Genomic DNA, 120025 nt, shown 5'->3' with positions numbered 1-120025 from the left:
CGACATTTATCACAAATGGATACTTTTGTGATAGGATGAATCACAAGGATGAGATCCTACATAATTGGACCCATAGAAATCATATTTACTGATGCTGCCCCCTACAACATGTCGCCCTGAGCGGTTGCCCACGTCTCCCATATCAGAAACTGCCACTGTTAGCAATATTTCATAATGAAGTTACTCAAGTAAAAGTAAAAAGTACAGCGTAGTAAAACTACATTTTTAAAATAAAAAACTACTGAAGTAAATGTGAGTAAATATAAGTATTTTCTACTAAACTCCGGAAATGAGTGGATTTGTTTTTATTCTGCGGTTCTGATCCGAGTGTTCGGGCGGCGCAGGCCTTAGCGGACAGGAGGAAAACCCTCTGCTTGCTCGGGTCAGAGGCTGTTTGGTCTCCAAAAGGTGAAACTGGAGCAGGAATCATCTTTGACCCAGATAATCCTGCCCAGCTGATCAGAACCGCTTCTCTGTTCCGGAGAACCGCCGTCCAGACGGTTCGACTTTGGATTTCTACTTATTCTTCTCTTCCTGTCGTGTCGGCCGGTGAGGGAGGCGACTTCTCATGAATATTTGTTTATTTTTCCGCTCTGGCCTCATTTCTCGCTCATTCTCATTCCGACGTGACGCAGACGCGGGTTCTCACCCCGGAAGCGCGTGAATCGCCACGAGCAACGCGTGGTTGGCACGGCGCAGCTCTCCGCCGCATTGAGCCGCTTTATTTCCCGATTTTCTGGGGGTTTTTTTTGCTTTGTTTTGTTTCATTTCTGCACGGCCCCTCGTCGTGTTCATCACGCAACAGATTCTGTCGCCTCCGGCTTCCCCCCTCCACAAGCCCGGAGGAAAACGAGGGACAACGGAGGCGTAAATATGGAAAGAAAGGGGCACCAGGAATGAAAAATGACACTGGAGGACATCTTGTCGCTTTATGTTGTCATGAATTTGCATCACAAGCGGATTAACTACATAAATTAAAACATTTTCATCTGAGTGCAGGGCCGGCCCAAGCATTTCTGGGGCTCTAAGCAGATTTTCACCTGGGCCCCCCCATACTAACATGTCAACACCAGATGCTTCATTGTTCCTAAGCTACTCTACGTATGTAAAATGCTGCTATCATAATTAGCTTCATTTATCATTAGCTTACATGACACCAGCTACTGTAGCTGCTGGTTACTATAGCAGCAAACTTAAAAGATCTATATTTTTAAATGCAGAGTGGTAGTTAAGTGTGCTATATAATTAGAACAATTTTTAAGTAACACGAAATTATTGTAAACAAGTTAAGTTTGATAACTTATTATTTGTGTAACATTTATAAAACAAAATTATATATAAATCGCGTTTGCATTTAGTTTGTATTATTCAGTTTCATTTTAGATATAAATAAATATTTTACAATGCTAGCTTGTTGCTCTTGGGGGCCCCCGGGTGGTGTGGGCCTCTAATCAGCCGCTTAACTTGCATTGATTTGGGCCGGCCCGGTCTGAATGTGACTGCAGCGACGTAAAAAGTGGGTATGTGATATGCCAAAATATGCAGAATAATTATTTCTAGTTAACATTTTCTGTATTTGACGGCATTTTATGAATTGAAAACTCCCTGCAGACACATCAGAAAGTACTTATCTGCTTCCCTGGGTGGCAGTATTATGCTGCGGGAGTTCAGGGACAAGAGAGCTGATGAGAGTCAGACATGATGACATGATTTGTTTAGTAATTGAAAATCTATTCTGACAATCAGATCAAAAATGGCACATTATTCAAATTTTTTATTTAAACACCAAAGCCTTTTTTTTTTTACACTAAATTAGTTAATTTAAAGATGCAAATAAACAAATAATCCAATTCCCTTTTTAAATAAGGAAATAAACATTTTATTGCCTAAAATGTAATAAGCTATAACTATTACCACTTCAGGAGTTTTGACTGAATCATATTCCTTGTTTTTGGATTTGAAACTTGTATATATATATATAATAGTTTTACCTTAATTACTGCTCTGAATAATTAAGGCAGTAATTATTGCGGGTTTTTTAAGCAAATTGCCTTTTTTGAGTTTGTATATTCCAATTAATGATTAATCAGTTACTAAATTGATTATTATTTCAGTAATCGATTTATTGTGATTTTTCCAATTAATTCAACCCTAATAAAAATATAATGACCTGTAGGAGGAGGAGCTGCGGTGCTTATTTGTGACCCAGAAGGGAAATTATTCCTGTTTCCAACACAGGAATTCAGAGGAGCAGCGCTACTCCTGCTCTTCTTCTCACTCCTCCAGAAATTATCTCACATTTTCCTGCTTTTTCTCTCCCTACCCAGAGCAGAGCAGAGAACAGAAGCCATCTACCTCATGCCACTTCCTGTCCCCTTTTTCCAACCCTCCACCTTCATCACCCCTGTAGCTAAATGTCAAGTTCCAGTTTTCTTCCCCACAAACAGCAAGCTTAGCCGTTAGCCACAGTTAGCTCACAACATTTAGTTCTGTTATTTATTTGTTTCAAGGGTAACCACTTGAGACGCATCATCTCATTTTCAAGGGGTTAGCTCCCATTAGCTTCAGTGGGCCACTGTTAGCTTTCGTTTACCAGTGTTTGCCCTGGTTAGCTCCCATTACCCCGGTTTTTCCCAGTTGACTCTCATTAGCCCCTGTTAGCTAGCTTCCGTTAGACCCCATTAGTTCCTGTTAGCTCCCGGTAGCCACTGTTTGCCCTGGTTAGCTCCCATTACGCGTTTTCTCCCGTTAGAAACAGTCATCTCTCATTAGCCCCTGTTTGCTATCTCCTGTTAGCCACCGTTTGTCCCGGTTAACTCCCATTACCCCTTTTTGCCCCCATTAACCCGTTAGCTAGCTCCTGTTAGGTACCGTTTGCCCCCATTAGCCCATTAGCTAGCTCCTCTTAGTCCCGTTTGCCCCTTCTACAGCACCATTGCGATCGTCTCTCAGGAAAACTGAAAACAAACCGAGGCCTCTGATATTTCCTTCCCTCTGTTCAATTAAACATGGCCTCCATCTGCTTCTTTGTTTTGCTTTGGTTTCTCTTCCGCAATATTGACTCTGGTTGTTTCTGTGATTGTTTCTTAAGACTGTGTTTTATCCTGTTATAACCACAGATGTGCATATTAACACAGGAGGAACATGTTAACAGGGTGTGTGTTGGTGTGCGTGGGGGTGTGTGTGTGTGTTTGGAGATGAGGGGACGGGTTTGTTCTGCTTTAAGGTTCTGTGCCAAATCTTTTTCAGAACATTCAATCTCTGTTCATGTGCCATACTGAGAAATTTATGAAATCATAATAATTAAAAAAAAACAAGTTTTTCACAAATTTGCAGGTGAGATTGTGTTGCTTGTTCTCCTCCTCCTGCCGCTTCCGGCTCGGTTCTGCCGATCCGCCCCAGGTCCGCCTGTGCGTGTTGTCTGTCTGAGCGCTAGCGCTGTGTTTGTAGCCTGCGGTGATCACTTAGCTCCAGCAGGCTGGGGTTTGCCAAGAGGTCAACTTCTCTGCGCCTCTGACTCCGGGTTACTGTCGCTGTAAAAGACGAAGCACTGGGGCGAAAAGGCGCCTTCTGCCTTCACGTTTTTAAAGATATGAGGGATAAATCGTTCAGTTAAAGACACAAAAACTCCACATAAATTAGGATTTAGATCCTAAACTGAATCAACTCAACCCAACTAATTTGGCTTTTTGTAACAGAAGCTTTACAAAGTAATAAAAGATTTGCTGTTTTGATTGACTCTGCAATGCATTTTAGCAATTTATTAAATAATAATTAGTGACAGATTGCTACGTTTTCATAATAAATCATTTAAATTGTTAGGATTATGCATTTTCCAGGATCATAATACCATTTTACAGCACAATCAAGTCACTTTGTTATATTTAGTTGCCACAAAAATTATATATATATACATATGCATATATATACAGCAGTGACATGCGGTCAGGTATGGCAGAGCCTCACCTGTCATCATGAAAAAATAATATATAATGATAAAATTATTTATATTGCCATTTTCTCCTTGTGGTTTGTACTATAAAGTACCTATTTTTCTTGTAGCTTAACAAATTCTGATTATTTTTTCTTCAAAATCGCTGAATTTTCGCATTTTCCCATTCAAACGTTCGAAAGCGAAGCAGCAGCGAGTTGAGCCTCAGCTGGGATTGATCAACCTCTCGCTAACTGCACTGGCTTGTCCTTTCTGTACGCCGCCAATAAAATGGCTAAAAAACATTTAATGTATGAATTGATTTTCCATAATTTAGCTTATGTATATAATGTGCAGTGTTTCTTGGTCACTGTAACGTGTTTCGTGTGCTGAGGAGCGATCAGAAACAGCAAGAACAGATTCAAGGTGAGGCAGGCAGTTCAATATATATATATATATATATATATATATATATAGTCAAATATGACTTGAAAGAAATTTTAGAAATTTATAAAATAATATTAAAAACTGTTTCACAAATTTCAAGGTGATATTGTCTTGCTTGTTCTCTTCTTTCTGGGAATCATTTGGAAAAAAATTGTAACAAAAATTTAATCGACTCAGCTAAAGTACAGGAGTTGGGTTTCTCTTGGTCTGAAAACATTAGCTGTATTTCAACAAAGTATTTAAATTCAAACTTTGGTGCAGTGAAGTCTTCTGAGTAAAAATCAGGATAAATGTGTTTAGATTTAATGTAAAAAGGCTGGTTATTAAAATATTAATATTTTAAACTGTACCCAATTTTTAAAAATCTTCATGTAAAAATAAAATCACCAAATTTAGCCAATATTGACTTTGAGTTGTGGGCCAAAGAAAATCATTTGAGGGCCCACAAATGGCCCTTGTGCCGCACTTTGGGACTCCCTTAATTCAGACCAAGCTTTTCCTTTAAACTGCTTTTGTATGGTAACCAGAAGAAATATATTAAATCATTAAAAGTGGGAAAGTTTTGCTTTTTCTCTCTTTTCCCTAATCAGATTATTGTAATCCAGTTACAAATTATGTTTTAGTCCTGCAGCCTTTGTGTGGGAGAACGAGTGGAAAACAGCAAAAAGGAGCAGAAATTTCAAACAAATTGTCCCGTTTTACAGGATATCATGTTAACGAGGTTAAAATCCCACATGCGTGTAATTTGTCTGTTTCTTAAGATAAGCTTCAGCATGAGATTAAGCAGGAAGTTATCATCAGCGAACGAAGGAAACTTCAAAATGCTGATGCGACGCCACCTTGGCTGCAGTCTCACTGAGTGGATTATGCAAAGTCGCCTTGCAGTTCTCATTTTCACCTCGCCGCCTCTCGTTTCAATGTGACCTGGGGGTGGAGAGGGAAGTACATGAGAGATAAGAGCAGACTTCATGAAATCCGGGCTAATTTAAACGTGACAGAACAGCGAGGCGACTCGATCGCGGCGCCGCTTTACCTCTCTGGGTCAGTCAGTCGGGATGGGAGCGGAGGAAGACAAAAAGAGCAAATTGGAGGTGGAGGAGAGGCAGGAGGGGTTTTCCAAGTAATTGGCAGCTGATTAAACACTTTTAGACGTTTGTGATGCAAAATATGAAATTGTAGTTATTCTATTTCTATCTCAACTGTTTATAAAAACAGCTCAAGATCTTAAAAAAAAACACCTAGCCGTGTTTTTTTTTTTTTTTGGCAGTAAGTTCATATTTCTGGTATCTGGAAAATGAGCCGTTTCTAAAACCTCCGGAATGTAAAGTCACAAATCAGCAAAGCCAAACTCATTACCTAGTAACGGCAGTGGCATTCTGCCCGTCACCTAGCAACCCGAGCTGAGCTCCAGCTCATTTGGTCAGCTGGTTTTACCGCTGTGCAATGGCTGTTGGAAAAGACAAGTGTTTTTTTTTGTTAACTTACCATCCAGAAGCTACTTGATGCATTCTTGTTGGTTGTGCAGGAGGCTCCTCTTCTGCTTTTCAAATTTGTATGGTTGTATAATTGTGCATCTGTTTGTAGTCATTTTCATGTGTGAATGTAAACATTGAGCTGGGGGGCAACTTAACGTAGAGCTGAGGTGTAGATACCTGTCCAGACACGATATGACAGGTACAGGTTCATTACATGTGTTTTGCAGAAAATTATTCTTAGACAATATTTTAGTTTGCTCAGTTCTGTCCATGTTTAGCTCCTTCCAGAATGAGTCTTTTTCAGTTTCAGTACAAATAAGCTGCTGCTGGCCACGCCTCCATTTCAATGTTTACACTTTTATTTTTTCTAAACGTGGCCCTAACACTCTGACATTGTTTTCTATTTTGTTGGCCAAATATTTACTGTTCTTGATTTGTGGTTCTTGATTTTCAAGGCCCATTGACTGCACTTTGGTCACCCACTTTAATCTAAGAAAACCCAGCTGTCTGTCTGCATAGTTTCACTCACTTCTCAACAATCCCTCCTCCTGAGCAAGCATGTGGCAACAGTGGGAAGGAAAACAAGTCAATCATCTTGCTAAATGAGTAAAATGTTGGTTTTCCTTCTAGCAGCTTGTTGAGTTTTACAGGAAATGCGTCACGTGTGTGGAGAATGGTGATGTTTCTGTCATGTCTGCTGCATGTTGCTCCTCCTGGCTTCCTGCTGCGGCGCGGCGCGGCGCGGCGAGCTCCGTCTGGAGGTGAAGGCCGCCATCCGTCCAGCCTGTGAAGGTCAGAGGCAGAAAAAAGGTTCCTTTAATTTGGCCTCAGGTGATGAACGGCCGCCGCCGTCTGCACTGACCCAGCTGTTGTAAAGCGTAACCTTGGAGACGGGGGTTAATCATCCGTCTCTTCTCCTCCCTTTTAATCTGCCGTTCAGGTGTTTCACTGTTTTCGCTCCTTTCCTTTAAGCTCTCAGTTTCTGCCCCTCCACCGCCATCTTTGTGTTCGTCCTGTGGAAGGACATTTGTTTTGATGTGGGGACAGAAGAGGATCGACATCGAGAGACGAGTTATTGATTAGAAAGCAGAGAGAGAGAGAGAGAGAGCAGGAGAATGAAGACGGGACGACACGCATGCGACACAACCTGCATGTAAAATCTCCATAGCAACACACAACCAGTCATGCTTGCAGAGTAAACAGCTGCAGACTCTTTACTCTGCTATTTAGTTTGCAAACCAAATATTTGGCTTCGAACATAAATTTTGTGCAGGAGGCTCCTCTTCTGCTTTTCAAATTTGTATGGTTGTATAATTGTGCATCTGTTTGTAGCCATTTTCATGTGTGTAGTGTAGACTCTACATACATATTCAGTTAACAAGCTAAATATTTAGTTTATAGCTAAATATTTAACAGTGATGCAAAATATTTAGTTTACAATATTAACTAACGAAACCTAAATATTTTATTTGGCTCTAAATATTTGATTTGGAGTCAAATCTTTAGTTAGTAAGCTAACTTTTTAGTTTACAGTTAAATATTCACTTTGGAGCTAAATATTTAGCATAAAATGTTTTAGCTTCCTAACTAAAGATTTAGTTTGGAGCTTAGTTGCTATGGAGCTAAATCTTTAAATTGTTAGCCAAGTAGTTTTGCTTGATTGCTAAATATTTAGTTTGGAGCTATAAATGTAGCTAAGAGCTCATCATTTAGTTTCCAACTAAACTTTTAGTTTGCAAAATAATATTTAGTAATCAAGCTAAATATGTAGTTTGCTAGTTATCTACGCCATCAAATGTCTGAGGCCTTCAGGAAATGGCTGGTTATACTGCTGTTTATTTATGGCTATCAGAATAAATGGGGCTGAATAGAAATCAGAATCCAACGATCATTTGAAACATTTTAAATATATTTTCTCATATTTAATTTGCTATAAACTACTAAGTGTTGGTCCGTCACATCTCTAACCTCCATTTGGCATTTTTGCATCAGGTATTTTTTTCGTGCCTTCAGCTTTGGGACTGCGTAACCATGGTTACCACAAAAATTTACATTCAGACAGAAAGTAAATTTCAGACACTGCGATTTCCCCGGATGCCTTCCCTGCATGCAGCCGGTGTTTGTGCAAACATGAAAAACTCGTCACAATCTGTGGATTTTCCGTAATCTGATGTCTCTGCACTCAGCGAGCCACAGGACTGAACCGGACTGAACGGGAGATCTGCATGAGATTTCTGTGTTTTTGTCACATCTAAGCGTTTCAGATCTTTAATTAATTTTTAAAATCAGAAATAACCTGAGATTTTTAAACGTGTGAATAGGTAACAGTTTAGAAGAAACAGAAACGTCTTTAATCTTCATGGAGGAAAATAGTTTCAGTTCAGCATAAAGGTTCTGTTTAAGGTCACGCCACAGCATCTCAACAGTATCCAAGCCTGGACTTTGACTAGGCCACTAAAGAACTGGAGAATATAGAAAAAAAGCAAATCGGAGTTAGACAAGATGGATGGAAGGGAAGAAGGAAGGAAACTAAAAGGAAGGAATGTTTATGTTAAGACGTATTTAGTAAAGTCTGGAGAATCAAATTTATTTTTGTTTTTTCTTTATTTATCCAAACCTTCAAAACAGTGAAACCAAATTCCATAATTTTCCATCCATGATGTTTCCAGGTAAACTCCATGTTAATCACATCATAATAAAAACACAAAAACGCTTCGGGCCGCATGTGGCTCACATGAAGAGCCGGTAGAAACTCAGCTCTCCCAAAAAGAATCAAGATGTAAATCATTTCGAGGATTCGGCGAAGGACGGCATTTAACGCACAGCTGTCCGTGAAGATAAGCTTCTTCCTCTTCTTCCTCAGCAGCATGTTCTGTCTGACCGGCAGCATCAACACAAACCAGCCTGCTCGCCCTGCGTGTGGCGGCGCCCCGCGTGCGGCGGCGCCCCGCGTGCGGCGGCGCCGTTCTAATGCGCCGTGGATCGCTTCGGGGACGTAAAGCCTTAACACAGAATTCTATGATGGCGTACTAGCGCCATTGCAGACCTATAAAAATAGACACGAAGGCATAAATTTCTGACAAAAAAAATCTAGTTTTAGACTAATCTTTGAAATTTCCTAGAGAAAAAAAACCTGGACATTTCTGAGCTTAAAAAGATGCAAAGTTGCTTGAATATTTCTTCAAATTTTGAAATTAATCTAAATGTTAGTGACTTTTTTTCTTGCAATTTTTCAACTTTTCAAACTCAGAAATGTACATTTTTTTCTAGAAAAATTCTGAAATTAATCTCAAAACTTCCTCTTTTTTCTCATTTTTTGTCCTTCCAAGTTCAGAAAAAAAAAAATTTCTAGAAAATTTCAGACTTTTTTCTAGCATTTTTTTGATTTTTAAATTCAGAAATTTAAAAAGGTTTTTAGAGAAAATATCTAAGATTAATCTCAAGCTTAAATTCCCTTTTGTAGAAAATTTCTTGATTATTTTCAACATTTCTGAGTTTTTTTTTTTGGTGGAAATGTGCTCATTTTTTTCTATCTACAATGTCCCAAATACGCCGTCATAGATTTTTATTGCATAGTTGTTTATTACGGTTTAGTCTCCGAAGCGACCCGCATGCGCAGAAGAACGTTAACGTCACACAGTAGCGCTTTGTTTACGGAAGTATTGCTGGATGGCGCCGTTTATGGGCCGATTTTTAAATGTTATTCAGCGATGGGAGCCGAAAATATCGTCACATATTCATGACATCATCATGACAAGACGAAGGAAGGTAATAAAAATACAACACAACTACTAGCAACAGCTTTATGACCGATTTAGTGCTACATTGATCGGATTTTTGGGTGAAAAGGTTGGAATTGGCCCATTTAGTCTGTGTGAAGAGGCCGAATATGTCTGATTTGGAGGGAAAAAAGTGGATTTGGGTCACACAACGTTCTGCTGAGAGTTCTTCAGCTGATCGGATCACAGGCTCCAGTGTTGGATAATTATCAGTTATATTTAGTTTTTCAGGCTTCTGCAGACTTAAATAAATGGGACAAAATCTATAGAAATGTGATGCAATTAAGAATGCATTACAGCCAATCAGCATCCCACGCCTTGTTGCACAGATCTGCAGACTGAAGTGTTTTTTTAGAGATGGCTGACATGGCCACAGCAGGGAAAAGTTGCTCTCACTCTTATTTTCATGTGGAGCTTCCTGAGACGGCCTATTCCAAACAAACCTGAAGCTCTGTCACAAAACTGCGGCACCAAGTAACTCCAAGTTCACACATTTTTCACCATATTGGACCCATATCCGGGATTTCACTGCAGTCTTTTCACCCCAAAAAGACCTAAATATCTTGTTGGCAAGCCCAAATATTTAGTTTTAGATTGAATCTAAATATTTAGCTTAAATATTAAGTTAGTCATAGTAAGAAAATAAAAATAAACTTACGAGAATGGTAATAAAATTGAGACTAAAGTTGCAGTTTTATGCAAATATAGTCGTAATTGTGCGAGAGCACAGGTAAAATATTGTAATTGATTTTCAATATTATGACATTATTGAAATATTCTCATAAATTTAGACTTTATTCATGTAATACTTTCTCTTCATTATTGTAATATTACAACTTTTCTCATGTTATTTCAAATTTACTACTTTATTCTCATTATGAATTTATTCAATTTTTTATTATTATGGCCCCAATATGCTGTCGTATTATGAAAATAAATATTTAGCTCTTTTTTAAATTTGTATGCATTTTTTTTAATCAGTAAAAATTTCACTTTCATTTGTTTTAAGTGTATCTAAGCATGGAATAAAAATGTTATATTAAAATTACGTATTTTTAAATTGTTGACAACGGCCGCACAGAATCACTGGAAGGGCCGCAAGTGGCCCTCTGGCCGCACTTTGGACATCCCTGTTTTAGCACTTAAGAAAATTTAAATTTCCCATCATGCACTTCTGTTGCAGCACTGCATACGTCAGACCTGTTTACACTTGGTGGAGGGGGCCTGATGAGTAAACATCATTTATAGTCGGGCGCGACAGCGGCCACCTCTCCATTAGACTGATGATGATGGCTGCCTGTCGAAACCAGTGGCACTTCTCTGGTTTTTATTTAATTGCAGTGTGTTGCCTGGTAAATGAGCCACAAATAATAATAATAATAATAATAATAACAAAAGTGGCGTGTGGAGTGGAGGTTTGAGATTTTTTAATACCACAGGGGAGAAAATGACGTGGTGGTGGATATGAATGAATTAGACAAAAAATAAATCGTGGGAAACCGAAAGAAAAGAAGGAGGGATGGAGGAAACGCACGATCGATGATCAGTGAAGTAGCATTAGCATTGTTCACACATCTCTTTTCCTCCTGCGGCCCATCTTTCTTCTCTTGCTGCAGCGTTGCCATGGTGACCGAGAAAGGTGGGAATACCTCTGTCCTTCAGAGAGAGAGAGAGATCGAAAGAGACGTGGCGCTGACCCTAATAAATCCAACGTTTTAATTCACAAATAAGGGAATTCTGAAAAACAAAAAACTAAATTTTAGAGAAAAATGTAACCAATTTTCTAGACTCAGGATGCAGAGATCCACTTTTTCACCTCCGGTACCTAAGGTACCGATATCTAAGGTTCAGCATCAGCTGATACCGACCCGGCACAAAATTTTACCTGGTATTTTTTGTCTAGTTTCAACTGTAAATGTCTTAGTTCACTTTAAATGAGACAAAACTGTCTTACAAGTAACTTTTCAGAAAGATAAGAGACTGTTTTAAGTAAATAATTGCTTAATATTAATTTAAAGTACTTGTTTTAGTGAAATTATAGAAAAAATTTCACTAGAACATACGTTCTAGTTCCATCAGTGGAACTAGAACGTATTCATTACTACTATGAAATTAATTTGAATGCAAAATGTACATATTTTGCACAGTTTGGGTTTAATTACTGCTCTGAATATGTTGGTTTTTCAGCAAATTGATTTTTTAAAATTTATTAAAACTCCAGTTAGTGATTAATCAATTGCTAAATTAGGTGATAATTAATCACGATTAATCCAATTAATCGTTTCAGCCCAAGACGGTGTTTTTCAAAGTAGGGGTTGTGGCCCTCTGGAGGGCCGCCAGGTGGCGCTAAGGGGACCTCAGAAAGTTGGAGGGAAGATGAGAAAAAACATTTTAAAAAATATATATATTTCAATATAAATTTGTAAACTAGGTTTTTTTAATATACATATCTGTCTTACAGTCTTTATTACAAAATAAAAGTTGAAGACGCAAATAGATTTTGTTGTCCCAAAGAAAGCTCATTTTCTGATTGGCTGCCTGTCAAATTTATTAAACTGTTTTCTCCTGAAGCTAGAAATACAAAAGTTCCTGACAAGAAAAACAAACCATATAAACTGTGGGGATTAAATAAAATTAGATTAGATTATATTACATATTTTCTTATCAAAAGAGGGGATTCTGATGGAAATGTTTATCTGCCAGATAAAACAGAACTCGTTACAAACTAAAATCAGAATATGAGGTTAGCATTTATGCTAAATGGATATAATAATACTAATTGTGAGGTTTTGCATCAGGTTTTTGACCTCTAACTCGTCCCGGTGACCTTCAGGGTCGCCATGAGGGACCCACTCCAAGCCAGCCTGTCGTGTTCCTCTCCTTCCCTTTTCGCTCTCACCTTCGTGCCAACCTGCTGCAGCGATCCTCCTCGAATTCATTTTATTGGCAGCTAGCATTTCCATGGAAACATCTCGAAACCATGGCAACTGTTCCACCCGAGCCAAGCGCTTTCAGAACTGCTGCACACTCTGCTTCAACTCTCCCTCGCGCTATTTTTACCCCGGTCTCCTTCCTCCTCTCCGGTTTACCTGCTCTCAGATATTCACACGTTACACCTGTGGGATTACAACTACAGATTTGAAAACTCAGGCATCCTTAAAAGGTCTTAAATTCATTAATCTAAAACTGACACCTTAAAATGTCTTAAATCAATAGAAAAACAATAAATTGGCCATAGATATATTGATCACAAGTCTTACATTTTGTCGTGGCAGGATTATTTAGTTTCATATTTTAAGTAGTTTTAGTTTTTATGGCTGGATCTTACTGTGACGCAAAGCTTTGAGTTGCATGCACATGCTTAGTAGCTGCTAAAATACCCTTGCTAGCTAGCTACACTGCAAAAACACAAGATCTTACCAAGTAGTTGTGGTCTAATTTCTAGTGCAAATCCATTTTAAGGAATTATTGACTTAAACTTGTTGCTGAAATGTTTCCTGCCAGTCAGTTTTGTTTTATTTCAAGTACTAAGACATTTTGCCTTGAAATTTGACCAAAAAAATGCTTGGTAAGGTTTTGTGTTTTTGCAGTGTAGAAACAAATTTCAAAAACTTAATAATGTTTAGTTTTATTATTTTAGATAAAATGTCTTCCTATCATAACAAAAAATACTATATTGACATAGGGACCGAAAAAAAACGCAAAGTCTCACCACATATTTTTGTTCTAGTTTCTAAATAAATAAATAAGACGTATATAAGAAATAAGATAAATGAAATAAGACAAAACTAACTTACAAGTAAATTTCAGCAAGATAAAGGACATTAAATCCTTAATATTGATATTAGTTTCACTGGCAGATTATTTTACATATAACATGTTAAAAATGTTTTATTGTAGGTGAAATATTCTGTGACTGAATTATTTACTGAAAACAAGCTTCTATTTCTTGCTTAAAAGTGACTTGAAGAAAGTTTTGTCTTAATTCAAGTGTACTAAGATAAGTGTACTTGCTAAGATTTAGTTTTTGCAATATAATATTTAAATATTTCCATTTTTTGTTAGTGTAATTGTTTGAATGAAAACTGCTCAAGGCGTTTTTTTTACTTGACCGTTTGACAGCAGATGAGTCTCTCCAACCCTGAATTCAGCGAGCAAGCAAGAAAATAAATGCTCAACGGCAGCACACTCTAAAATAATAACACTATTACTAAACATAATGCAGATGAAAGCACAGCCATATACACAAGTCTGTTCCCCACAGACCTCTGGATTTGCTCAGTGGGAGAGAAAAACAATTACAGCGGCACGAAATGAATAAAAGGTATATTCAGCTATCTGGGTCCTTTGAAGATGGTTGAGGACGAGTAAGCAAATCTAATTCAACGGCGACGGTTTTTTGGTTGCAGAGGAAAAAAATCCCAAAGTGCAGAGATTAGACGGTAGTACTGGCAGCTTCTTCTTCCTCACCGGGGAATCGTTTCTGTGTGTGTGTGTGTGTGTGTTGGATTGCAACAGACCAATCTGCTCTGCAAAAGAAAAAGAAGCCCTCCATGTCTGCAGGATTTCTGGGAGCTGATGATGAGATGCGGACATTATGATCAAACGCATGCAGAGAGAACAAAATGAACACATTCGAAAGAAGAGGGGGAGAATTTAACAAAATAAACGAAGAATCCAACAACAACGCACCCTTCCTATGAAATTCATCCCGTTTCTGGAACCACTTTAGACGGTGCAATGCAGGAATAATTTATAGAAGATTTCACTACAATGTTCGATAAAGAAACATTAACATGCTACGCCACACATCGGCCTTTACCGTGGCTTTGATTCTTCAAATTTCACAAACGCATACAGATAAAATATTTTCTCAATCCCATTCACACCACTGAAATACTAAAGTACTTTACACCACTGCCAACACACCAGGACTATATTTTGTGTTCAATATTTTTTTGGCCATGCATTTTGGAAGGTAATAAAACCATTTCCCCATTGAAATTTGATGAAATAAAGGGGCGAGGCCTGTCGCAATAGTAAAACCTAAAGAGTTTTTTTTTGTATTTTGACGGCAGAAGCTCATATCAGTTTGATTTTCATGGGGAACTTATTTTAAAATGCCAGGATAACTGAAAATATGTGATCATAATGGGAGTCTTTTTTTAGTTAGCGGAGTCTGCCACTGGATCCAAGGTATGTTTTCATTACAACATGACGATCAACATGATTCATAGCTGCTTAAGTTCAGCAAAAAAATAAATCCACCATGTAGTGTTTAAATGCTGTAGCATGCTACGTATAAACTATGTAATGTAAATGAGACGACAGCAGCAGAAAATGGCATTCATAAGCTGAAAATCATTAGAAGTAACGCTTCATATAATTATACCGGCTTTAGTTCTGAAAATGACTTTTAAACTGTTTTATCAGACTTTTTAACTGTGTTTTGATTAAATTAATATTTTTTTGATGATTTTGAAACATTTTATTCTATTGACCATTCGAGGCGCCATGATGGACGTCGGAAGTGAGGGACAGAAGTATTGAACACTGCGGCTGAAATTATTTTCCAAAGGTTTTTTTTTTTCCCAGTTTATTCTTGGCTTCTACTTGTTGGAGTCCAGCTAATTTATCTGTGAACGTGGCTCACCTGGTTGGGGCTCACAGACGGCGCTATTTAAATAAGTTGGAAAGTTTAGAAACCGACCCAAACCTCCTCCCTCCTCTGTGTTTTACCGACTTTGCCTGAATTCACTCCACATGATTCATGTCACTGTGTCATAAACAGCGTTTCCCCTTCAACCGGAGCGGGTTTAAAAACGTACAAAAGACGAGATGCTAACCAGTTTTTTCCATACATGCTAGGCTACATGACGGTGCAGCATTGTCTCCATGGTTACCAATGTACCTTCTCCATAATGCGATATTAAATATCTTTAAAATCTAACCTACTTATAAAATATATGAACGTCTTACCTTGTAAAACGTGTTCACTGCAAAGGTTACAGATGTCTGTTTTCAGACTAGCTTTAAACGAGGCATTGGTTGTTTTCACGTCATGGCGGAGTGGGCGGAGTTATGAAGAGCGTGACGTCATGTGCAAAGGGTCAATAGTTTAATATGTCGGTTTTAGTTCTGAAAACGATTTTTACCCTTGTCATCACTTGTTTCAGCCCCAGCTATAAAAAAAAAATTATCACGCTTTTTAAGCATGTTTTGATGAAATGAATAATTTTTTGATGATTTTTTTTTTGTTTGTTTAACAAACTCTTTACTCTATACCTAACTTCACATCTGGTCATGTTAGCAACTTTTTTCTTATCCTGTGATTATTAACAGGATTCCTTCCTATGAATAACTTGTTCAGTCCATGTTTCTCGTATGTTTTTAGGATTTTTATGTCTGTTATCTCCTTCACACTGTGCAGATGGATTTACATACACAACATGTGATTCATTTGTGTGTGTCAACACATTTAACACCTCCACACATTTGCATGCCTGTGCACACCCACACATTACTTATGTGAACCTTCTGTTGCTTATATTTATAAATGAAAACCTAAAACTGTCACTGCTACATCACAGCTGCCCAAATTGTTTTTATTCCCAATGTTGCTGCTTTAAAAAATTTGTCTCCATTTGATTTTTAAATCAGAACAAAATGTATAAGTCATGGAAATGGTTTTGACAGCAGCCTGTTGAACTGGAACCAGCAGGAAGCCAGTAAAGAAGAGTTACCAAGTGGTTTTCTAAAGCAGCTTCCTTGAAATATTTTCCCTTTTTCTGGTAGTTTTGGTTCAGTCTGGTGCTTAAAACGTTCCAAAAATGTAATTTAAAAAAAATAGAAAATCTGTATTTCAGGGTATTCTTCATCCTTTTCGGATTTCTGGGTTTAGAATCAAGTGTATATGAACTTAGGTTTTTAGTATGAATAATAGTAAAATTGACCATAAATGGTAAAAACTCTGACAAACATTCTTGGTATGTGTAGAATATACACCAATAGGCATATTTCGGTTGAATATATAACGTTAATGTAGAAAAAAAAAAAGGAATTGTGTTTCCATTAAGTAAGAAATGCAACTAAAATCTCGCGTAAATAAATTTGTTCCCACGATGGGTCATTAAAAAACACTCCATCATTCTCCAACCACTTCCTGTCACCTTCTTCGTCTTTTCCGCCAGTAGAAACATCCGAATGTCGGTCATGTGACGCAAAAAAATCAATGTATTTTTCCAAAATACACCATTTTTGATACAGCGACAAACCCACCTCATCGTAGCGCAAAAACATTTTAACCAAAAAGTTGCTGGGTTTCCGTTAAGTTAATTTATTTTCAGAATTTCAATTTGCGCGATTGTCTTGTCAATGGAAACGTAGTTAATTGCAAACTCTAAACCAAGTTCAATATTTTAAAGAAAAACATTTAAAAATTAGTACAGAACCCATGTTTTTAAACGTTCTTATCCTCTGGAACCTCTTTGGTGAATATTTTTTGCGTTATTTTGAGGAAACTAGTTAACTGTTTAGCTGTGAAGCAACATTATTTCAAACTGGAGCCACCAGTGAATATCTATATGAAAATAAACACCAAATTTTATATTCACATTTGAAATTTCAGTTTTTCTGAGGATACCAGGGATGTTTGGATCACCAAAATTATCCTTCTTGTCGATTTTTCCACAAAGATTTCAAAGACTGAACATTTTCATGGAATAATAAATGTGAGAAGAGCTTATGTAACATTATTTGGTTCCTATGGTAATAAACTATGTTGGATTCCTGTTGGTGCATTTTAAATTCAGATGTTTGCTGCCATATTTTCTTGTAAATGTTTCAAACCTTTTACTTAGACTCTAAATAAATGAACTTAAAGCTCTAATTTTAGTTATTATGGCAGGTTTGGCTCCATCTGATTCAATAGGAAACCCTCATTGGAGTCGCACCCTGTGGGAATGTCCTGTAAAATTAGCTTTACTGGAGTAAATCCAGCTGGGAATCTACTGCCACTCTGGGAACTTTCAACAAGGCAGAAAGCGTGGAGATAAAAATACACGGCCCTCTGACCCGGCGGTACCTGGGGAATGGGACGAGCTGTGATGAAGGGAAAAGGACGCCTGATTCTCCGCTGACCCGGTCCGTGTTTCTGGGAAATGGATGGTGGCACTAAAATAAAGCAGCTCCAAATTACAAAAGGAAAGCATCCAAAAACCTGATTTCCACACAAACTGCGTTTTATTCTCCCCATTGTTCTATTACAGCCAAAGTAGAGACAGGAAACTGCTTTCCTGCAGTTTTATTCTCATTATCTGACTAAATGTAACCCAAGCTTTGCTTTTCGGAAACTGACAACTTGGTTTCTTAAAACGATCTTAGTGTTGATGCTAAAAGATGCTAAATATTAATTTATTTAAACAGTTTTGTACTGGTGTTAGTAGAACTTCTTCATGTCAGATATTCTGATTTATGCACTGAAATTTAGACCTAAACGATTTTAGACAGTTTGGGAAATATTTCTACAACTTTATGTTTTAATGGTATAAGATGGATGGATGGATGGATAATTCTTATTTGTTTTAACTTTAGACCATTAAACGTTCATGTTTAATTTTTACTTTTAGCTGCTCTTCTCTCTTATCTTTCTGTCCATTTCTTCGTCCTTTCTGTCCCTCGTCTTCCTCCTTATTTGCCGCCGTTTCCATGACGTTTGCCTGAATTCCGGCCCGGTTGAGTTTCATCGTTGGTTCTCCTGATTGGACGGTTCCCAGCGGCTCAGATGAGTCGGGTTAACCCACACTTGACCCAAAGCCTGTGACGTTTGAATTTCACTGGCGCAGTCTGTTTGATGAGTGTCTCTTCTGCCTTCCTCACCTCCGCCGGAAACATCTGAGAGACCAATTTGTCCAAAACGGTGGACTTTCAGCAGATGGAACAGCTGAAAATGTGGGACACTCTAAATTTTTCAGAATAAAAAGCTTTTTCTAGGAAGCTTACCATCTAATTTTAAAGCGTTTTTGTTTTAGGGTTTTCCCCTGGTTGGTGCAATGATGCAGTGAAGCTTTAACCTTCATCCTCCCTGAGATACATTGAGCTCATTACATGGGTCACGAGCTCAGGGAGGGTTTGGGCTCTTCAAACAATGAGCGCGATAACGCAGAACGTAAGTCACACTGGCTTTCATTAGAGAAACCGCAACAACACAACAGTTTCCACTGTTTACTTTCTGAAATGCCAAACTTGCCTCAAAGTGGTTTATTCCACGCCGCCCATTTTTACCAACGTTTACTTCCTGACCATGGTATTGTATTGTGGAGAAAATAAGAAAAATTCACATTTTGCACATTTTTGTACTTTCATTTGGGTTTCTGCTGCTTCTGAAAACAACAACACTTAGAAAACCCACCCAGTCATTTTGTCATTAGGCAAAAACCTAATGTTTTTTAGTGTCTGGAAAACGAGTCCTTTCAAAAACCTCCAGAATGTAACGTCATAAATCAGCAAATCAACTGTTGCCTAGCAAACCCAGTGAAATTCCGCCAGTTGCCTAGCAACCCCAGTGGAATTCCGCCCGTTGCCTAGCAACCCCAGTGGAATTCCGCAACTGAACTTTGATGCAGACCAATAAAAGCAAACTGGTCCACTTACAAACATTACAGGAATAAAGTCAGAATGTAAATGACACTTTACTGTTGTACGATTTCATTCTTGTAATATTACTATTTTCGTACAACTTTTTTCTTGTAATATTGCGGCTTTAGACTCGTATTATTTTGACTTTATTCTCAAATGATTTTTTCGTAATATTAAAACTTTATTCACAAAATTGACTTTATTCTCGTACATCTTTTTTATCATTTGAAACTTTGTCGTTTCAAATTGTAAACAGCAAATTATAATATTGTAATGCTTGTACAACTTTTTTGTGTATTATTTCAACTTTATTCTCATGCAACGTTTTTATAATTTACGACTTTATTCTCATAATATAACTTTGTATTTACATGTTATTCTTGTGACATTATAAATCTGGTGCAACATTTCTTTTGCATTATTTAAACTTTATTCTGGTAAAATGATGAATTTATTGTCGTACGACTTCTTACTCTTGTTTGTGTTTATTCTGGTACTTATGTCGTAATTCTCCCTCGTAGACTCCCGATTGGACCAATCCAAGCCTTTCTGTTTCTGTGCTGTACATTAAACTCTGTGAAGTTTTGGCGCGCAGGTCAAAGGTCACGGTCCTGTGTGTGTCTGTTTCATTTTTAGTTGCTATACTGTAATTACCCCGATGGGACTCGCGGCGCGGCTCTCTTTCACTCCAAGTCTGTGATTTCATGTATAATTACTTGCATAATTACAGTTCCCTCCATCCCACTGTTTCAGGAGGTCTGTTTCTGTCTCACTTCGCTCACACGTACACAACAGCAGTCACCCTCTTCCCCTCCCCCGCCTGCTGCTGAGGCTTGTCACTTCTCTTTGTCTCGTCTCCGTCTCAGCCAGGCCTGTTCTAATATTGGAAAAGCAGCAGCAGATACAGTGGCACTGCCATGCTAACTTATTAATTATGCAGTCGCACATCACAAACTTGACGAGCCTTAAGGTTTGTCACAGGGAATGTGGGGAAAACAAAACACTCCATTATTATTATTATTTATTTTTTTCGGGCTAAACTGCAGCGGCTTCCCCCAAACCGTTCTCCTGTTTGTAAAGTTTCGAAAGGCTTCAGGTTGATGCCAGCAGACACAATTAATGTGATTGCTTAGCAACTGAGCGTCAGGTTTTACGGTGAGGAGAGCTGAAGCAGAATATTGAGGTTATGCACCGTCTTCCTGAAGGATGTGTTGTTGTTTTTTTTCCATGCGGTGGATCCCCAGCGCCGCTTTCATGTGTCAATCAGCGGAGAAACGCGCCACGCTGCGTCTCGGGTTAACTGACAAAAACGTTGTGTCAACTTCCGCGCACACGTAAACACGCCTCAGCAGCCGGGATCGGCCCAGTTCCAGGCGGTTCACTGCACGATGTGCGCAGAGCAACCAAATATTACACTCAAGTAAGAGTAGATCTACTGAAGTAGAAATAAAAGGTAGCCATCCAAGAAACTACTGAACAGTATAAAAGTACTTGGTAAAAAGTCTACTCAAGTACTGAGTACCTGATCAAATTATCAATCATGTAATATTTAAAATTTACATAATCACCAAAATATAAAGTTAAATGGAAATGTTGGTATTTTAAAGACCAAGATGACAAAAATTCATAAAAGTAACAACAAAAAAAACAAAATCAGGCAAAATAATGTTTTTCTAATTCAGTTTCTTTTAATAAAAAACTTATGAAACTTTAACAAAAACTGCAGGTGTGTGTCTGGTGAATTTTTGATTAAAGCATTTTTTTTGTCATTCAGTGGGTAAAAAGATCCAGAAATTTTACTCAAGTAAAACTAGAAATACTTCGAAACATAAATTACTCAAAAAAGCTACTCAAGTAAAAATGTAACTGAGTATGTGTAACTAATTACTACCCAACTTTTGATGTATTCATACATACAAATATGCAAAAAAAAAAGGAATGTGTATGCATTATATCGCACACATAGGGCGCTGTGCTAGAAGGGGCGCCAAACAACGGCGTAAAAATAATTTCTAGTTAGCATTTTCTGTATTTAACAGCTGCTTCATGTCTATAATCTATAACAGAGGCACTCCTGTAATCAGAGTTAATTATTTACTTGAATTAAGTTTTGAAAAAAAAGGTACATTAAAACTTTTTTTAAGGCACTTTTTGAAAACAGATTCAAAAAGTTTTTTGAAACTTTTGTTAAAGTTTCAAATGTTTTTATTGAAAGAAGCTGATTTGGAAAAATTTCCTTTTGTCTGATTTTGTTACTTTGTCATTTTGGTCCGTTTTGATTATGTAATTTTTAAAAATTGATTGATAATTTGATCAGTACTTTTTAACAAAGACTTTTTTACTCTTTCTTGAATCATTTCTTGGACGGCTATTCTTACTTTAGTAGAAGTATGTTAGTTCTACTCTTGGTTACATTCTGGGTTGTCTTGCCCTCTGATTTGGACTCAGACCCTCCTGATGGCCAGTTGTGCTCTTACGCCCTCTGCTGGACACAGCGTGACCTCATGCAGCCTAAGGTCCTGCTCTCCGCAGTTTTTGCGCTACATTTGATCGGCGCTGCATGTTTTTGAGTCGGCTGGTTCAGGTATGAGCATGCTGACCTGGTGATCTGGCGCCTCCCAGCAGAGTCGGCGCTGTGTTTGTTTTGCGGGTGTGTAAATTAGCGGTAATTCGTTTGCTCAGTAATGACGTGGGAGAGCTAATTAGGCCAGCGCTGATGGGGTGCATTAATTAGTCTGTAGCGTGTGATGCTAATGAGGCCCTGATTTGGAGCGCGTGTTTGTGTAAGTCGTGTATCTGAGAAGGCCTCGCGCGATAGGTCAGTGTACTATCAGAGCACGTGCGGCTCTTTAATCCCTGTTATTCCAGCATATCTGCAATGCCTGGCTGGGTGTTGATCCTTCCACTCAACCGTCACAGGAAGCAGGAGTTGGTTTTGGTACGGCAGGCCGTTATAACATAAAATCTGTTCCGTCTACGTAATTATGCTCTCTAGTCCAGATGTAAAACAAAAAACATTTTTTTCACCAGACAAACTAGATGGGCTATTTAAGATATCTGCATTCATATTCTGACAAGTAAGAATAATAATTCAATTGAGCTACACTTACATTTTAACAAGTCAGAATTTTTTCAGAGTATCGTCTCAAATGACATCACAGGATTCGTCATCCGTAATTCCATTTTTTATATTGTATTATTTTGCAATGTAAAAATACAAAACAAAAAAATATGAAATAATTTTGTGAGAATAAAAGTCTAAATAATACAAGAATGAAGTCTTAATTTAATATTTAATTTCCCTTTTGGATTAATAAAATATTTCTGAATCCGATTGAATTAATTCTTTAATTCATAAAACTGACTTTATTCTTGTATTATTTTCACTTTATTCTCATATTTCAACTTTATTTGCGTAAAACTGACTTTGTTCTTGTAATAATCATGACTTATCTTGCAATATAACTTTATTCTGATATTTTGACTATTCTTATAATGTGACTTTAATTCTCATATTTTTACTTTATATTTGGAATTTGATGACTTTATTATCATTATTTTATGGTTTCTAATTATGACTGATCAAAATTACGTTTTTAGATATTTGAATTAAAACTTTCTGCCACAGAGCTGTCCGATCAGTTGCCTGGAGAATTTTTGGTTTTATGCACAAAATTATCAGAAAATGTCACAATGTAGAAAAAAACTCAGCAGTATGGGATACAAGTTCAACACTAAACTTTGTGAACTTGAAGACTGCTTTGAAAATCTGCCAATAATGTCCCATTTTCTCACTTCTGTAAAACACAATACAGTTAATATGGCTTTGAAAAGCTAAAAGTGCTGCTAACGACCCATTCCCAAACTGAAAATGGTGGATTTTAATAAATCTTTTTTTCTATTTATTATTGTTTTATTCAAATTTAAAAGATGTTATGTAAATCTGTGACGTTTTGACTCTTCGGAATACTAACTCAATTTATCTTAAAAAGAAAAGCTGTCAATAAAAGAGATCTAAAGGTATTTCAGAAGGAAATGTGAGTAGTCAAAATTATTGTTCCAGGGCGTGCCGTGGTGGCGTAGGGGGATAGCGCGAACCACGTTTGGAGGCCTAGAGCCGTCGCGGGTTCGATTCCCAGACCCGGTGACATTTGCTGCATGTCTCCCCCCCTCTCCTTTCCCCTTTCCTGTCAGCCTACTTTCATATATGGGACACTAGAGCCCACAAAAAAAAACCCTGGAGGGGAGAAAAAAAAATTACTATTCCAGTCTAGTTAAAATATAATTAGAGATATCTTAATTTACTAATATGTCTAGTCATAAATCAGATATCTGGAGTGGAAATGTGGTGAAACTGATTTTATGATAAAACGGCCTGCCGTAATTTTGGTGCCATAGAAAACACATGGACACAGAAAGAAAGCAGAGACACAGGGAGTAGTAATGGATGTTTTATAATGGTTCAGCAACAGGTCCGCTTCACGGTGGGGGGGGAAGATGGCGGCTTTCTGTGGGAGTTTATGGCTCGATTCTGATTGGTCACAGCAGAAGTGAAGCATGATCTGTTCTGATCATATTTATTCATGACTATCCTGTTATACATAATCCATTTACTGTTTCCGTTGGACTGTGTCCTCTGGCGCTTCATTTCTCTTCCGCCTTCTCCTGCAGAACTGTGGAAACAAAAACCACCAAGTCAAATACATGCAGTGCTGTGCAAAAGTATTCATACTCCACGTTATGTCACCTTACATCAACAAACTCAATACAATGTAAAAACCCGACTTTTACCAAGTATTTCTGTTCTAGGTTCTAGTGCAAATATCTTAGTTCACTTGAAATAAGAAAACTAGCTTACAAGTAACTTTTCAACACCATATATGAGCTTTTTTAATGACTTAATATTGGCAGATTAATTGACTCATAACATGGGAAATTTGTCTTTTTATAAGTAAAATAATCTGCCTATGAAACTAGTATTTTTCATCAATATTAAGGAATTATTTACTTAAAACAAACTCATATTTATTGCTGAAAAGTTACTTCTAAGTTAGTTTTGTCTTATTTAAAGTAAACTAAAATATTTGCACCAGTAACTACACAAAAATACTTGGTAAGATTTGGTGTTTTTGCAGTGTAGGAACAAATTGGTTTTTCAAAAATAATAATCATTATGATTGATGGCTGTTATCCATCGCCGTGTTTCGTTCCTCATTAAAAGTTATAAAATAAAATGACAAGTTTGGTTTCCATCCTTGTATGTTTGTTCAACCAGCATCCTGTGGCAATTTTTAAAGTGAAATCAACTAAATAGAAGCGAATTTAGGTTACAGATGTCTGTTTCTAGACCAGCTCTAAACGAGGCATTGGTTGTTTTGACGTCTGTCATGGCGCAGTGGGCGGAGTTATGAAGAGCGTGACGTCATGTGTAAAGGGTCACCTTGGGAACGACATTGAGTTTGGTTTGTTTTCTAGATATTTGAAAGGAAATTCGCACCTCGAACCTCCAGCTTGCACTCCACCTCGTCGACCCCCAGGTCGTTGACGGCCCTGCAGGAGTAGCGGCCGCCGTCGAACAGACTGGCCTTGCGGATGTTCAGGGTCAGCACACCCTGGTTGTTCTGCATCAGGAACTTGGGGTCGCCTTCGATGGCCATGTTGTTCTTCATCCACATGATCTTCGGCTGCGTTGGGGAGGGAAAACGTGAAATCAGGTCAACGTTTGTGTTTCTGATCTTTCCGCTCAGGCTCCTGACGTGAAAAGCCTTTTATTGTTCTGCTCACAGTTTGACTCGTAAAACACAGAAAACATGAAACTGCAGCCAGAGGAGGTAAAATGGATGCAGGAGGCTGCAGCCGCCGTCGCTGCGAGCTGCAATCACTTCCCCCTCATTTCCCTCAGGTTTACTCTGCTGCTTTTATTTATCCTCACTTCCCTTCATACTGACATTATATCTCTACAGATAACTTGATTTACCAAAAATACAGCTTCAAAGATTTACATTTTTTAAATATATATTTAAATTTTCTGTTCTTGTCTGTTTTATTTTTGTGTCGCTAGGACGAAATAATTAAAATAAACTTTATTTTTCTTCATCTGTTAATGTAAATATAAAATATGACAAGTGATAATATATAAAAATAAGTAATGAAACCAAATAAAATTAAAAATGAGCATTTACACAATTAAATTAATACTTTCATCAAATATTTACATACAATTAAATAAAATCTCAGCTTTTTCTTCTAATAATCATAAATAAACAAAGTATAAACATTTAAATAATAAGAAGAATTACATATTTTGATGATAAGTAATGTTAATGGAATATAAAACTTTATATTTTTAGATGTTAGAAATTATTGTTTTTAAAGTAATTTTATTTACTTAAACATCAGTTAAAATTATTAATTTGTTTATTTTCATTCTTTAAGTTTTGCAATTTTTATAAGAAAAAGCTGAGATTTTAGTAAATTTTTAATAGATTTAATGTTTTTTATTAAGATACTATAATATATGATTTATTTATATTTATTAATTTACAATAAAATTCTTGTTAATTGTTATGTTTATTTGCAATAATACTTATGATTCCATACATGCCTCCAAATGTTTATAGTGATAAGTATAAAAACACAGATTTCATAGTTTAGTTATTTTCTGACTTACCTGTTTGAGTTTTTTAAGGAGTTTTGCTTTAATTCAGATTAAGTCTCTTAATTCATACAAAACGTTTAGCTGACGTTTGGTACCTTGGGGTAGCCGCGGACGGCGCAGCTGATGGCGGTGGTGTAGCCGGCGATCACGCTCCGGTCCACCAGAGGAGCCGTGAATTTGGGGGATTGGTTCATGTCCGTCTCCTTGAAAGCTTTGGGCTGACAGAGCAAACCTAAACAGGAAAAAAAACAAAACACGTTGAAAAACCTCAACCCGAGAGAGAAAAGGAATGTTTGCTGCTATGCAGAAACAAGAGTTGTTTTAATTTTACCAGGATTAAAACAATCCTGGTTGTTCTCCCAGAAATTATTCTGGAGTCCTGCGTGTTTCACGGTTCCATCCATTAGCAGTCATTGTTTTTATTAGCTCAAAAATCCTTTGACCTGCTACAAATTGTCCTTTTTCTTCTTGGAGTGATCACAGCTTGTTGGCTTCTAGGCCTTCAGCTACTGTTTGACAGCTGACTTTTAAATATTTATAAATATTTATATATAGTTCGAAAGCTAAAGATTTAGCTTGCTAGTATTAAAAAAAGAGGATCATTTAATGCTAGCTTTGGATAAAACGTTTGGCTTTTTCCTCTTTTAATCTTCCGAGTCCTCGGCGAATGACGTTCTCCGTGGGCGACGTGCAGCGACGGCGTGCTGCTAAAACGAAACAACAACAAAGCGTGTTGACGTCACAGATCACAGAGTTTAATTCCATACAAAGCAATCGACAACAAAACTGCAGAGGAACAGAGATATGCATTTTTCTCATAAAAATAAAGACACACAAGGGGAAGACAAACAAACACAAAACAAAGACAAAAAAGGCAAAAAATAGCGGCCGCTCTCTCTCTCTCTCTGGTTTTTTTCCTAACACGGAATCTTAAAGTAAAGAGGTGTTTCCCTACTCAATATATGCAGTCAAGGCGTTCCGTTCTTTGACCTATTAGAAACTCCGTAGGGACTCAGAAAAACTTGGAAACTCCCCTCATTATGGCAAAGGTGTCTGGTTTTTGTCTAAGTAAAAGGGCGGACCACTTCGTGCTCATCTCTGTCTGATACGGGGAGATCCCTGGCGCCAAAAAGTCTCTTCCCCCCTCGGAATGTAAATTTTATTGCTCTGTCTGCCAGCGGGGAGGAAAAGGGCCCTGCTTGTTCAGCTCCTTACCGCATCTCAGACGAGACCTGTTCCAAATAAGAGTATTGAATATAACTGTTACACATGTCGTAGATTAACTGTATTAAGCACTAAAATTAATCATTTTTCCTTAACACTAGCTAAATACATGGTTAAATATTCAGTTTGCTAACAAAATATTTAGTTTAGTTCTAAATCTAGTTCCAAACTATGTATTTAGCTAGCAAGCTAAATGTTTAGCTTTCTGACTTTATATTTAGTTAGCAAACTAAATATATAGCTTCAAACTATGTATTTGGGTAGCAAGTTAAATATTATGCTTACCTACAAAGCTAAATTAGCATAAAACTAAATATTTAGTAAGGAAACATAATATTTCACTTCCAACTATGTATTTGGCTAATAAGCTAAATATTTAGCTTCAAATGGTTTAGCTAGTAAGCTAAATACTTAGTATCAAAGTGGATATTTAGTTAGCAAGCTATATATTTAGCTCCAAATTGTATATTTAGCTAGAAAGCTAATTGTTTTCTATCAAACTGACTAGCTAGTAAACTAGATACTTAGCAATGAACTAAATATTTAGTTTCAAACTAAATAATCCATTGGTGAGATAAATATTTAGTTTGAAGCTAAACATTTGGCTTGCTAACTAGGCTAAATATTTAGTTTGTAAACTTTGCTTGCTAAGTAAATATTTAGTTTTAAACTGTGACATTCATAATTTAATTAATGGTGAAATAACTGAAAAATAACATGGTACAAAACCCCAAATCTGACTGTATCATCACAAGCGGCACCCAGTTCCTTTTTCTTTTTTAAAAAACCAGATCTCAGTTTCAGTTTCCGGTCCGTGTGTTTTAGTTTTTGTTTTGTTTCTGAGCGCGCCGGTTTGCAGGGATCTTTTTCACCTGTTTTGTCGATGACGGCGGTGTTCTTGCTGATAGCGGCGTTGTCGCTGAGGCCACAGATGTTTTCGCTGAACACTCGGAAGGAGTACTCGTTCCCCATGACCAGGTCGGACACGGTGCAGCTGAGCCTGTGGTTGTGCTCGTGGACCGTGAACCACTCCTGAGACGGAGACAGGAAGTCCAGGCCAGTAGAGTTACTCAATCTCCATCTAATAATCTAATAATTTTTGAGTCAAGAAAATTCACAGGAGAAGCTTCATCGCCGATCCACTGTCTGGAACAATAACTCAGAGCTTTAATTTGCTACAGTTCATGTATTAAAAGTTGGACTTTGGAAAAATTTTTTAAATTGTCTTGTGGTAACATCTACGATGCTAATTTTATAATTTCTCTGAACATTTTCCAGTCTGATTGTTTGATTAGTTTATCGAGTTTTGGCCAGTGACGAGATTTAAAGAACAAATCTGAACAAACAGGGATTAAATTTAAAAGCAGTTACATGACAAATGTGAGCAGAAAAGTATCTTACACACATTTCTAAATAATCTTTTCATCACAAAATGTTTATAAATGGTTGAAGTAGTCTGGCAAAATGCAACTAAACAGCTATTTTAATCTATTTGTTGTTATTCTATTTAAATCATACACTATTCTTTATTATAATGAAATACAAAAAGAATAAAGAAATAGAAACACCCTCCTGGAAGCATTTCCTTTAGCACACATGAAAATAAGCTAACGGTACGGATTGTGCCGATGTCTTTCCACCCTGGCATTGTGCTAGCACACATTAGCATTCTCCAGAGCAGCAAATTGCTAAATCTAATTATTTTAAATACTTTCCCAATTCCATAACTTTTACCTATCAATTTGTTTTTTCAATCCATTTTGCTGTAGATTTATACAACATATATTGACGCTAAATTATAACCAAGCTAGCACAGATGAGTGGAAGAAGCGGATAAAAACAACAACAATGCAGCTTAAAAGTTAAATCTTTCTAAGTACTAGTGGTTGCTAATTAATGCCATGTTCAACAGCAGCCTGGATAACTGCGTTTCTCTGTAATTTGGTTGTGCAGTGGACACTCTTAGGAATATAAAGCTGCTAACATTTCCATCCAGTGTGGCGCAAACATGAAGGAAACGATGCATTCGGAGGCAGAAAACTAAAATCCATGAAATGAAAAGCAGAATGAGTCTCTGCAGAGGCGCAGACGGCTGCTTAATTGGGTAATAATTCTTTGTGGGTTTAATATCTTTTGTGTTACATACAGTCATTTAAATTATGGTTTAATATGTATCAATTAAAGCCTTTAACTCAAAATGAAAATATTACAATCTGCTGCAGAACGAAACCGGAGTCCGGAGACTGGCTGTATTTTTATTTTAAAGGTTCGTGGTTTGAAATGAAGGAGTTCTGGCATTTTTCAGAGTAACATTTTAAAGAAGAAGTGATGCAGTGTGAAAATAAATAAAGACGCACTTTAACCATTACAGCAGATTTGATTGATACACTACTATTGTCCTGAGCATCCAGAGAGAAACTAATCGGTGTATAAATATGAAATAAGCACTCCATATGGACATGCTTCTGTGATTTTAGAGAAATACGTTTACTTTGACTGCATTTATCCAAAGGAACAATCATCTTTAGAAATATATGTATTTTTAGTTGAGTTAATCGCAGGGTCTGTAATTAATTAATCGCAAAACTTTATTGACAAAATAAGCAACATTTTTAATTCAAAGACATTTTTTGGTGCTGAATTTGTGAAAATGATACATGAACTCAACAACAAAGACATTTTTTTATCCGTCTGGAACTTTTGTATGTCAATAAATAGACAAATGATGGAATTAAATGCATTTAAATTGTTTAAAATGTCATTAATTGCCACTAAACTAGGGGAGATGTTTGTTGATCTTCTTGACCCAGTTGCTAACTGAAAACAACCAATCAGAGCCAGGAGGCGGGTCTTAGCGCTGTCAATCACCCTATGGGTAGCGGAATCTGCTGTCCTGTATACGTAGCTCTCATGTGATGTCACACTTTTGGCAACTTTGTAGCTGACGGCCATCTTGGTGGGTATTCGTAACTAACTGTCATGACAGTTGCTATGGAGTTACTATGACAACAATAAACAAACCACAAGCTTAGAACTAGCTCTTACTCAGTGATTTTTGAGTACTCTACTCACCTCTGTGTAGTACCAAGACAAATATCAGTGATATTTACTGTAGTACTTACTGCCAAACTAGCAAGGTAGCGTCGCTGATGTAGCTTTTATCTGCTTGCTAACATGTAGCCTGTGTGTTTGTTACTACATGTACTTACTCAGCAAAGTCACCAGAACTTTGACACTCACACCATTTGTACGTCTTTTACAAATCCGTTGAAACATTAGATTGTTTGCATCCATGGATTTCAGGACACAAAGCTCCTCCATGTTGTATGACTGTTTGCGTTCGTTAGGTCGTTAGCTATGTCGCAGTCTAGCTAACAGCCTATAATGCAAGGCAGCCGAGTTTGGAGGCAGCTTCTTTTCCACATTGTCTGACATATTTTCATTCTCCGTCTCATAAGGGTCGATCCCGACAGCAGCCATTTTGTATATTTTCATGCCCATTTGTCAAGAGTGACAGTATATTTTATTTTTGTTGGTCTGGATGCCATTGTTCATCTAGGCTTTACGCTGCTCTTGCCTACCAAGATGGCGGTTCAGTGTTGGGGATCACTTCCGGTTCAGACTTGTGGGAACTATGTATTATAAAACTGTAAGTGGGCTGTCATTGGTTGGTTCTTTAAGTACGATAATGATCCAAACAATGAGATCGTCAGCGTAGGAGCGGTTTAGCTGGCGGTTGCTTATACTGGTAGATTTACCCAGAACACACTGGGACTGTTCCTCCTTCATGTATACCTTCGTCTTCTTGTCACATTTCTGGATGGTGTAGCCGATAATCTCGCAGTTGCCGTCATCTTTGGGTGGCTTCCACTCCAGCGCGGCGTTGAAGCCCCAGACGTCGGTGACGTGAACGTTGATGGGCGAGCCGGGCTTCTCTGGAGACATCGCAAAGCAGACAGAGGTGAGTGGCAGGATTTTAGGTGAAACTCAGCAAATTTGACTGATTAATTGATTGATTTATATAGAGCTTATCCATGACCAACTAAGGTGACCCAGGCCTGGAGGATATGGCTGAAAAACTTATCATGATCAGTTTTTTTGTTTTAAATTTCTCAAATATTGCCAAACTGGCTCCTGCTTTATCCATAATTTCCACTCTACGTTGTTTTTTAGTCTTAAGCAGCTGTGAGGCCCGGTGGAAAAACCTGAAACTGCTGCTGCCCACGTTACTCAAGAAGTTGTTGCTAGGTAACCAAGTTGGTAGGTAAAAAAAGAGTGAGCGAGTTAGTTGATGCCACCAATGTAGCTTAGCTAGCGGTGAGAAGTAAAGCGGCTAAAGCCTTTCCTCTGCCTACGTCTCCCAGAATGCTGTGTGGCTCTGGATCCAAGTTCAGGGAATATTTTATATGTTGACTATTCTACCTATTGATATGGATCACATTTCTATCACAATATATAATGTTATTGATTTATTGTTCAGCCATAAGGCAACCAAAGCACTTTACAGTAAAAATCTCATCACAAGAAAAAAAACAACAACATTTAAAATAAGGAAAAAATGTCGCTACGCTACATGGTCTCTTAGGGTCACCATTATAAATCCACTACAGTAATCGAGTCTAAAACTAACAAACGCGTGAATTGCCTTCTCCAAGTCAGTGAAAATAAATCTCTTAAACCAACATTAGATCTTTTAAAACAGATTTAACAAAAGATTTAACAGTGGAAGGACAGTCTTTGTTTATTTTATTAATCTTTTAAAGAAAGATCTAACTTTTGTCAGTCAATCTAAACTCTCAATCAAATATTACCTCTTGGTTTCTGACAATTTTATTTAGCTTAAAAGTCAGGACACTCACATCTGTGTCGCCAAATAAAATACATTCAGTCTTTTGCTGGAACTCTGCTTGGGTTGCTAGGTGACAGGGTTGCTAGGTAACGGGCTGGGCTTTGCTGGCGTTGCTAGGTGAGGGCAGTGCCTGACGATTTGTGACGTTACACTCCGGAGATTTTTCTCTGGAGATATTTCCAAAAACATTAATTTATAAAGTGTCAGAGTCATTTTTTAAGCAGTTTGATTGTTTTTAGAAGCAGCAGGAACCCAAATAAATGAACCAAAATGTCCAAAATATGTACTTTGCATAATATGTCCTCCTTTAAGAGACAAATAGATTTGTAAGTCATCTGCATAACGTTTGAGGACAGTTTTTGCGCAAATATAAAGGGAAAAGAGAAGGGAGCCAGGGAAGGAGCCTTGTGGCACCCCACACACAACATAGAGAATGTTCTGTCAGATAGGAAGTAAGTCACTTCAGCGCAGAGCCACGGATACCGACAAAGTGTTTTAAACGAGTCATAAGGACAGATTGCTCCACCGTGTCGAAGGGTGATGTAAGGTCCAACAGAACCAGAATGACAGATTTGTCAGAAGTGAAGGATAAACTCTGCCAGACGGCTCTGAGACGGAGAGAAATCCCAACGAGAGACAAAAATCAACAGTTGCAGCAGTGGAGATTTGACAGATTAGAGAGATTGGCAGATTAGTTTAGCAAAGAAAAGGGATCAAGGGAAGGCAGAGAAAGGAAAACTGGCAAAGCAACAGCAAGCTTTGCATTACAAAGAAGAAGAATGAAGTCTGTTATTATTCTCTCGTCTGTGTGGTCTGTGTCACCGCGCAGCAGCGGAGTACAGCATCGCCGACTGTTTATCATCAATCTCACTCCGCTGCTTCTGTAGTCCTCAGCGTGGTGACGGATCATCCGGGGAGGGGGCGCCAGCTGAGCCTCTCATTAGCTCAACCTTCCCAGCACCGCTAAGTGACAGAGTCGCCCTCAAAATTCAACCCTAATCCGAGTCAACGTGCAAATAATCCCCAAGGAACCCCGGCCCACGGAGAAGAGCCCTGCAGGATGGAGGAGCGGCGGCGGAGTCAGGATTACGTCTCAGAGGGGAATGAGCTCTTTGATGGTTCGCTACTCTTAGTCGCACATCCCTCGGATCAGGAAATGAGGAATTATCATCAAGTTTGGAGGAGAAATCTCGACATGCCGCGGATTTGGAAACAGGTTCCTAATCTTATACCTTGTGAAATTGGAACATGCGTGATGCGCTAATCCTAATGAGAGAACATGCAACTCTAGGAGGGCAAATGTCAGCGTCATACAGGTGATGAGTTTAAGAAGGAAAATGGTAACTTTTAAACAGAAAACATAACTAAAAGAGTTCAAACCTGCAAGGTTTTGCAGGTTCCTAAAGTAAAGCTGCTGCAAATTATTACTTTAGTAATCAAGTAATCAAATATTTCCCTTTCTGTAGTAGCTACTTTAGGCTGTAAACTAAATATAAGAGAAAATGCTAGTAAATAAACCACTCAGTTGCTTCTTTTAGTAAGAAAACATATTAAAGGACAATATGATTACAATATCATTTATATTTGAAGTGTAAAATCTGATGAGAAACAGTTCATATTAATTTGTTAAAATCAAACTTAGTAAACACTGCTTTTCATAAAACATTTATCATTCAGTCTCTAGTTTATTACAGTTTATTAGGAGCATTGAAGATACCAAAAAAAGGAGGAAATTTTTGCAAACCTGAAAAGTAATATTTTCTAGAAAATACTCAAATTTAAAAATTCATCTCTGAAATGTGCTGGGAAAAACACAGATATTTCTATTTTCTATCTATAATTTTGAACCAGCCAGTTAATTTGCCTTGATGAATTTTCGGCTGTTAGCTATCATGTTTGTTAACGTTCGTTACTGACCTACGACCTGGATCTCGAGGTCTGCGCTGTCCGTCTTGTCCTCGATCTGGACAGACAGGGTGTACGTCCCTGAATGTCTTCGCTCTGCAGAGCGGATGAACAGGATGGTGTCCACCTCGCTGGTGCGAGTTCCCACGGATTTGTCCTCCATTAGGGCTCCGTCTTTGAACCAGGTCACGACGGGTCGAGGTTTTCCCTGCAGTCATGGAAAAAAATCAGAGATCAACACAAAAATGTCAAAGAAGAACTGTAAAGGTGTAAAGCACTTCTCTCTTCCTCTCATACACACACACGTTTTTCATTTTGGTGTTAGATTTAAGACGTTTTAGAACTGTTTTAAATGTGTCCTGAGATGTAAAAACAAAGAGGGTGCATTTATTTTCCACTAGGACTGTAAACAGCAGTGGCAGTAAAATCAGGCTGGATATTTCTCCAGTTTTATTGGTACAGAAACAGCTCCAGGAGCAAAATGTCCGACTCTTATATAAGACGACAGAACGGTTGATGCTCTCTCTGTCTCTGGAGATCATCATGTAGCTTCGTTCTCCATCTCATCTTCCTCCTCTGAATCACTTTCTTCTTGTCTATTTTCGTTTACAACAAGCCTTTTGCTGCTTGCGTTTAGCTTCTTCTTCACCAGAGCCATAATTTGCAAGTTGTTGTCAGACGCTGTAGTTGTCCTCGTGCCTTTAAAGCACTTGCTCTCTCTCTCTGTTGCAGGCGATATTTACAAAACGGATTTTTGTTCCAGGAGATGAAACAAAGAAAATGCAGCCATCAGGGGGAATCTCAGTTGTTGGTTCTTTTAGTATCCAAAACACACATGAGAAAATTAGCCTTGGTGTGTTGCACAGTCGTCTTTCTAGATAATTTGCTGCATTTTTCAGCAAATTCTTGCAGAAATAAAGCAGAGAACGTTGCGTTTAAGATGTAAGCTCTTGATTCTGGGATGCTTTCATTCAGAGTTTTAATTGAAACGGCTCTTTTTAGAGTCTCAAATGATATTTTGATGCAGGTAAATGTTAGACTTGACTTCATCTTTTGATGCCGTTTATCATCTGACGCTGCTAAATGGGGCATTTCACTGGAAAAACACAACAATCTACCAGGTATCTTTGGTCTAATTTCTACTACAAACATCTGAGCACACTCACATATTTATTTTGAAATAGGACAAAACTGACTTACACGTAACTTTTCTCAAGAAATAGGAGTTTGTTTTAAGTCAATAATTTAGTAATATTGATGAAAAGGTTCTAGTTCCAGATTATCTCACTCATAACTTGGGAGATTAATCAATATAAAGGAATTATTGGCATAAATCAAGCTAATATGGTGCTTTAAAAAGTTACTCTAAGTTAGTTTTGTCTTATTTCAAGTGTACTAAGACATTTGCACTAGATGTTTCTGGTAAGATTTCCCAAATTCTTACCAGAAACATCTCTCTGGTGTTCCACCAGGTTCTGTTTTGGGGCCACTCTTGTTTTTGCTCCATTTCCTTCCTCTTGGTTCCACACAGTCATCCTTACAGGAAATCTCCTGTTCTTATGCATTCAGACTTCAGTTTTTATGCTTTTCTAATATGGAACAAACTTCTAGAAAATGGCAAAACAGCTGAAACACTGAGATCCTTTAAATCAAGGATAAAAACCCAAAGTTTTAGAGTTTCTTTTGATTAATAATAACTAGAGCATTGACCGGTATATGTGATGTACTAAAGTACTGACTTAAACCTTTTTAAACAATAACAGAAATACATTGTAATTGCATTTTATTGAATAAAGTGAAATAATTTGAACCACCATTAGTGGCTCAATTCTAGATGCATTTTGTGAGTTTTATTTTAAAAGAGTCCACTTGTTTACCTCTTTACAATAAAGCATAAAGTTGATTCTTCCAGAAACATTTTAAACTTTTCCTGTTATGTTCAAACGCCGTCGAAGAGGCTTTGATCTGCAAACATGAAACCTCTGCATGTAAGGAAAACAAATGAACAAGGAAGTCAGTTTTACCTGGAAAGGGATCAACAAGTTCACCTTCTCCCCCACAGCTTTGATGATCTTAGATCTCAGGTTGCGAGGGAGTCTAATCTTTGGATTTTCTGCATGAAAAGATGGATCACGCTTATTAGAGAGACGTTAATGTTACATTAACATTAATCCAGAGGTTTGCAACCTTAACAATCCAGAGACGTTTTTGCTCCCAGTCAAGCTAAATAGAGCTAAAAAAAAAAAATAATCACACGACCTTTCGAAAAAAGACAACGTATAATCTTTAAGATAGGAAATTTGTTGTCAAAAAAACACAAAAAACATGCAACTTTTGAATGACTTAAAACATTTTCTTCTACTGGATGTTGATACAAGTGAAAAATTATGTAGCTGTTATAAAAGAAAATAGTTTCCAACTTGATGAGAAGAACAACTGATCCAGTTTTAGTGCTTTTCTGTAATAAAAATATGGAAAAAACCTGAATTTGTAGTTATTATTTTTTAAAATCATTAGTTAGCAATTTTAGAAAAAGAGATTATGAGCCTTTAGAAGATCCAAAGAGCCACTTGTATAGTCAGTAAAAATATATCAATGTGTATACGTTGATTCAGATTTAAAATATTCTCTGGAAAACGAAAAAAACATGAACCAAACCTGGGCTGCAGCTAATAATTACTTAAGTAATAAATTATTCTGTCACTTATTTTTATTTTTTATTTTAATTGGATAAAATTATGATGCATTCTGCATAATTTTCATGTAACCATTTAAGCCTTTTGATACAATATTAGAAAAACATTAAAAGATGCAAATAAAAACTAAAACTGCAAGCAGTTACACTGGTTCCTCGCCCGACCCAACAGCGCTGTGCGCATATAAGAAAAACATTAAATGATGCAAATAAAAAATTATTCAATTACTTTTTTAAATAAAAAATATATATATTTTATTGCCTAAAACCTGATAACACAGCCTTCTGTTAGCATATGCTGCTCAGCCCTTTCTGCTTGATTTAGCATCAATTTAACATTTAGCGTCAATAATTTGGTGGCAAAATCTTAACAGCAGATTTTGTTTACACAATTTGAACCAGATGAAGCCAAAACTGTCACTTGCAGAGTTCTGGGTAGAACATGTTTATAGAAAATGTTTGTTTTGTCTTAAATATCAAAAGTGTATATATTTTTCCCACTGTTATGGCTTAATCACTGCTCTGAATATGTTAATGCTTCAGAAAATGTATTTTTTATTGAGTCTGTATACTCCAGTTAATGTTTAATCAATTACTAAAGTAGTTGACATTTATTTCAATAAACGATTAATCACAATTAATCGTTTCAGCTTTCACCAAACCAAAGAAAAACTTCTGAAAAAAGCCTAAAACATTAAGCGAGTCTCTTACCAACGACCTCCCTGATGGTGACGGGCTGAGCCAGCGTGGCGGGGGGGCTGCGTCCAGCGACATTCACTGCAAACACTCTGAACAGCATCTTCTCCCCGGTGGGGAGGCCCTTCACCGTGTACTGGCTCATTTCCACTGGTTCCTTATTGGCCTGCACCCACTGGTCACCTGGGAAGACAGAGAGTTCATCAAACCCTGCCAGAAAATTAGGAAAAAATGTGTTATTGTTATTTAAAATTAGCATCAAGCATCATAGGAGCATCAGCTCAAACCAGAGCTGAAGCGATTAATCATATTAATCGATTACTGAAAAAATTTACTAATTTAGTAATTGATTAATCATCAACTAGAGTAAGTCATTTGCTGTAAGAACAGTAAATAAGCCAAAGCTGTTAAACAACACAAACATTTTGTACTTAAAAAAATAACAAAATAAAGCTCCTTTGCCTTTAAATATGTTCTACCAAAATCTCCTGGCTCACATTTACTACAGGAATGATATGTTATTACTTTTTAGGCAATAAAATGTTTATGTTCTTATTTAAAAAAGGAGCCAAATTGTTTATTTACATCTTTCTAATATTGTAGACAATAGGCTTAAGTGCTTGAATGAAAAATCTAAAAAAAACGTGTAAATTTTCTTATCCAATTAATCGTTGGAATAATCAATAGAATAATTGATTACTAAAATAATTATTAGTTGCAGCCCTATTTCCCTGATTTAAACAGGGATTTGACAAGTCAAAGGTTATTTCAAGTACATTTTGCTAAAGCACTAAAGGACCCAACGATATCTTTTATCTTGAGTTATTTTCTTTCTGGTGCAGAGATAACTATTTCAATTTTTTCTTCACTTAATTGAAGAAATCTGGTTCAAATTCTATTAAAAAAAAAGAAGCACCTTTTGCTATTTAAATATTAACAAATTAATGCAAAAAATAATTTTAAAAAATCAGCCCTACAATGTACTGATGTTAAGTCAAGCAGAAAGGTCTGAGCTTTATGTTGATTTTAGAAGTATTTTCGCTGCAAATGCATCCTTTGCAACAAATGGTCAATAATAAATGGTGAATCTTAGGCAGTGAAATGTTTATTTCCTTATTGAATTGTTTATTTCCTTATTGAAATGTTTATTTCCTTATTGAAATGTTTATTTTCTTATTGAATTGTTTATTTGTACTTTTAATGTATTTCTAGTATTGTTAGCAACAAGCTAAAGTTGTTAAATGATCAGCAGAATGTGATCATTTTTATATGATCAATCAATACAATATTTGATTAATTGACAGAATATTTGATTAATCTATAGAACAACCAATTAATCGATAAAAACTGTTGACTGATCAACAGAACAACTGATCAATCGACAAATATTTAATTATCTGACATAAAAACCAATTAATTGATAGGAATAATCAATTAATCGATAGGATAACCGATTAATTGACAAAAAATAATTGATTATCTGACAGAATAACCGATTAACTGATAAAAATAATAAATTAATCTATAGAATAAATGATCGATTGCTAAAATAATCATTAGTTGCAGCCCAAGCTCATACAACACGTCACGCTACTGTAATGCCTTCAGATAAGATTTGTTTTATTTACTTCCTTCTGTGCAGTACTCAATGATGTAGCCGTTGAGGCCGCCGGCTCCGATCTTTTCTGGAGGTCGCCACTTGAGTGAACAGCTAGCGTCGGTCACATCCTCCACAGTGAGGCGAGTCGGCTCGCTGGTGGGGGCTGAGAGACACAAGAGCTAATTAAGACCTTAATACCTGGAATAAACGGGAAGGGAGGGCAGGTTAAGCTGCATCAGAATGAGCGCCGGGTTAATTAGCCGCTCCGTTAACGACGCACCGATGGGCATGAAGGGCTGGGAGCTGGCGCTGGGCTGAGAGACGCCAACGCTGTTGACTGCAAACACTCTCATCTCGTAAAGAACGCCCTCAATCATCTTCTTGGCCTCGTAGGTGGTGGACTCGTAAACGTCGAAGTTTAGTTTGGTCCACCTGGCTGAACCAACCTTCCTTCTCTCCAGCAGGTACCCTGCAGTGAGCAGAGGAGGGTAGAGAAGCCAAAAATATACTCAAATAAGAGCAGCACGACTTGAAAAATATTTTATTTAAGTGAAAATAAAAAGTAGCTGTCCAAGTAAAAGTAAAAAGTATTTGGTAAAAATGCTACTTGAGCAACTGATAATAAAATCTGATTCAATATTTTAAAATGGCGTCATTAAACTACTACAAATAAATACAAAACAACACATTCAATTTTCAAATCAATATTCTCAAGATTAAACTTGACATAAAATCAATATTTACAGTAATATGTAAATTAGAACAAGGTAATGACAGTAAATACTGTAACTAAGTTCAGCAGATAGAAAATAACAAAACAGCAAAGCTGGTGTATGAACAGGAGGTCTCACTTTAACATCAATTCCACTTGTGCATCCATGTTTCATATATTTTTGGTTAAAATGTTTGTTAAAGTTACTTGTATTGGATGGGCTATTCAGAAATTTTACTCAAGCAACAGTAAACAATGACATAATTTCGAAATTGAACTTTATATTAAATTAGTTTGATGATCTGAAGCCTGTAAGTGTTACAAGAAAAATCTGAAGAAATCCATACAGGAGGCAAATAATTTTCCTCTCCACTGTAAATCAGAGAGTAGTTGGGATGAAATGAAAACAGATCTATTAGATCATGAAGCTGTTTTCTCCTGGGAGGACATCAGATGTGAAAACATCAGACGAGGCGTGCAGCAGCGTTTACCTTTAACAGGAACGCCGCCATCAAACGCGGGAGGCTCCCATGTGATGACGGCAGAGTCCTCGCCAACTGATGTGCACCTGATGTTGTTGGGAGCGTTGGGCATATCTGGAGGTTACAGTCAGAGAGAAACTGTGATTAAAATGAGTCCTTGGATGAAAAAAAGAAAAGAAATTAGAGGTCATTTAACTTTCTTCCACAGCGCCAAAGGGGACCTGCTTTGCAAAATTCACAGGTTTTTGGGTTTCCATTTGGGTTGCTACTGCTCCTAAAAGCAGGCCAAACGTCTAAAGAAAACAGACAGATGGTTTTTGGCAATGAGTTAACGGTTTTGGGGTCTGGAAAGTGAGCTGTTACAAAAATCTTCTGTGTTTAACCCTTCATCTAGTAACCCCGGCTGAGCTCAGCCCGTTACCTAGCAACCCCGGCAGGGTTCCGCCCGTAACCCAGCAACCCAGGCTGAGTTCCGGGACATTTGGACAGCTGGTTTTACAGCTACATTCAATTTAAAAATACTTTATTGATCCCAAAGGGAAATTAAACGTCGATGTTGCTCATTTGATTAAAGGTCGGCAACAGCAGAGGGTGGAAAGTGAGCAGCTGCCAAAATAACACTGGTGAACTTTCTTGGTAAACATTAGTGACGGAAACTTACTGCAAAGAGTTCAATGTCAGTATGCGCTGTACAATGGCTGTTGGAAAAGACAGGTGTTTTGTTGTTGATTCACCATCCAGAAACCACTTGCTGCATTCTTGTTATTTGTGAAGGAGGCTCTACTTCTGCTCTTCCGAGATGTACGGTTATATAATTATATTCTGTTTTCAGCTTTTTCAATGTAAATGTTGAGTTATTTGGATTTAAAGTGAAAATTCTGAACTGTCCAGAGTATCTAAGAATGATTTCGTGAAACTATAGCCCACCTTTCGGTGCTAAGAAATAAAGATGTAAAGGGAGAACTAAAACGTAACTGACCCACAACTTTGATGAAGAGTTCGGCCTTGTCCTCTCCCACTGGGTTGGTCACATTGATGATGTAGGGACCCTCGTCGCCTCTCTCTGCCCCGTCGATCACAAAGCTGCTCATGGTCTTCTCCGTCTCCACTCGGACCCGTCCCTCGCTCTCAGAAATCACCTGTCACAAACTGCCTCCTTTAAACGTGTTTATGAAGAATGTGCTTAAAATAACTAAGACAAATCTAATTTAGTTTTTCTCAGCAATTACAAACTCCATGTCAATACTTTTAGTCTGAAAATACAGCTAACATGTCTAAAAATGTTGTTTTCATTTTTGAAGTATCTACATTTCTTTTGTCAAATTGTATATTAAAAACAATAATAAATTGCTATATTTGACTCCAATTGTAATTTTTTTAATCCACTGTAAAAAAAAAATAAAAATCCAACAAATTTAGACATTTTTAACTAATATATTTTTTAAATCACCAAGATATATACTCAAGATTTTTGGCACAACCAGAGCTCCATACAATGCCTTTTAGATGAAGGTTTCAGGTCATTGACGTTTGTCCTGCAGCCCTTTGGTGTAAACTCAAATACTCAAATGCTTATTTGGGATTCAATTGTGCTTCAAAAACAAGTAAACAAACAATATATCTCCCAAAATAAAAACAAGTGCATAACCAGGTAGGGATAAAAAAACAATTTTAAATCTGCTGATCTCACCTGGTCTCCTTTCATCCAGGAGATGACGGGGGTCGGCTCTCCCGTGACCTCAACATCTAGGCGGAGTTTGTTTCCAGCCACCACCGTGATGACGTTCCCGTCGCCGCTGCCGCCGAAGTTCAGGTGGATTTTGGGAGGTTCTGTCATGTGATCATCCAGAGAGAAAACGTGAGCCAGGAAATCATTTAAATTACGAAGATAATGGCTGATTAAAAGTTCTGATTAACTTTTAATTCTTAATGTTTTATTACAAAACAGTTGGTTGTTGCTTTAATAGTGGATAACTGCATGTAAAACAATGTTTCACCTTTTGTTTTGTCTACAACAGTAAAATAATTTTAGTAATTCATCCTGCTTCTCCGTCTCTCCCACCTGATCTGACTATGGAAAAAATTGCCTTTTTGGGGGGCAAATTTAAGCTTCACACTTTTTTTAACTCAAAATTGTTGTTGCTATGATTAATTATAATTAAGAACCTGATTTTATTTTTTCCCAAAAATAGCTTTAAAGAGACATATTTTGTAAAAATGGAGCTTTGCTTGTGCATTGCTAGTAGTAATATTGGCACATTATGTCACTTGTAACAAGAGAAAAATATTTTCCGCTAGTAATAATCTGCCAGCAATTTCTTTGATCAATATTAAGGAATTATTTTCTCGAAACAATATCCTATATTTTGCTGAACAGTTAATTGCAAGTTAATTTTGTCTTACTTTAAGTGTATTTAGATATTTGCACTAAAAAGTAGACCAAAGTACTTGGTGTGACTTTGTGTTTTCGCAGTGCATCGTGCCGAAGTGTCTATAAAATATTACAAAACATTTCGTCATGCAACTCTTTGGATAGTTGAATAAAAAACAGAAGAATTACCTTCTATGGGAACATATTCAATCTTGACCTCTGAGAAAAAAGGAAATTATTCTTTGTAAATAAAAACGGCTGAAGGGCTGTGTATGTTTAAAAATCTTTAAAAGTTTAAAATGTTTTTTTTTCTGTATCACCCTCACCTATGAAGTTGAGTTTGGCAGACAAAGAAAGAGCGTAGCCGTCTGGGACGAAGGTGTAATCTCCTGCATCTGAAGCCTGAACGTCATCAATCGTCAGCTTGTGGATCCTGAGGATAATTAGGCAGATGTCACAAAACAAACAAAAAAAAATCTATATTTTTATGACTTGTGTTTATCCTGAAAGATGACGCAATCTTAGGAAGTGAGGCTTTCACCTTGTGGGATTACAATCGCCTCATGGATCTCCTGCTTTGATGGAGCAGGAAGGATTGCTGTGAGAAAGCCCAGACCCCTGGGGGGTGCATGCTCCATCTGAGGAAGCTTTTATTGTGTGTTTTCAGAGGTTAACGCCTTACAGACTGCAGCCTATCTGCAAAAATAGGTCAAACGACTAAAAAAACCCCTCTGGTAGTGGTTTGCCAAGCCATTTGGCAGCCAGTGCATACTGTTCTTCGCACTGCAAAAACACAAACTTTACCCAGTGTTTTTGGTCCAGTTTCTATTGCAAGTATGTTATTACACTTGAAATACGACTCAACCAACTAAAGTAACTTTTCAACAACACACAGGAGCTTGTATTAAGCCAATAATACAATAAATACAAAGGGACTAGTTCTGTCTTATTACAAGTGTATTAAGATATTTACACTAGAAACTAGATTGAGAAGATTCAAAAGTATCACTCGGGTGAGTAATTTAAATGCTAAACACCACAAATTATTCATTTACACATACAGTATATATGCGCTGACATCAATTTCACCAAACTTTCAGGTTTTCTTGCTAAGAAAAATGTTACTTGCAAGTTAGTTTTGTCCTTTTTCAAGTGTATTGAGAGATCTGTACTAGAAACTAGACCAAAAGTACTTGGTAAGGTTTTGTGTTTTTGCAGTACTTTAGAAATACTGGATACTTCTCCAGCTTTTTCACAGTTACTCCAAATACAAACACAAAGTTAGATTATAGGTGATAAACAAAAAGTAGTTAGCATAAAGGTATAAATTGCTTTTACACTAACTACTGGAACCACATTTTGCTGCTTTCTTTGTAATTATATAATTAAGTGGAGGTCTGGACTTTGATTGGACCACTAACACGTGAAAATGCTCTAATTGAAGCCCTTTAAGCTCTGAATGACTAAATAGACTCAAAAACTCAAAATCTTACCAAGTATTTTCTTTAGTTTCTAGTAAAAATATCTTAGTACACTTGAAATAAGACAAAACTAACTTACAAGTAACTTTTCAGCAAGAAATAGGAGCTTGTTTTAAGTAAATAAGTCCTTATAATTGATAAAAGCAGATTATTTCACTTAGAAAATGAAATTTTTTCCAATGTTATAATTGAAACAATGTCACGGTGGAATTAGCACTTCTCCAACTTGTAAATTAGTTTTGTCGTGTACTAAAATATTTGAACTAGAAACTAGTAAAAAACCTTCTAATAATGAATTTTTTGTGTTTTTGCAGAGCAGCTTGATGGGAGAAAAGGTCCGAACAGCAGTTTCCCTGAATTAAAGCAGAGACTCAGGTTGCTGCGTGACGTTTGGGAGTACCTGCCGATGTGGGCGACTTTGATGCGGTCGCTGGGCTGAACCTCAACGCCATCTTTGAACCATTTTCCCGTCACGTTTTCATCGGACACTTCGCACTTGAACACGGCCTGCTCAGCTGATTTCACCGTCACGTCAGCGATGCTCTGCAGAATCTCCAGCTCCTTATCTGCATAGACAAAATGAGGTTTTAGCCAGATTAGTAAAAGAAAAACCCTGCAGTGTTACTACAGCGTGGCAATTAATTGGCTTTGTGTAAATTAATTTCTGGAGATTAAATTTTTGGGGAAATGGTGTTTTTTTTGTTTTTTTAGCCAATGAACTCCTTGGGTTTCCTTAGTTCAGAATAAAGTCAGCCCACCAACGGCGGCCATCTTGTTTTACAGCTTCTATTTATTTGGACTTTGAATTCAGGTCAACTCCAAGCGTCAGGCTAAGATTTATCCTTTTTTTTTAAATGACGAGAATAAAGTCATGATTTTGTGAAAACTCCAAAACTATTTATACATATATATAAGTGATGACATAATACTTAATTGAAATACTTCATCTCTAAACATAAATAATTTGATTTTTAAGCATCAAATTATTATCAGTAGCAAGACTTTGAAATACTCGTTGAAACAATTGTCTATTTAAAAGAAAGAACTCCATGAAACTGAGCCTTTTTTCTTATTAAAACAACCTTTTTTTGGTCATTTAAATATATAATTTATGGTAAAATTGCATCTTTTTTCTTCTAGTATCATGACTACATTCTCATACTTAAATAAAAATTAAGCCTGGCCTCAATACTCTGTCGCACAACATAAAAAGTGAAATAAAAGTAATTACTTTCTTAGAAAAGAAAGTAATCAAAAGAACGATTACAATTGGAACTGATTTGAAAACATTTTAGATTTTTAAGCCATATCATCTGGTCCTAATTCTTACAAATAGAAAATCCTATTAAAGGGATGTTTTTCATTTAATCAGGCTGAAAGTGAAAAAAACGTGAGAAAGATTTAAAACTGTAACGTTCTTTTTAGCCCCTTTAGCTACGACACTCCTAAGTAAAATCCAGTGCAACAAACTGACTTCAGAAGTTACTTATTTTAGTAAATATATTCTAACTCATGTGTCTGCTTCACAATATCACAAAACGATGAGACAGAAATGTGAATTCTTTGATAAATCTGGTGATGAATGTTGATTATTTTATCCTCAAAGACGACAGATTCTCATGGTACAGAGATGTTGATGTTCGCAGATCTATGATTGGACTGCCGGTAATCTCCCCAATTAACAGAGAAGGACGGACGGCAATTTTCACACCATAATCAATTAGCGGACTCGTCTGGAGCGCCTGGGAGCAGAAACCAGTAAGAGGTGGAAAGCAAAATGAGCCTGACGAATGCTGAGAGCCGCTGATACAAGGAATTAACCAAGTTTTATTAATTACCACATAAGCAATGACTAATTTACTCCTTTTCATGCTTGTCAGAATGGAAAACGTCAACATGTTCGGATTAAATTCCAGGGAGATTCAAGCTGGTAAACTTTAAATAGCAGCTGATTATTATTTCCATAAGAGCTCAGAGAGATGTTTATTATGCTAGGAATAAAAAAACACAAAAAAGGAAGATTTTTGCCAAAAAAACTCGGATATTTTGAGATCTCGGAAATTTATCAAAAAAAACTTTTTGAGCTTGAAAAGTCAAAAAAAAAAAAAGGAAAAAAAAGACATTTTGTGATTAATTCAAAAATTTTCCCCCCAAAACTGAAAATGTGAGTTTTAAGTGTCAAAAATTCAGTTTTTTGTTTTGCGAATTTGATGAGATCCATCTGAAAAAACTGTTTTTTAAAGCAAATTTTCAACTTTTCAAACTCAAATAGTTGCTTGCAAGAATAAAAAAAATATAGTTTTGTTTTTTTATATTTGCGACTTTTCAAATTAAAAAATGGGTTTTTCAAGAATATTTCAGAGATCAATCTCAAAATATCAGATTTTTTTCTAGCAAATTTTCAACATTTCAAAGTTCTCTGCATTCATTGTTTCTTGCTTTGAGGCATTTTGGTGAAAATTTATTCCTCCTTTTTTATGTTTTCTACCTAAAACGTCGTCATAGTTTACAGACGGCGTGTTTGGGCCATTTTGGCATATAAATACCAAACATTGGCCTGTTTGTTTGGATAAATCAAGTCTTCCTGTGACCTTCGACCTCCAGCTCGGCACTGGACTCTCCGCCGTTGGTGAAGGCGTAGTACGTCCCGATGTCGTCTTTAGTGGCTTCGGTTATGATCAAAACGTGCCTCTTCCCGTCTTTCTTGAACCTGTATTTGGAGCCGGCCGTGTCTCTGTTCAGCTCGACTCCGTCTTTCATCCTGAGGAGAAAAACTCGATCAGAATCAAACTATAAACATTTTCTCTCACTTATAAATCCAAGAGTTACAATAATACATTTGATTTAACTTGAAATGCTTCAATGTAATTTAATTGCTTAATTTTTCAGTAGGAAAAAAAGCAAAAAATTTTATTCTGGAAGCTGATTTTTAATGAATGTAGTTCAGTTTTAAAACAGTTTTGCATAAGTCTCATAATATAGCCAATTGCAAGCAAAAAAAGCTAATTTTAATGTGTCTTGCCTCAACTGTAGGTGTAGATCTGCTTATCGCTACCTTAAAAATATACAATAAATATAGTTTATGTCCAGTTAAAATACTAAATGCTCTGTACTGGCTAAACATTTCTTCCTGTGGACAGAAAGGTGCCCTTCTGAAGTCGTTTTTGTTTATTTGTCAGTTTTTCAGCCTAAAATCCCCACGGTTTTGTAATGTTGGACTTTGTGACCAATGTGACGTTCGCTCACCATTTAACGTTGGCTCCTTCCTCCGACACTTCCACTTCGAACTCCACCTTCTCCCCCACCACAGTGTGAACATCGTCCAGCAGCTTGGTGATGGTGACCGGAGGCTCTGAGGACAAATGAAACGCCCAGAGTCGTAAACTCAAAATATTTATCGGAGGAATTTAACTTTTTGATAAAACTTGAACAGAAATACGTCAAAATATGTTCAGCTGTAATTGTTTTTTTAAAGCTGTTTTTCTTTGTCTCTGTGACTGTAAACCCCAGAAATTCAAGCCATCACTTGTAAATGAATAATGTCACATTGTGCTGCTAAAGTCCTTATCCAAGCCCACAGACACATCCGTCTTCAGAGGTGGAAGGTGGATCGGTTCCCCTGAGGCGGCCGGAGTCGCATTGTGCAACCACAGGGTGTGACGCTTGACGCTCCGCTAGCCTCGACTATTTGTCATCGTCGTTGCTCCGTTTCCCCTCCAGACATCTTTACTCCCTCGGCTGGCGAGCGCACAAAGTCTCAGAGCCACAGAAATGTGAGCAAGCTTCACCGCAGGTGTTTCACAAGTTTTAAAGAACATGGTGGAGGAAGTCTTTAAAGGGGACCCATTATACAAAATTCACTTTTTGCGAACTTTTGAACTTCCATTTGGGTCTCAACTCCTTCTAAAGACAAAACAACCCAAACACTTAAAAAAAAAAACGACTTCGGCAATAAATTAATGCTTTATGATGTCTGGAAAATGAGCCATTTCAAATACCTCCCAGTTGTCAAGTCACAACCAGGCACTTTGCCATTACCTAGCAACCCAAGCAGAGTTCTGTCCGTCACCTAGCAACCCAGGCAGAGTTCTGTCCGTCACCTAGCAACCCAGGCAGAGTTCCAGGACTTTAGTCAGCTGGTTTTACTGCCATAAAGAAAATCTAATTACCCAAGAATAGTTTTGTGTAAAAAATGTAATAAAAGTGTTTTGTGTAGCCCACATGTGCATGAAAGCACCTTTAAGACCAGTTCATGGTTTAAATAGAGATCTCACATTTAAATCTATTGTAACATATGATTTAATTTAAGAAAAAAATAAACAGAGCTGCTGTTTTTGGCTGGTTCACTTTATTTGTGGCATATAATGAACGAATAAGACCTCCAATCCATAAAACCGTTTTTTTCTCCAAGATCATATTAGAGATGAAAAAAATGCTGCCTAGCAAATCATTCTTTTGTTGATTAATCTGAGCTTGACTTTGTAATTTTTACTTAACTTTCAGCCTTCAGTCTCAAACCAGGGATCTAGGCATTCATCTTCTAATCGGATAAATTTATAAACCCTGTTATTTCTCATGATTAATACATTCAAACTGTCTTTCTTCCCTTTTAAAGAAATCTAATCCAATAATGCTAATACCTTGAAATGTGTAAATATGATTGTTCAGTTGTGTCTTTGAGCTGCACGATAAACAATGTATTTATAAAGAAAGGTAAAAAATTTGTTTCTTCAGTCAAGTTCTAATAAATATGTCAGCTCACTAACAAGAACACTTGGTTTTAAATAAAGCATGAACATTTCCTTCGCTGTGCGGCTATTAAATATGACTAAGCAGACAGGCGAAACAGAGAGCCGCAATGTTTCTGTCTGACATGAAAGCAGAGAAATAAACGGATTACATCGCAGGCACACAAAGCACAACGAGCCGACAGCGATTCTCTGCGTTCAAATAAGAAAATTTAAACGGCGCAGAAAACTCACCTGAGGGAAGTCGCCCCCAGATCTTCTTCAAATCTAACAAAACTGGTGACCAGAGTTTGTGCAGTAATGATTTTCACTTGTGTGATATCAATCAAAAACTTTCCAGAGCAAAAGCAGCAAAAGACTGGTTTTTTTTTTGCTGCACAAACGTAGTTGAACGGATTGACAACAATTTTGTTAGATTTTGTAAATGTGAGAGGGTTGGTGGTTGACCTCTGATGACCTCTGATGACCTCAGGAAACTTCTTTTTATTAATATCTTTAAAATGACAGCGGCACAAATTAAAAAATGCTACTGCACAAAACAGCACAAACATTTGACACCAATTTTGTTAGACTTTGGGTGTAATGTGGGGGCGATGGTTGACGTTTTGACCTTTAACATCCATTAATATCTTCAAAGCAAAAGCAGCACAAACTGAAATCTTTGCTGCACAAACCTAGTTGAGTTGATTGACAGCAATTTTGTCTGACTTCAATAAGGGGGGCCTGGTTGACCTTTCTCGACCCCTTGAAACATTTATTAATGTCTTTAAAATGATACTGGCATGAATGAAACGTTTTGCTGCACAAACACAGCACAAACCTAGCACGAACACAGAACAACTGTAGCATAAATTTAGCACAAATGTGCACAAAACACAAATGTAACACAAATGTGGTGCAAACGTAGCACAAATGCAGCACAAACGTAGCACAAATGCAGCACAAACGTAGCACAAGTGCAGTACAAATGTAGCACAAATGCAACAGAAACAAAGCACAAATGCAGCAGAAATGTGTGACACCAATTTTGTTAGATTTGGAGAAGCTGTTGAACCAACTTCACTCAGGTGAAATTTCTCTCTCTCTCCTGTTTTCCTCACTAATTTACCTTTAACGAAAAGCTCCGTGAAGCTTTTCTCCTCGCCGACCACGCACTCGTACGCTGCGTCATCAGACAGGTTGCACTTGTTGATAATGAGGGTACGCTTGTTGCCCGCATTCTCAAACACATACCTGGAATATGCAAAACGTAAGATGAAAAACCATAACGCAAAAAAAAAAAAAAATCACAACATGTCAACGAATTCAGCAGAATTAGGCACAATAAGAGGCTTAGAGGCGAAAGTGACTCAGTCTTTCTGGCTCCTCCCACACAAATGGATTCAGGTTACATCAAAAAGGCTCCACCGTCATTTTACAAGAGGCTTTTACCAGATAGAGTCGTCATGGTTACCGGCCAACAACACCAACGTCTAGTAATGAGTGGTTTTTGCCGTAAAGTGAAAAATTCTGAAATTGGACGTCCAGATTAGTGTTTACTCTGCTGTAAGATGAAAGGATTTCTGTGGTGTTATTATAAGAATTGGAGAGAAAGCAAAAAAAAATTCTTGATCCATTTCTGTAGAATAATAATTAATATATTTATCAAAGGTTAAGACGCCTAAATCTGTGGCTTATTAAAACAGACCTGAGTGCAATGCATAAAAGTTCAGAAGAAGATTAGAGGATTCAGACTTCTGACTCAATCTGAGAATTCTGACTTTAATCTCAAAATTCAAATTTTAATCTGAGAATTTGGACTTTAATCTGAGAATTACATCAATATTTCTAATTCACATAATACTATAATAAAATTATTAAGGGTTTCACTGTATTTTCGGTTGAGTCTAATTATGTTTATCAAAAATCACAACATTTTGATTTATTTCAAGCTTAATGGAGGGAATACCTCCTCTTTTTCTTACTTTAAGAGTGAAATAAAAGTTTCCTCTTAATCAGAACAGGAAGTTGCTTCCTTCCTTCCTTCCTTCCTTCCTTTCTATAAACAGCATGACGACCTCAAAATGGCAGATGCTGGAGAGACATTGATGAAATACCAATTGCAACAGCTGTAGCCTCTTCAATAAAACACTAAGAGAAGCCTTTGAAGGAGGCGGGGAAAGGAGCGAGGCAGAAGGAGATACAGGCCTGATGGAGCCCAGCGGGCAAAACGGGCCAAGAACCAACACATACATGCACAGTTTGACTCGTCTCAAAGTCAAAGCCGCGCCAATAAAACTTTAAATGAACACTTTATAGTGCGATCTGCGCACAAACCAGAGCTCAGACCACACTTTCCTGAACAGATACTGGAGTAAATTGTACTTTAGTGAATACTAAATATATTCGTAGGAGAGTAACAATTCAACAACTACATAAAATCACTTCTTTTTTTTTTTATGTCTGAGGAGTAAAAAGTAGGCACTGATTTCTCTAAATTCAAAAAAGTCATAATGACCAAAAATTTTGCATTCATGTAATGTTGTATTTAAGTATAATTTGAGTGAGAGCGCCATCTGGTGAGTGCTAAACATGCAGTGAAAAGGGATGTTTTTAATCAATTTGACTTGATTTTAAGTTTACTTGCTTCCTGTAGCAGTCAGATGGGCGAATCGCTTCAAAATAAACATTTTTAATTAACTCTGTTTGTTTTCTAGATTGAGTGTAAGCAGCTTTAACTTCAGCCTATTATTACTAGTATTGATTTTAAAAGGAACCTACTATGCAAAATGCCCATTTTCCCAGTTTTTATGCAGCCATTTTGGTTTCTTTTGCTTCCAAAAACAGTCCAAGCACTTTAAAAAAAAAACACAAACATCCAGACGTTTCTCGGCAATAAGTTCATGTTTTTTGGTGTTTGAAAGTTTAGCAGTTTCAAAAACCTCCGGAATATAATGTAACAAATCAGCGAAGCCCATCCCGTTACCTAGCAACCCCAGCGGAACTCCAGCACGTTTGGTCAGCTGGTTTATGCTGCTGTAGATCTTCAAAAAATAAATAATTGAACTTTAAAGGGGATCTAATATACAAAAGTTAACATATTCCTTGATTTTATACTTCCATTCGTGTGCCTACTATGTCTAAAAACAACCCCAGTACTTTGAAAAACCTTCAAAATTTAACTGCTGGTTTGACCGTACAATGGCTGCTGGAAAAGACGAGGGTTTTGTTGTTGACTTACCATCCAGAAACAACTGGATGTATTCTTCTTGGTTGTGCAGGAGGCTCCACTTCTGCTTTTCAAAGATGTACAGTCGTATAATTGCGAATCTGTATGCAGCCATTTTTACGTGCGAACGTAAACGCTGAGTTGTGGTGCGTGGCCAGTACAATTTTGGATTTAAAGTGATAAGAAGCCCTAAAACAGCTCATTCTGAACTGAGCAAACTAAAATCTCATTATCTAAGATTCATTTTGTGTAAAAGAAATCTAATGAACATGTTTAGCTCGTGGATTTATCCTAACCTGTTTAAGGAAGCATATTAAGTTGGTTAAGAGACCAACCTTCAGTATCGCTCACACATTCAGGCGGCTTACTTGGCTGATGGTTTGATTTCCTGCCCGTTTTTCAGCCATTTCACTTCGGCCGTGGGGTCAGCCACTTCCACAGTGAGCTGGATCTTCTTCCCCTTCTCCACAGAGTAGGCCGGGTCCAGCTTCGTCAGGAAAGCTAACGAGAAAGTATCATGTCAGCGCAGCTCTGGTACAGCTTTAAGGGCCAAATGATCCATGGCAGCCGGCTTTTAGCAGTAACGGGCTAACAAACATCCCACCTGTCATCCAACCTGTGTAACCTCCCTCCGGGGGCCTTTAAACGCTGCCAGTATTTACAGCTGGCTGCATTAAACAGCTTTAGTTTCCTCCCTGCTGTCAAATTTCTTGTGCACATTCTGGGTTTGTCTCATAAAATGTCTCCTCTGCGACTCACCGTCACTCTTCTTGGACTCCGCCCTCATCTTCTTCAGCCGCTTCAGCATGCCCCTCAGGTCCGTGATGCCGTACTGAAAGGCAATCTTCTCGTAATCACAAGGCTTGGCTGCCTTTAGGATTTCCCATACGTCAACCTCTTCCTTTGGTTCCTCCAGTTTCTTCTCCTTCCTGAATATCAGCGTTAATGCAGAAGGAGAGTTCAATCTGATGTAGGCAAAGTCAAAATGTGGATTGTTTTTACTTATCTTACCGTTTCTTAAGCAAAACGCTGAAGTCCAGCTCACCAGCATCCTCATCTCCCTCTCCTCTGAGAAAAAGAAAAATGTTATTATGGTGACTTTATTCTGTTAGTTTTGAGTTTAGCTTTATTTAGTTTTAGAACAGATTTGCTAGTTTTTATTAGTTATTATTTGTTGTAGTAGCAGTTTTATGGCTAATTTTTAACAGAGGTGGACAGAGAACCCAGAAATGTTACTCAAGTAAGAGTAGCTCTACTTCAAAATATTTTCACTCAAGTAAAAGTAAATAGTAATCCCCCAGAAAATTACTTAAGCAACAGTAAAAAAGTATTTGGTAAAAAATCTACTCAACTACTGAGTAACTGATCAAATTATAAAGTTGTGGAAATTTTGCTGTTTTATGGACCAAAATGATAATAATTCATATAAGTAACAAAAAATAAAACCAGGCAAAAAGAAAATGTTTCTAAATCAGATTTTTTCAATAAAAATTTATGAAACTTTAACAAAAACTGCAGGTGAGTGTCTGTGTCTGGTGAGTTTATGGTTAAAACATGTTTGTTTTTCATTCAGTGGGTAGAAAATCCAGAAGTTTTACTAAAGTAACAGTAGAAATACTTTATAGTAAAATTACTGAAGTAAAAGTAAAAAGTACAGCATAGTAAAAATACTCCTAAAAGTAAATTTTCTGAAAAAAAAATAGTTTAGTAAATGTATCTTTATGTAACTAGTTGTTACTCAACATGACATTTTTCCCATGTTGTAAATTAATTTATCTGCCAATGAAACTATAACTTTTTTTTAATCAACGTTAAGGAAACATTTACTTAAAACAAGCCTCTGCATATAAAATTTACTTTTAAGTTAGTTTGTCTTACTTCAAGTTTACTAAAATATTTGCTCTAGAAATTGGACCAAAATTACTTGGTGAGATTTTGTGCTTTTGCAGTGCAAGAACAAGGACAGTTCTGTTTTTGATTTGCTCTCGTCACACCGATGATATTTTTACTGAAATAAAAACCTGTTTTCACATCACTTCCATCATGGAGGCTTTTAATGATGGAAAAAGCCGTAAACTCTGTTGATATTTTCAAACGCTGTGAAAGCAGTTGCACGGCTAACATAATTTTCACGCTCAGTCGACCACTTTTTATTTATTTTTTATTCTGCGTGCTGAGAGGGGACGGTATTGTCCTGGGAGGATTCGCTCCCCTCAGGACAGCCGGATGAACGCTGTCCTCAGATGATCTGCTCTTACTGGAGCCGGCTCTGAAGTTATTTGGATTTCTCTCGCTCTCAGATGAGTTAAATGAACCTCAAACACACGAGGACGAGGCTCGCTATGATGTTAGAAAACAACAAAAACCAAATCCTGCTGATGCTTTGTAGAAATCGCCATGCAGACTCAATACCCCCAGGACTTTTTCCCATCTCGTTTTCCTGCTTATATGTTAATGTAAAAGGCAGATTAAGGCGTTCTTATCTAACCAATTTCAATTAATCAGATCCTCCCTGACATTTAAAAACATATTCAGATGAAAAAGATTTTTGCTAAAACGATCTAATGACCAAAATGATTCGACTCAGCGCTCCAAATCCTTCAGATTAGGTGTAAAAAAATCTACAAATATTAACTCCAAAGGCGCTTTTTAAAAAAATACATGTATTTATAGACACCTTTTTCATTCAGTTGTGAAAAAATATATTTTCTGAGATTTATTGTGTTTTAAAGACAGAGATATTGTCTAAATGGGAAATCCCAGAGTTCTGGACTTTCTCAAAATAATGTCTTTAAGTTTACATAAAAATAGATGAATTGCTGTAATTTACATAAATCGTTTAATTTTGTCTCTATCTGTGCTGTATAAGTTCTGTTCTCTAGGAGTTATTGTTATTTTTTCTGTATAAATAACCAAAATATTTAATAAACATATAAAAAATAAATAAATAAATAAATGTACAAAAATGTATCCATGTTGCTGCAGCAGTAGATGTAGACTAAATAATAATAAATTAATTGTACAGATATAAATTAAGAGTAGGAATTGTGACATAAAGTAAAAATTAGATAAAGTAAATTAGTAAATATTTGTAACATTAGTATTTAATAAACTTTTGCTTCTTCCTGCTTTTTGAATGATTTAAAATTATTATATTTTCTTTTCTTATTTATTTTTTTAAAATTTGCTAAATTGTATTTGTTATTTTGTTTGTTGAAGCACTTTGTGATTTTTTTTTATCTTTAAAGGTGCTACGTAAATAAATATTTTATCTGTTAGAAAATATCTAAGAGAAAAGAAAATTGAGTTTATTTCTGTTTTCCTTGCAGTGGATCTGCTTTTACCTTCTTTAAGGTGTGAATTGAGAAAACTTTAGGTGAGGAGAGAAAACAACAAAAGTGTAAATTGTATAAGCTAAGAAGCTTTTCCTGTGGAGCGAACATTTTAACTGAGAACAACACGTCGTTTGGTGTCGGTGCTAATGTAGCCAAAGGCTCAACCAACTCGTCTTTTTGTTTTTCTGACTATGTTATCATTTCACTTTATACTCTGGGTGTTTTCACCCGCAGTTTTGGTTCAAATGGGGACTAAAGTTGCAACATTCGTTACATTTTCAGCTGCTGCGGTTCAATTTCACACTGCACCAAACGATCCAAACTAAACCTGTTCCCCTCCTCACCTGTGGGGGCGCTGCATCAAGAACCACAGAAGGAAACGACATGTAAGCCTCTGACGAAGATACTGAGCTCAACAAACAAAATGCAAACTTCCTCTGATGCGAACTAAAAAAAACAACTTAAACACAAAAAAACAGCTCATTATTTCTGTTATAATACGGGAAAATGTTTTGTTATAAGTGAAATAATCTGCCAGTGAAACTAGAACTTTTTTAATAATAATGATTTACTATTGACTGAAAGGTTACTTGTAAGATAGTTTTGTCTTATTTCAAGTGTATTAAAATATTTGGACTGGAAACTATTTCATGATTTCATGTTTTTACAGTGTAGAGTTCAATTAGCTGCTGTAAATGCAACCAAGTTTTTTTTTTGGTTTGTGTTTTTTCAAAAAAGTTACTGAAGTAGACGTAACTGAGTAAATGTAACTAGTTACTACCCACTCTGGTTAAAAGACGCTGAAACTCCTGATGACATACAGGAAGTAGAAGCTTTGAGACGTGACAGGAAGAGAGAGACGGCGAGCTACAGAGCGACACTCACGATCGTTTAAACGCCTCCAAGATGTTGTCCTGCTGGTCCTCCTGCGCGGCTGGAAGCAGCAGACAGAAACAGGAAGTGAGGTTAATTCATTACGCCACGCCACAGGAATAATGAACTGATGACCTGGATGACGGGCTCTAATGTCTGCGGCGCTCTGCGTGTTATTGGCTGACACAGTCGGTTACGGTGTCATGGCGGACGCGTTGAATGGAAGATGACAATGATGTGATTACGTGTCGGTCTGCAGACCTACCCGCCACGGAGACTTCGAAGGCGCAGCTGTCGCACTTGTCTTTGGCGGTGACCTCGCAGCGGTAGCCACCTGCGTCTCCGTCCACCACCTTGATGATGCTCATCTCGTACGTGTAGATCTGACGGAGAGACGCATAAAAACCGAAGCACAAACAGTCACTGCAGCTTCAAGGTTCTGGCTTTGTAAAAATCTGCATAATCACATTTAATAATGTCATTATTCTTCTTTTTTTTTTAAGTTGAAGCCAAAATAAATCGGGATTTTTAAGCTTTTCTTCATGTTTGCTATTGTTTTGTTTTTTTTACCTCCATTTATCCACTTCCAAAAAACCTGCGCTGCCCCTTTAAGGCTGGAAAACGTCCAACACTGACAGGTTTACAGCCTGTAGAGCAACGCGTAGACAGGTTGAGACAGAGAAAATGGCCGAGTACCTTGGTGTTTCTGTCGTACGACTCCTTGAACTGCAGGTGCTTCCCAGCTTTGCTGGACAAGTCGAGCCACTTCCCCTTCAGCCACTTCATGACGGGCTTCCTGCTCAGCGTCGACGAGTCGACTTTGGCCACAAACGTGATGTCCTTCCCTGCCAGCAACCAAGACGGAGGACATTTTTATTCCAGACAGATAAACAGTTTGTCCTCTTGAAGAGTGGACACTTGTAAATGTTATATATATATATATATATATATATATATATATATATATATATATATATATATATATATATATATATATATATATATATATATACCTTGTTAAAATATTGGCTTTCTGTGATGTAAAAAAAATGAAACCAGCATAAGAAAATTTTTCCCACATTTAATGACTTATAGTCTGAAAAGTTTAAGAAAAAAACTAATTAATCTGCTTGGTGTAAAAGGCAGAAAGTATAAAGTGATCCAGAATTAGTTGAACATGTTGGCCTTAATATGTTGTAAGTTTTCTATTAACTAAAAAAAATTGCTGTTTGTGATACAAAAAAACTCAGAATTACTTCAAAAATTTACACCTTTTGTTATATTTTTCACCTGCTGGGTTGATGATGCGTTTTGGTCCATTCTGTACTGGAATCTACAGGGTAAACACAGGAAGGCCAACTTTACCCGAGCTGTTAATTATCATATTACGTTTGACTGGTGATTTTAGATAATGCCACACTGTGTCACTGTTGGCTGTAACTAAAAAATAAACAAAAAACTGTGAGGTGAGTCTACATCACTTCCCACACGAAAACACAAGAAGACTGCAGTGGGAGAGAGTCGGAGACAAAGATGACGTCCAAAGGATCTGATCTGTGCCCTCATCATTTCTCTCCAGAAGACTTTGAGTCAGTTGTGCGAGCAAAACTGACAAAGGCAAACCGATGATACCTTAACGAGCTAAAAGTAAATGCTGCAAAGTGAAACATGTTGAAACTGAACCAAATACGGTCTTCAACAGTTTTTGTACAGAATGTTATATCAAAGGTGAAAAAATTGCCTTTTTTTTTAACTTTACATCATATAATGATGTAAAGTTAACTTTTTTCACTCGTTTTAACGTCTTACTCAGAGTTTATTTTGGCAAACCTTTGGTGGCGGTGGCGCTCTCTGGCTTCACCACAAACAGACTGCTCTGCTCAGACATCTCACCACCTTCTCCTGGTGCAGCATCTGAGATGAAAATTCAACCACAGACGACAGATTAGAGCAGGAAAACATGACCCAGCAGCACCGATGAATCCACAGACAGAACACCACAGGAGGAGACAAACGGACCAAGCAAATCACTAAAGCATCTCTGAACTGTCGGGGAAAATATCTGGGTTTAATTTAAGGGCAAAACGTTGCTGGGCAAAATGTTTTGGTTTTTGAAGATTTCATTTTTAGAAAATCTAAGGGTTTTTTTCCATAGTGCAGAGAGTGATGTCAACATGTCCAGGGCGGCCATCTTGTTTTACAACTTCTATTTTTTTGTACTTTGAATTCAGATCAATCTTACAATTACGTATAAATATCACGCAATTTTTTTTCTTTTTTAAATAGGAAAAAAAGTCATAATATTACAAGAATTCAGTCATAGAATAAAGTTCTATGACAATTAAGTTGAAATCAAATGACAATAAAGTCTTAATATGAGAATAAAGTAGTAGTAAAAAATATATAATTTTGTTTGTCTCATAATGGTAAAATTGCGTCTTTATTCTGCCAATATTATGAATTAATTTTTGTAATTGAACAATAATTCCCATAGCCTCGTCCTAATACTCAATAGTGCAACTCACTAAAGGGGTGACTAAAATAAAAGCCACTCATTGAAAATGTTTCCTGTTATTTCTAATTACTTTACTGGAAAAAATGTGAAAGAAAAAAAAGACAAGTGAAATGGGAAATTTTATGTTTTTGCCATATTTCCCAGCCCTGATTAAAACATCAAATTATCATCTCTAGGTCCTGAACTGAGGATTTTAACTCTCTTTACTCAACTGTTGGGGTAAAAACCAACTGTGTAGTCGTCTGACAAAAAAACTCTGTTTCTGTTAAAAGCGCCATCTTTGTAACGTGTTTGCTTGTCAGTCAGAATTCTTCACAGAAAAACTAAAACATTATTTTTTCTTACCATCAAGAGGCAACTCTGCACCAAATGAGGAAAAAAAAACAAAAGACAGAGACAGCAAGTGAGACATCAATCTGTGCAGAACCTGCCTTTGCTCTTAATCAAATCAACGTGCTTTCATGCACCTTTCCGCCTGTCTTCAACATAACTGTAAGAAACTGTTTCTCTAAACCACATGTTATGTTTCTGTCACCATGACAACAAATTGTTTTAATAGTAGGTCAATTTTAGAGGTGACCTACTGTGCTTCTTGAATATGTTAGGATCTATGGTCTATACAAAACATGGTTTTTACATGTTTTGCACAAAATCCTTCTTAGATAATGAGGTTCCAGTCTGGTTAGTGCAAAATAAGCCGTTTGCACTTGAAAATGGCGGCAAACCGATGCGCAATTTTACAACCGTACATCTTTGTAAAGCAAAAGCGGAGCCTCTTGTGCAACCAAAGAGAATGCAGCGATCGGTTTCTGGATGGTAAGTCACCAACAAAACACTTGTCTTTTCCAGCAGCCGTTGTAAAGCACATTAAAACTCTTGGTAGTAGCATAATATTTACCGTGAGAGTTCACCACTGCTTACATTCCACCCTCAGCTGTTACCGACCTTTAATTACATGAGCAATAACCACATTTAACTTCCCTTTAAGATCACAATAAAGTATTTTTGAATTGAGTTATTTGAGCTGACTAAACGTGCTGGAGTTCCACTTGGGTTGCTAGGTAACAGGGTGGAACTCTGTGGGGGTTGCTAGGTTACACTCTGGAAGTTCCCAAACACTTAGAAGAAACATTAACTTATTGCCAAAACACAGCAGTAGGGGTTTTTTAAAGCATTTTTAAGCAATTGAGACACAAATAAAAGTACGAAAACATGTAAAATGCGAATTCTTGCATAATAGGTCCCCTTTAAACGTAAAAAAACTCCTGAATGGATCCAGGGTCACGAGTCAAATGAGGTCATGCTTCTTCATAAATTCACAGAGCCATGCTGTGGGCACCACTCCCTGCCTGAACCTCCTCACTGCTTTTATGGGTTCAGTTAATTCGATCTTTTAATCAAAAGTACCCCAGAGGACAGATCCAAGTTCAGCTGTTCAGGATGATTTAAAGGGTTTCAGTCAGAATGCTAAACAGGAAAGCGGATCTCGGAAAGAAAACCCAGGGGACACTTTTGAATGTTTGCAGTCTTACACTGTAACACCGGATCCTCCATCGCGTTCGCTGGGAAAATTCTCTGTGAAATTAACTCCTCACTATATCTGGCAGTAAAGCTGGAGATCTGAGTTTTGGACAAAAGCCTGCAGGGACATTTAGAGACTATTTATAATAAAAGCCTTTTATAACACTTGGAAAAAATCTGCAATTATTTATTTTGAAGCTTGCATGCTAAGCTTTGCTTTTATTATTATTACTTTTTAAAATCAAGTCATGCCAATTAAAAAAGTAAAACATAATTTATTCTAAATGCCATAAAATTTCATATTTTCTGACACAAATAGCAGAATAATTGAAGCCACATTCTTAAAGGAGACCCATTTTGCTTCCTTTTAAATCACTTAGAATAGCTCTGTGAGCTACATAAAACATGTTAATTAGATTTTTGTACAAAATCGTTCTGAAATAATTAGATATCAGCTGCTGATTATGCCTATTTTGAGCACCTTTCAGAATGAGCTGTTTTAGGGTCCTGTCACTTTTATGCAAATAAGCTGCAGCTGGCCACGCCCCCTCAACTCAACGTTCACAGATTAATGTGAAAATAATTGGGAACAGACACGCAATTGTACAACAGTCTTTTCCAGCAGCGCAAACAGCGATAAAATCGGCTGGCCAAACGTGTTGGAGTTTGGCTACGGTTGCTAGGTGACGGGCTGAGCTCCGCTGAGGTTGCTAGGTAACAGGGGAGTGACTTAATAATCGTGAGTTTTTGAAGCTGCTTGTTTTCCAGACACCAAAAAATATCAACTTATTGCCAGAAAAATGGCTGGATGTTTTGTTCTTGGACTGTTTCTCGAGAGATTCAAGCGGAAGAATAAAATTGTGCAAAAAGTGAATTTTGCGTAATAAGTCCCTTTTCGGACAAGCTCTTACAGCTAAAAGCACATACCTTTAGTACTCAAAAGTCTGACTTTCTTTGTTCTAACACCAGGTGGAACTCAGATTTTAAAATTACACACTGCAAAAACAGAAAATCTTAAGTATTTTTAGTCTAATTTCTAATGCAAATACCTTAGTACACAGTATAAGACAAAACTAACTCATAATCAACTTATCAGCAAGATATAGGAGCTTGTTTAAAGCAAATAATTCCATAATATTGATGAAAACATACTACTTTCACTGTCAGATTATTTCACTTATAATATTGGCGAAATGTTGTTAGTATTTCTTAATAAATTTTAAGGAATTACTGTCTCTAAACAAGCTCCTATGTCTTGCTGAAAACTTGCTTATAAATTAGTTTGGTCTTATTTCAAGCATAGTAACGGATTTTCACTAGACCAAAAATACTTCGTATGATTTCCTTTTTTTACAGTGTAGGTCTCTGACCAATTACTATCTCAAATCCAACATGGCTGCCGTTCATTTAAGATCGCTAAGTTGAAATAATACACAGTGAATATTCAAATTTAAAATTTTTTTTTTCATTAAATCAATAGAAGAAATTGTTATAAAACATGTATTTGTGGATTCAATAATTCTATAATTTGAAAAGTTTAAATGTCCCAGCATTTGTTTCATAATTCTGAGAACTGGGATGTAAAATCCTAATTAAACTGCATTTTTCAGCGTGTTGGTCCCACTTGTCTTTCCCTGAAGGAAATTAAAAAAAATAGTAACATTTTAGTGGCCAGCAGATAAATGCTGCACACATTTTTAGCTGACTAGACAAAGCTTTTAATTAAAACCTCAGTCAATTTACTGATTTTTAAAGCTATTAAAGACACCAGAGATACTGCGGCTGAATAATACTGTTAATTTCACAGTTATTACTAGTTTATTGTAGCAGCAATTTCTAAATCTCATGAAAAGACAGTGACAACAGAACCATAACTGTGTTAATTACATACATATTGGACTGTAATATTCTCCAACTGTAGCATAAAGGAGCTAATTTCTAACATATAAAGCACAAATCCATCATATAGCAGCGCTTTGCTTGCATTTACTAACTAATCTTTAAAGTCACCAGCTTGTTCATCTTCTATATTAACTTGTTTTAAAGTCGACTGCTTTCATCTAGCCGCTAATCTGATGTGTTTTGTTATTTTAAATAGCATTGCGACAACTATTATGGTTTTAAATGTCTATTAATAACGATGTAAATTTGCAGAAACAAGCAGGCTGCTATAGATTTACCTACAGAGGGCTGGATACCAGTTAATGGTACTAAGGACAGGAGTCAATGTGCCGTAAAGCAGGAGTAATGTACTGTAAGCTTTACACACAGAGCCGTACTAATGACTGAACACGATTTTAACAGATTAAATCTTAGAATTAAGGAACATGTACATGAATTTGCACTCAGGCAGTAAGGGTTTCATCAGAGAGACAACCTGGTGGAAGAAAATGTCTCTGTGAAAGATGCTTCTTTTTTTTAATTTCACTTTCTAATGCCAGCCTGAAGAACATTTTGTGTCCAGGATGTGTGAGGTCTGCAGAGATGTTAAGATGCAGGATGTGAAGATGCAAAAACACTTCAAGTCTGGCAGACGTGAGCCATTACTTTTCACCATTACACTGCAAAAACACAAAATCTTACCAAGACGTTTTGCAACTTTTTTGTGCAAATATCTCAGTACACTTGAAATAAGACGAAACTTACAAGTAACTTTTCAGCAAGATATAGGAGCTTATTTTTAGTAAATAATGACAAAATATTGAGGAAAAAAATAGTTCCACTGGCAGATTATTTTACTTGTAAGATGGCAAAAATGTCATGTTAGAATAGAAGAGAAATAATCTGTCAATATAACAATTTTTTAAATCTATATTATGGAATTAATTACTAAAAACAAACTTTAGTGAATCTTGCTTAGATGTTACTTTTAAGTTAGTTTTGTCTTATTTTAAGCGTACTGAGATATTTGCACTAGAAACCAGACAAAAGAAAAACACTTTGATTTTACAATTTTGTGTTTTTGCAGTGTAAAACCTGTAAAGCACATGTCAAACTCAAAACTCGTTAGTTTTTATTCGACCCTCTAGTCGCCACATAAATAGAAGTTTCGAGATTACAGTTGGCTTTTTAAATATCATTTTATCAATTGAATCAAAGCAGTTTTTATCTATTTATTGGCAAATTACATCAATTAGTCCATCCAGTTTTTTGACCTCCATAAAATCGACAGATTGCCGCATTTATTCGCACAAATTTTCAGCAGAAATTGCAAAACACATTAGTTTTAAGTGATGCTACCTCCCACCTGCAGGTGGCAGTGTTTCTTATGTCTCCTACTGCTGCCTCAGCCTCACCTGATGTCAAGTTGTATTGTGAAATATTCACATTTACCATCATACGAAAACGGAACGGTTTCTAAATTAGCTCCACAAAAGCTATAATTTTGATTGCAGAAAAAAATAAAAATCTCAAAGCAATCATAAAATCCTGGAGGAACTGATCAGTGTGAAAAGATGTTCAATATTATATCATTTTGAGAAGAACTTATAGCTATTTATAAATATTTTAACAATTTGTTATTGGGTTTCATTAATACACTCTGGCACAAGCGGCCCTTTAAGAAGATCCATGATTAGAGCTCGACACCCCAGAAAGCTCTTATCATCTTTAGCCAACACCAACATTACATCACAAACGCTGGAGTCGATTTCTTTGATCTATGCTGTGTGAGGAAGCAGAAAGCATTCAGGTTCGAGTGAGAAGCAGAGAGAGGAAGAAGGTGGGGAAAGCTTTACATCAGGGAGTACAGGCAGACATGCTTGTTCAGGTTTAATGTCTCGTTTGCTGCTCATGATCATCGCTTACAAAGGAGTCTTGTGGGGCATAAATGTAACTCGCCGAGTGTTGGCCCCCCGAAGACCGCGACTCATTATAAATGAGCTGCGGTGTTGGTTTAAATGGCTGCTCCACTTCATCACTGCACACGTGCAAAAACGCTTAATCACTCTGCGGAAAGTTTATTATGATAACTGGCTGCAGACGCACGGGAACATCTTTCTTCCTTTTGAGTTTTAGGATGTTTTCACACCGATAGACTCGGTTCGATTGAAGAGTTATATTTTCAGCTGCTGCGGTTCAATTTAACACTGTAGTGTGTCAAACGAACCAAAACCTTTCAAAAACCTGTGGGGGGCGCTGCACCAAGAACCACTGAAGGAAAAAACATGAAAACCTCTGAAGAAGAAACTGAGCGCAACTTCCTTCTTCACAAAATGTAGACAAAAGTGGAGTGCGTCAGATTTTAGCGGCTGTAGGATTTTGCTTTTGCGACATTTGTTCCGCTAGCACGTTTGTTTTGATTGTATTTACCCAGAATGCCCTGCGCTCTCGTCCGCTTCCAGCTTTTGGAGCAGTCTCTGGTTCGCTTGGTGTTCACATATGCATTCAAACTAGACCAGAGTTCAATTCAACTAAACTAAGACCCAGGTGTTTGATTACGAACACCACCAACTGAACTGAACTTTCTACAAACAAACTAGAGTTAAATTAAAACGGACTAAACACGGCTGCTGTGAATGACCTGGATGTTTTCCCACCTGGTAGTCCGGTAAACTCGGTTAAACTGGGGACCAAAACTGCAACATTTGTTACATTTTCAGCTGATGCAGTTCACTTTCACACTGCACTGTGTCAAATGATTCAAACCCTTTGAAAAACCAGTTCCCCTCCTTGCCTGTGGGGGCGCTGCACCAAGGACTACAAAAGGACATGACAGAAAAACCTCTGAAGAAGACACCGAGTGCAAAAATAAACAAAAAATGGAGTGGCGGATATAGGATTTCTTTTTTATTTTGTAAAAGACTACGAGTCATTTCTCATGCTGGCATTAAACTAGTGCGTTTGTTTTGGTTGTAGTTACCCAGAATGCCATGCGCAGTAGTCCGTTCCTGCTTTTGGAACGGTTTCTGGTCAGCTTGGTTTTCACATAAGCATTCAAACTGCACCAGATTTCTCTTAAACTGAACTGAGGACTGAGGTCTATTTTTTGGGTTGACGGCACATTCACACCTTCCCAAACATACCGGACTTTCCAGACAAACGGACTGGACTTTGATTAAAACGGACCAAACAAGGCTGGTGTGAATGTGAGCTGACATTAAAGTGAACCAAGTCTGAGCAAATTGAACACTCATAAGTCTGGATTTAACAAAGGATCCCCAGGAACTCTTATAACATTTCCCGGACAGAAGGAAAATAAATAATCTCCTTCATTATGATTCCCTTTGATATATGCAGCTGTAAAAACATTGAACATAAATCTTTTATGGTCATCTAGCATAACATATTCAACAATTTCACACTTAGTTTATCCACAGTCATGAAATTCACTGAAAACGTCTGGATTTTTCTTTGGTTTTTTATGCAGCTGGGGACATAAATGTGAGGAAAAATCACTGGTTCCTCCTGTTTTCCTCAAACGTCTCATGATCTGCAGCATGTTGGGAAAAACGTGCGGCGACAACTGATCGCAGCGCGGAGGAAATCAGACACACTCAGCGGAGCGCAACCAAACATGCTTAACATCAAGGGCTGAGGGAATATCTGAGCCGCTTGATTTAATCCAGGAGTTTGACGCAGAACGAGTTATGATATAGAATTAAATTACCGCTGGGAAAGACGTCTGGAAAGCCTGGAAATAAAACAGAAATATTTAGAGAGATCCAAGGTTTAATTTGAGTTTATTTATTCAGGAGGTTTGAAACTTCATTTTAAGAAAACCTTGTTTGGTTCATCCTTTGTTTCACAGCAGACTCATCTGGAGAGTTTCTGGATGAAAAACTGGATCTCATCTGGTCAAAAGGAGAGATCAGTAAACCCCGTTTGTTTACGTTTGTGAAGGTAAGTTGTTATTATTATTATTATTATCATTTTACTATTTCTGAGTTATTATTATTACGGGGTAATAAAGTCATCTGACAGTTTTGTGGTGTCTTTTTGTGTTGGTTGTCTGAATGCTTTAAAGTTTTCATGTGCAGCTTCATCTCAGCTTTACACAAGCTGACATAAACAGGCAGTGAATAAATCGATTTCCAATCAGTTTTTTGCACCGAACAATTAATAATAAACACGTTTTCACAGAGGCTTTTTAAATGTGCATACATTTAAATTTTTAAATTGACATTTTTGACAATATAGCAAATATTGCAGTACGAATAATGCGAGGGAACGCAAAAGAAACATTTTCCCCATGTCCCCTGCAGGGCTCCGTACTTTTCAACTAAATAAAACAAACCTTTTTTTGAGTCCCTCATTCAAAAGATTTTCTTAACCTTCCTTCAAAGTGGATTAAATTTTTTTTATTAAATTAGCTTTTCTTCCATTGGTGTGTCATAAATTATTATTTTTTTCTTAACCAAAAATGTTTTTAACATATTTTTTAATGCACTGCAAAAACACAAAACAAAAAGTATTTTTGATTTATTTATTTATTGTGCAAATATCTTAGTACACTTGAAATAAAACAAAACTTGCAGGTAATTTTTCAGCAAAATATGGGAGTTGTTTTTAAGTCAATAATTATTTTCTATTGATGAAATAATACTCGTTCCACTGGAACAATTTTTTTTCTAACAGATTTCTGAATTTTTTCCCATTAATTTACTCCTTTCTTTTTTTCTTATCTACAATAACTAATACATCGTCGTACAAAACTAACTCGCAAGTAATTTTTTAGGGATATTCAGTAGCTTGTTTTAAATAAATAATTCTTTAACATTGACGAAAAAGTAATAGTTGTGTTATGAGATAATTTCACTTATAACAACGTAATTTCTCCATATTACAAGTAAAATAATCTTCCAGTGGAACAAGCACTTTTTAAAATAAATCTTAAGGGATTATTGGCTTTAAAAAAGCTCTTGTATGTTGCTGAAAAATGACTTGTAAGTTAGTCTTATTTCTAGTGTATTAAGATATTTGAAATAAACCAAAAATAATTGGTAAAAATTTGTGTTTTGCAGTGTAGATGACTACAATAAGAGTAAAAGACAGATGTGAGGAAATAATCTGGATTGCATGACATAAAGCTGCGCTGAAATACCAAAAGTCACACATGGATCCATGCAGACTGAATAAACGGCTCCTGCTTCGGTCCAGATTCTACCAGCTGGGTTTAAATGGCGGAGCTAAAAGTGAGCGCTCGGCGCCGATAAACGCCACAGAGACGGTAAAACAGCATCCTGCTCCATCCAGCAGCGACGCCGTGGGAGTCATGCACCTCCACACTCAGTCCCATCACCACAGAAGATCACAGCTTCTGTGTTTGTTTCATCACTCAGCCTTACCGTCCTCCTCCGCTGGCTTCTCTGAATGATCGGAAAGAAACACCGGATGATGATGGTGATGATGATGATTATAGGAACGATTGGGAAGGATGTGGTGGGTTTCTCTTACCCTTTTTGTCTGAAAGGAAGAACAGCAAGAACATTAATCAGAAATGATTCTGGAGAGGTCAGTCTGAGCATAAAGCAACGGAGTAAGTGTCAGCTACACTACAAAAACATACAATATTACCAAATGTTTTTGTCTAATTTCTAGTGTAAATAACTTAGTACTTGAAATAAAACAAAACTGCAATGGTGTATTAGAGCCATTACAGCTAAAATAGTAGAGGAGCAGTACATTTCTGCCAAAAAACTTGGATTAATTTCAGAAAATTTCTAGAAAAAAAAACATGGAAATTCCTAAGTTTGAAAAGTTGAAAATAAGGTAGAAAAAAACCCTGGATATTTTGAAAATAATCTCAGAAATTTTCAAGAAAGAACATGGACATTTCTCAGTTTGTAAAGTGAAACATTTGCAAAAAAAAAACCCTCAAGAGATTCTAGCTTAATTTTTAATTATTTTTTTTTTTGGAAAACCTTGGAAATTTCTGAGATTGAAGTTTTGAAAATGTCCTGGCAAAAACTCATATTCTGAGAATCTCAGACATTGTTGAGAAAATTTTTTTTTGAAATTTCGGAGTTTGTAAAGTGAAATCAGAAAATTTTTGCTTAGTCTTAGAAATTTGGGGGGAAAAAGTTGAAAATTCTCTTAGTTTCAAAAGTTGAACATTTTTACTTATTTTTCTAGAAAATTTCTGATAATAATCTCAAAATTTTGGGGTTTTTTTGGCAGAAATTTACTCATTTTTCTATCTATAACAGCCGAAATGCACTGTCGTACAAAACCAACTTACAAGTAACCTTTCGGCAACTTTTTGACTTTTTTAGTCAATAATTCCTTAATATGAATAAAAGTAAGTAGTAAATCCACTGGCAGATTATTTCACTTAAAACAAAGTAAATTATTAGATGTTTTTAAGTTTAGAAGCCTTTAAACACATTTGTGCCGACTACATTACTGTATGAAGTTTTGGTGATCTGTTTTTTTTTTTTTTTTTTGATTATTGAGAGCAACTGGTTTATCTCTAATAAACCAACTAATCTAAGTCTATTCTTACATTTCACCAGCTTTAATGTGACAGATAATGAACCCATAGAAAATAAAATACATACATTTAGATCATCAATCAACAAAAACATTACTTTATTTTAAATTTTAAATTTAAAAACCAAACATCTGAATTTCATCATGTTATGTTTATGCATACAAGTGAAACAATCTGCCAGTAGAACCAGTCATTTTTCATCAATATTCAGGAATTATTGATTTAAAAGAAGCTGCTATGTTGCTGAAAAGTTGCTTGCGAGTTAGTTTTGTCTTATTTCAAGTCCAGTAAGACATTTGCACTAGAAACTAGACCAATATACTTGGTAAGGTTTTGTGTTTTTGCAGTGTAAGCTGAGTTACTGTGGATTCCCTTGAGAGCTCAGATTTGGTGCCACTTAGACTCTTACCAGCAGGGGCTGCTGCAGCCTTATCGCTCTGGGCTTCTGCAATTAAACAACAATTATGCAAATTAATTAGTACATCCTCATTATTTCATATCATCTAGCACCAGCAGCACTAATTTTGCGCAGCCACATTAAAACGTTGGGACTCAGTGAACTGTTTGAAGAGCAACATCTTGTGATCTGAATCCTCAAGAGACCCCAGTAATTATTGCCATCAATAGCTAATCATTCCTGCACATAACTATGGGCACTTATCAGTTTAGTTATATAAAAAGCAGACATGGGGAAAAAGAAAGTGCACCCTTTTATAATTTGTATGTATCGGTGCATGATTACAACAGGGTTGGGTGTTTACCAGCTTCTTAAACCATTTATATCTACCTTCAGGTGAAAAAATTTATTGTTTAATAATCAAAACTTAAATTAATCTAATGAATCTGTGTAGGAAAACAAAGAGTTGCCATGGTGACACATTAAAGATGACCTGTACAGATTAGGACAGGCATCGTTTGATTGTATCGCTTTTGGTGGCCGATACAAAAAACAGATCAATCTCAGATAACAAGATTTCAGTTTGATTCGTTCAGAGTGAACTGTTTTAGGTAAAACCAGCCATACAAAAGTGCTGGAACTTATGTTGCTAGGTAACGGGAGTGAGCTTGGCTGGGGTTGCTAGGTAACAGTGAGGGCTTCTGGGTTGCTAGGTGAGCACCAGGACCTGCTGATTTAAGCAATGGTGTAGAGAGGAAACAAAAAAAGGAGTAAATTGAGAGATCAAACTTTTAAATTTTCTTGAAAAAGAAAGTTGTAGCAGAAAGTTTTAGCTAACTTTTGAAACTCAGAAACTTCTGAGTTTTTTGTAGAAAATGTCCAAGATCAATCTAAAAATTTTAGTACAAATTATTTTAGCACATTTTCACTTTTCAAACTAAGAAATTTCTGAGATCAATCTCAAAATTTTGGAATGTTTTTAAACTCAAATTTTAATTTTCAAACTAAGAAATTTAAAAGACCAATACAAAAATTTGGGGTTTTTTCCAAGTAACTTTTTAACTTTTAAACTAAGACATTTCCGAGATTTTTTTTCTTTCCAGAGTTTTTTTTGCGGAAATGTACTCCTTTTTTCTTATGTCATTTTCTAGACACTAAAAAACATGAACTTGTTGCCAAAAACCAGCCCAGTGATTTTTAAAGTTCTTGGATTGTTTGTAGAAGAAGTAGAAACCCAAATGCAACAACAGAAATGTGCATAACATGAATTTTGCATAGTAGGTTACCTTTAAATATTTTTAGTACCTGGTAAAGGTCATTTTTAAAAGTGGATGAGTTTGCACTTTAAGGCAAAATCTCTGGGTAAAGAAATCCAACCAGTGCATGAAACCAGAGTTTTAACAAACAGTCGTCTAACTCTCCTTCATTTCTGCAGGGATCGCTTCTGGCAAAAAGGAATATTGAATTTTAACAAGCGAACGGTGCGCGATCCGAACAAGCTTTACAGAAACAGCGAGGCTGAGATAAATATAAGTGAGATTTTTTTTGTTTTTTCTTACAGAGATCATGAGGAATAATTGAGCTTTAAATTTCACCGAAAGGCTCGGCCTCGAGACAAATGAGCTTTTGATGGGATAAAGAACATCAAAGTTCCAGGATCGCAGAAATCTGGGTTGCTTTAGCAGCCGGAGGAACGAAGATCAGGAATAAATTTATGTCTGCCAGGAAAACCGAAGCCCACAGCTGGCTTAGCTCCGGCAGCATTCAGCATCTATTTAAAAGATCTACGTTAATAATATCACTGGACTGTTTAAACTTCAGGATAGGAAGGAAAGAAGGGAGGAAAGGAGGTAGGGAGGGAAAAAAGAGGAAAGATTGGAAGAGACGATGGAAGGGAGGGAGGAATAAAGGAAGGAAGAAAGAAGGGAGAGAGGAAAGGAGAAAGGAAAGAAGGGATGAGGGACAGAAGGAAAAAAGGAAATAGGAAAGGAAGGAAGGAAAATAGGAAGAGATGAATGAATAAAGGAAGAAAGAAAGAAGGGAGAGAAGAAAGAAGAATGGAAAGAAGGAAGGAATTATGGAAAGAAGAAGCAAGGAAAGAAGTAAGGAAGGAAGGACAAAAGGATGGAAGGGAGGAATATAGGAAGGAAAGAAGTAAAGAAGGAAGCAAAAGAAAAAGACACAAAGGGCAGGAGGGAGGAAAAGAGGAAGAATAAAAAAAGATCAAAGGAAAGTAGGAAAGAACAAATGAAAAGGGTAGGAAAAAAGGAAGGAAGGAAGGAATGAAGGAGTTATGGAAAGGAGGAGGAAAGAGAAAAGTAATGAAGGAATGGAAAAAAGGAGAAAGGGAAGGAAGAACATTTTACAACTTGACATTCTGCGATTATTTATGACGAATTATTTGCGTCTTCTTGAGGTTGGAAGCTAATGCAGCTTAATAAGGGAAGCCGAGAGTCTGTGAAAGTCATTACTGGGTTTCTTAGCTGAGTCCTTGTCGTTATTTACGTCTCTGTCATTGCGCTTACTGAGGGATTCCTGCTCTCCATTCTACTCCTGCCCTGCATCCCAAACATCTTCTGCTCAAATCGCACGGGGATTTGGGGTCTTATTGGTGGCATTAGCCGGCTTTGAAAAGCTCGATCAGCCGCTCAAGAATGTAAACAACTCAGCGGCAGAGTTACTCTTTATAATACGAGGTAATCAGTGCCAGAAGCACCACAGCAAATCACTTAATTACAAAAAGAAGCACAGAAAAAACATTAAAATATTTTTAACAACCCTGATTTAGTAATGAATTAAGATTAAAACGGATAATTGAAATGGTTCTACAAAAACATTTAACTTTACTGTCATTTTAATTCATAGAAAAGTTTTTATTGACCTCAAAGTGGAGAAATTTACTGCATAGTAACAAAATAAATAATAACAAAAGCAGGAAGTGGACTACAGCACAGGGCATTCTGGGTAAAAATATCTAAAACCAATATAAAGAATAATAGAAAAATTGGATAAAATCCAATTAAATAGATTTTTTTTTACTTTATAAGATATGTTTTTGTATAAAGTTATATGTGACCGTCCTCTTCATGCGAGTGTCTTCAGTCAGAGGCTTATTCAAATTCACTGTAATACAGACTGCTACAGGAGAGCTTTTCTAACAACAGCCATCAAAATCTAAAATAGCAATTTCTATTTAAGTTAATTTGAGTTACATAACATTTAAATTACCTTTGGGATCAATAAAGTATTTTAGAATTTTAATTTAATCAAACTCTAAATTGTTTGTCTAGAAAGTTTGGTTCGTTCGTTGAAAAATGCAAACTCTAGTCCGCCTATAAGCCTTGGTTTTGGTTCAGTTGATCGGCCCATGTGAACGCCAAGCGGACCGGAGTCCGCCCCAAAAGCAGGAAGTGGACTACAGCACAGGGCATTCTGGGTAAATACAACCAAAACAAATGTTTAGAGTTTAGCGTTGGCGCAAAAATTAGCTTGTAGTTTTTTGCCAGAGACAAGAGAAATCCTACAGCTGCTAAAATTTGACGCCACTCCAATTTTTTTTTACATTTTCTGAAGAAGAAAGCTGCGTTCAGCGTCTTCTTCAGAAGGTTTTTGAATCGTTTCCTTCAATGGTCCAGCGCCCCCACAGGTGAGGAGAGGAACAGGGTTTTTTTTGGAGTTAATTTTGTTTGACAGTGCAGTGAGAAAACTAACTGCAGCAGCTAAAAATGGAACAAATGTAGCAACTTTGTTCCCCAACAGAACCAAATCCATCAGGTGTGAAAACTCCTTAAGTGATAAAAATGAGATCTACTAAATGTTGTGATTCTCCTCTATTCATCTTCCTTCACCCATCATCATGAGATCCTGCTTTTCTCTGTAAGAGGCTGTTAACACACTACTGGAACCACTATGACCACCTAATCCCTCCCTGCTAACATGCTAACGCTAAACATAAGCCGCAGCTGCAGATCTATCTTCGCTCTCATTATCGTCTGGCCTTCATGCTTTGACCTAAATAACTTTACTCAGCAGTCATCTGTTTCCCTGTCTTCCAGGTATCTGTTAAATGGATAATATATCTTCCTCTTTGCTTAATGCAAATCCTCATTCTCAGCAGTTTTTATTCCGCTGCTTCTCTGTCCTACTTTAATCTGATTCCATGTTTTTTAAAGGGGAGAAGGGAGAGCAAAACTAAATGTAGATGAAATATATTCTCTATATACTATAATATATATATATTTAATAATGTGGAATTTTTGTTGACATTATTGTGCTCAGTTTCTGGTGACCCTATAAATATCAATACCAAACTGAAATACAAATAATTCAACACGTATCTAAAGTTTAAAACCAGTTTTTACTCTCCAAAGCTCGTCTAGCTAGTTAGCTAATGTTAACTACAAAGTAACACTAAAGTTAAGATATGATAAAAGCTTAGTTACCAGAAGGTATTTTACTGTACCTCAGAGTTACTGCATAAATAACTGTAGGAGCTATTAGTTACTGTAAAGGGTTTTAATTCCCATAAACCAACCAGTCTCAGAATGAATGAGTAGCACAATATTTGTTATTAATTGTCATTATTAATACTAAAATATTTTACATTAAGATCTAACCAATTATCAAAGAAGAAAAATGAAAATAATAATTAATATCTACTTACTATTAATGGACTAAATTCAAAAAAACAAAAAGTTTTTAAACCATGTAAAAAAAAAAACAAAGTAAATGTTTAATACATTTATTGATGACTGGACTGCATTAAAGTCTAAAAATATTCCACTTAATTCACAAATGTCAAGAGGAATGATATTTTTCTTATTTCTGATTGAAGTAGTAAATTTGAGGGGAAACAGGAAAGATCTGGTTTAGTTTCTCATTTTCACTCTTGAAATGTGTTAAAACTTGGTGTGGAAAATGTAATAAATTGTTATATTTTCATACAAACTCTCTTCAGAAGTTTGGTGTGAAATCTTTCCACTGTTAACAATAATCAGAACACAGAATATTAGTGCTGACATTTTAGATTAGAATAATACGGTTAGCTTTCATTAGCATCCGTTAGCTTCAGTTAGCTTCCATTTGCTTTTGATTTCGTTAGCAATTATATGATTCCAACAACCAACACCAGATTCAAACTAGGTCTAATTTTGAAATGAACCATATAAACATCAATCAAAGAAGATGAAAAAGTAGAACAATTTATGTTTTAGGTAATACAACTGTTAGCTTCTGCTAGCTTACCTGTATGCATAAGTTTCATATTGGATTTATTTTTAACAATTAATCTGTGGAGTTCTGCTGATTCCTAAAACAAGTGACACCAGATTCAAACCAGAGATCATTTTGATATGAAAACATCTATAAAATATGATGAAAAAGTAAAAGAAAAGTGTTTTAGGTAATGCTACAGTTAGCTTTCGTTAGCTTTTAACTGTATTGTTTCAGACACATAGTTTCTTTAGCAAATCAACTGTGGAGTTCTGCTGGATCCTAAAAGAAATTATATCAACATAAACTACATAAAACATCAAAGTATGTGCAAACGTAAAACTGTTTACATTTTAGTTGCCACCATTAGCTTCTGTTAGCGTCCGTTAGTTGTCTGTGTCTGAGAAACTCATAAAAGATAAAGCTTAAATATTGTGATATAAATTGTATATTAAAAGCATACTTTATTTAGAACCAAAGGCTTTATGATTTTGTTTTTTTGTTCTGTGGCAGCACATTAAAAAACAAACAAACGCAACTCTTAATAATTCAGAAAACAAGCTGATAAATATCACAATGTTCTCTTCATCTCCGTCAGTTTGTCTCTCCTGCCGACTCGCATTTGAAGGCTAACCTCGGTGGAGCACGCTACGTTAATCTCTTCTGACATTTTCTCGTCTTCCTCTGCTTGTTTAAGCAGTTACACTGAAAAACTGTCCAACCAAATTAACATTTGACTCATAAAAATGATTTTATTTCCGCACTGAACAACAAAGCTAAACACGGCCATTTTAAATGTTTGTTTGATTGTCAGTTATAAACAGTAAAACTGTCACAGGAAAAATCCATAACTATAAAACAATTTATAGTTCAACTTTGTTGATTTGACATAAAATTGTCGTAAATAAATAAATCGGTAGAAACAGTAGTTTGTACTTTTTACATTTGTAAAGGTTGATTTTTCCTGTAAAAAATGTTTTTTTATGGAAAAAGATTGTTTTTAAAACATGTTCTTGTGCAGTAAAGAAAATGCATCATTTGTAACCGTAAAATAAACCAAAATTTCAACTTGTGTGTATGGAATCAGAAAAAATTATATTTTCAGCTTCTCATAAAAACTAATCATTCAAGCTAGTTTATATTATTTTGATAACTTAAGCAGCACAAATGTTTATATATATAAAAATATATATTTATCATATTTATTTAATATAAATATTATATAAATATTTATGTTTATAAATATTTATATATAAAATATATTTATACATAAAAAGAGATATATATACATACATATATACGTATATACAGTGTATATATATATATATATATATATATATATATATATATATAAAAATCAATGTGTGTGTATATATATATATATATATATATATATATATATATATATATATATATACACACACATTGATTTTTACCCGAATAAACGCAGATGAGGCAAATAAATGATGGGGAAACCCAGCATTACCCGGTTTTATTTCCAGTGCAGTCTAAGGTTAAAGGGATGCTTAATACATTAGACAATTTAAAAGTGTCTACAATTTTCAGCCGAGGCTTAAAGCTAACGTGCTAACTGCTGGAGATTCTGGGACGAGCGCCTCCGCTTCACCAGAACCCAACACCGAGTCGTAGTAACATGTTCCCGCCGCTCGTGCTTTGTTAATACAACCTTTTGCCCTTTATAGTACAGCGCAGTCATGCCACTCAGCAGCTGTTTCAATAAAACTGAGAGCTCCTGTTACCATGTGTGCTTTATAGTATAAATGTTTGAACAAATTTACATATTTCTGATGAAATCGTAATTAGAAAAACCTTTTCAGGACCGCCACACCGACTTGGAAATGAAGTAAGAAATGTTATTTAATTTTAACAGCTTTTAAAGTTAATTTTCTTTCATCTTTATAATTATTCAACACGCTTTGTTGATGAAATATCACATGAAACTCCACTTAAATTTGTTTTTGTGGCATGACAAAAAATGGAGAAGTTGAGCTCATTTGTGCTATAATAACTTAAAATGTCTCAAGCTAATTTTTACTAACTGGATGAGATTTACTAGTCTAAAACTAAAACTTACATGTAAAAATACAATGTTGGATAACTGTATTGCTCCAGATTAGCTGCTGCGCAAGTTACTTAATAGGTTGTTGCTAGGTAACCAAAGAATGACTGAGTTGCTAGGTAACCAAAGAGTGAGTGAGCCAGTTGATTCCACCATTTCTTTCAGCCAGCAGTGAAAAGTTGAGCAGCAATATTTTATTAAACATATTATTCATTTATATTGATCATGCATCTATTGCCTAAATATATATTATAGATTTTTTTTGTCCCACTATAAAGGCAGCTCACTCAGATCACCTTTATCCAAACTGCTTCCACTATCCTGAATTGACCTGAAACCAAGTGCAAAATTCAAATATATATCTATATATAGACTTGCAGAATGCTGGTTATTATATTCTGGATGAACATCGGTGGTATTTACTGGCTGGAGGGCATTTTATTATGACCCAAACAGAGCTGTATTTCTTACACAAAGAAGAGTAAAATGGATAAATTCACTTTTTAAAAAAAACATCAAAGAATAAATTTATCCAGCTTTGCAGTTACAAACCATAAAATCTGTCACATTCTAAATTAGGTCACCTTTAAATGAGATCACGTTGCAAAGGAAGAAGAAAATTAGATCTTTAAACCTTCATCCAAGAACCAAAAGCATGCAGAAAATTCCTCTCTGCTGGTAATTAAAGATTTCAAAAAGCAGGTTATTCTGCAGGAAATAAGAGCGCTCAGTTTTCAACAGGAGGATTTGAGCTAGGGGAGGTCTGTGTAAATTTGGTTGACCTACTTTTTGTTTCTGGCTGCTGTGCTTCAGCCTTTAATATTTAAGAAGATCCTTTCTCCTAATGAACCTTTCTCAGAATCTGTGTAAGGTGAAAACGCCTTACAAAACAAGGCTGTTTGTCCTTCCATGTATGGATTAAACTGTTCTTAATTACTGTATGAGAGATAATTATAGTCATTTACAAAAAAATAAGCTATTCTGCGAAGATTTTAAAGGGTTCAGAGGTGGAAACGTGCATCAGAATGAAAATATTTGACCATTTTAGTAATGATAAATCACTAAATAAAGTTTAAATACATTGTTGGTTTTATTTTTTAGCAAGTTTTGACCTACTTTTGGATTTTTAAAAGTATTTGCTTTGTTTCATTTTAGATGAAAGACACTAAGGAAATTTTAAAAGGCAGTTTTCAAGAATTTGATTTGATTATTTAAAAGAAAAAGTTCTCTATATTTACAGACCAGACTGAAAATGCAGTGTAAGTAAGTTTTCTGTGAGTAACTAATTTTTGATTTTTTTTTTGCTATCAAAATCAGATATCTTGGTGATACTTTAAAGATATTTGCAAGATTTTTGCAATATATTTTCCTCATTAAACCCCATACAAAATCTAAATGTAGAAAAAAAATTACAAAACAATACTTTTAAAAAAATTATTATTCCTTAAAGAACATAAAAAGCTAAATTTTTGTTACAGATTATGGACTATTACAACTTAGTACTGCAGTAAAAGCAAGGTCACTTAAACAAAATGTTTGTTTTCTTTACCATTTTTGCTAAAAATTGTCACTAAATTCATAACTATGCATTAGCGTTAAAAAAAATGTGAGGATCTGTGGATTTTTCATTAATTGTGAAAAACTGGAGGGACTGAAATTTTATGAAACAAAAAATGTTAATATCAAAATATGTTCTTCTTAAAATTAAATAAAATTCAATAGTTTTTTCCAATTTGATTGGTCCCACATGATTTCATAAATGTTTTTGAGTTTTTTTAGGTGAAACTCAGATTTTGTGTTGCTAAGTTTTTTATATTTCCACAAAATTTTGCAGTATTTGCCTTTATGTATGACAGCAAATGTGACTTTTTGTTACTCGCCAAATTTATCACGGACTGTAACTTAACATCAAGAAAATCCAAGGCCGCAGTTTAGTAGAACTAAGAAATACTGCCACCTGCAGGTGAGAGTTTGCAGAAAATGTGGATATTTGTTGATTTTGAGTGAATAAATAAGCAAACTCTCGAAATGTCCTAGTCAAAACCCAGACTTTCATCTGACTAAGTTGCTGTGGCATGAAAGTGATAAAAAATCTCTTATTTTTGGCTGAATTAGAACAACTGTGCAAAGAGTGGGACATTTATTGAACAGAAAAGATAATAAACATCTAACTTCATAACTTTTCTTTACTGTTTTGTATGATATGTTTAATAACATTTAAAGGTGCAGACAGTCCTGCGTTATGTAGTTTGTGCTTTAAGATACAGTCCTCTGCTTTCCCTTTGTCTCCCACTGTCGACACAGATTGTTCTCTAATTAGGCCAAGGCTTCTGTGAGGAAGATTTAAGAAACAGAAATCAATTCTGGGTGTGCTTCCTCCGCCCGGCCCGTGTTCAAAGTCTTCGGTAACGGCGTATCTGTCAACTTTTTAGTCCGTCTTCTCAGGAACGCGTGGCGCAGTCGCTTGCCTCTGCATCTGTCTGTAATTCATCACGCAGCGGGTGCATACCTGCGGGAACTCGATGATGGCCACGGTATGAGGTAACGCAACACTGAGCCAGTTGTGATATGTTTTTTTTTTTTTGTGGGGTGATTAGGGCGGAGTGTGAGAGGACATGACGTTTGCTTCCCTTTTTTCTGCAACCCATCTGGAGGGTTTAACCTTTCACTCAACAACTGTCGCTCTGCAGAAAGAAAAGATGGACCGTCGATGCCCAGAATTCCTCAAGCCGCTGCTTGAAATCCAACGCCTCAGTACAACACCCCAGAGATGTTTTCAAACTATCTTCCCATGTTCATACAGCTCGATTCAGCAACCAGCGATTGCACCATCAAGGCCTTCGCCGCCGACTGTAAGCCCATAGGGGAACGGGTTCATTTAATTTATTCAGGACAGATCACTGAGTCTCTACCCAGCTGTAACAGAGACACTGGAGTCCCCAGGCCTGCCGCAATAAACAATAAATCAATCACATGATCAATTTAAACAAGCTCAATACCTAGTCATTTTTCTGTTTTCTCGCATAAGTAACTCCTCTCTTGTTTTTAACAAATATAATTGTGAATCTCATTTATACTGGCCAGACATATAATGAAAGTGACTGGAGTACAGCACTGGACTGGTTTGATTCTCTCAAGAACAGAAACTTCTTTGTGTGAATAGATAACACAGTAGTTACATATGGGGTACCCCAAGGGTCAAGGGTCAAGCTAGTTATTCAAAACTGTCGTTTTATGTACTGTTCGGGAAAAAAGTACAACCTCGTCCACTTTTTTAAAATGATCTGACGTTTACCAGGTGCTAAAAATATTTATAGGAGATGAGCTATGCAAAAATTACATCTTGCCCTTTTTTATACATCTATTTGGGTCTCAACTGCTTCTAAAAACTGCCTAAGCGCTTAAAAAAACATCCAGCGGTTTTTGGCAATAAGTTAATGTTTTTGGCGTCTGGAAAATGAGCCGTTTCAAAACCTTTTTAAATGTAACATCACAAATCAGCAGTCACTTCCCCGTTACCTAGCAACCCCAGCATACTTCCGCCTGTTACCTGGCTACCAAAACGGAGCTCCAGCATGTTTGGCCACCAGTGTTGTATAGTAACGAAGTAAAAATACTTCACTACTTTACTTAAGTATATTTTGGAGTACTTCATACTTTCCTCGAGTATGAACATTTTTGATGACTTTCACTTTTACTTCACTATATTTCCGAACTTAATTGCGTACTTTCACTCCGATACATTTTCAATGTGTGGTTTAGTTACTCGTTACAAAAAAGCGAGAGAGAGAAACAAAGTGTTTTGATCCCACCTACTGATTAGCAAGTAGCAAGTAGGCTACCGAACAAAGTCCGTAGCCTACTTGCCTGGGCTTGTTCATCACCTCCAATAGGATACACCTGTTTCGCTTCTCCCATTAAACACAAAGCAAGTCTCGCTATCAGCAGCAGCCACATGGAGGAGGAGACGGAGACCACAACGACTGCAACTACGTCGGACACGGCTCCAGGGGAACCACCAACTGGTGATGAGAGCCTATGGCCTTATTTAAACACAATATACTCTTTCGTGGGTGTTAAAGATTCGTCGTACCGCATGCAGTTTATGTTATTCCTGCCCGAAGATGTGGAAATTCTATCTTACAAAAACTCCCCGTCCAACTTGAAGAAACACATCTAGGTAACGTCTTATGAAATGGTTATAATCCTCCTGTTTCAGTAACTATAGCTTGGTCACTAGGCACTACTGTATTGTGAAATGAACTTTGTTTTGGCATTGTTTCACTGGTGTATTTAGCTTAGGCCTAATGTTGACTGTAGCAGGCTACCTAGACTCCTCTGTTCAAGGGGGACAGAAGCCATAGCGATAGCAATTTAGACTAAACTTAACGAATATAGGAAAGGCATGCAAGTTCAAAACCAGGTTTACAGATGCCAATAAGCTGCATTTCCCTCCCAATTCTTTTTTTCTTTTGCATAATGACCAGTTGTGTGCACCACCTACTGACTGTAGGATTGACTGATTCACTGATTTGTGAAGTAGAGTAATCGTAACAGATCTTTTTCTTCATGTTGGCTGCATTTTCTGTACTATTTATTTTTCTCATTTTTAGCACTGACCTTACTTGAAGGGAAAACTTAAGGCTTACAAAAACTTTGTATTTTCTGTCCTGGAGGGTTTACTAAGAAGCTGGTTCAGTTGTAAAGCAGGTTAAGTTAACCTTGTGCTATAGGTAAAGCACCTAATTTTCTTAACTAAATGATGCCTGCAGGTATATCTATTAGCAGGTTTAATTTTGCCTGCACTTGGTTGGGTACATTATTTTAAGTGTATTTGACAAGTTTACCAAAATATAAAAAATGTCATTCAAACTGCATTTGCCTTGTTTTACTTTTTACTTGTACTTTTCATTACATTACTTGAGTACATCCATTTTTACAGTAATTTCCATACTTAAGTACAAGAAGTTTCAAATACTTTAAGACTTTAACTCAAGTAACATTTCAGTCAGTGACTTGGACTTTTACCAAAGTCATATTTTGGAGAGGTACTTGTACTTTTACTTGACTCTGAGATTTCAGTACTTTATACAACACTGTTGGCCACCTGGTTTTACCTCTGTATGCATTGTAAAATGGCTGCTGGAAAAGACAAATGTCAGAAACTCAGAAACCACTTTCTGCAGTCTTGATGGTTGTTTAGGAGGTTCTACTTTGGCTTTTCAAAGATGTACAATTCTATAATTGCACATCTGTTTGCAGCTATTTTTACTTTAGGGGCGTGGCCAGCAGCAGCTTATTAGGATTTAAAGTGACAAGAGGCCCTAAAAAAGCTCATTCTGAACTGACCACACTAAAATCAGATCATCTAAGATCAGATTTTGTGCCAAAAATTTTATTATCATGTTTTGTATCACCTATATTTCTATCAAGGAAGCATAACAGATTACTTTTAATCTGTAATCTGATCAGGTAGCTCAGGTAATAACAAGAAATAAGATTAGCTACCGTAACTAAGCAGATGACACACAGCTCTACATTATGATGTCACCAGGTGACTCAAAAACCATTCAATCACTGAACAGATGCCTAGAGCAGAGAAATGTGTGGATGTGCCAAAACTTTCTCCAGCTGAACAAAAACAAAAGTGAAGTTATTATTTTTGGACCAAAAGAGGAACGCTCTAGAGTCAATGCACAGCTTCAGTTAATACAACCAGAAACTAAAGATCAGGCCTGAAATCTGGATGTTGTGATGATCTCTGACCCAAACCTTCACATAAAGACAGTTACAAAGTCGGCCTTCTGTCACCTGAAGAACAGTTCTAGGATTTAAGGACTATTATTCATGTTAGTGTTGAAAAACATTTACCAGCTGCAGTTAGTTGTCAAATTCACTTCCACTTCAGAGAGTACCAAGTAAGTAATGAGGCTACAGTTTCTTGTAAATGCACACCAGCGAGGACAGCAGCTTTCATTTGTCCACGTAGCTCCACTTAGGCGACCAGTTTGTCTGTCATCAGTCTGCCTGAGTCTGCATGAAAAGCAAACAGAGGTCATGTTGACCGCTCCAGCTGCCAGGGATTTATTTATCAAGACATACTGAGAATATTCTTTATGTCTCCTCACTTCTAGGCCAGAAGTTTTGGATCCAACACAGACACTGGGCATGAAGGCTGTTTTCACACCTGATGGTGCTGTAGACTCGGTTCAATTGGGGATCAAAATAACATTTTGATAAATTTTCAGCACCTGCTCATCACTTTTACACTGCATTAAGTCAAACAAACCAAACCGTTTGAAAGAGCTGTTCCCCTCCCCACCTGTGGGGACGTTGTACCAAGAAATACTGAAGGAAATGACACAAAAACCTCTGAAGAAGACACTGAACTCAACTTCCTTCTTCCCAAAATGTTAACAAAAATATAGTGTCGTCAGATTTTAGCGGTTGTAGGATTTTTCTTTTGTCTTTGGTAAAACACGATTAGCAATTTCTCCTGCTAATGCTAGCCTCCTGCGTTTGTTTTGGTTGTATTTACCAAGAATGCTCTGGTCTGTAGTCCACTTCCTGCTTCTGGATCAGTCTCCAGTCCGCTTGGCGTTCACATATGCATTCAAAGATATGAATATGTGAACTGAGGTTTTCAAAGGTAAACCTCAGTTCGAACACAAATTGAGGTTTGTAGACGGACCATAGTTTGCTTTTTTAGTTGATTGCGCGTTTACACCGGACTTTCTAGACAAACAGACTAGAGTTCAATTAAAGTGAACTAAAACTTAACAGGGCTGATGTCTTTACTGTACCGATTATAACAACCAACCATTTAAAGAAAATTAGCATCAGTCTGAGTCAAGCTCTATATTTATCTTCTTCTACAGGAATGAAGCGTCTTCAGCCAGACTTGTGGAGAGGGTGACTCATCTCATTTGCCTCTCTGAAAATATGTCTACAAATGTTATTTAACACTCAAGCAGCTCCATATGATTACACCTCCACCGCCGTACTTTATGACAGAGGATCATTCTCACTGGTAGACTCCTTCGTAGCCAGATTATGTAGATTGGCTCCCCATCAGTGGAGTCACTTTCAGAATACGATCCCTTTGGAAGTAACTGAGCTTTGTGTATTTTTAAGGCCGGCGAACAAACAGAATGCAGACATGAACTAGCCCAGTTTATATTCGAACTAGTATTTCTACATTTTAATTTTAAAAATTGTAATAAATTGGAAGTAGTTCTCACTGCTAAATTTGTGGATTTCTGTTTGATTTGAGATGCTAAATTTCCAGCAGTTTGATTACTAAACAAAAACAGAAAGATGCCAATTTCTGCAAAATTGTCTACCACTCCAAACTGACCATTAATTTAGCAACAGAGCTACATATAGGCCTGTAATATTGGTTCAATTGATTATTGAGGAATGAAAATTCAAGCTCATTTTGTCATTTTAGTGAATTTTATTGTTGTTTTGGATTAGAGACAGGCTTTTAAATTCCTACGTGCAGGGCCAGTGTGTTAGGATTTCCCCTGATTTCCTCCACTTCACTGAATAAAGAACAATATAAACATTTATTATTAAACACAAAACATGACAATACTTTGCTGTCACTGTTTTTGTCTCGCCTGCCCATTGAGTTATGAATTGTGTGCCATATTTGCAGTGGTGGGCATACTTCTGCCAATCTGCTAATGAGCTAATAGCCGAGCTAATTTTTCATTTAGTGCTTTGACGCTTTTGTCAATTGTGAAAAAGTTTAGCACACTTAGCTTCTTCTAAATTAATTTTTCCAAATATGTTCCAAAATGCTACCTTACTTGGCTGTTTTGTAAACTTTTAGTTGAATAAACTTCAAAATCTGTGCTAAAGTTTTGGTAATCAGCTGCTATATGATTTGTATTCATGCCCTTATTTGCTCTTTCTCTTTTTAAAAGAAACTGTATTGAGCAAGTGGCAAATATACAATGAAGTATACAGAAAAAAAATTCAACAAATAAATACAAAATTCACTTATATGAATTGTTTTGGGAACTTTATTGTTGGTACTCCTCACATTATTCTATACCCACAAAGCATCGCTGTAGCTATACAGTAAACTGTTTAAAATCTATGAATGTTCTCCTTGCTTTCTGACCAAAGCCTTACTGTAGTTAATTAGGCTAAATTGGCACCAGAGTTAAAGGTCTGTTCCAAAGAATCACTTCCTGAATTGCAACTGCAGGTGTTCAGTGACAAATTTGAACATTTCAATGAGTATCAACACAGTTGAATTAGCCTCCTGCACAACTAATAAGAATGAAGCAAGTGGTCTCTGGATGGTAAGTCAACAAAAGAACACGGTTTCTTTTCCAGCACCCATTGTGCAGCGCATTCAGCACAGGTGTCAAACTCCAGGCCTGGAGGGCCACTGCCCTGCAACTTTTAGATGTGCCTCTGCTGCACCACCTGAATAGAATAATTAGGTCATTAAGGCTCTGGAGATCTGATCTACACAAGAAGTAGGTAATTAAGCCATTTCATTCCAGTGTTTTGTACCTGTGGTACATCTAAAAACTACAGGACAGTGGCCCTTGAGGACTGGAGTTTCACACCCCTGGCATACAGCGATAAAACAGGCATCACCATATACAATAACTTTGAAGAATTTGAATTAATATGAGCTACAGCAATATTTAATTTCCCTTTGGGATCAATGAGGTATTTTTGATTTGTGAATTAGAAAACCAGCTGACCAAACGTGTTGGAACTCTTCTTCGGTTGCTAGGTAACGGGCAGAATTCGGCTGAGGTCGCTAGGTAACGGGCAGTGCCTAATGACTTGTGACGTTACATTCTGGAGGTTTTTGAAACGTCTCATTTCCCAGACTCTATAAAACATTAACTTATTGCCAAAAACCATCTGGGTGTTTCTTTTTAAGCACATGGACTGTTTTTAAAAACAGTTCAGACCCAAACGTAAACTCACAAACATGCAAAATGTGAATTTGATCCACAGTTTTCTGCTGATTCTGCCTGTTTGATGTACTTTTCATATTCCTTAATTAGTCCAGCTGAGTCAAGTCCATCGTCTACTACATGAATTAACGGTTCTGCAGCCGCCCTTACATTTGGGAACTATTCTTGTTGCTGTTTATTGGGATGCGTGCTCCGTCGAGTCTCGGGAAGCTTTTCCCCGCTGAGAGCAAGACGCCGCGGGAGGAGTCGCAATAAAGTGACCAGCTGATCGACAGGCACAGAGGGGACTTTGAAGCTAAGACAGTGCAATTGAGTTCAAGACGAGGGCAGCAAAGTGAGGACGGGTGGATAGGAAGGAAAAAAGAGGAGCCTGATAATGTGGTGTTGGGAATATAATATGAATGATGTCAGGATGTCGGATCGGAGACTCATTTGTAGGATATAATAAAATGCAAGGATGAAATTACTGCATGATGGGGAAATAGAAATGGAAAAGGCTTAGAGGTCTCTGCAGGAAAGACATATCAAATCGACACATTTCATCGCGCATCAACGTTCGCATGCCTCTCTAAATATGGACTCCAATATTTCAAGAAAACACCTTCTTTGGTTTGTCCAAACTTTTTGCCACATGGGCCAAAATGTAGAACACAAAATAATTAAAATCAAGAAAATACAGTTTTGTTTTGTAGGAATGGGATGTAATTTGTTGTTAAGTGTGTCACAATAATCAATTATTAAATGAATCACATGATAAATTAAAATAGTACAGACTAAATAATCCAGTTTATTTGTGGTTTCAGTTGTTTGTGGTTTTTAATTCCCTTTTTATTTCTTGTTTTTGGTTGTTTTATTTTGTTTATTTAAAATGTCTTCCAGTTTGGTGTTCTGTACAAAATAAAAATAAAAACATCTAGTTTTCTAATTCTTTTGGGCTTCGTTGATCAAATGTATTATCAGTTAGAAGAACAGGACTTTTCACTTTCTTTCAAACCCTTTGCAAATATTTAACCAAGTTCAATACATTTTAAAAATGCAGATTTTGGTGCAACAAAATTGACATTTCACTAAAAGTCTCTGGATTGATGTGGTTCAACTTATATAAAAGCTTGGCTATAAAAAGACAAATACTTTGTGTTTATTAAACGAAGGAGTATTAGGGCCATCTATAAAAAAATTACAAAAAATTAAAATATGAGAAGTTGTAATAGATACATATTATGAGAATAAACTTGTAAGAGTATAAAATGTCGAGAATAAAGTTGCACAAGTATGACTTTATTCTGTAAATATTTTTGGCTTTGTTCTGAAAATATGAATATTTTCATATTATTTCAGTTTTATTCTTGTGATTTTTTTTTACTTTGTTCTCCCAATTTTATTATAATCTTTGTATGGCCCTAGTACTCCATTGTAATATTAACATTTTCCATTCTAAGAAAGTTTTGTTGCTAATAATTTTACCCTGATTATAAATAAAAAGTCTCCATCTGCATCAACCAACTATTGTGTTAGTCTTGAACTGCAGCTGAAGGGCCGCACAACTTCAGTCCAACGATCGCAAAAGGACCTCAGACCGCACTTTGGACACCACTTGTTTACTCTGGATAACTTTGTCAGAGTTGGAAGCTATAAAACCATTAAATCCCAGTTTTCCTTAGATAATGATGAGCGAGACGGTGAAAATGGTGCAGATGGATGCCAGCCGGGCAGACGGTGTAACCGACAGAGAGCAGGCCGGGTCAGGCGGATAAAGTGTCGGCTTAACGAAGACGTGATGCAGCGTAGTCACACCTGACTTGGCGAAGGCCAATCTGACAAATCATTTCCCTGCTTAAATACTCTGGATGACCCAACAGAGACATAAAAAAATAACAATTAACCTTTTATATGGCTTTCATTATAAAAATCAGATTTTTTACAAAGATTTTGTTGTTTTTTGAGGTTTCACAAATATGTTTCAATATGAAATTCTTTTATATTATCGTGTATAGAATATATTAAAATGTATTTATATTAAATAAATACATACCGCTGAAAATCATATTCAAATCAAATTCAAAACTACTTTATTGATCCCAAAGCAAAATTAAATAATATCACGATATAAGCATTTCATTTATGTCAATATTGCTAATTATTGATTAGTTTTTTTAACTATCTGAAAGGCTGCCAAACTGTTGACATGACCGGTCCTGTTTTCACTCCATGTCATTTTTTATTTTTAAGCAGCTAAGAGAGACAGTGGCGGAACTTAAACTGCTGCTGGGCAAGTTACTCAACAGACTGTTGCTCGGTAACCAAAGAGTGAGCGAGTTGCTAGGTAACCAAAGAGTGAGCGAGTTGCTAGGTGACCAAAGAGTGAGTGAGTCAGTCTATTCCACCAACTTTTCTTAGCAGCTAAAATTCTATTTGACTTATTATCTATTGGTATTTATCATGCGTCTGTCACGGTAAATATTATTGATTTATTGTCTAGACCTAATAAAATATCCTGTATTTTAAATTTCTACAAGTATAGGGTTCAATCTCTAAGTTTGGGTAAAAAGAAAACTAGAAATTGTCAGCATTTGTGCATTTATGGAGTTTGAAATAGAGCTTTTGTAATTATCTCTCCACCAATGACAGATAAAAACACCACAGCCTTGGCACGGTTGAATTTTAGGAATGGTGTCTTGTGGTTGGTTAATGTTTCACTGCAATTGGAGGTTACGTCGCAATTTTTGTAAGATGATACATTACTGGAATAAACTGCAAATTTATGGTGTGATTAAGAGCTTATCATTAATGCTGATGATGCAAGGGTGTCTGCTGAATGTTATTTAAGTTTTTATTCTTAATAGCATGGGTGTCCTTTTGGCTATTTGTGGCCTTTGGACCGATTGCCCCCAACTACAGTTCAAGATACAAATTTGGCCTGGTGGTTGATATAGATGGAGATTTTTTATTTTTATTAAAGGTGAAGTTGTTACCAAAATAATTTTCTTACTATGGAAAATTGCAAATTCAACATAAAGTATTGATATTTTTACAAACAAGCTTTTATAATAAGTTGAACCACATTAATTAAAAGACTTTTACTGAAAAGTTGACTTTGTTGAACCCAAATAAGCTTTTATTTAGTCTATTAAACTTGGCTCAATATAGCGGACATTTTGAAACAAAGTGACCCAAATCCTGTCCTTAAAACTGTTTAATCGAGCACAAATGAATTTGAAAACTAGAAGTGCAAAATACGTTTTAATTTTTGTATCTACAATGAATAACATTCTTTTCCAACAAAAATACTAAACAAAAAAAAACTGACTACTTTATTTGCTTGATTTTAGATTTTTTTATTTTATTTGACTACTTTTGACAATTTCAGACCACATGGCAAAAGTTTGGACATCCCTGCTCTATCGTAATATTTACATTAAGCAGTTTTGAAATTATTATTTAATTGAATGTATTAAGGAAATAAAGCAATCCCAACTGACTTGCCAACCTGAAAATAAGTCCCGTTGTGTTTCATTAGCAAACCACATTTTAGTTTAATATCACAAGCCACACTTCAAAACACTTACAAAGAACCTGTTTGACAACATGAAGTAGGCAAAATTATCCTAAAACTAACACATAATGCTCCAACCTGATCTAAAACAAGCTTGAAAAATCTCAAATGTTCCCGAATTAAAACAATGTTTTAAAGCAAAGTCGACCAAAACTGTTGCAAAAGTCTTATTTCCAGTTACTGCAAATGGCTATGAACTACTAGCTTAAGGGAACAATTGCATTTTTACAATGTCAGTTTGACTGAAGTCTGACTGACCCAAGTTTCATTGATCGGTGCCGAATAAAAAACTATTTTGAGAATTTTGAAAATTTTACGTTTCAGATGTTTCAGAGCTAAAAGAATTTAAATATACTTTTGTGGTTTGATTAAAATATTAAATTTGTAGTTATTAGTGTTCAGATTCAAATAAATTAAAAAACTCAAAATTATTGCCTGCTTAACAAATAGTTCAGACACAGCTGTTTAAATTGTGGAGGAAATTTGGTGATTTACAACTTTAACTTCAAATGTTCTTTGTTGTTAAAAGCCGGTTAAAGTCTACTATTACACTGAGCAGAGAAAGAAAATATATGTTGATCAGATGGATTAACTTTAAATGTTTTTGTTTAGTCTGCATTTGAACAGAATGCACAGACTAGGAAACATTTACAAACTTTCAACAATTCTTGTGTAAAATGAAAATTTATTGCTAAACCTGAACCTAGCAGTGGTAGTTAGAGTTTGGAATATTGTTGGAGAAAATCTGCTGTGAAATCTGGACTTGACCCTAGAAATATTGAGTCTGAAAAGGTTTTAATCCAACTGTTTTTACTCTAAATGTTCACAGATTGTTGCCCAATCATATTACTACTTTCTTCTACTTAATGAGCTTAAACTGCAGGTGATTATTCTCTCTCAAACTGCAAGTTTGTTGCAATATAAACGTCTAAAAAATACAAACCAGACACCAAAAGTGCGTCTGTTAGACACAATTACCAGCAAATATCTTTACATTTAACCCTAAAGAAACATTAGAAATATTAGTGATTAAAACAGACACAATCCTGTATTTGCTCTTCTTTCAGAGATGTTTTCACTCTAAATTAATGGAGTCATATTGCATTAATTCCTAAATACTTTAAGGAGTATTTTTATGAGTAAAAATAATCCTAAAAGTATCCCCCCCACCCCCAAAATGATCAACTTTGACCATATTCAATTTTATTTATAACTAGAAGCCAACATGCTGTGCATATTAATGCAAAAACAGCCTCTTTTATTCAACATTAGGCGTTTTCTGGGTTCAATCTGTGGTCCACACTGCAAAAACACAAAATCTTACCAAGTAATTTTGGTCTAGTTTCTAGTGCAAATATTTCAGTACACCTAATAAGACAAAACTAACTTACAAGTGACTTTTCAGAAAGATATGGGAGCTTGTTTTAGGTCAATAATTCATTAATATTGATATAAAAAGTACTACATCCATTGGCAGATTATTTCATTCATTATTCCCCATTACAAGCAAAGTGGCTCGTATTTTTTCAACAATATTTAGGAATTTTGTGGGGGGGGGGGTTTCAGTGGAAAAAATACTAGTTCCACTTGCAGATTATTTCACTTGTAACGACATTTTTCCTGCGTTATAAGTGACATAATCCGCCAGTGGATCTAGAACATTTTCATAATGTTAAATTATTTGTTAATAATTTGTTAATAATTATTTACTACTATTTCCCACTGAAAAAAAGTTATTTCTATGCTAGTACACTCGAAATAATGCAAAACCAAGAAACCAGACCAAAAATACTCTGTAAAATTGTGTGTTTATGCAGTGGAAAACGTTCTAGCACTATTGGCATATTATTTAACTTTTAACAAGACATTTTTACCATGTTATAATTTACTAGTGAATAGCACTTTTCCATCCATGTTAAGGTAGTATTTACTCAAAAAGAGCTCCTACATCTTGCTGAAAAGTTAGTTGTTAGTTATTTCATGTGTGCTAAGACATTTGCAGTAGAATTTAGGCTAAATTTACTTGGTAATAGTTTGTGTTTTTGCAGTGTGGTGAGGGTTTCCCGTCTGGACTGTCTTACCTGTCTTCTTTGGCTCAGGCATGTCTGTGTCTGTTTAACGGGATTCCTCCTTCCTGCTTCCCAGTGGAACTGCCGGCGCGTCTCTTCCTCCCCTCATTTTATGAGCTCGCTCCCCGCCCGCCGCCGCCGCCATCCTCCCCCGGGAGGAAGCAGAAAGCAGGACAGCGGCAGAATGGCGGTCACATGAAACCTTGGCAGGAGCTACGAGGCTTTAAGGAGACCGGAGGATGAAGACACCGAGAGGGGGGAAAGAGTTTAAGGGAAACTGTTTCAGAGCCGTTAAGGAGAAAGCTGCCAGCCGATGAACTCATTACGCCCGGGAGGCTAAACATTAGCGCACCGACGCTAATTTTTCGGTGCAGAATTTAAAAAAGAAATCACAAATATTGTATTGTGCTTATGTTTACGTGGATTGGGTAATTAATACTCAACAGGAATACCGTCGTTTTAAAAATGTATTGAATTATTGTTGAACAACCAACTGATTCTGGTGATTTCTTCCAACTTTTGCCGCCGCCATTTCGCGAACTAGCGGAAGTGCCGTAATTTGCCGACGGATGACGTAAACTGCTTGTGTTTACATATCAGTTCGAAATGCTAACAAGCAGCTTAATGAACAAGTAAACGAAGAATATTATATCTTTAATTTCAGTATGCTTTAGTTATTAGTGTTATAAACGCGCAATCTAGTTCCAGCTAGTTGTAGATTTTCCCCATTAATTATCTTTTTATTTAATTCAGCTAACAGAAATGTTTTCTCAATCTCGGTTTTTGTTATTCGTCAGTAGTTTCAAATACATTCTGCAGTAGCAGTAAATGAGCAGAGAAGAAAGGTTATTATAGTTAACTAAAACTAACATTTCTAAGGTTTATTTTAATGTTTATATCCAGATGCATCAAGATAAATATGAAACTGAAAACTAACTTATGACTTTAACATTTCACCCTTCTAAAAAATACATAAAACAATTATGAAGACGTGTTTATTTTTATCTCTTTATAAAATATTAAAGTTCACTATGAATTTACGGTAGATCTTCCTACAGAGTACGGTTTAAAAATATGGAGCCTGGAAAGACTAGAAACAAAAAAAGGAAGTTGAAAGAGGAAGGATAACAGGAAGAAGGACACGAAGAGGGAAGGAAGGAAGCAAAGAAGGAAGGACAGAAAGAACAAAGGGCAGAAAAAAGGAAGGAGGCTGGAAAGTAGCAAGGATGCAAAGATGGAAAGAATAAAGGATGCATAAAAGGAAGGATCCAGAGAAGGAAAGTAAGAAAGGACACAAAGAAGGATGGAAGTTTATTTATATGAAACATTTACAACAGGCGCGGGTGACCAAAGTGCTTCACAACAAACAAAACATCACAGGTAGATAAATGATAAAACATAAAATAAAGATCAGTAAAAATAATACCACAATTTCAAAATTGGGAGAAAACATCAATAACTAATAATATGAATAAAAACCAGAACAACACTTAATTTCAGCTGCTCCTCTTTAACTGGCTAAAGAGGAAAGATGTTTAACTTCTTGTGTTGCGATGTGTTGAAGGAGAGTAGATGTGTCTTCCGTCTGGAAAAACACGAGAAATTACAAATTTCTACTTCAGCTAGGACAGAAGGAAGGTACGAAGGAAGGAGAGAGCAGTTTCCTAGCATATTATATTTTCTATGTTGTGGGAAATAATCTCAGCGTTTTTCTAATGTAACTTGGCTGAACATCTTAAACTGATTTCAGTCCTAATGGACGCATTCAGGCTCTGCAGCTATTACAGCATTAGCATAACTGAAACCTGGGTTGAGTTTTGAAATTAGCTGAGAGTTTCCCAGCGTTTTTTCTGTGCCGAAGCTCCACATCAGAGACTCTGGGGACGAATCTGCTTTCCAAGAAGCCAAACATGGAGTTCAGGTTTCCTTCCCAGAGCAGCAGGCCTCGTTTTTAAAACGAGCCGAGGAAAAAACGGAGAGGAGGAGTAGAAAAAGAGACTGAACAAGCATCTGAAACGAGTTCTTACAACAAGGGCTCTGACCGATGGGGTGGTAAAGCAACACAATTAAAAACTAACAGAAGAAATTTGGTTTATTTAGCCTCTTAAAGAGGGAAAAGATGTGTGTATTAATTTTTTTAAGTCATTTTTTCACCATCTTATTCCTACATTTATAGATGCCAGAGTACCAAATTAAATATTTATTTCAATATATAAATATTTAGTTAGTAAAATAAACATTTAATTTGGAGAAAACTAAATATTTAGCCTAGACTTAAACATTAAGTTGGGAACTAAATTTCTAGCATATTTAGAAATAAATATTTCAAAATTTTGAAACAAATTTCAAAATAAATATTTAGTGAGGAAACTAAATATTTAGTTCCCAACTAAATGTCTTAGTCTGATCTACATATTCTAATTTTCAAACTAAATGTTTAGTTTGCAAACTTTAATATTTTGCTAACTAAATGTTCAGTTCAAAATTCAATATTTACTGTGCTATGGCTAATTTTCAAACTAAATGTTTATTTTTCTAACTATATATTTAATTCAAAATTTAATATTTATTTTTCTATAACTACTTTTCAAACAATGCTTATTTTTCGATATAAATATTTAGCAATATCCTAAATATTAAAATTATTGCTAGATATTTAGCAACTTAAAAAAAATTACAGTTTATTTAGTGGTCAGCAAAACCAGTTTTTATTTTGATATCCCACTTCTGCTAATGGGCAAGCTAATTTACATATTAGCTAAATATTTGCTAGCAATCTAAATATTTTGTTAGCAAAGTAAATAGTTAGCTTGCTTGCTAGCTAAATAGCAAGCAACTCATTTAGCTATCAAGTATAGAATAACTTGCTGTTTAGCTAGCAAATAATTATAATTGAAAATAAAAAGAATTGAGCTAATTCTAAAACGCTAATCATAAACTTTAGCTTCTCTCAAAAATCACGCAGGATAATAGTCGATTTTGCTCTGTACTCTACCGAATAAACATACTTTTCTGGATTTTTTTTCCCAGGCGGGGAGCGCGAGCAGAGGAAACAGAATTGCTACGTAAACAAGTTTCACTCTCTTCAAAATAAGAGCATAAATCTAAACGTCTAAATACCTGAACAATTTTTTACAATCTATAACAAAACTTCAACACAGATTTGAAACATTATTCTACTGAAAGTTTACAAACCAGCCAAGTAAATCATAATTTATCCAGAAAAACAAATTATTTAGTGGAAGCTAAACATTTTCATCGTTAACAAAAATGCTAGAGTGCTAAATGAATTTATGTAACATATATTCAGATATAGATCGGATTTGTCTGGACTGAATTGAGGTTTGTGGATTAGTTTTCTAAAATCTGGGTTTGTTGTAAAACAAACATTATAAGCTAAAAAATGTCTTTAATTTAATGTCAGTGTCAGACAGAAAAATAAACTTGCGTCTTGTGACAATCTCCAGCAGAGCAGATTTGACAAGAGTTCTGCGCACCAAAGTCTAAACCAAGTTAGAGACCCAAAAATAGCTCAGACGTTTGAATTTTCAGACTTTAGGATCATTATTGTCAAAATGAAAGCGCTTTTTCAGCAGGCAGATGAAGGCTTTCCACTTCTGTCTGAGCTGGGTTTGTTTGTGGGTCAGACAGGAATAAACACAGAGCACATTAATTATGTTTGGCAAAAATATTTTCATCATGTTTTTCTTTTGAAAGGTTTGATTCTTTCTGTTAAACTTTGTGTTTTTCTGCCCTTTTGATGACCCAAACTCCTCGATGCAGCAGTGAATAACTGTTGACTTATTTACTTATTCATTTTATAATGATAATTATAATCATGATAATGTGGCAGTCGTGTTAATAGCTAACACTTTTACTTAATAATTTGCTCATCTATTTATTCCTTATTTGCATTCATTTTGTAATTATTTTATTACTAGTGGTCGTCATGTTCGCTGATGTAATAGTGGTGATGGTATTCATTTATTTCCTTTATAATGATAATAATATTAAAAATGTAGTGATAGTGGCTAACATTAATAACTTAATAACTTGCTTATTCACATTTTATTATTTATTATATACTATATTTTTTAAATTAATTTATAGTACATTAATTATAAATTAATATTGTTATTAGTAGTAGTAATCATGTTTGGCAACATATTGGCAATAGTGACAGTAGCTAATATTTTTACTACATTATTTGCTTATTTACATTTTATTTATTACATATCATATTTATTCTATAATTTATATTACATTCAGGATTATTATTTTATTAGTAGCAGCAATAGCGTTAATTTAATTACTTATCTTAAAATAATCAGAATAATTCAGCAATAGTTATGTAACTAATACTTTTACTCAGTTACTTGTTATATATGTATTACATTTATTAATCTATTCCACATTCATTGTTATTAATATTATGTAGCGATAAACATGGTAGCTAATTTAATTACTTCAATATATTTTGCATAATTTATTATTATATGTCACATTTATTTATTTACTTATTATTCTTAGAATTAATATAACTATTGCGATTGATGAAATAGTGTAAGTTTAATTAAATTACTTGCTTATTTACTTATTATTCTTGATATATTATTATGATATAGAAAGATTGTAAAGTGTTAACATTTGCAGCCCTGTTTTCTTCATAAACAACGTTATCTCATATTGTCATAATTTAAATCCAGATCTCTCAACACATCTGGATGTGTGAGATTTTTTGGTAAATATGTCAGACATAAACCACTCAGAGCTTCCCACAGTTGGAGAAGTTATTTTATCCGGGTAAAAAAGCTGCAGCGGTTCTCTGGGGACAGAGGCCAGATGTGGACAGCTGTCCTTTCCAGCTTCAAATGTCGCAGTAAAACTTTCATCCAAGGTTTGGGATTAAAGCAGCCAGGAGCTGCTCCAGCATAAACTCACCCCTTGAATTTGACAAACTTTTTTTTTTTTTTTTTTTTTTTGCAAAAGCGGAGCTATGTGTGCTGACTAAAGAATTTTAAAACATGAATTACTTTCCTTCCAGCGGGACATAAATATTTAGTGTTTCTTGTGAAAAGGACGGCTGGATCACAGAGGGGGTGAGGAAGTTTTTTCTGGTCTGTTAGCAACCTCTGCTGGTTTAAACGTGATCATCAGTTTGAACTCAGACTGATTTTACTATATTCATATTTCATTTCTGATCATGTAAGGTGCCAAGAAAACAGAAACAACTAAGGGAAAGGTGAGTTAAATATCACACTTGTATGATATTCTGAAACCCTAAAACAGAAAAAGACATTAACAACAATGCATAAAAAGTAGTTTTTGAAACAAATGAACACAATGTTACATAAATAAAGACTATTTCTATTTTAATCTATCAAAAAATATTGTCTAAAAACTTTAGTTTGTCTCTCTTATGTACTTTTGTATTTTAGAACTCCTTTAACTATAACAACTTAACTATAATGACTAAATCATTTTGTAGATTTAGAGTCATTTGTATGATTATAAGTTGATTTGAAACGTAAAAATACTAATTAATACTGTTTCAGGCATGTTAGTGCCTGAAACATTTCAGGCACTAATACATTTTACAATGTCTAATTTTCTCTGGATTAATTTATAGATTAATATATTTCTATGTGTATGCTTGTTATTATTTTATTTATTAATTTATTTTATATTTAGACAAATTTAGATTACTTACAATATCTCACTTATATATTTATATAAATTTTATAACGCTTGTGGTTATATTTGTATTTACTAATATTTAACACTTTGGATGGAGTAGCTTGTCAACAAATCGCATTGGGTATCAATAAAGTATATATGATGCAAACAACCTTTAAATAATAAAATAACTACATTATTTTTGTAAATCCGTTTTAAGAATATACTATTCACGGTAAATAACAGACTAAAGATGTATGTGAAGCCAAGGATTTCAAAATAAAGATCAAAAACGCAGCGTGCACATACTTACATACGTAGACTAGTTTATGTGCTTTTATTCTGAAAATGCAGATGTTACTTCTGTAGCCATCTTCCGGTGTCCACAGTTAGCAGCAATGGCTCGCCTGCTACCGCTTAATGTTGCTGTTGTTTCCATTGTTTTGTTATTTATATGCGCAAATTTAGTATCATGTAATAACGGCCGAAGGGTAAGAGTTAAATAATCATTCGTAAATATATTTTTAACAAAAAAAACTATGAGGGTTATTTTATTTATGCTAACGAGTTAGCGTTAGCATTGTGTGATAGAGGCTAAACGCAGATTTTGATTATTTTCAGGTCGGTGATCCGTTGGAGGCCGAACTCAGTGGATTCTCTGTGCCGCTTGAACACTCGTTTGAACTCGGTGAGAAAATATTTTAATTGCATAGAAACAGAAGCGTGTAGAACATAACTCATGCTAGTTTGCTAACTAAGTATTCTTGTGCTCACCAAGCTAACGCAATTTCCGTTGTCTGTCATTCTAAGGACAGACATTCTGTTTTTCTTATGATTTTATATATATAGTTTGTGTCATAGATGCTTTGGAAGTTTATTGACCAGGTTGAATAAAATTTAGTGTTCAACTTTACCTCCAGGCTTTGTAATTTTGGCATGTAGTAAAGCCTTGTCTTTATTTAAAATGTATCTAAAAAAAAATGTAAATATACAAGTCAGAATATAATGTAACTTTGCACTTACACTCCCTTTCAAGAATTTCACACATGTTCAGATTAGGGGACAACATAAAATGATATCGCATATTAAATATGTTTACATAGCAAAAATTGTTATTGTGACAACTCTATAAGTAACCCAAAAGTTTAAGATCAGGCTCAATAGCTCCAATTAGCATGGCAAATGTTTAAATTCATGAAGGAACAAATATGTCTTCGTTGGAAGAACTGAAGAATAAGATGGTGGCTTGACTTTGGTTTGCAAAGCTGCATCTGAATGAAAGATTTCTGCAAAAACACGCTTCCAACACATGAAACTAACGTATAAATTAGAATTTTTATTCACTACATAAAGAGGATAATGTATATTTATCAACATGAATATACATATACTAGCTTTAGCCCAGTTAGGAGAAGATCATCAGGCTAATTTTCATGTAGCAGGTTGATTGGATGGATTAAAAAGAACTAAAATCAGCACACATGACCTATCATTTATGAAAGATTGCAATATGTGGCTAAAATTAATGTAATTTACAGTAAAAACCCATAAGAAAACAAAAACAAGTCAGATGTGAGGGGGGAAACATGTAAAAATACTAATTAATTTATTGAAGACATTAGTACAATGATAACAGTTTAATGATGTTGGCTGTGTTTGTAGAAAATCAAACGTAAGTCAAAGTCAGTATTTGAACATAAACGCCTCATATTATCAATCACAGTGGGTCGGCTGTCAGCTCTTCTGATTACCAAATTACTACTGATTATTTTAGTAATCGATTATTCCATTGATTACTCTGACAAATTCTACAGATTTTTTTATTTAACCAGTTAAACCTTTTTATTAAATATTTGAAATACATAAAAAATACAAATAAATGATTTAATTCCTTCTTTTTTTTAAAATATTTTATGATCCCAAGAGGAAATTAAGTAAACAAAAATATAATATAAAATTAAAAAAAAAAAATTATTGCCTAAAATGCATATTTACAGACATGTTGTTTTATTTTATCTTAAAAGCAAATTTTTGCCATTTTGGTTTAATTTCTGCACTGAATAAGTTTTTTTTTTTCGGGAAGTGACTTTTTTTCTGTCTCTGACTCAAAAGCTGATGATTCCGTTTTGCTTTTCAATTATCTATGCTCATAGTTGTTTGCTCTGTTTTGTCTTCAGATGATGTTGCAAAGTTTCAGTCGCGTGGATCCTTGCTGCTGAAAACGGGTCGGGAGCCAAGCGTCTCTCTAACTCAGAACCAGCTGTCAGAAGACGACCGCTCCAAGCTGAAGGTGAAACTGAAAAAACAATCTTTGACTGGGACCTCTGGATTTGTTTTTTAAAAAGCGATGCCTTTGTCTGGTGTGTTCTCCTCAGGAAGTGGCTGCAGTTGACGGCCTGTACAGAATCCGAGTGCCTCGGGTTTCCCTGCAGGCGGACAGACAGACGGAGTGGCAGATGGACGGTTACCTCACAGCGTTCGTCAGAGCCGTATGTGTTCAGCTTCAAAAATGGCAGCAAAAACGGATCAGAAGTCACCAAAATGAAGGTTTCTGTGAAGAAGTTTTGTTTTGTTGTCGTTCCCAGTGTGCGATGGTCGAGTCCCACCTGAGCGACGTGATCACGCTCCACACCGACGTGTCGGGATACCTGATCGGCGTCTCCATAGTAACCTTACCTGGAGCCTGCAGAGGCGCCGAGGTCGAGGATGAAGTCGACCTGGAGGTTTACAACACAACTCTGAGCATCATGGCTCCTGTAAACGCTCCAGGGTCAGTCTTTAGTCTTTAAGCTTCATTTGGTTCTGATTCATAAGAAATAGTTAGAAAATAAAATTGTTTTTCTTTTCTTTTTACTTAAGCAACAGTAAATTAAGCATTATTGCTTAAGTAGAGCTTGAACTATTTTAATTAAACAAAGTAACTTGATTTATTTATGTTTTTTGTAGATGCAACACTTCAAATGTTTTTATGTTAAATTGAAGGCATCCAGTTTGTTTATTATTTTGGGCTCAATTTGAAGGAAACTGAACAAAATATTTTGTATTAGGATCTACGTCAGTCCTCATTTGAAAACATTTGGTGTATTTGGTTTTGGTACAGCAAGTAAAACCAGATTTGGTGTAATTTAGCATGCAAGTCGACGGGTCAATGTGGTCCTGTTACCATGACAACAAAAGGAAAGCAGAAAGTTAGGAAAAGATGATCAGTTTGTGTTGCATTTAACATTTTTGAGACTAGATTTTGATTTAAAAATCATAGTTTTGTCCTAATTTATTTTTGAATTGTGGTTGGGAGGGCCGCATAACGTCAATTCAGAGTCCAAAAATGGCCCCCAAACCCACTTTGAACACCCGTGATCTTAATGTTTCTCCTTAGTTACATATAATCTGCTGAGACAAAGAAAACGTCAGTGCGTTTCTGTTTTTTTGTTTTCTTATTTTGTAACTTTATAATTTATTCTTTTCAGTTTCAATTTGGTTTTTTTTGTTTAAAAACTGATTAATTTAAATCTGTTTTTGTTTGTTTTTGTTTTGTCTTTCCAGACCGGAGACGGCTCTGTTCCTGGAACGGATGGAACAAGAATCTGAGAAGAAAGGAAAGAATCCACAAGAGCAGAAATCGTTCTTCGCCAAATACGTAAGAGCGATCCGAGTTTCTGCCGAAGCTGTCAGGGTTTATAAAAGGTTTAAGAAGTCACAGTTAATTCGTAGTTAGCGTTTAGCGTGTTTAATATCAGATCAGAGATGAAGTAATCACTGTTTTATGGCTTATAGTGTAGATAGTATGTTGGCGCTGCACTGCCAGTCAGCTGGCTGCTGCAGGTCTTGAAAACTTTCACTAACTGATCTTCCACCAACGCCAAGAAATAAATCTTATAGATACGGCTGGGCGATATGGCTTAAAGATAAAATCTCCGATTTTTGTTTTCACACCAAATCTGATTTTAATAAATGTTTTATTTTTATTTTATTTAGTTTTATTTTATTTTACACAAATATTTTCAGAGTTGTTTTTATTTCAAACGTCCCTTCTGTGAGTTATTAGCGTCAGGCTATGAGAATTTTGGTTTAAGAGATTATAGGCAAATTATTAACAGAATAAAGACGCAATTTCACCAAAAACCTCTTGAAATTACGAGAAAAAACTTTTTAATGAGAAAAAAACGTGTTGAGTTATCAGGATCTGTTGCTGCTGATAATAATTTAGTGCTGATGTGTTAAAATGTTAAGTAGTTCTATTAAGTATTATCTCTAAACCTTCACAAGATGCTCAACTTTCCTCATTTAAAGCTTTTATTTTTCATGTAAGATTTCTCGTAAAATTTCGACTTTATTCTGGTAATATTACGACTGTAGTCTCATAATCAGAAAAAGAAAATCGTAGCCTTGACATGAACTCAAATTCAAAGTAAATAGAGGCTGTAAAACAAGATGGCCGCCCTGGTTGCGCTGACATCACTCTGAACTTTGGAAACTGAAGGAAAAAAAATCTCAATTTTTCACAAATGAAAAACCAAAAATTTGATTAATCAATTAAATTATTTAGCAATTAATCAATTTGTTTAGCAATTAATTGATTTAATCAATGAATCGTCCATAATGATCAACATATTTTAGCTGCAGTGGGATCACTTATTCTACGTTTTTGAACAATGTTATATTTCCTTAAAGTTTTCGAGCCCTGAGCCTCTAATACCAGATTTGATATATTTATTGATTCTCTCACTCAGCATGACTTTCTGCCTGTGTGCAGCTTCTGCAGAGACGGAGGAAGCATGAAGCTCATCGGCTGCTTTTGGCTAAAACAACAGGATGCTTTCTGTTTTTCCAGCCTGTCTTGTTAATGTGAGCTTCCAGCCACAGAAATTATGAAACATTTTAAACCATTTCAGAGCTGCAAAGTTTTCCTTCATGGCTGAAATCATGATTAATTGACTATTTAAATAATCAACAACTAATTTAGTAATTGATTGATTGCTAACCGGAGAATAGAGACTCAAAGGCCATTTACTGAAAATCAACAACATTCAGAGCAGGAATTAACCCAAAACTGTACAAAATATATATATTTTGAATTTAAGATAGAAACGCTTTTGTTTGTAAACATGTTTCTTTACCTGGTTCAGATTTACTGAAGGAATTCTGTTTTTGCATTTTAGGTTGTTTTTTTCTTTTACTTAAAAAAAGAATTAAAGTGTTTATTTGCATAGTTTAATTTATTTATATTATTAAATAAAAAAGGCTTACGCAGTTAAATAAAAAATCTGGAGAATGTTTATTTTTTTATCTGATTAATCCATTATTCTGACAATCAATACATTAATCAATAACTAAAATAATTAAGTTACAGACTGACTTTCCTTCACCTGCTAAATCAAATGTAAAGCACCAGGCAGTTCGACGGCCATTGGAGAGAAAGAAAAAAGGAGTAAATTCACCCAAAAAAACTTTGTCATTTCTGACTGTGAAAAGTTGAAAATTTGTTACAAAAAACTAAAATTGTGAGATTAATCTATAGTTTTTTTTACTTTTGAAACTCAGAAATTTCCACGTTTTTTTTCCTAAAAAAGTTTAGGTTAATGTCAAAATTCAACGTTTTTTTCTAGCAAATGTTTAACTTGGAAACGGTCTACATTTCCAAGTTGTTTTCTAGAAAACTTTTGATGTTTCAAACTTAAGAAATGTCCAATTTTGGACACTTGGAATTTCTAGAAGATTTGACTTTTTAAGCTCAAAAATTTTCTAAAGAAATTCTGGAAAATTTCATCTTTTTTTCCATTTTTCGGAGAACTTTCAGCTTTTCAAATTTAGAAATATCCAAAAGAAAAAATTCTAGACAATTTCTGATGAATCTCAAAATTTCTGCGTTTTTTCAGAAAATTGTCAACTTTTGAAACCCAAATATTTACCAGTTTTTCTTTCTAGTACATTTTCTCTCAATCTTTAGACCTTCTTCCTATTTTGGTGTAAATTCACTCCTCTTTTTTTCTGTCTAGTGGTCGTAATATGCTGTTGCAGTAGGCAGCGCTCTTTTTGGTAATTTTATTGGGTTCCTGCGGCCTGGTTCTGTGCGGCCCGGCCCGGTCCGGTTGTTCTGTGCCGTGTTTGTGCCTCACTGTGTGTCCAGTGACTGTGTTGCTGTGTTCCAGTGGTATTTGATTCTGGGAGGTGCCATCTTCCTCATGCTCACCAATTCCGCACAGCCCCCAGCAGGGGGCGGCAGAGAGCAGAGCTGATTCCCACTGAAGTACAGTTTCCTTACTTGTGGCTCTTCCTCCTCCTCCTCCTCTTCCTTTTATTCTTCTTCTCCGTTTGTGTTTAACCACAAACTGTAGTTTCTCACTTCTTCCTTCTTTTTCCTCTGTTAGCCCTCCTCAAAAGTCTAAAACCAAATACATTTTAGGCTGATAGTTTCTAAAAATCGACTGAATCCAAACCTTTAGAAAGTTAGTGGAGCCTAAAAGTTTTTGGTGTTTGACTCTCTAGTCTCTAACCCTCCCGGAATATTTTAACATTTTCTCTTTCTGTTGAGAAATAAATCTGACCTTATCTGGGAGGAAATAAATCAGCAACTTTTACCAAATACATGCAAGTGATCACAGTTAATTCTATGTAAATTATAGTAGTTATTTATACAAGGTCTGTTTTTCTTCTCTTGCAGTGGATGTACATCGTGCCTCTCGTTCTTTTCCTGATGATGTCAGGCGCCCAGGACCAATCAGGCGGCGGCGCTGGGGGTGGAGCCGCCAACGGAGGTGGTCGATGATCAACTGTTTGTTTAGTTTTGTTTCCCGGTATCATTCACTGAATAATAATTCTCAGTTTTTATCTGCTGTACATAAAGCTATTTAAGGAGGAACATATTTGTTGTGCATCTAAAATCTGTACAGTAAAGAGGAAACTTTGACCTGCAGGCGACTGCACTTTTACTACTAATGTGGAAAATAAAGTATTTATTACTTTACTTGTCTTTGTTTTTTTTTTTTATTTCACTAGACTCAAGTTGTTCTGTAAAATTCCAGTTGTTTTTAAATCTGCTTTATTGATAAACTTGTACTTAAAGAGGAATAAAAGTTACAAAATAAAGCTTCTAATGACTTCTAAAGTCTTAATGAAAGTATAATCCGATAAGACCACAAGACAGGTTTTCTGTATAAGTGAAATTAAATAAGAAATGGCCTAATCTTAGAATTAAACGATTAATAATTTAATCAAAACGATTCTTTTAGCGCCCTCTACTGGAGAGGTTGCCGTTTTATTGGAGACAGTCATATTTTTTGACTATCAGGCTTAAGTTTCTCTGTAAAGTAAAAATTATATACAGTTGACTTGTAACTGTATAAAAATGTAGTGATTACTGTATAAATTCATTCCTGTTTTCCATGTAATTTCAAATTATGTTTAAAAATATGGAAAACGGTTAAACCAGCAGCCAAACATTTTCTCCTTTGAGAGCTTTTCAGCAAGTGAATTTGGATAATAGCTAAATATTTAACTATGAAACATAGTTTGAAACTATAAAATGTATAAATATGAATAAAATGGAAATGAAAACAACTTTCTCATGACAGCACAATATAATAATAAATTTATCTACTTCAACCGTACAGGTGTGTTTTTACAAGCAAAGAAGATACTATAAACTTTATTTGACATGTTTAGACTCTTTATTGCCTCATAGCTGAGTATGCTAGCTGCTGCTTTGACTGTCACATTTGTAGACAATTTAAAGAAAAAAAATTTTTCAGATTTTTCTGAGACTCAGTCTCGTAAATGTCTTGGATTTTTAAACAGTGCAAACTTCGTTCATAATTCAGAGTTCATAGCATTTTGACTTCAGCCATTTCAAGTGGAAATAAATCTGAGGGTATCCTACCTCATTCCTCGCCAGAAATTGTATTTTTATTGTGTTTTATGTGAAAAGTCTTTAATTCAGTTTTTATATCACTTGTAACTCTGAGTATTCATAAAATGTATAATATATGTTTCTGTAACAGATATGTTAGAGAAACACAAACTATTTGTAGCTGTGTTTCCATTACAAATGTGCACAAAACTTTGTCAATATTCCACTAATGTCGAAAAAATACAATTGCTGTGTTTCCATTCAATAAGAAACGCAATTAAAATCACACGTAAATAAGTTTGTTCATGCAATAAGTCGTTAAAAACATGCAGCGCCATCATCCTCCAACCACTTCCTGTCTACATCTTCTTTGTCGTTTCTGCCAGAAGTAACATCCTGTTGATTCGTATGATATGAAAAAAGTGTTTTCTTTGCAGTTTTGTGAAATGCTTTAAAACACTCTAATCCTACCGCAAAAACGTTTTATTAAAAAAAACAAATTAGTTTTTTCAGAAGTGATGTGTTTCCATTAAGCCAATTTATTTTCAAAATGTCAAATTGCTCAATTTTAAGGTCAAAGGAAACACAGCTACTGGGCGTCTCCCAGTTGTTCCATTGGGACCAGCTGACTGGATCTGTCTCTGTATTTCAGGGATGATCCATGTGTCAACATTACATCACCTCATTTTTCCGTGCCCAGCTGTTTTTAACCCACACCTCTAGCAGTGAGGAACATCCTTTTATTTTTGGGAGGCTCAGTTTGGAGCTTCAGCTGTGTCTCTTCTAATCACCAGGAAGATCTTTCTCAGAATGACTCACTTCGTTCCTTATGCTCCTCCGGGACCAAACCCACTCGTCGCCTCTGCTGTCTGCTCCAGAACCAGGAAGGCTGAAAAAACAAGTCATATAAGATATTACTTAGACCATCGATTTAAAAAAGTACTGGTTCAATTGGCAGATCATTTCATTTATAACATGGGAAACTTATTCTATTATAAGTAAAATAATCTGCCAGTAAAATTAGCATTTTTTTTTAAATCAATATTGAAGAATTATTGACTTATATCATGTTGATAAGTTACTTGTAAGTTAGTGTCTTATTTTAAGTGTAAAATATTCACACTAGAAACTAAAAGTACTTTGTAGGGTTTTGTTTTTGCAATGGGCTGCTGTGAGCTAGACTTGTCTCAATAAGCAATAAATCAATTAATTGCATGATAAATTAAAACAAACTCATTAATTTCTATGCATAATTTATTGTTTTTCTTGTTTCTCTCTTTCTACCCAAAACTGGATGATGAATCTCTTCAGTCTGGTGTTTTGGTCTGAACTCACCCTTTTTTAAACAACAATTTGGTTTGCAGAGACTTTATAATCCAATTTATTTGTTGTTTCTGTTGTTTTATTTATTTATTTTGGATATCTAAAATGTCTTCCAGTTCCAGGGTTAAATGTTCATTAGAATTTAAAGTTTAATTCAAAAAGGTTTCTCACATTATTATGGCATTATATGACTTTTATGTTTATTTTTATCAAGTAAATCCTTAAACTTGTTGTTCTTCCTCCTATTCAGGGGTTTTGGTAGATTTAAGCTGTTTCCTATTGTTGTTGCTCAAAGTTAAAACGATGATTCCTGTCATTACAAACCTACGGAAGAAGATTGGGGCCGCAAAGAAAAATCCTTCAGAATTTTAACTTTGTCAAAGTCCAAATAAATAACCAAGCATCCCAAAGTGTTTGTCATTTTGTCGTTGGCATATGAAAATAATCACATAACTGTTTATTCCTTGCTATATGATTTGTAAACCTACAATTGATCCACACCGAAAGCCTGTCCCAAATTTATTTGCGAGATTTGAGTTTAAGACTATATTTGCCTGAATTTGCATAAACAATTTAAACAATTCTGATTCTGAAAAGTCAGAATTCTGAGAAAAAATGTGAGAATTTTCAATTTAATTTGAACTAAATTGAATTTTCCTTCCACACAAACCCCCTGCTGCAGGAAACAAACTATATTTATTCTATAAATGCTGAGAAAACAGTGAGAATTCTCAGATTAAAGTCTGTATTTTAACATTAAAGTTAGAATTCTAAAAACAAAAACATCAAAATTATGAGATTAAAGTGCAAACTCTGAGAAAAGGTTACAATTCTCAATATTGTTTGAGCTTAATTGAATTTTCCTTGCATACAAACCTTCAACTGCAGGGAACAAACAATAGTTATTCTCTAGATTCTGAGATACAAATTTTAATTGTGAGGAATAAAAAACGTCAGAATTTCGAGTTAAAGTGAGAATTCTGAGAAAAAAGTTACAATTCTCAGTTCAATTTTAAATGAATTTCCCTTCCAGCCCTCTGCTGCAGGGAACAAACTATATTTATTCCCTAAATTATTTACAAGTCAGTTTCTCTGCAGACATGAGGACTTAATATCTGCGCATATTTCATTGTCACAAAAGATAAATGGTGCGACTGGAGGTGTAGAGAAGGGGGGAGACATGCCGGCTGCAACACGGTGTCATAAATCACTGTTGCTTGGCGACCAAAGTCAGCATGACTCCGCGTGTCAGGCAGACCCCGCGGTTCACACACACCTCTCGTTTGACATCTCGTGATTAGTAGGCAGTTTGGAGGTTCATGTTTCGCTAAAAGTGGGCTGGCCGAGCTGATTTGATCGGTCGTTTTCACGCTGTAAATCTGCTCATGTTGTCTTTACAGAGTTTAGTCACAGGTGGAGTTTAGTTGGAGGTGTCAAACTGCTCAAACGTGCTGAGAAATGATAATTAACGCTTAATGATCAGTCGTTCATTCAATCCAACTAAAAACCAGGTTTTGTAAGAAGAAAAATGGCTGAAAACCTTGTTTTAACTACCTCGAGTGTAGTTTTAATCAGACAAATTCTCCGATCACGCTGCTGCAGGTGAGCATTGTTGTTTCGTTTTTCATTAGCTGCATTTCCATTACAAATGAGCGCAAAACTATATATATTCCAATAATGTCAAAAAAACACAATTTTGCAATTGTGATGTTTCAAATAAATAAGTAACGTGATTAAAATCAGACATGAATAAGTTTGTCCATGCGATAAGTCGTTAAAAAACATAATCCTCCAACTACTTCCTGTCTTTGTCTTCAGCTGCTAACAATAGAGTTAAGTTGTTGCAATGGCCCAGTCAAAGTCCCGACCTCAATCCAATTGGAACCAGTTGAAACTGATTGGAACCAGTTGGAATTGGTTGGATTCAGTTGGGACTGGTTGGAATTGATTGGTACTGATTAGAACCGGTTGGAACTGATTGGATCTAGTTGGAATTGGTTGGAACCGGTTGGAACTAGTCCTCCCAATGACTCAGTTCCACTTCAAGACAAGTGAGAAGGTGAAAGTTGCTGACCTCTTAGTCATGTGAGAAAGAAAGTACGAGGATTACCAGGAGACATCTTATTGAAAGCCTACTAAAAGCAGCCCAGCAGATCTCCTTCGCCTTCCACACATTGTATTCCCTGCATGTTGCTATATTTTTCACCAGTGCCTGATCATATTAACATGTCATGCTGTACGAGTGTTTAAGGTTATGCAGCAGCTAGTCTGGGCGGTGAAGTTCTCTGTGATTGTTGAGGGTATGATCTAGTTCCCAAAAGGCTCTGAAACAAAACAGTTTGAACCAAAATGCTGACAGCAGGAAAGACTGGTGTTGAGATCTCATCCCTCACACAGAGGGCATGTTGTAATGTTAGCATGAATTCACACCAGCTCTGTTTAGTTCGCTTTAATTGAACTCCAGTTCATTTTCCTGGAAAGTCTGGTTCGTTTGGGGACGGGTGAATGCATAATAGAACCAAAGAAGCAAAATCTGTTCTGTCTACGAAACTCAGTCTCGGCTCAGTTCAAGTGAACTCTGGTGCTGTTCCAATGCGTATGTGAACGTCAAGTGGACCAAAGACCACCCCAAAAGCAGGAAGTGGACAACAGTGGAGGGCATTCTGGGTAAATACAACCAAAATAAATTTGAGAGTCCAGAGCTAGCAGGAGTGGCAGACAATGGCTGCTGTCTTTTCCAGCAGCCATTGTACATCGCACACAGCAGTGAAACCACCACTGCATTTTATTTACAAGGATGTTGTGATCAGTGCCTTCTTCTGAGGTTTTTGTGCTGTTTCCTTCAGTGGTTCTTGGTGCTGCGCCACCACAGACTAGGAGGTGAACAGATATTTCAATTAATCTAGACTGTTTGATTCAGTACAGAGTTAAAGCAAAATGCAGCAGCTGAAAATGAAACAAATATTGAAATTTTGGCCACATTGAACTGAGTCTGCTGGTCTATCAGGTGTGAAAACAGCCTAAAATAATATGAATACTGTTATGGTTCTTTATGTTCTGCAGGAACCTCACTACTATCAAATTATCACAACAAATATGGAAAATTTCGGTGTGAAAGCAAAGATGAAACTTTCGCTTGCTTTCAACTCATCAGTTAGGTTTTAGTCCCTGATGCTTTCAGCTTGCTTCTACATTACTTCTGACAGGGACATTTCCTTGCAGGGACATATTATGCACATTTTTATACTTCTATTTGGGTCTCAACTGCCTCTAAAAACAGCCCGAGCGCTAAAAAACAACCTAGCAACCAAAACAGAGCTCCACACTGCAAATACACAAAATCTTAATTATTTTTGGTCTGGTTTCTACAATAAAACAAAACGTAGCAGCAACTTCTTAGCAAGATATTGGAGCTTGAGTTAAGTGAATGATTTCTTCATGTTGATGAAAACAAGATGGTTCCACTGGTAGATTATTTCACTTATAACATGGGAAAAATGTCTGGATATAAGTGAAATAATCTGCCAGTGGAAATAGTTACTTCTTCATCGATATTAAAGAATTATTGACTTAAATTAAGCTCTCATATCTTGCTAAAAAGTTGCATGCAAGTTAGTTTTCTCTTATTTCAAAAGTCTAAGATATTCGCATCAGAAATTAGGCCAAAAATACTTGATAAGATTCTGTGTTAAGTGACATTTCTTTGCACTTCTTCGTTACCTAGCAACACAGTCGAGCCCAGCCCCGTTACCCTAGCAACCCAAACAGAACTCCAGAATGTTTGGTCAGCTGGTTTTACTGCTGTATTTGCTGTACAATTGCTGCTTTTTGAAGCTGTATGTTAATATAATTGCTAATCTGTTTGCAGCCATTTTCACATTAAATGTAAACATTGCGTTGGGGGGAGGAGGGTGTGGCCAGCAGCAGCTTATTTGGATTTAAAGTGACAGGACGACCCAAAACAGCTCATTATGAACTAGATCTCATTATCTGAGAATGATTTTGTGAAAAACAAAAAAAATGTAATGAACATGTTTGTATAGACCGCAGTCCTATTTTAACCTGTTTAAGGAAGCAGAGCAGGTCACCTTTAAAGCAGAAAACTGATAGAATCAGGACAATCTGTAAGGTGAAGACCGTCCTCCAGCTGTTGCCTCCGTTATAACATCTGTTGGTACAGTTTGTTCCCAGTCAGACGTCCAGGGCACCACGGCAGCAGCTCCTGATGGATGGGAACTGGGACCGCTGACAGCTCCTCGGTGAGAAGCTGGCTTCCTTCTCACTTAGTGACGGCTCAAACCCTACAAACAGAAAATAACCCCACTACCCGGCATCTGGATTCGGGATCAGTTTAATCGTTAGCGGCCATTCTTTAAGTTAAAAGGACTCCAAAGGGCACAGGGCTGCATGTTTTTTCACCCTCATTTGTCTTTAAGAAATACAGCGATTTATCATCTCATTTAATACGACGCAGGCGTGTCCCTCCTGCACATGCTCAGTACGAGTGCATGCAAACATGCTGGAATGGTTGGGATGTCCTCGGTACCTCAGCCCGGTTCCCAGTAAAAAGTATCACGAGTTTCAAGTGACGGGATCGTCCTTTTTTTGGGACGGTTCCATCCGATCCGACAAAAAACCGGCTCATCCGTCTGCCCCTCCTCACTGATCAGAAGTTGATAAAGGTGAGCCTTGGAGTTACCAGTTAGCACTTTGACAAGAGCTGCACGGCAGGAGCCAAACAGAACCATGCCGGTCCCCAAGAAAGCAGGTAAGAATGGACTCCCACCGGAAACAACCGGTTCCCAATCATCCCCACTAATTACTATTTTTAGCCACATTACTCTGCAAAAACACAAAATCATACCAAGTATTTTGGTCTAGTTTATAGTGCAAATATTTTATTAGACTTTAAAGAACTCAAAACGAACTAGCAAGATAACCTAGCTTATTTTAAGTAAATAATTCTTGAATATTGATAAAACGTTCTAGATTTGCTGGCAGATTATTTTACTATTGTTGCTGAAAAGTTAGTTTTGTCGTATTTCTAGTGTAATGAGGAATTTGCACTAGAACCTAATACAAAATACTTGGTTTTTGCAGTGTATTACGCATATTAAGTCCGTTATTGTTTCGTTTGCATTTCTAATTTAATTTTAATGCGTTTTCATAACATCTTGAATTAAATACTGTCTTTTCATGTGTCTTAACATACATTTTAAGTGTTATGTTTATTTTAATGCTGTCTGATGTTTTCTCACTTAAAGATGAAATTAGTTGCTTTAGTTCAACACTTTATAGTCCATCTATTCTAGTTTTAATAACTCTTTATACTGTAAAAGCACAAACTTGATAAGTATTTTCGATACAGTTTGTAGTGCAAATATCTTAGTAAACTTCCAAAAAGACAAAACTAACTTATAAATAACGTTTCAGAAAGATATAAGAGTTTGTTTCAAGTCAATAACTCCTTAATATTTATGAATGAAAAAGTATTAGTCCCACTGGCAGATTATTTCACCATTAACAACCTTGTTCCACGTTTTAAGAGAAATAATCTACCAGTGGAAATTGTCTCTTTCATTTTTCACTTAAACTTTTTTTTACACCATTTTAGACGTACATTAAAAGTAATAATTTAAATCCTCTTAGGAAAACAACCATTTTATTGCATAAAATCCAAAAACAGCATTCCTTCAGTGAAGTTGAACCAGGTGAAACTAAAACTGCCAGTTGACGAGTTTTGGCTAAAATACTAAAAATTATTTACAGACAAATGTGTTTTTTTAAATGCAGTACATATATATACTTCTAAATATTACAGTTGTGGGTTAATTACTGCTCTGAATCTGCTGTTCTTTCAGCAAATAGCCTCTTTGAGTCTGCATGCTCCAGTTAACAATTAATCATTTACTAAATTAGTTGACTATTTCACATTATTTCATCATGATTAGCCGTTTCAGCCCTGAAAATAGTAATAGGATAAAAGCCATTTTGATTTTTGCTCCATCATGTTTCTGATTAGTTATTTAAAGTGTCGCCACCGGGCTCAGATGAAAGGTCACCGCGATGTCTTTGTTTTTCTGACATTAACCGTCCCGGGTTCACAGTGATTTGTTGCTCGTCACTTTGTTTTATCACCAGTTTTATTAGGCTGTTTATTTGCCATTGAGTGTCTTCATACCCGCCGGCCCGGCAGTCCAGCTCCGAGCCAAACGGCCGTCGTCACCTCGGACCATGCCAGTGTTTCCCTGACCATTAATCACGTCTATAAAGTGTGTGGCTTTGCTACTGAGAAAGCGGCCGTCTCGGTGTCGCATTGCCTTTTTTTCGCCTTCGGTAATCCTGACCTGTTGCAACATGACCACTCGATGCGTCTTTGAGATGCTTTTCTTTGAAGATGTCTTGTTTCTGCAGAAGAGGATCAGGGCCACTGGGAAAACAAATTAAAATTCTGACCTTTTCTCAATAGTTTTTCTTTTCTGAATTTTGACTCATCAGAATTCTGACTTTTTTTCCCCAGAATTGCGACTATTTCTCAAAATTCGTTTTTTTCTCTAGATTATGACTTTTTCCTCAGAATTCCAACTTTTTCCATAATTTTGAAATTTTTCTCAAAATTCAGACCTTTTTCTCAATTGTTTTTTTCTCTGAATTTTGACTTTTGTCAGAATTCCAACTTTTTCTCAAAATTCTGATTCTTTTTTCAGAATTCGGACTTTTTCTTCCTCAGAATCATAATTGTTTTAGCTGTTTAAGCACCATCACATAAATCTAATCGTAAAAATCAAATCTACCAAATAAAATTGGAACAGACTTTGAGTTGATCAAGTCCAGGTTTAGGAATCCAAGAAAAAAAGACAGTAATGTGTTTATTTCTGTATGCTAACAACATAACTGACATAAAACTAAGAATGTTTGATTATTTGTTCGGATTTGAGAGGATTCTGAGATTAAAAGTCACCATTTTTATGTTTTGTTGGCCCTTTCTTCTTCTCTGAAATACATACTTCCAGTCCATGCCTAGCAGCTGACACCTCCAGCCTCCAGCCCAGTTGTTACTAATCCATCCTCCTGCTGCTGCAGTAATGAAGTGTGAAATGCTGCACAGTATTTCAAGTAACAAAATGCAAAAGCTCATATCGGAGTTATTTATGGCTGCTTAATTGAAGCACGAAGTAACACAAAAATCCTCCTTAAGTGATTTATAGCGTCAGAATTTTGCTTTATTGATTTATTTTATGAGAAAGTCAGATTGAAGGACGAAATTTCTCCAGAATCCTTCCGCACCTTTACGCCATTTTTCCAGCCGGTAAGACTTGACACCAGATAAAAACGCCGTGGGATGAGACCAGATCTGCCCCTCATGTCCCTATCCTCTGATCTTGCTGTCTCAGTGGGACGTTTTGAAACTGATCTGCCCAGACGAGTCACTCCATCCCAATGAGACCAGAGTCGTGGAGAGAAAACAGTCCACTGGCCCGGCTGTCCAAAACAAACAACTCCCATAAATCATCCAAGGAGCCGCGGCTGACCTTTTAGCGGGACTCTTGATTTGAGACAAAATCAGTCAGAATATGTTCAAAACAAAAACAAGTGTTTTTAGTCTAGTTTCTTGGGCAAATATCTTAGTATACTTGAGATAAGAAAAAACGAACTTTTCAGCAAAATGTAGGAGTTTGTTTTATGTAAAAAATCCCTTAATATAAGTGGAAAAGTACCGGTTCACCTGGCAGATTACTCTAACGTGGAGAAAATGTTTTGTTACAAGTGAAATAATCTGTCAGTGGAACCAGTACTTTAAAAAAAATAATTTTATGAATTTACTTACACAACTAAGATATTGGGACTAGAAGCAAGACAAAACTACTTGGTAAGATTTGGTGTGTTTGCAGTTAAGTCACATTCCATGGGCACTGTGCTGTTACCTAGCAACCCCAGCCTAGCTCAGCCCCGTTACCTAGCAACCCAAGCAGTGTTCCATGGGTTAGCATTATATAAACTAGATCAAAAATACAAAGTAGATTCTGTGTTTTTGTAGAGTTCAATAGTTATATGGTCAAAAACATTTCAACACTGCAAAAGATTTAGGTAATTAATTCCTTAATGTTGGTTTTAATAAAGTACTTGATCCACTGGCAGATTATTTTCCTTACAAGACATTTTCCCATGTTACAAGTGGAATAATCAATGGAACTAGAGCTTTATCAAAATTGAAAGAATGTTTACTCAAACAGGCTCCTATGCCTTGCTGAAAAGTTACTTGTCAGTTAGTTTTGTCTTATTTAAAGTGTACTAAGATATTTGCACTACAGGCTAGTCCAAAATACTCTGTAAGACTTTGTGTTTTTGCAGTGTTCTTAGGTTATAACCTCAAACGTCTTCTAACACTGCAAAAACACAAAATCTTACCAAGCACTGTGGTCTTGTTTCTAGCGCAAATATGTTAAGGCACTTTAAATTAGACAAAACTAACTTACAAGTAACTTTTCAGCAAGATACAGGAGCTTGTTTTAAGTAAATAATTCCTTAATATTAATTTTAAAAACATGTGGTATTTATACTAGCAGATTATTTCACTTACTACAAGTGGAACTGGTAGTTTTTCATCAATAACAAGGAATTATTGACTTGAATATTCTACATCTTGCTGAAAAGTTGCTTGTAAGTTAGTTTTGTCTTATTTTAAGCATTTTAAGGTATTTGCAGTGAAAACCAGATCAAAAATACTTGGTAAGGTGTCATGTTTTTAGTGTAGAAATAGTTATTAAAACTAAAGATGTCATATAAAATCTTGAGCTGTGGAAACAAATTGCAGCTAGAAGTGAGAAAACATCAGACAGATATAAACATAAAAACACTTTAACCATAAGACACATGGTTTTGTGTTTTTGCAGTGTTCAGACACTGAATTCTAATAAACTTTATCCCTTTTAAAGAGCCGGTTCCTTTAAATATCCTCATGCCTCCCTGCCCTTCATGTCTCTATTGCTGTGATGTCAGGCCATCCATCATGGAGTCAGTTTATCCCGGCTGGCGCTTCCTGCTGCTCCATGGAACATCCTGGATATTTTCAGTCTTCCAGCTCGCCACTGACTTGACGTCTCAATCCTGATCCCTCTGCGGCGTTTGCCGTTTTCTCTCTTTCTTCTTCATTGTCTCATTTAATGAACAGAGGGCGCGGTTAAATAGGACTGATGAGGTCATCCGTGTCTGGCTCGCCCGTTTTCCGACATGCCACAGTCGACCTTTGCCTCTTCTAATGTTGAACATTTGGAACATGGTGTCTCCATACGTTCTGTTAATGTGACGGTTTTATGTATCAAGTGGTTTCTTATTTAAAAAGTTTGCAAACATCTCCTCGGATAAATAAGAACACATGTCAGACAGGGACGTTCACAGACAGAGACAAGATGACATTTTTCATCTTGTTAGAGCTGGAAAACGGATCACAACATAAGTGTTTTATCATCGGTCAATATCGACAATTAGTCGTTAGTTTTTTGTTGTTTTAATTATCTAAACTTCTGCCAAACTGATGGCGTGACTTTCCTGCTTTATCCACTTTCCCCAACACAGTGTTGTTTTTTTTATTTGTAAGCAGTTGTGAGGAATGGTTGGAAAACCTTGAACTGCCGCTGCGCCAGTTACTCAGCAGACTGTTGCTAGGTAACCAAAGAGTGAGTGAGTTGCTAGGTAACCGAAGAGTGAGTTGATTCCACTGTGATTGTATGATCTGCATGTGCTAATTGTCATTGTATAAGATCTAAAGAGAATAAGAAGAAATAAAGATAAAAGTAGTTTAATTGCATTTGCTGGACTGCTACTGAAAAAAAATGTAACGTATGTGCCGGTGCACAGTAATCAAATGTGAGAAAAGAGAGAATAATTTTTTTTTTCATTAACACATGGTATACAGCGTTGTAAAGTCAGATAACACATTTAGTTAATATCATAAAAGATGTGATTATTATAAAAATTAGTCTTTTTTTTGTCACGGATGAATCTACTGGAGGGTGCAGTGATGGTACCTACAGTAGTAGCTAACAGTCCCACAGGTCCAACACACACTTTTCTACTTAAATTATGTCCATTTTTATAACATTGTCTAGGAAAGTAGGCCTTCTTAAACCAATGAATATTTTAATTCATATAAATAAATGTGTTACACTGTGATGATGTACGTTTTAAGAATAATCCAGAATTATTTCTTCAGCATATGGACAAATGAGCCAAAGAAAACTTTGCAACTGCAGACAAAATGCTTCAACCAAAGGGAATGGAAGCATGAGAGCATATGTGCTCAAAATGACTGCAATATAATCCTGCTTTCTGTTTTGAAATGTCTAGGGAAAAAAGAAAGCAGCGCTGCAGAAGGTAAATCACCAAATTCTGTTTGTTTTAATTCAGTCATCCTGGTAAATGCTAATAAATATATCTTTGTCTCACTCTAGAGAAGCTGCCGCCATATGAGCCAAATATCCCTGAACCAACTACCAGAGCTGACTTCATGAAGTGTAAGGCTTTCTAAAGCTTTTAAATGTCCATCATCTATACCTACGCTGCAAAAACACAAAATCTCAGAAAGTATTGTTGGCCTAGTTTCTAGTGCAAATATCTCAGTACACTTGAAATAAGACAAAAATAAGTTAAGAGTAACTTAAAACTGTTTTTAAAAATCCCAACCGCATAAAAAAACAAATACATTTCAAAAACCCCTCTATTGTTAACTAACCCGTTACTTAGCAACCCCAGCCAAGTCTAGTCTGTCACCTAGCAACCCAAGCAGAGTTACAAGGTATTTTTTCCAGTTTGTCTGCTGGAAAAGATAAGTGTTTCCTTGTTGACTTTCCATATGGAAACCACTTGCTGCAATCTTATTGGCTGTGCAGGAGGATCCACTTCTGCTTTTCAAAGGTGTATGGTTGTATAATTGCGCAACTCTTTACAGCCATTTTCACATCCGATTATAAACTTTGAGTTTGGGATCGTGGCCAGAAGCAGTTTATTTGGATTCAAAGTGACAAGATGCCCTTAAACAGAAAATAATAGGTCACCTTTAAGAACCTCCATGTTTTAGCCACATTTCCACACGCAAGTTATTTTTCTACCTCCTCAGACTGGTTCCCCGTCTCTCTGGATGACAAAACAGCACAGAAGCTGCTGTGGATTTCTGAGGGCAGAGCCAAAGTGGCTCGTATCTCGGACGCAGTCTGCCCTTATCCCAACAGGCCTGAAAGATACCAGGACTCACCACAGGTAGGACTCAGGCCTGGAACTCAAAGGTCGCAACATGGCGAGGCCCATTAACATGGTTTACGAAAGGCCATAATCAAACACCGCTTTTAATTGGTTCAGTTTAGAGTTGCAGGGGCTACATGTTACATTGGTTTTAGATGCACTTTTATATGTGTCTTGTGAAATAAACGCGTTTCCAACATATCTAACGTGGTGATGCGAGGAGCGGCCATGTTGAAATATGGTTAACTATTTAACTAACTGAGGTTAGTCGAGTTGCTCCAACTTTCCAGGTAGGAAATCAGACTTTGGAGGAAGTTTCAGTTGATTTTTTCGACTGGGAAATTGACCTCACTATATATAGTCTGTAGAAATTCTAGAGCTCTGAAAAAAGGGAGTGAATTTCTGGGAAAAAATAAGAGATTTTGAGATTAATCTAAACATTTTCAAGAAAAAACTTATAATTTTTGGAGTTTAAAAAGTTTAAAATATCTAACTTTTGAGATAAATCTTAAAATTTTGCACTTTTTTATATTTTGGAGTTTTCTAGTAATTTTGACTTTTCAAACTCGGAAATTTCTTTATTTTCTAGAACATTCTAGATCAATTTGAAGATTTAATTTTTTTTCTAGCAAATTTCTGACTTTTAAAACTCAGAAAGTTTCCAAAAGTCAAAAATTTTCAACTTTTGAAACTCAGAAATGTTCTAGTTTTTTTTTAGAACAATTCTTAGGTTTGTGTAGCAAAATCTTAGCTTTTCAAACTGAGAAAATTAAAAGTTTTTTTCTAGAAATTTTTTTTTGGGGACGGGGGGGTTTAGCAATTTTTTTATTTTTGATACTCTGAAATTTTCAAGTTTTTTCTTGAAAATGTTTTTACAAAAGCTTAATCTAAAAATTTGGCATAAATTTTCTGTAGCTTTTTCTGTCCATCTCTAGCACGCTGCCGTAGAGCGGAGCGCTGCGGGTTTCACGAACGTCTCCTGTTGCAGGTGCTGTGTAAGGAGGGCTTGATGGGTGTCCGAGGCTACTGGGAGGTGGACTACGACGGCTGGGTGGTGATCGGCGTGGTGGCGGAGAGTTTGCCCCGTAAAGGCCAGGAGGTGCCCTGCGGTCTCGGGGAGAACAAAGGCTCCTGGGGAGTCGGCTGGTCTGGTTCCTGCTACCAGGTCTGGCACAACGGTGAGAACATTGACATTAAGCTGCCGCCATCCCCCACCGTGGGCGTCTACGTCGACCTGCCGGCCGGCGTCATCTCCTTCCTGTCGGTGGAGGGAGACTCCGAGAAGGAGGTGCGGCTGATCCACAAGTACAAAGCCAAATTCGAGGAGAGAATTTTCCCCGGGTTCTGGATTGGAACAAATTCCTTCTGTCTTATCCGGAAAAAAGATCACTGACACTTGAAAGGGATTTCAATGGAAGCCCATCCATCCCATGAATGAAAAAACAAGAGCCCACAGGATGTCATAATTTTGACTTTATAAGTCATAATTTTTGATATACTGGAGTAAGCCTCCTAAGAGAAACTATTTGCAAATTATGACTTTGAATCTCAAAATTATGACATTCAAATGAGAAATTATGACATTAAAACTCAAAATGATGACTTTTAATCTCATAATTATGACTTAAAAACTTATAGTTATGACTTTTCTCTGTCTATATTTTCATAATTTTGACCCGTATCCTCATAATTATGACTTTAAAACCCCAAATGATGACTTTTTCCCATAATTTTAACTGAAACTCATAACTATGACCTTTATTCACAAAATTATGACTTTTGTTCTTATAATTATGATTTTAAAACTTGTAAAATTAAGAGTTTTAACTCATATAAATGTAACTTGTAAAATTATAAATTTTAAAGTCATATTTATAAGACTTTTTACTTTTGTTTTCATGATTATAAAACTCAAAATTTGACTTCCTGGCTGGCTTTTATTTTTTGGTTCATGGCAGAAATGGGCTTCCATAGTTGTGGGAATAAGGCAGCAGCGGTTTTACAACAAAGTGTTCGTTTTAGTGTGATTGGAGAAAAAACAAGCTTTGAAGCACAACTGAATACTTGGCGACATGTTTGCAGGTTGGTTTTTTTTCTGAATGCATGAAAACACCTTCAGATCTTCATTTGTTTTTGTTCATTTAAGTTAGACAAGATAAAGTTGGGTGTTTTTATTACTTTGACCTTGCTTAATTGTCCTGAATGTAGTCAATAAACTAGTCTTCTTCACTGCGTCAGTATGAAGTCGACACTCAACTGACTTTTTTTTCTGTGTTGGAATGAATGCAAACATTAGTTTAACTTTAGTGATGACAAGATCAAAACAAAACAAATACCATCATTAATATTAAGTTAAAAGTTCCTCAGCAAGTTGCCTTTCACTGACATATTTCCTAAAGAAATCAACAGGCTTCTGGTATATTTCCTACCAATTATTCAGGCAGATTTTTGTACCTAGAGCTGTGTTTTGGGGGAAATGTTTGTGGGTCTCAACAGCTGATTTTGTTTGTGATCTTCTGATTTAAGTTATGAATATGTGCGATTCAATACCCACCAATAGAATTAAATTATTTAATTGGAAAACTGAACTTCAATGCATTGATGAATCAATACTTTTACCTACACAGATTGTCAAGCAAGGTAGGCCCAGGTAACACAGTGCTAGCGAGTGCTAGCTAATAACACAGTGCTAGCGAATGCTAGCTAATAACACAGTGCTAGTGAGTGCTAGCTAATAACACAGTGCTAGCGAATGCTAGCTAATAACACAGTGCTAGCGAATGCTAGCTAATAACACAGTGCTAGCGAGTGCTAGCTAATAACACAGTGCTAGCGAGTGCTAGCTAATAACACAGTGCTAGCGAGTGCTAGCTAATAACACAGTGCTAGCGAGTGCTAGCTAATAACACAGTGCTAACGAGTGTTAGCTAACACGCTGTCCGTAGCCATAAAAAGAAAAATAAAACTACCTTTCAAACCAGGGCTGCCTTCTTTCCGCTCACTTTGAGTCCTCTGCATTTCAACCATCGTTTTAGTTTCCTCACACTGTGCTTCTGTGTCGAAGAATATTGAAGTGAAGCGCCCTGGATGGACATCGTCTTCTTCCAAC

At 36.1% G+C, this 120025-nt stretch overlaps 3 protein-coding genes across 8 annotated transcripts; 2 read left to right on the top strand and 1 right to left on the bottom strand.

The window, feature by feature from the left end:
• Positions 1-23705: 23705 nt before the first annotated feature.
• On the bottom strand, positions 23706-90921 carry mybpc2 (myosin binding protein C, fast type). 3 transcript variants are annotated; one of them, XM_023349681.1, is made up of 31 exons: positions 90846-90921; positions 68982-69017; positions 67537-67545; positions 67428-67448; positions 58966-58980; positions 57936-58019; positions 56802-56950; positions 56371-56488; positions 56118-56166; positions 52909-52965; positions 52657-52826; positions 52266-52398; positions 49798-49922; positions 47188-47293; positions 46533-46702; positions 44342-44507; positions 42787-42893; positions 42650-42679; positions 41780-41919; positions 41069-41228; positions 40099-40203; positions 39176-39364; positions 38924-39058; positions 37311-37478; positions 35929-36017; positions 33917-34112; positions 30946-31085; positions 28023-28182; positions 26022-26158; positions 24766-24952; positions 23706-23941 (listed from the first exon to the last, which is right to left on the bottom strand). In XM_023349681.1, the coding sequence occupies exons 1-31, from the start codon at positions 90865-90867 to the stop codon at positions 23913-23915; spliced, it is 3402 nt and encodes a 1133-aa protein (XP_023205449.1). In that variant the 5' UTR covers positions 90868-90921; the 3' UTR covers positions 23706-23912. The 3 variants fall into 3 exon arrangements, with proteins under 3 accessions (XP_023205449.1, XP_023205450.1, XP_023205451.1); XM_023349682.1 differs by lacking the exon at positions 58966-58980 and having other exon boundaries at positions 23708-23941; XM_023349683.1 differs by lacking the exons at positions 58966-58980; positions 67428-67448 and having other exon boundaries at positions 23708-23941.
• Positions 90922-96878: 5957 nt separating this feature from the next.
• On the top strand, positions 96879-103321 carry emc10 (ER membrane protein complex subunit 10). Of its 4 annotated transcripts, none has more exons than XM_023349663.1 (8): positions 96879-97000; positions 97131-97197; positions 98687-98799; positions 98885-98998; positions 99095-99279; positions 100053-100146; positions 102659-102756; positions 103171-103223. In XM_023349663.1, the coding sequence occupies exons 1-7, from the start codon at positions 96908-96910 to the stop codon at positions 102743-102745; spliced, it is 753 nt and encodes a 250-aa protein (XP_023205431.1). In that variant the 5' UTR covers positions 96879-96907; the 3' UTR covers positions 102746-102756; positions 103171-103223. The 4 variants fall into 4 exon arrangements, with proteins under 4 accessions (XP_023205431.1, XP_023205428.1, XP_023205430.1 ...); XM_023349660.1 differs by lacking the exon at positions 102659-102756 and adding an exon at positions 101263-101354; XM_023349662.1 differs by lacking the exon at positions 103171-103223 and adding an exon at positions 101263-101354 and having other exon boundaries at positions 102659-102732.
• Positions 103322-110284: 6963 nt separating this feature from the next.
• Positions 110285-119177, top strand: LOC102221342 (tripartite motif-containing protein 16-like protein). Its single transcript, XM_023348528.1, has 5 exons — positions 110285-110446; positions 116026-116052; positions 116130-116192; positions 116795-116934; positions 117905-119177. Exons 1-5 carry the CDS (start codon positions 110425-110427, stop codon positions 118307-118309), a joined length of 657 nt encoding a protein of 218 aa, XP_023204296.1. The 5' UTR covers positions 110285-110424; the 3' UTR covers positions 118310-119177.
• Positions 119178-120025: the final 848 nt, after the last annotated feature.

This window comes from Xiphophorus maculatus, chromosome 16 (genome assembly GCF_002775205.1).
Source record: "Xiphophorus maculatus strain JP 163 A chromosome 16, X_maculatus-5.0-male, whole genome shotgun sequence".
In the NCBI taxonomy this organism is placed as follows: domain Eukaryota; kingdom Metazoa; phylum Chordata; class Actinopteri; order Cyprinodontiformes; family Poeciliidae; genus Xiphophorus; species Xiphophorus maculatus.
This window is presented reverse-complemented; position numbering and strand designations above follow the sequence as displayed.

What these genes read in the sequence shown, in the direction of transcription:
- emc10 (XM_023349660.1), top strand. Translation starts at nt 96,908, where the DNA reads ATGGCTCGCCTGCTACCGCTTAATGTTGCTGTTGTTTCCATTGTTTTG. An exon ending in CATGTAATAACGGCCGAAGG is followed by an intron (nt 97,001 to 97,130) that starts GTAAGAGTTAAA and finishes GATTATTTTCAG; the next exon opens with GTCGGTGATCCGTTGGAGGC. An exon ending in GCTCCTGTAAACGCTCCAGG is followed by an intron (nt 99,280 to 100,052) that starts GTCAGTCTTTAG and finishes TTGTCTTTCCAG; the next exon opens with ACCGGAGACGGCTCTGTTCC.
- LOC102221342 (XM_023348528.1), top strand. Translation starts at nt 110,425, where the DNA reads ATGCCGGTCCCCAAGAAAGCAG. An exon ending in GCCGGTCCCCAAGAAAGCAG is followed by an intron (nt 110,447 to 116,025) that starts GTAAGAATGGAC and finishes TGAAATGTCTAG; the next exon opens with GGAAAAAAGAAAGCAGCGCT. An exon ending in AGAAAGCAGCGCTGCAGAAG is followed by an intron (nt 116,053 to 116,129) that starts GTAAATCACCAA and finishes GTCTCACTCTAG; the next exon opens with AGAAGCTGCCGCCATATGAG.
- mybpc2 (XM_023349681.1), bottom strand. Translation starts at nt 90,867, where the DNA reads ATGCCTGAGCCAAAGAAGACAG. An exon ending in TTGGAGGCGTTTAAACGATC is followed by an intron (nt 52,966 to 56,117) that starts GTGAGTGTCGCT and finishes TCTTTTTCTCAG; the next exon opens with AGGAGAGGGAGATGAGGATG. An exon ending in CCAGCCCTTCATGCCCATCG is followed by an intron (nt 39,059 to 39,175) that starts GTGCGTCGTTAA and finishes TGTGTCTCTCAG; the next exon opens with CCCCCACCAGCGAGCCGACT.